Consider the following 107101-nt stretch of genomic DNA (forward strand, 5'->3'; position numbering starts at 1 on the left):
ATTTGAGATCATTTCCTACAAATTACCATTTACTACATCATAGTAATCTACAACGGAGTTCTTGGTAAGGTTTATTTTTAAAATTTATTGTGGTAATAACACTTATAGGGTTCTCTCCTATTCTTCTGTGTTCTGACCAAAAATCACAGCATGGCTTAATCATTAAACCAGGTTTTTCCCAGTAGCCTTGAGCCCAAGCCAGGCCCTTGAGCATTCCTAGGTACTGATAAAAAGATGGTTAGGTTGTTGCCCAAAACTGAAGGAAACTGGCCCTGGCCCTGAGTCAAGATTCCTTAAATATGGGATGGACTCTGTCCCCTGGCCTCCCTTGCTGCAAACACACCCCTTCCTTGCCTCTCTCGAAAGGATTACCTGCAGCACTCTTAAATTTCCTTAATACTTTGGACTGCTCACCCTGGCATTTAGCACTACTTTCTTTGGAGTCTGAACTGGCCTCATCTCAGTATGATTTTGGGCATTCCCTTGTGGGAACCCCCTTGCAGGTGTTAGGGCAATTCCAGCTATGTTGGTGGGAAGAAACACTTGAGATTTATGAACTTAAAATTTTAATGTATACATTATTGTTGACTGCAAGTACAATGTTGGATAGAACTTATCTCACTTGACTGCAACTTCATGGTCACTGATTAGTGACTCCTCTTTTCCCCTTTGCTCCGGGTAGCCACCATTCCACTCCTGGATTCAATGCATCTTTCTATTTTTAGATGCCTCATATAAGTGAAATCATGTAGCATTTGTCTTTCTGTGACTAACTTCTTTCACTTAGTATCGGATCTTCAAGGTTAATTCATGTTATAGTATATAGAGAAATTTCCTTTTTTAAAAGACTAGTATTCTATTGTATTATCACTTTTTTTTTTGTTCATCAGTCAATGGACATTTAGGTTGTTTCTATATCTTGATTATTGCAATAAACGGGTGCTAATGTCTTTAACATCTGGATTGCAGTTCTTTTGCATATGTGCACAGAAGTGGGAATGTTGAATCATAGCAATTCTGTGTGGGTTTTGAGGATGCTTCATACTGATATTCCATGGCTGCTGTACCATTTTGCATTCTCAACAACAGTGTACAAGGATTCCAATTTCTTCATTACTTCACCAACACTGTTTCATTGATATAGCCATCCTGACAGGTGTGAAATGACACCTTGATGTGGTTTTGATTTGTTTTTTCAAACATTTTTTCATAGACCTGCTAACCATTATATGTCTTTGGAGAAATGTCTATTCTAGTCCTTAGCCTGTTTTTAAGTTGGGTTCCTGGGTTTTTGCTATTGAGTTTTAGGAGTTCGTTGTATGTTTTGGAGATTTATCAGACATAGGTTTACAAATATTTTCTTCCATTCTTCAGGTTGTCTTTTCACCTTGCCGATTGTTTCCTTTGCTCTGCAGAAGTTTTGATGTTTGTAATCTCACTTATTTGTGTTTGTTGTCTGTGCTTTTGGTGACCTATGCATGATATCATTGCCAAAATTGATGCCATGAAGATTTCCCCTTTTGTTTTCTTCCACATTACTATTTTGGATCTTATATTTAAGCCTTTAATCCATTTTGAGTTGATTTTTGTATGTGGTATAAGCATCCAGTTTCATCCACTTGCATATGAATATCCAGTTTTGTAGACTCATTTGTTGAAAAGACTATCTTTTCTCACTTTTTTTTGGCATGGATTTATTTCTGAGTAATATGATCTTTTAGATGATGCGTAGAACCAATCATTCTGGGGTTGAGAGACTATGCTTACCAGTTGGTGAAAGACAGAGTAGGAGAGATGGAAAAAATGGATGGAAGAATGTTTTCCAAACCTCTGTGTTATGTATCACAAAGCAAAGGAAGAGTTTATAGATTCTTGGGCTCCATCTTTGGAATCTGGTTTGAGAGTAGAAATTGGAAGCATCTGATATGCTCTTCATTCTGGAAGTCACTAGAAAAATTAGATGAGGTAGAAGGTACACTTCCTTCAAATAAGTAAACAGTAATTGTAGTCAGAGAAGTTTTTAAGAGAAGTGAGTTTGGAGTATACTGTCTTTCTCCTGGTGTTGAAGGAGATGAAGGAGGCTGGGTGGAGCAAAATGGAGTTGCTCCTCAGCTAACCCTCTGCTTCTAAATGACTTTGTTGCTAGAGTTGGCAGAAATTATCTTGTCTTTTAAAAGTGGGAACTTTTTGAGATCGTGAGTTCCACACCTTGATGGGATCAAAAGCCACATTTTATTACGAGACCATGATACTGTTTGTGAGGACTTTTGACCATGGCATTTAGTTGAGGAAAACCCCTTTGTATTTTGGTTTGATGGACTGAGGGAAATCAGGGTAAGTTCCAGCAAGGCTGTAGTGTTTGGGTTGTTTACAAAGTGAGAAGGCTGCCTTCGCAAACATGCCTCTGGTGGATATGGGTAGTGCTGTTGACCTGGTCGTGTAGTATTCTCTCAAGAAGTGTGCCCCAGCTGGGGATGTAGCTCAGTGAATAGAGTGCTTGCCTAGCATGTGTGAGGCCCTGGGTTCAATCTCCATTTCAGAGAGGGGGTGATGGGGAGTGCTCCTTACCAGCTCATCTGGAGTCTTTAGGGCATATGCAGGTAAGGATAATAATTGTTTCATCATTAGGTTTGTGCAGTTTTGTTTGGCATACTCTACATTTAGGGAGGATATTTATCTATTGGAGGACAGTATAGTGACTTGAATCCAGCCTTCCTATCACCACCCTTAAATCAGTATGGTTTGCTTTATATTTTTAATTTTTAGAGGTAGTGGGGATCAACCCCAGGGCCTTGGGCATGCTAGACAGGTGCTCACCACTGGATCATACCTCTGGCCCCCAGATTTGGCTTTATTTTAGGAATTGAATCTACAACTTGAGTTGGGGCAGAGTGGAGATGTATATGGCTTTTGAAGGAAGTGCACGGAGCCATAGTCCAAAGCTAATCACTGGAGAAGTCCCATTTTATTTTAAAAATGCACACTTATATAGGGCCGGGAAGAGGCTGATTGGTTGGGGCATTAAACGGGGTGAGAGTTGATTGGGAGAGCCTTGTTGCTGGGGGGCGGGGCGATGGTTGATTGGTGAGCCTTGTTGCTAGGGGTCTGGGCAGGGTGTCAAGCACCAATTGGGTGCGAGTTTGTGCCGGAGGGAAGAAGTTATGAGAAGTAAAATCAGGAAGAGAAGCTCGGCCAGTGCCATGTTGACACTTAAGGGGGAGGGGTGACCTTATATTCCTCCCTTTCTTGTTTTATATTGGAAGAGGCATCGTTCAGTCCGGCTACTTCCTGCTGAATGGGGGCGGAGTCAGGGACGGGACAGGGTGGGGGAATCAGGAGGAACATGGTCAAGAAGCCCATAACAAGGCCAAAAAAGGGAAGGTTTCTTGGGGGGTGAGGTTGGTGAATGTCCCTTGTAGCGGCCTCGGGTGGAATGAGCCAGGCATCCTGATGGAGGGCCGCTAGGAAGGAGGTCCATAGGTTGGTTACAGTTCCCTCAACAGGTAGTGAGGTGTTTCTGAGAGGAGGCGCTGGGCTCATCTTTTGCCAGTAGCTGATAATTCCTGAGTAGAAGCTGGTTAAAAGCCTGGTTAGAGATTTTAACCACTTGGTTCTGAAGGAACTTAATGATACAGGGTAGAGACAGATGAGAAAAACGATGGATAATGGTCCTAGAACGGGCCATAACCCGTGTTAGAAGGGGAGACTGGAACCACAAGAATGGGGAATGGGGGCGGGGGGAGGATCTTTGTAGGTTGTTGCCAAATTATGTAATTTGACGATATTTTGTCCCACTAGGCTGGATTCATTAATATAATAGCAACATTCTTCTTGAAAGGAATACACAGGTTCCCCCTTTTTTGGCCATAAGGAGGTCCAGAGCCCAGTGATTCTGGACAGTCACCTGGGCCAGGGAGGTTACCTGCTTTTGCAGAGAGGTGAGGGAGGAGGCAGTAGAGGAGAGAGCGCTCTCCAGCCAGGTGTTAATATCCTCAATAGCCCATAAGGAATGGGCAAGGGCACCTCCTGATAGACCCTTCCCAGCAAGGGAAGTGGTCAGTGGAACTTTCCATCCACCTTGCTGCGAACTTTCTGGTCACCTTTTGGTGGGTTGGTCTTTGTTCCAGCTGCTCAGCTGTGCCCCCTACAGTTGCCTAATTTCCAACCTAACATCCCAGCCTTTTTGGTGATATAGGGTGCCGGAGTCTGTCTGGCTTATTTTGGAGCCATTCTAACATGTAGCCAATAAGCAGAGCCTTATTTCAGATAAGGCAGGGCTTTTCACAAAACACAGATTTTGAAGATTAAGCAGAGAACTCTGTTCTCTGATGGAAATGCAGTTCTAAAGAGTTACATCAGCAATCTTTATATATATCTTATTATCAGGTTAAAGAGTATGTAAGCATTATTCTTTGTTTTCAGGAAAGTTACACAGACTAGGACATCTACCTAACTTTTCACAGCTGCAAAGTGCAATGTTAGCAGCTCTGTGTAGCTCTCAAGAAAGTCCACTGTCCAAAGTTACTGTAAGGCAGGCAGGAACCAGAGAAGGGAACTGAGGAAACACGAGTTATCTGGCAAAGGAATTCCTTCCTGCCTGAGATCAATGTCAGAGCTGATAGGATTCTTGCACAGAGCCTCCCCAGCTAGGGTACTGCCACAGCAGCCAGGCATCTTGTGCCCCTGCACAGGAACATTCCTAGGTACTAAGCCACAGCCTGTCTCACGTACATATAACCAACTTAGTTATATGCAAACTTGTTGAAATTTACCCTTTACTTACACAGACTTTCTTAGCACTTACTTTTACCCTCATATATTCCATCACACAAGAATTTTCTTACTTAGAAACATTCTTCTACTTTCTACTGAATACATTCCCATACTTAGAACATTTTTTCTTTCCTATCTGTTGAGAACTTTGTGGTGAAAAATTCACACTCCTTCCATGTAGCTCAATGTGAGTGAGCAATCAGGAAGGCATATTTGGAATCTGTATGGATGTTGACCTGTTTACCTTTGGATAAAATTAGACCCCTGATCAGAGCAAAGAGTTCAGCCTTTTAGGAAATGGTCCCTTCTGGAAGGCAGTTGGCTTCCAGAACCGAGGCAGTGGTGACAACTGCATAGGCAGCTTTACAGCGTCCGTTGGGACCCAGCACAGAACTGCCATCTACAAAATGATTAGGTGAGATCCAAGATGGCAGACTAGAGGGTGACTGCATCTCCTGTTGCTCCAGAACCAAGGATTCAAGAAGGGGGAGGTATTGAGAGACTCGGACCAACATAGAGCCGCGGGGTGAGTGTCTCCCACCAGGTGAAGCTCGGCCAGGGCAGCAGGCCCAGTCAGGGGCAGCTTCTCAGAGCAGGGCAGGGCAGCCAGAGACTCTCCCAAGCAGCTCTGCTCCCTCCGGCGGCAGGCTTGACCCACAGCCAGCTACTTGGAGCAGGCCACCCAGTGAGAGCTTTTCCGCACAGAGCCAACCCCAAGGCCCGGACCCAGCAGCAGGCCCCGGCCCGCAGGTGGCTTCTGGGACCAGGGCAGGACAGCCAGAGACTTGCCCAAGCAGCCCTGCTGCCTCCAGTGGCAGGCGGGGGCCACAGCCGGCTTCTTGGAGCAGGCCACCCAGTGAGAGTTTTTCCACACAGAGCCAACCCCAAGCCCTGAACCCGTGGTGGGCCCTGGCTGGCAGGCAGCTTCTGGGACCAAAGCAGGACAGGGAGAGGCTTTTCCCTAGCAGCCTGGCTCCCCCAGGCCAGGGCAGGCCCTGTCTATAGCCATCTTCTAGGAGCAGGACTGCCCAGTGAGAGGATTTCCACGCAGAACCAGCCCCCAGCCCTGGATCCAGTAGCAGACTAGGGGCACCTTTCTTCAGAAGCACTGCATTATCAAGTTCCTCCAAGACTTCAGGCTACTGAAGGCCTAGAGTGATACACTGGAAATCTATAGGGACACTATAAGCCAAAGAGGAAATCTGCAATATCTCAGAGTCCCACTGATATCTGACCAATATGAGAAAACAAGGAAAGAAAATGTCCCAAACAAATCTAGATACTATATCAATAAAACCCAATGACAGCACAGCAGAAGAAATGTCAGAAAGGGAGTTCAGAATGTACATAATTAAAACAATCAGGGAAGCAAATGAGGGGATGAAAGAGCAAATGCAGGCATTGAAGGAAGAGATGAAAGAGCAAATGCAGGCATTAAATGATTGCACCAATCAACAGTTAAAAGAGCAAATACGGGAAGCAAGAGATCATTTCAATAGAGATACTGAAAAAAACAAACAAACAGAAATCCTTGAAATGAAGGAAACAGTAAACCAAGTTTAAAAATCCATAGAAAGCATAACCAATAGGATAGAACACCTGGAAGACAGAACCTCAGACATTGAAGAAAAAATATTTAATATTGAAAACAAAGTTGACCAAACAGAGAAGATGGTAAGAAATCATGAACAGAATCTACAAGAATTATAGGATATCATGAAAAGGTCAAATTTAAGAATTATCGGGATTGAGGAAGGCTTAGAGAAACAAACCAAAGGAATGAACAATCTATTCAATGAAATAATATCAGAAAATTTCCCAAATCTGAAGAATGAAATGGAAAACCAGGTACAAGAGGCTTATACGACTCCAAATATACAAAATTACAACAGACCCACACCAAGGCACATTATTATGAAAATGCCTAACATACAAAATAAAGACAGAATTTTAAAGGCTACGAGAGAAAAGAATCAAATTATATTCAGGGGAAACCAATAAGAATATCAGCAGATTTTTCAATCCAGACCCTAAAAACTAGAAGGGCGTGGAACAACATTTACCAAGCCCTGAAAGAAAACGGATGCCAACCAAGAATCTTATACCCAACAAAACTTACTTTCAGATTTGACGATGAAATAAAATTCTTCCATGATAAACAAAAGTTAAAAGAATTTACAAAAAGAAAGCCGGCATTAAAGAACATTCTCAGCAAAATATTCCATGAGGAAGAGATGAAAAACAATGATGCAAATCAGCAATGGGAGGAACTAGCCTAAAGGAATAGCCAAATAAAGGAGAAACCAAATCATGTCAAAAAAGAAAAATGAGTCAAATAACTGGGAATACAAATCATATCACAATAATAACCCTGAATGTTAATGGCCTGAACTCATCAATCAAAAGACATAGACTGGCAGATTGGATTAAAAAGAAAAATCCAACAATATGCTGCCTGCAAGAGACTCATCTCATAGAAAGAGATACCCATACACTAAAGGTGAAAGGATGGGAAAAAACATACCATGCACATGGACACAGCAAAAAAGCTGGAGTATCCATCCTCATTTCAGATAGTGTGGACTTCAAGCCAAAACTAGTCAGAAGGGATAAAGAAGGACATGACATACTGCTTAAGGGAAGTATAAATCAGCAAGACATAACAATCATAAATATCTATGCCCTGAACATTGGCTCATCCATTTACATCAAACAAATCCTTCTCAATTCCAGAAATCAAATACACCAGAACACAATAATACTAGGCGATTTTAACACACCTCTCTCACCACTGGATAGATCTTCCAAACAAAATTGAATAAAGAAACCATAGATCTCAATAACACAATCAACAATTTAGACTTAACCAACATATATAGAATATACCATCCAACAAAGAACGAATACACTTTCTTCTCAGCAGCACATGGATTCATCTCTAAAATAGACCATATTTTATGCCACAAAGCTACTGTTAGCAAATACAAGAAGATAGAGACACTACCTTGTATTCTATCAGATCATAATGGATTGAAATTAGAAATAAATGACAGAATAAAAAACAGAAACTTCTCCAATACCTGGAGATTAAATAATACGCTATTAGATGATGAATGGATAACAGAAGACATCAGGAGGGAAATAAAGAAATTCTTAGAAGTAAACGAGAACAAAGACACATATATCAAAATCTCTGGGACACTATGAAAGCAGTACTTAGAGGAAGATTTATTTCATGGGGCGCATTCAACAAAAGAAGTAAAAACCAACAAATAAGCGACCTAACACTATAGCTCAAAGCCCTAGAAAAAGAAGAGCAGACCAACACCAAAAGTAGTAGAAGACAGGAAATAGTTAAAATCAGAGCCAAAATGAACAAAATTGAAACAAAAGAAACAATCAAAAAAATTAACAAAATAAATGGTTGGTTCTTGAAAAAATAAACAAAATTGATAAACCCTTAGCCACACTAACAAAGAGAAAGAGGGAGAAAACTCAAATTACTAAAATCCGGAATGAGCAAGGAAATATCACAACAGACATGGGTAAAATACAAAACATAATTAGAAGCTATTTTGAAAATCTATATTCCAACAAAACAGAAAACCTCAAAGACATCAACAAATTTCTAGAGACATATGAATTACCTAAACTGAAGGAGGAGGATATACACAACTTAAATAAATCAATTTCAAGCAATGAAATAGAAGAGGTCATCAAAAGCCTACCAACAAAGAAAAGTCTGGGAACAGATGGGTTCTCAGCCGAGTTGTACAAAACCTTTAAAGAAGAGCTCATTCCAATACTCCTCAAAGTATTCCATGAAATAGAAGAGGAGGGAATCCTCCCAAACTCATTCTATGAAGCCAATATCACCCTGATACCTAAACCTGACAGAGACACATCAAGGAAAGAAAATTTCAGACCAATATCCTTAATGAACATTGATGCAAAAATTTTAGCAAATTGCATACAAAAATATATTAAAAAGATAGTGCACCATGATCAAGTGGGTTTTATCCCAGGGATGCAAGGTTGGTTCAACATCCGGAAATCAATAAAAGTCATTCACCATATCAACAGACCTAAAGTTAAGAATCACATGATTATTTCAATAGATGCAGAAAAAGCATTCGATAAAATACAGCATCCCTTCATGCTTAAAACACTAGAAAAAATAGGGATAGTGGAAACATTCCTTAACATTGTAAAGGCTATCTACGCTAAGCCCATGGCCAATATCATTCTAACAGGTGGAAAACGGAAAGCATTCCCCCTAAAAACTGGAACAAGGCAGGGATACCCTCTTTCACCACTTCTATTCAACATCGTCCTTGAAACTCTAGCCAGAGCAATTAGACAAACCAAAGAAATTAAAGGGATACGAATAGGAAAAGAAGAACTCAAACTATCCCTATTCGCCGATGACATGATTATATATTTAGAGGAACCTGGAAATTCCACCAGAAAACTTTTAGAACTCATAAGTGAATTCAGTAAAGTAGCAGGTTACAAGATCAATGCTCATAAATCCAATGCATTTTTTTACATAAGTGATGAATCTTCAGAAAGAGAAGTTAGGAAAACTACCCCATTCACAATAGCCTTGAAAAAAATAAAATACCTGGGAATCAATCTCACAAAAGAGGTGAAAGACCTCTACAATGAGAACTACAGAACACTAAAGAAAGAAATTAAAGAAAAATCTTAGAAGATGGAAAGATCTCCCATGTTCTTGAATAGGAAGAATTAATATTGTGAAAATGGCCATACTACCTAAAGTGCTATACAGATTCACTACAATTCCAATTAAAATCCCAATGATGTACCTTGCAGAAATAGAGCAAGCAATTATGAAATTCATCTGGAAGAATAAGAAACCCAGAATAGCTAAAGCAATCCTTAGCAGAAAGAGCGAAGCAGTGGGTATCGCAATACCAGATCTTCAACTCTATTACAAAGCAATAGTAACAAAAACGGCATGGTATTGGTACCAAAATAAGACAGGTAGATCAATGGTACAGAATAGAGGACATGGACACAAACCCAAATAAATACAATTTTCTCATATTAGACAAAGGGTCCAAAAATACGCAATGGAGAAAAGATAGCCTCTTCATCAAATGGTGCTGGGAAAACTGGAAATCCATTGCAGCAGAATGAAACTAAACCCATATCTCTCATCCTGCATAAAAATCAACTCAAAATGGATCAAGGACCTCGGAATCAGACCAGAGACCCTGCATCTTATAGAAGAAAAAGTAGGTCCAAATCTGTCCAACATGTCGGCTTAGGATCAGACTTCCTTATCAGGACTCCCATAGCACAAGAAATAAAAGCAAGAATCAACAACTGGGATAGATTCAAACTAAAAAGCTTTCTCTCAGCAAAGGAAACTATCACTAATGTGAAGAGAGAGCCTATAGAGTGGGAGAAAATCTTTGCCACTCATACTTCAGATAGAGTGTTAATTTCTAGAATATATAAAGAACTGAAAAAACTCTACACCAAGAATACAAATAATCCAATCAACAAATGGGCTATGGAAATGAACAGACACTTCACAGAAGAAGATGTACAAGCGATCAACAGATATATGAAAAAATGTTCAACATCTCTAGTAAAAAGAGAAATGCAAATCAAAACGACCCTAAGATTCCATCTCACCTCAATTAGAATGGCGATTATCAAGAACACAAGCAACGATAGGTGTTGGCGAGGATGCGGGGAAAAAAGTACACTCATACATTGCTGGTGGGGTTGCAAAGTAGTGCAGCCTCTCTGGAAAGCAGTATGGAGATTCCTCAGAAAGCTTGGAATAGAACCACCATTTGACCCAGCTATCCCACTCCTTGGCCTATACCCAAAGGACTTAAAATCAGCATACTACAGAGATACAGCCACATCAATGTTCATAGCTGCTCAATTCACAATAGCCAGATTGTGGAACCAACCTAAATGTTCTTCAATTGATGAATGGATAAAGAAACTGTGGCATATATATATACAATGGAATACTGCTCAGCCATAAAAAATGATAAAATTATGGCATTTGCAGGCAAATGGATGAAATTGGAGAATATCATGCTAAGTGAAATAAGCCAATCTCAAAAAACCAAAGGACGAATGATCTCGCTGATAAACGGATGATGACACATAATGGGGGGTGGGAGGGGCTAGTGTTAGGGTTAGGGTTAGGTTTAGGGTGAGGGTTAGGGAGGGTGGCAAGAATGGAAGAAGGAAGGACTGTATAGAGGGAAAAGAGGGGTGTGGGATGGGGGGAAGGGAAAAAATAACAGAATGAATCAAACAACATTACCCTATGTAAATTTATGATTACACAAATGGTATGCCTTGACTCCATGTACAAACAGAGAAACAACATGTATACCATTTGTTTACAATAAAAAAAATGATTATGTTAAGTAAGGGGAGTGGGTAATTGAAGCGGTCTTAACGAGGTGAACCTAGCATCTTTACACCTGTGGGAGCGGAAGGGATTTATGGTTTAAGAGGTCCTGCAGTTGATGGGTGGAAACCACAGTCACTGGTTGAAGTAGGGTGAGTTTTAGAGCTTCCTTAGTTAATTCAGCTGCTGTCGTTAGTGCTTGGAGACATGGTAGCCACCGATGAACCGTGGAATCAAGCTGTTTGGAGAGATGCTACCAGTCTGTAAGAAGGTCCAGTTGGGTGCATGAGGACGCCAGTGGTCAACACCCTGTTTTTTTATCCATGAAGAGGTGAAAGGATGGTTAGGGTGGGGAGAGAGAGCAGGGGAGGACGTGAGAGCATCCTTGAACTTGTAAAAAGAGTTAGCTATCATCTCAGGGGAGGTAAGGGGCTCATGTGGAATCTCCTTTGCTGCCTGATATAGGAGTTTGGCAAGGAGTGCAAAATTAGGGACCCAGTGTCTGAAAAAACAAAAACAAAAACAAAAAACAGTTAAACCCAGGAAGGAGAGAATGTAATCTGCCGTTTCTGGCGGCTATAAGTCATGCAGGACTTGGATTCTGTCTGTTGTGAGACTCAGAGGTAGGAGTGAGGAATATGCCCAAATATGTGACTGAAGAAGTGGTGAGCTGGTTTTGGCTGGAGAGACTCAATAGCCTCGAGACCCTAGGAAGTTAAGGAGCTGGGCAGTGTGAGTCTGGGAGGCCTTGAGGGACGGGCTGCATAGGAGGAGGTCATCCACGTATTGTAGGAGTGTGCTACTTTTCAAGTCACAAGTAGCCAAATCCTGAGCTAAGGTAAGGACTGTCCCAGAAGCCTTGGGGTAAAACTGTCCATGTCAGCTGTTGAGACCTAAAGGATGAAGGATCCTTCCATGTGAAGGCGAAGAGGTAATAAGAGTCAGGGTGAACGGGAACTGTAAAGAACGTGTCTTTGAGATCCAGGATTGTGAAGTGGGTGGTGGAAGGGGGAATGTGGGAAAGAAGGGTGTAAGGGTTAGGAACCACTGGGTGGATGGGAATAACTGCCTCATTAATTAGATGGAGATCCTAGACCAAGCAATAGGTTCCTGAGGCTTTATGTACTGGCAGTATGGGGGTGTTACAAGGAGAGTTAGTAGGGATAAGGAGTCCCTGAGTAAGAAACCGGTCTATAATGGGTTTAAGTCCTTCCCTGTGAGTATGGGAAATTGGAAACTGGGGACATGAAGGAAACTTAGCTTGAGGTCTTAGTTGGATAAGGACTGGCTTGTGGTGGGAGGCTATGACTGGCTTGGAAGTGTCCCAGACTTGGGGGTCGACCAGGTCTGGGGCAATGGTAGGGTAGGTGGTGTGGGCGCACTAGAAAATGCATGAAACAGAGGTAGAAGAAGGTGAGCACTAGCAGTGTGCCTGGGAAGAAGCTGTAGGGTGGATCCTAGGAGTTGGAGAACATCTCTTCCTAAGAGGGGGACTAGACAGGAGGGAATAACTAGGAATGAGTGTGTAAAAGGGTATTCCTCCAGGCACAGGCTAATCTAGGTGTTCTGCTTGGAAAGGAGGGTTATCTATCAATTCCCATAACTGAAACCTGGGAAGGAAATAAAGGTTTAGAGTGGGCAGGCAAGACAGAATAGGTGGTCCCCCATGTCCACAAGGAAAATTATAGACTTACCCATTACCTGGAGTTTTAACCCTGGGCCTGGCTAGCGTTATAAGGGTCCTCGAGTCCGGGCTCCTTCAGTCTTCTGCGAATCCCAAAAGCTCATGGGAAGGGATTGCTTGGCTGGCCACACCTCTGCGTAGAGAGGCTGGGGAGGGACCCACCATAGGGCAGTCACTCTTCCAGTGTCCTGCTTGTTTGCAGGTGGGACACGGCTTGGTGGGGGGCCATGGGTTTGGACATTGAGCCCAGTGACCTTTGCGTTTGCACTTGAAGCAGGCCCCTGGAGGAGAGGATTGCTGGTTCCCCTTTGAAGCTCTCATTGGAGCCACAGGCCACAGGGCAGTTACCAAAGCTTGGGATTGGAGTGTCACCTTTTTCTGTAAATAAGCTTGCCTGGCCAATTTGGCTGATTTTTTGGGGGACATTACAGACTTTAAAGGCCATTTTTTTTACCAGATCTCGGATAGGGGTTTGAGGGCCCTCCTCAGTTTGTTTGAGCTTTTTTCTTATATCAGGGGCTGATTGAAAAATGAAGTAGGTTGCTAGCACTTGTAGCCCCAAGGGGAGATTTAGGGTCCAGTTTAGTATATCTAGTAAGGGCCTCTGTAAGGCGGTTAAGAAACAGAACTGAATTCTCATCTGGATTCTGGGTAATTTCCCTCAGTTTATCAAAGTTTACCACCTTATTGGAGCCTGCTTGCATGCCTGCTAGGAGGTATTGGACCATGTGAGCACAGCAACGGTGGCCTTGCTGGCCTTTCTGATAGTTCCAGCTTGGTTCGGTTATTGGAACCTGCCCCTGTGGGTGAAGTTATGTCCATTAAATGGGCTTGGTTGGCGTGGTCCTGTGCTGCCTGTTGGATACTGGGAGTGTAAGAAAGGATATTAAGACTATAAGTTTGGGAAAGATACTTAAATTCCTTAATATAAGTAGAGGAATCAGCAGAGATAGACCCTAAATGAGAATGGAACTAAGATTTGCATAACCCCTTTGCACTAGCTACCTCCCGAAGAGGATAAAGAAGCTCTGGGTTAGGCAGTGGGAGAGTCTGATAAAGTTGCGTGTTAGTGCTGACAGGGGAGGAGGGAACAGGCTGGGCAGAGAGGTTCTGAAGGAGGAGGTGGGAAGGGAAGTGGGAGGGCTCCGAGAAGGAAGTGGGGGGAATTGCATCCACGGGAGGAGGGGGCAGGTTTTCAACATAGGGGATCTCCTACCACCTTTTCAAGTGCTGGCAGTAATTGAAAAGATCCCAGAGAATTTGGGGGTCAAGGGAGCCTTTGGGAGGCCACCGACTAAGATTGTCTAACAGGTATGAAGGCCAATCTTGGGTGCAGAATTTAATGAGGGTTTTAGGTTTAATATCTGGAGTGAGTGAGAGACGAGCCAAGTTGGAGAGTAGGCACTTTAAGGGGGAGTCGTTTGGGAGGGAAGAAGAGGCCCCCATTGTTTACAGCAGAAAGGAAGTGAGGGAGATGAGAGACAGAGGAGGGGAGGGAGAGGGAGAGAGATCTCCAGACCGGGGGAAGTGAATCGGTGACTCATTCAGGTGTCCCCAATGAGCGAAACCATTCACGGGACTCCATAGAGTTGATGGCAAGGGAAAAGTCAGGTCGTCACCCGAGATTTTCCCTGCTGGGGCGAAATGCTGGAGGTCACGGAGTACCTAGCACTAGGCTTTTGCCAGTTGGCATGGAAGAGGAGAGGAGAGAGGAGAGAAAGATCGAGAGAAGAGAGAAGAGGAAGGGGTCTATTGTTCCCTCCCTCCCGACTGAGGGAGGAAAGAGGAGCCTAGGAGTCCACCATGGTCGTGAAGGCCGAGGTGGGGTGCAGTCTCCTCCCTATAACCAGACATCAGGGGCTGCTGGACGATCACGGCCAGACACCCTGCAATAGTCAAGGGCGGCTGCCTCCCGCGGGGTGACTCACCTAGAAATTGGCCGGTGGTTGTTGCAGGGTAGCCAGCACTCAAGAAGGAGGATGAAGGCGAGAAGCTTTGACCATGCAGGGAGAGGGGGTCCTCAGTAGAGGTTTTCCCCCTCCCAGGTTTCAGCACCAATGAAAGAAGTGCACAGAGCCACAGTCCCAAAGCTAATCACCGGAGAAGTCCTGTTTTATTTTAAAAATGCACACACTTATATAGGGCCGGGAAGAGGCTGATTGGTTGGGGCATGAAATGGGATGAGAGTTGATTGGGAGAGCCTTGTTGCTGGGGGGCGGGGCGATGGTTGATTGGGAGAGACTTGTTGCTGGGGGGCGGGGCGATGGTTGATTGGGAGAGCCTTGTTGCTGGGGGGCGGGGCGATGGTTGACTGGTAAACCTTGTTGCTAGAGGTCTGGGTGGGGTGTCGAGCGCTGATTGGGTGCGAGTTCGCACGCCGTTGGGAAGAAGTTATGAGGAATAAAATCAGGAAGAGAAGCTCGGCCAGCGCCATGTTGACACCTAAGGGAGGGGGGTGACCTTATGCTTTTAGTCCCAGCTACTCAGGAAGCTGAGTCAGGAGGATCACTTGAACCTCAGAGTTCAAGCAATATAATGAGATCCCATCTCAAAAACAAAACAACAAACAAGAAAAGAATGAATTGGTAACCTGCTGGTATAACTAAAAGAATTTAGTTCCACTGGTATTCAGTAAATCCCAAAGAAAGTATAAGAAAACATATTTAGAACTAGGAAAGGAACTTAGAGGTCATTGACTTGTCTCCCTCTTGTTTTCTCATCTTACAGATTTAGAGATAAAACCAAAGACCAACAAACCATGTCCACAGAAATTAAATGAGTACCTGAAATTCCTGCAGTTATAGTGGCAGAGTTGAGGCCACAAATCCCTGAAAGGCATAGGTGTGAACATGAGGAGATACAGAAAGGAGAAAAGTCGCTGGACGTGTGGCACATGCCTGTAGTCCCTCCCAGTGACTAAGTAGGCTGAGGCAGGAGGATCACAAGTTCAGGCAACTTAGCAAGACCCTGTCTCAAAAAAAGGGGGGCGGGGCTGGGATATAACTGACTTGTAGAGTGACCCTGGATTCACCTAATGGATCCTGAGAAACCAGCATCTTCCCCTCATGACTTCTCAGTAGTATAAAGATGCACCATAAAGTACCTCAGTTTTTAAAAAGCAAGTTGTATTTTAGTCAGATCCTACTATTCCACAGAAAATGATGGGATTCTCTGGTTGGACCCATAAGTGCTTCTCAAGGACATAGCTTAACATTGCAGTCATTGTCTAAGTCTCTGGGAGTAGATGAGAATTTAGGAGTTGCATGAAATCTTTTTATCTTCTAGAGTATTTGGTATAGCAGCAGTAGTAAATTAAATAGTAAGGATGTTTGAGGACTTTCAAAATGCCTGATTTCCTACCAGGGCAAATCTTAATCATATTGTGATTTTGACTGATTATAAAACAGACCCTTCTGTTGCTTACAATTCTAAATTAAAAATAGGCCAGTCATCAACTGGCTAAAATCCCATCTGCCTTCAGCTAATACATAAGTATGCCAGAAGCTTCACAATGTACTCATTCTTCCCCAGGGCTTCCTATTCAGCCAGCACTAACTTGATCATTTCTTAAGTTGGACTCAGATGTGCTGCTTTGAATCAAAATTGCACATTACAATTATTATCACTTGGCTGTTGCCTTCTCTGTTTATGTATCAAGAGATTTAAAATAAAATATGAAATTTCAAATCATTGCCCTGCAGAAATTTAGTTGATGATTATCTATTTCCTATTGAGTGAATAAACCAAGGGGTTATGAGTGAATAAAGGGGTTTAGGGGAGCCCACCTGTAATTCCAGTTTAAAAAAAAAAGCGGGGGTGGGGGATAAGTTAAGAAAAAGTCCATCTTTTCAGGATTTTTTGTTTGTTTTTGTGATAACTGGGGATAGAACCCAGGGGTCCTTTACCACTGAGCAACATCTGTGGTTCCTTTTTTGTTTTATTGAGACAGCATCTTGCTACGTTGCTGAGGCTAGCCTTGAATTTGGTATCTTCCAGCAGGGATTACAGGTGTGTGTACCATTGCACCTGGCTAATTTTTCAATTAGTAAATTTGGACTATTTTACAATTTATAGTTTTTTAACTCTACATTTTGGTGTTACTTTATGAAATTGTGTTTGTGAAGACAAAAAATTTCACTGAATAACATAAAAATTGTATTTTACAATATAATATTGGCTATATTAATGTCTTATGCCTAATTGAAGGTGCTAAGGCCATATAGGTCTTGGCAACAACCTCTATTAAAACATCCCTTTTGAGCCAGGCGTTGTGGCACATGCCTGTAGTCCTAGTACTCAGCAGGCTGAGGTGGGAGGATTGCCTGAGTCCAGGGGTTTGAGGCCAACTTGGGTAACATAGCAAGAGCCCACCTCAAACAAACAACCAAAAAAAAACCATCTTTGCTAGGCAGAGTGGCACATACCTGTAATCCCAGTGGCTCTGGAGGCTGAGGCAGGAGGATTGTAAGTTTGAGATCAAACTCAACAAGACCCTGTTTCAAAATAAAAAAAGGACTGGGATGTTGCTCAATGGTTAAGATTTTCCATTAGGGTTGTGTTTATGTATAGTTATTTTGAGCATCTGAACATAGTTAAATGTGTTATACAACAGAATTTAAAATACCTTGCAATGGTTTGGGGGAATTAGGAGAGTTTGTCTAGCTTTGCTTGGGACAAGGGAAATGTAACACAGTGCATGGCAAAATAAGCTTGTTTTGGTACGGTATGGGAATTTGGGGCAGAATGAATGGGCTTGCCATTTCTGAATAAGATGTTAACTTTTAGGGAAAGGGTGGATACCTAGTCCTAATTATTTTAATTATGTACCAGTTCCCAAATATAACCACTGAGGGAAAAACCCAGCAGTCCAAAGGAAAGTTCAGATTTAGCAAGGTAACACCAAATAGAATGTGACGATATTGATTGGATCACCTTTCTAAGGTGTTTAGAAAGGCCACAGTCTGTGAAGTAGGGTGCTAAGTGTCAGAAGGAGGGACCTTCCTGGCTGTCGAGATCTCCAAATCCAAGGTCTCATCTCCTCTGTCAATCTTCAGACTCCACTGATTTGCAAGTAAAGATTCAAGGGCCCCAAAGTACACTAGTACTCATTTCCTAAGGGCTGCTTTGTGGCATAACATATGGTCTATTTTCGAGAAGGTTCCATGTGCTGCTGAGAAGAAAGTGTATTCGCTTGTTGAATATGTCTATTAAGTCTAGGTTATTGATTGTGTTATTGAGTTCTATGTTTTCTTTGTTTAGTTTTTCTTTGGAAGATCTATCCAGTGGTGACAGCAGTGTGTTAAAATCACCCAGAATTATTGTGTTGTGGTCTATTTGAGTCCTGGAATTGAGAAGGATTTGTTTGATGTACATGGATGCACCATTGTTTGGGGCATAAATATTTAAAATTGTTATGTCTTCCTGATTTATGGTTTCCTTAAACAGTATGAAATATCCTTCTTTATCCCTTCTGACTAACTTTGGCTTAAAGTCCACTTTATCTGAAATAAGGATGGAAACCCCTGCTTTTTTACTGAGTCCGTGTGCGTGGTAGGTTTTTTCCCATCCTTTCACCTTTAGTCTGTGGAGTCTTTTTCTATGAGATGAGTCTCTTGCAGGCAGCGTATTGTTGGGTCTTTCTTTTTAATACATTCTGCCAATCTATGTCTTTTGACTGATGAATTTAGGCCATTAACATTTAGCATTATTATTGAGATATGATTTGTGTTCCCAGTCATTTTGGCTTATTTTAAGTTTTTAACTTGGCTTGGTTTCTCCTTTGAATGGATTTTTTTTTTTTTTTTTTGTGGTGCTGGGGATTGAACCCAGGGCCTTGTGCTTGTGAGGCAAGCACTCTACCAACTGAGCTATATCCTCAGCCCTTGAATGGATTTTTCTTTAGGGTAGTTCCTCCCTTTGCTGACCTACATTGTTGTTTTTCATTTCCTCCTCATGGAATATTTTGTTGAGAACATTCTATAGTGCAGGCTTTCTATTTGTAAATTCTTTTAACTTTTGTTTATCATGGAAGGATTTTATTTCCTCTTCGAATTTGAAGGTTAGTTTTGCTGGGTATAAGATTCTTGGTTGGCAACCATGTTCTTTCAGAGCTTGAAATATTTTGTTCCAAGCCCTTCTTGCTTTTAGAGTCTGGGCTGAGAAATCTGCTGATATCTGTATTGGTCTCCCCCATATGTAATCTGATGATTTTCTCTCAGGGCCTTCAAAATCCTATCTTTATTTTGCATGTTAGGCATTTTCATTATAATGTGCTTTGGTGTGGATCTGTTGTGATTTTGTGCATTTGGTGTTCTGTAAGTCTCTTGTATTTGATTTTCCATTCATTCTTCAGGTTTGGGAAAATTTCTTATATTATTTCATTGAATAGGTTGTTCATTCCTTTGGTTTGTATCTCTGTGCCTTCCTCAATCCTGATAATTCTTGAATTTGATCTTTTCATGATGTCCCATAGTTCTTGGAGGTTCTGTTAGGTATAAAGCCACCTTTCTCTCCCGTTACAGGAACCCAGCCTTCCAACCCACCTGTCAATCTGCCGTTACGCCCGCCTCTCCCGTTACAGGAATTTCCGGCTTATGTTGCCGTAACCTTCCTGCCTCCCACATTACGTTCTAATATGTCATTGGTCCATCAGTCAGTCTGTAATAATTCTCCTCCGTGATTGGTTCCTCCCAGCCCGCGAAATTCCAATATCTGACAAGAAACCCTGCGCCATCTTCTTCTTTCCCTTTTCCCCTTTTCCCCCCGAGCGGGCACGATTCCCCCGATAAAATAAAAAGTTCCTCGTGTGGGACCTGTATCTGCGGAACGTTTTTCTGGGAATTATCGACGAACCAAAACTGCCCCTACCATCTGGCTGAACATCTCCCTAACAGGTTCTGCTTATGATTTCTTACCATCTTCTCTGTTTGGGCAATTTTATTTTCAAGATTAAATATTTTGTCTTCATTGTCTGAGGTTCTGTCTTCCAAATGGCCTAGTCTTTTGGTGATGCTTTCCATTGAGTTTTTTATTTGGTTTATTGTTTCTTTCATTTCAAGGATTTCCATTTGGTTTCTTTTGAGAATCTCTATCTCTTTGTTGAAATGATCTTTTGCTTCCTGCAGTTGCTCTTTCAGCTTATTGGTATTATCATTCATTGCCGGCATGAACTCTCTTAACTCATCCTTTGCTTCACGAATCATCTTAATCATGTATAATCTGAAGTCCTTTTCTGACATGTCTTCTACCATGCTGTCACTAGTTTCTATTAATATAGAATCTAGGTTTGTTTGGATCATTTTCTTCCCTTGTTTTTTCATGTTGTTCATGTATCTTCCCCTCTAGCAGTGGGGACCTGGAGTATTGCAGTTTCCCCCCTATAGGCTTATAGTTATCCTATAGGTTTCCAAAACCTCTTCTTTAAGGGGGAGATCAATATTAGCAGTGCCCAGTTCAGACAGTATGCAACCCTAGACCAAATAGCCCCTATGAGGACATTAACAATATTGTCAAAATAAACAGAATGGGTTCAATTATTATCTTCAGTATAACAAATAGATTTGCAATAAGGTCTGCAGTTTCTAATGGAGGACAAAGAGGTTGGGGAGGGGGTAAGATGTTAATGGGATAAGAAAAGAATATATAGAAGTTCTGGATAATAGAAAGTGAGAGTGTAATCAAAAGAAGTTGGTTGTTAGCATGCGAAAAGGGAGAAAGAGACTCTGAGGGAACAGGTAAACAAAAGGAAAAGAGAGTGAGAAAAGTTAAGAAATAAGAACTTAAAAATTTTCAGCAAGGAGAAAAAAGAAAATCTACATTATGACAGTCATATAGTATTCAAACCTCTTAGTCTTCAGTAGCCTGATGTATGAGAGGTACCTGACAATGAGCTTCCAATCTCCAGCAGGTGTCTCAGGATGGGATTTGCCCCACCTAAAGATGGTACATACTGCTTCCAGGGTTATTCAAGATGGCCACTGTGGCTTCCAAATGTGTTGGCAAATGGGGAGCTGCAGCTCAGGGTGTGGGCATGGTCAGCTGGAGGTCCTGGAGGTGGAGTGTGGTTGGTCTGGTTGTGGGATCCTGGAGGTGGGGTGCAATCAGTCCGTCTGGGAGTCCTGGTGGTGGGGAGCAGTCAGTCAATGTGAAGGCCCTGGAGGCAGGAAGTGATTGGTCAGGCTGAGGGATCCTGGAGACCGGGCTCAGTCAGTCTGGCCAGGGGTCCTAGGGGGCCTGGCTCTTGTCTCAAAATGGCGGCAGCCACGTGTAATCGAACCTGCAGGTACTGTAACAGTGAACTTCCAGGCACAGCAGGGAGCTGGCACTCCACTGGCGGTCTGTGGTCAGTTTGCTCACCGCTGTCGGATGATCGGGAGGTGAACCTCGGGTGGTAGGTGATGGGTAGGTGAAAGGCAGGCGATGGACAGGCAAGAGGCAGGCAAATGGCAGATGATAGGCACCTGACAGTGAGCAATCTGCACTCAAAAAGTGTTGATATGCTGGCAGACTGCAGGTGATTGCAGTAGACAAATGGAGTAAATAGCAGGGGATCGATAAGTAGCAAAAACTGCCTCACCAAGGAACAGATATCCCTCTACTTGAAACCGGAGTTATGGAGCAACAAGGAATGCAGCCTCCCTGTAGTCTGCCATCTTGGATCCCCCTTCACTAGTGCTCATTATAACTCAGAAATGAGAAGCATTGCTCAGGTAGAATTAGAATGGAGCATGAAAAAGGACCAAGATGTAGTGGTGAAGGTTGAAGGGGGTCAAATGGGGAGCAGCCAGCAGCACAGATTTCTCTTGAAGCAAATGTCCTTTCTGCCTACAGGGGAAGAACTCATCCTTGTGAGTTTCCTATCACCTGCTCTCTTCCCATGCCTATGACCCCTGTATCTGCTGACAAGGAGCCTTCTGCACGATCTGAGATCCTCTGCCCTGAACGTCCCAACTCGTGAAATGAGATAATTTAAAGGACTTCGTAGGTACAAGATTTTCCCCCACAAATATGTACATATGTAGCCTGTTTCACATTAAATATTATTTATTTAAAAGACACAAATAGGGCTGGGCACAGTGGCACACACCTACAATCCCAGCAACTCAGAAGGCTGAGGCAGGAGGATTACAAGTTTGCAACCAGCCTGGGCAATTTAGGAAGATCCTGTCTCAAAGTAAAAAACAAAAACACACAAAGAGAAACAGATTTTGATAATTGAGTTTTAAGAATTAAACCCAGGCGGAATACTATGGCACACACCTATAATCCCAGAGACTCAGGAGGCAGAGGCAGGAGGATTTGAGGTCAGCCTTAGCAACTTAGAGAGGTCTTGTTGCAAAATAAAAAAATAAAAACGGACTGGGGATGTGGCTCAGTGGTAAAGCATCTCTGGGGTTGATCCCCAGTACCAAAATATATAAAATTTTAAAAAGAATGGAACTCAGTTTATAATTGGTTATGGTTTTTCATCTATCATTGCATATTCTTGGAATTCCTTTGAATTGAGAAAAGCTAATCTATAAATTGTTTTCAAAATTAATGGCACTCTAATGAATATGACAAGAAATGTCAGTATATGTCATGCTTTAAAGTCTATAATTAAAATGTTCATTTTTTTGGTGTTCATATTTTAGAGGAAATGTATATATTTTTCATGTCTCAAACTATTTTTGGTGTCCCTGAAAAGTTCACAGGTCCTCATGTTCAAAATTATCTGCTTATAATTTTATAATACAATCAAGACTCAGAAAACAATACCCCTAAGTATGGGCCTTGGCATGCAGAGTACCTTGAACAGAAGCAGATTGGGAGGGCCTCAAAGGCAAGGTCTCTCTGACTTGCTCTCCTTTGTCCCTCTCCCCTGATGTGTCAGAGAAACCAGAATTCCTCTCCCAACAAAACCTAAGAGGTCACTTGACCTACCTCCCTGAAAGTAGATCACAGGACCTTCATTCCAGGGGAGTCCCACAAGTGGGAGGAAGGAGTGCTATACAGAGAGGCCAAGAAGAAAGAAGAAACTAACAGGTCTTGCTAAAGCCTTACCAGTAGAGCGTGCCCTTTTTGTCCAATGATGTTGCTCCATAATTATTATGTTTTTTTCATCAGATTGAGCATAAATATCCAGTTTTCTCTGTGTCTTCATTTCTGGAAGCTTTGCATCGCTGTGACCAAAAGACCTGACAAGAGCATCTTAGCAATGGAAGAGTTTATTTGGAGCTCATGGTTTCAGAGATCTCAGTCCATAGAGACTGAGCATGGGGCTCAGTCTCCACTCAGTCTTCCATTGCTCTGGGATGGAGGTGAGACAGTACATCTTGGGGGAAGGGCCCAACTGGGAGAAACTGCAAAGGTGGGTTTAGGAAGAAGAGAGGGCTCCAGGGAGAAATTATAAACCCCAGAGGCATGGACCCACTGATTTACTTCTCCTGGCCACACCCTGCCTGCCTGTAATTACCACCCAGTTAATCCCATATTCATTTACCAATAAGGTCACAGCTCTCATAACCTAATCATTTGCATCTGAGCATACTTGCATTGTCTCACAAATGAGCCTCTGGGGGACACCTCATATCCAAACCATAACAGCTCCTGTGTCACATAAACCTTTGTTAAATACATTTATGAGGCTTACCCACACACACTCTTCTTTTTTTTTTTTTTTTTTTTTTGGTTCCAAGGATTGAACCCAGGGACACTTAACCACTTAGCCACATCCCCAGCCCTTTTTTATTTTTTAATTTTGAGACAGAGTCTCACTAAGTTGCTGAGACTGGCTTTGACCTTGTGATCTGCCTGCATTATTCTCCTGAGTCACATTTTGTTTTATTCTCAAAAAATTACTTTTGTTACCATTCCCACTTTATATATGAGTAAATTGAGCTCCAAAGTAGCTGTGCATCATCCACAGGAACACAGCAGGCTGGAACAGGAATTCAGGGTTCCCAATTCTGCCACCCTACCCCGCATATTCCTGAGCACAGCAGCTAGCTACCTGTTGTGGAAAGCCCCTTTCTCTTTCTGAGGGACTGTTAGGTAGCATGTGTTGGAATGGAGAGACTTCACCAAATCAGGTTATGCTTTTTTACCTAACAAGATGCCCAGGGCTTTGCCTTTCTGGGCTCAGAGGCCTCTGGACACCTCTATAAGAAATACAGACACACCTCAGGATACACTGGAGGTCAATATGGCCCTGACAAAGTCAGGGTTTTTAACGGTTTTGATTTTGAGTTCCCTTGTTCTTGCCTCAGTCTCTCATACCCAGCGCCCATTGGTTTATTATTCTTTGAATAACCCTCAGCAAACCTTTTTGAGTATCTTAAAGCCTTTATCACGAGGTGGTTGGGGTGGTTGTGACCTAGTTTAGGTGATAAGGTAGTCCCCAACACTTTTTATATACTTTATTTTGAGATAGCAGCTCTCTAAGTTGCTGAGGCTGACCTTGAACTTGCAATCCTCCCATCTCAGCCTCCAAGCTCTGGGATTCCAGGTGTGTGTGACTGTGTCTGGCTTCTACTTGCTGCTTTTAAGTGTTTAATTCATTGTTGTCAATCATAGTTTTCCTATTGTACTATAGAACATTAGAAGTTATTTTTCCTCCTGTCCAATTGCACTCCTGTTCCCATTAACCATCCAATCTCCATCCCAACCTCCCACACCCTTCCCAGGCTCTGGATGTAGAACATTTCCATCATGCCAGAAAGGGTTTCTTTTAGTCAACCAATTCCCCCAGCCCACCCCAGCAGACAGCTAGTCTTCTGACTTTCATCACTATAGATTTACCTTTTCAGATTCGTACATGCATAAGTCTCTTAACCAAATGTGGGGAGTTTTTAGCCATTAGTTCTTTGAGTGCTTTTTCAGTCCCATCCTCTTTTTCTAAGCCTTCCACAAGAACTCTATGACACAGATTTTTTTATTATTTAAAATATTATTTTTTGTCTATATTCTCTCTGTTGTTCAGATTGGATAATTTCTATTGTTCGGTCTTACAGTTCATAGATTTCTTTCATTCTCTCCATTCTGTTGTCGGACCCACCCAGTAACTTTTATTTTGGTTTTTATATTTTTCATTTCTAAAGCTCCCATTTGGTTCTTCTTTATATCTTCTCTTTCTTCTATTTTTTTTTTCATTTGTTTCATGATGACTTGTTGAAATGGGTGCTTTAAAATAAATCTTTTGAAGATGATTCTACCATCTGTCATTTCAGTGTTGATGTCTCTTTGTTTTCCCTTGGTTTGGCATCTTCTGGGATGACGAGTCATTTACTGTAGAAAGCTGGGCATTTTCACATGGCGAGACTTTGGATCTTACTTATGCCTCTATTTGGTTGACTTTTTCAAGACACCACTCTAGCAGGAGAATGGGGTGAGGCCTAGATACTGCGATGGAGGTGGAAGATCAGGTTCCCACTCAACCTCTGTTCAGCAGAACAAACCACCAAAGAGGGGTTTCTTGCTCCTGCTGGGAGTGCCAGTTTGACATGGGTCTCCACTGACACCTCAGTGGGAGTGGCACTGAAGTGAAAGTCCTGACTTCACCGAGCCTCCTCTGCCATCACCTCAGTGGGAAGAGGTGTTACCTCATTACTGCCCAGAGGGGTGGAAGTCCAAGTGCCATACATGATCTCTACTAACACTGTTTTGGGAGACTTGTTATTGGCCAGTAGGGACGAAAGTCCCAGCTTCCAGGACTCACCCATCTTGGACCATAGCTGGGGTATTGAGGCCCCTTGTTAGGGCCTCGTGGGGGTGGAAATCTGGTCTCCACACTTGGCCTCTCTGGCACAGGGTGAGGACACAGATTTTTCTGTAGCGTTGGGCTGGAATCGAGCTTTTATTGTCTAAATATTTGCCATCTTACTTGTTAGGGCTTTTTTTTGACCACAATATTGGCCTTTCCAGGTTATTGGCTTCTTCAGCTCCAAGTCTGAGATATGAGCAAAAGTAAAACCAAGGATCTTTTTTTTTTTGCAGTACTGGGGATCGAACTCAGGGCCTTGTGTTTATGTGGTAAGCACGCTACCAACTGAGCTATCGCCCCAGCCCAAAACCAAGGATCTTTCTGGTCTTCAGTTTGTTTGTTATTTCTAGATATACATGGCAGTAGAGTGTATTTTGACATATACATATATGGAATAAATATAACTTTTTCCAGTTAGGATCCCATTATTATGGTTACATTTGATGTGGAGTTACATTGGTTGGGTATTTATATATAAGGATAAAAAATATATGTCTGATTCATTCTATTCTTTTCTATTCCCATCCCCCCTCCCTTTCCTTCATTCCCCTTTGTCTAGTCCAATGAACTTCTAATTTTCCCCCTCCCTTGTTGTGGATTAGCATTCATGTATTGGAGAGAACATTCAGCCTTTGGATTTTTTGGGATTAGCTTATTTCACTTAGCATGATATTTTCCAGTTCCATCCATTTACCAGAAAATGCCATAATTTCATTCTTTATGGCTGAGTAGTATTACACTGTGTATATATACCACATTTTCTTTATCCATTCACCTGCTGTAGGGCACCTAGGTTGGTTCCACAGCTTTGCTATTGTGAATGGAGCTGCTATAAACATTGATGTAGCTGCATCCCTATAGTGTGCTGATTTTAAGTCTTTGGGGTATATACCAAGGAGTGGGATAGCTGGGTCAAATGGTGGTTCCATTTCAAGTTTTCTGAGGAATCTCCATACTGCTTTCCAGAGTGGTTGCATTAATTTGCAGCAGTCCCACCAGCGATGTATAAGTGAACCTCTTTCCCACATCCTCACCAGCATTTATTGTTGCTTGTGTTCTTGATACTACCCTTGATCTTAGCCAAAAGGCCAAGAAGCAGTAGCTTATATTCTCGATAACTGCCATTCTGACTGGGGTGAGATAGAATCTCAGTGTAGTTTTGATTTGCATTTCTCTAATTGGTAGAGATGTTGAACATATTTTAATATAGTTTTTTTTTAGGTGTTGCTGAGGATTTTATTAGATAATATTTACATAATAAATTTGTAAATTATTTACGTGATGAATTTAAATAATTTTATTTAAAATATATAAACATGGCTTCCTCTTTTGCATTCATCCCAGTGATCTCCTTTTGCCTCATAGAGATTTAGGATTATTATAAAAGGAAGCCAAAGAAGTGGGAGGTTATATATGGTTTTTAAATAAGATTTTGGGACGTTGTTTCAGAGGATAAGGGCCTTCAAATTAAACTTTGTTAAGGAAAAACATTCAGAATTCATGAACACCTATTAAGAGCAAACCTCAACTGATAGAAGCAAAGGGTTGACTTCATACAGAAGAGAGGACACGCGTTCCACCATTATGGCTGAGCTGCGAAGTTTAGAACCTGTGGGAGGAAAGAGAATAGAGCATAGAGGAACTTCATACAGGACAAGAAAATGAAGCAGAAAGTTTGCCCTTCATTCTGATGGAGTGACAAAGACATTATAAACAGGGAGGGCAGATGGAGACATCAAGAACCCAAGATGTTGCCTCAGTTTGGTCAGTGCTTTCAAGGCATTGTTTGTAGGACAGAGCCATTCCACAGAAATTGAATGTGAACTTTACATGTGATTCTGAATTTTCTAGTAGTTACATTTTTTTTAATTTTATTTTTTTTATTATTGTATACAAATGGAATACATGTTGTTTCTCTATTTGTACATGGAGTCAAGGCATACCATTTGTGTAATCAAAAATTTACATAGGGTAATGTTGTTTGATTCATTCTGTTATTTTTTTCCCTTCCCCCCCACCCCTCCCACCCCTCCCACCCCTCCCACCCCTCTTTTCCCTCTGTACAGTCCTTCCTGCCTCCATTCTTACCACCCTCCTTATCCCTAACCCTAACGCTAACCCCTCCCATCCCCCATTATATGTCCTCATCCACTTATCAGCGAGATCATTTGTCCTTTAGTTTTTTGAGATTGGCTTATCTCACTTAGCATGATATTCTCCAATTTCATCCATTTGCCTGCAAATGCCATAATTTTATCATTCTTCATTGCGGAGTAATATTCCATTGTATATATATGCCATAGTTTCTTTATCCATTCATCAACTGAAGGGCATCTAGGTTGGTTCCACAATCTGGCTATGGTGAATTGAGCAGCAATGAACATTGATGTGGCTGTATCTCTGTAGTATGCTGATTTTAAGTCCTTTGGGTATAGGCCAAGGAGTGGGATAGCTGAGTCAAATGGTGTTTCCATTCCAAGCTTTCTGAGGAATCTCCACACTGCTTTCCAGAGTGGCTGCACTAATTTGCAACCCCACCAGCAATGTATGAGTGTTCCTTTTTCCCCACATCCTCGCCAACACTTATTGTTGCTTGTGTTCTTGATAAATCGCCATTCTAATTGGGGTGAGATGAAATCTTAGGGTAGTTTTTTTTTTTTTTGCGGTGCTGGGGATTGAACCCAGGGCCTTGTGCTTGCGAGGTGAGCACTCTACTTCCCTGTATCTTTCACTGAGGAAATAGTAGTGGCGTTGATCAAGCTGCTCCTCAGTTCAATGGTGATACCCCATGGATGAGGTGATAAATGTTGCCCATGAAGGATAGATGACAAGATGACATTCCATCCAAATGAGATAGAACTACCAAGTAACTATTGAAAACTAAGACGAAAGTACCATCCATACCCTGCCAAGGAGAATGGCAAAACTTCACACTCTCATCTTTGATCTTAGTACGTTTTCATCATATTTTATAAATTTTAAACATTAACTGTAAGGGCTCAGGGTTAGCTCAGTGGTCGAGTGCTTGCCTAACATGCTTGAGGCCCTGGTGGTTGAATATACAACTAGCAGATATGATGAGTCTCATTTAACTCTTTGGAGTCCAAGTTTTGTTGCTATTCTTTTTCTTTTTTATAGTGGACTCAGCTATGTACATATGTAAGCTACTTACATATTTAAAATGTTCCAGAATCACTTGGTCACTGTTGGCTACCATACAAATTTATTACATGGAACTGGAGTAAATATTTACAGAATTAGGATTTGTGTGTGTTGTGTGTGTGTTTGTGTGGGGCAGGGTACTAGGGATTGAAATCAGGGTTCTCTACAACTGAGCCAAGCCCCAGTCCTGTATTTACTTATTTATTTTTGCAGTGCAGGGGATTGAACTCAGGGCCTTGTGGCTAAGAGGCAAGCACTCTACCAATTGAGCTACATCCCTAGTCCTTTTCTTTCTTTCTTTCTTTCTTTCTTTTTTTTTTTTTTTTAAGATAAGTTCTCTCTAGGTTGCCTAGCCCGGCATTGAACTTGGGTTCCTTCTGTTTCAGCCTCCAAATAGCTTGGATTACAGGTGTGTGCCATGGTGCTTGGCATGAAATAAATACTGAGGCTAGGACAGATGACTGCCAAGTTTATTCTAATAAAAAGTTGTTAGTTTAATTGTTAGTTTGTTTTTTAATTGTTTTTTCATTTTTAAACAGTCAGGGTCTTCTTACGTTGCCCAGGCTGGCTTCAAACTCCTGGGCTCAAGCAATCCTGCCTCAGCCTCCCAAGTAGTTGGGACTATGGGTATATGCCACTCTGCCCATTTTTAAGTATATATTTTTTAAAATAGGAAGAACTAACCCCTAGATTAAAAGCAAAATGTAAAAAGAAAGCATGCTGAGTGAGAGTCCTCAAATTTTACACAAAATTTAAAATGAAAAATAATTGACATATTCCTGCATTTTCCCTTGTTAAACATAAATTTCTATCTCTGTTCTTGATACTTCACATCCCCTATATGTAGAATGACAAAGGAGCCTCCACCTCTTGTGGACCTTGGTATTGGGAAACCTGTCTGATTTTTCTCAGTACATTCCTGTGCTTTGTAGCTTAATAGCATTTTGTGGACTCATGATGTAGTGATTATTTCTATCAAAAATCACCAACTCTTGATATAGAACTCGGGTTCATCTGAAAATCAAGACGAAGCATTTCCGCAAATGCTGTTGGTAGCTATTTTCACAGAATAAGACTGAGTAGACTGTTCTTAAGTCCCTTTCTACTTGTATAAGCAGTGTTTCTACATGATAGCCAAAAAATCTTTCCTGTTAATCTTTCCAAAAATTCATGGAGATGGGTTTACTTTAGTTGCACTACATATTTGATAATATATAATACATATTGGTCATATATATAAAACATATGGTATGAGTATGCAATGAAATGATAGCCCAGGAACAAATGACATTTTATTATTCCAATGATCTTACAATGTCAACATCAGTGCTAATAAAAATATATAATGGGCTGAATTCATCAATGGTAAGGTCAGTTGTAATTCACTTGAAGGTCCTCACCTTTTAAACTATTGAAACATAAATGAAAATCCTCTATTTTGCAGAATATTATTCGTCACCTGTTAAAGACTGGGGCAAGGCAAAGACACCCCTATCAGCAGCAGTAAAAAAGCAGATATGGGCAGGTCGTCATATACACCACAGGTGCCACGAGCACCTCTCCACTCCTACAGGACCGAAAATTCAGAGTTTCAGTGTTCTTCAGGATTTAGCAAATCAAAATAAAAGCATAATTCAAATCTAGACAGATGTAAAAGACTTAAATTTCATATTTTGTTCTTTTCATGGTGTTTGCAATTAAAAGAAAGAAAATTAAATATATCTGTCTACTGAGGTTTTTACATGTTGGGATTACGGGTTTCTTTTAGTATTGAATTTTTTTGCCTTTTTTTGTTTTTGTTGTTTTTTTGTACCAGGGATTGAACCCAGGGGCGCTTAACCACTAAGCCACATCTCCAGCCCTTTTTATTTTTTGAGACAGGGTCTTGTTAAGTTGCTTAGTGCCTCACTAAATTGCTGAGGCTGGCCTTGAACTTGTGATCCTCCTACTTCAGCCTCCCAAGATGCTGGGATTACAGGTTTGCACCACAGTGCCTGGCTTTTGTATTGAATTTTAAAAGATGTTGCTTTGCTATATTTCTAAGCTATTAGGAGCAACAAAGTTTTTCAATGAATCAACCCAGGGCTGGTAACTGGTGACCTTCTAAAAGCAAAGACACAGAAAGAATGTATGTTTTTCAAAGAATATTTTAACAAGTAGAGGCTTGCTTTGTATGTACATGCCATAGTCAAAGAGAAAATTTGGATTAATTGTTATATTTAGGAAATAGGTATTCATTTTCACCAATTAGCCATGCATTTGTGTACTGTGCATGTGCTGGTGTGTATGTAAGAAAGAGATTATTTTTCAGTTTAAATAAGCCTCTGTAACTTCTTGAGAATCCTCTAATTAAGTAAAATACTGATTGGGATATTCGGTCTTCTGAACAGGAATGGTAAGCAAAGTATATTTTGTGCATTCATGAGAAACTGAAGTAATTATTGCTTAATAACCTAATGGGACATCTATTTAGACAGATGTTTTTGTTGAGTAAACATGATTCTAAATTTACAACTATGTTGGTTATTCTTCCTTGTCTAGGAGATTGAGCCAAAGTTTACACAGATGAGAGGAAAGGTTGAGTCTAAAAAATTCAAGGATAGCACATAAATGCAGGTAAAGTAATATGATAGAGTCAGTTGGCAAATATTTTAATAACTATTTACAGGCCTTCTGTTGCTTCACCTGGAGGCTCACATGCAAGTGACCTGAGTCACTCCGTCTTCCTGGTCAAACTGTCCGTCGTCTAGTTCCCGGAGGACACTGTCGCTGCCGCTGAACCCGGCGAAGCCGCCGCACTGCGCTGGCCGCGCCTCCTGCGTCCGACACTCCCCCGAAGGCGAGAGGCGGCCCTCCTCGGGCGGAACCCTGCCCTCCGGAGGCTGCGGCCCGCCCGCTTCTAATCCGGCGCTCCTGCTGCGGACTTTGTTTCTGTCGTCGCCTTTCATAAAACGGCTAGCTTTCCTCTGAAACAAGAGATGGGCAACCAGGAGTTAAAAGGCGCAGGCGCTTCCTGTGCCTCTGCTCTGGCCCAGGCTGCTGCTTGGCCCGAAAGGTCCCTTCCCTGCTTGTCTTCAAAAGCCTGCCCATTACAAGGCTGGGGCGCAGCGCGGTGGTGGCACCTGCTTAGCACGCAGGAGACGCAGGGCTCGAGGCCCTGGTTCCATCCCCAGCACCCGCGGAGACAACAAGGAATGCCCGTTCACCCCCAGAACTGCTCGGGGCCGCCCTCCTCCCCACCTCCCCACCCCACGGTGCTGCTCTTTGAATGTTCCTGGTCCATCCTCTCACTGGCCAGTGGGTTGTGCACACCTCTTTGAGGAGAGAAATGTGTTCCAATCATGTTTGGGGAACAAAGCAAGGTAGAAATCGGAGTTGGTTGGGATCTGAACAGCAGGAACTGCGCACCAGTGGCCGCCTTAACCCCGCTTCACAGAGGCCTAGGCTGCATTTTGAACAAGTGCCTGGATGGTCTTCGGGGCCAAGCGGACCCATTTCCTGGTCTTGCTACATCTCCTTATACCTGACGAGTATTACATGCCCAGTAATTTGATCCACTGCATTCGTCAGACTGTGATAAGCTGTGGATGTTTAGCTAAAAAATATTTACTGAGGACCGACAATGTCCTTGGTACAGTTCAAAATAAAGAGGACATGGCCTCTGCCAAGGAAACTTAAGTCAAAATAAGATTATCTAAGTCAGAAAAGGAGCCCAAGGAGAATCAGGAGCTCAACGTGGATATTCAGACTCCTGATAAGATCTCCTTACAAGGGCTTCTTTGACACTGAGAAGGACATACTGGAATGTGATCATAATCCTAGGCACATAAAACTCAACAAAGATTTAAAAATAAATTTTAAAAGCACAGTAGTTTCCCTATTTATAAAGAGTTTATTTACCAAAGATTAATTTATATGTTAGTTGGGAACTAAGATTATATTTTCCTAAATGTAAGAACTGAAATTATGAAACTCTCTGAAAAAACTTAGAAGTCAGACACCCATGCTGGTCTTCCAAAAGTGTGTTAATCCATAGGTCTGTTGAACTGTAGGGTATAGAAATATTTTCTACTGGTTTTCATGGCATATATAGAAAACAAATAACTTTATTAAATTGGAATTTGTGGACTATGGTGGAATGAAACACCATGGAGACATTGAGGAGGAGACGCAGCCCCGGAGTACTGCTTACAAAGGAGGATGTTGGCAGCTCCCAGGCAGCTCATTTTTTCATGGCCAACTTACTGGAGAATGTGGGCAAGTTTAAGGGGAAAAGTCTACCTGGGTCCTTCCTCAGCAAAGGCCGGCCCTCACGGGCCCAAGTCAGATGTAATTCTGTGGTGCTCACGTTTTCCATTGGCACTCCCGCATTCACCAAATGCAAATACCAGCTCATTAATCCTTTTCCTTTTGTTCCCACCCACTGTATTTATTGAATCCAACACAAGCAGTGAAACCTGACATTTACTTTCAGATGGGGTACTGGACTTGAGAATGGCACTGGTACGCGTGGTCAGCAAGGATATAATCTTTTGGCTTCAGGCTGAGCTGACAAGCTCTGCCAGACGGAGCTCCTTTCTCAAGCCTGGTTGGGGGTGCCTTTCCCACAGGCATAAAGAACACATTCACTCTCAAGAAAGATGCTCTCGGTGCTCTCAACGTTCACTGAATCAGAATGGGAAGGCGGGGGTGCCCCGGCCCTTGGCTGCTTGGATCTTTCCTTCCTCACCAGCAACAGGGCCAAAGGTGAATTTTGCAATAAAATCCTTATTGAATACAAGCTAACAGAGGCTAGCTCTCACATATTCAATAAGGACTTGCTTAATAAAAATTGGATATTACTCAGAACAAGATATTCCTATCTCTCCACTTGTAGATGATCATTAGTAAATTTCACTTTAGATGAAATTACTTTAGATGAAAATACTTAACACTGTACCTCTAAAAGATTTCAGAAAAAGCACATTTTTATTTTTCTAACACATATAACTGTTAAATTTAATAGATTTTTAGCAATGATATTGCCTCTCCAACCCCACCCTCATTCCACATGAAATAATAGCTTTTTCAACAAACCGATTTGTGGTGTTCTTTTAACTCAGATTGTAGGAGTCAGAAGCCCAAGCAGTCTTTTGAGACCATCTCTTTAAATCCCCTTATTTTTTCGGAGGTAGACTCCAGGTCCAAAAATAAGATGGGGTTTGGCTAACGTCATGGGGCAGCAGGTCCCAAACTGGAGCCTGAGTCTCTACCTTCTTCTCTTTAAAATGAATTAGTCCCTTTTATAGAAATATATTTGTGGCAAATGGGTTTGTGTTTCTTAAATAAATTTTTCTTTCAATTACAACAATAAAAATGCTCAATGTAGATAACCTTGCAACAAAACAACCAAAAAAGTAACTCATCTATAATCCTATCCCAGAAATAATACTGTTAAAATTTTGTCATATATCCCTGTTTTCTTCTTTAAATATATATATGCTTTGCATGCATGTATACAACATATGGAAATACTATGCAAAATGTTTTACATCTCACTTTTCCACTTAGTTTTATATTATAATTATCTATGTCTATAAAGTGAGATTTTCCACGCTATATGATAAGGTTTACTCATATACCTTACCACGTTCTTCTGATATTTTCACTATAAAATGGGAGAAATTATATCAAGGTTTGGATGCAAATTTCATGTCTCCCTTGATTAAACCTATTAACTTTCAAGAGTCATTCCCATTTGCAAAAGAAAGGGGAGTGACCCACTAAAAATACACTAGCCTCAGGGATGAGTTGGTTGATTTTAGGATGCCCTACCAGTCTACTTTTATTTTTTCACTGTCAGTGTCTTAAAAACAAAATTAAAAAGAATTGTTAGAATTATTCCAGCAACCCTAGGACATTATGTTGGGTGAGTAGAAGAGTTACCTACTCATAATGGACAGAACAGGAGAGTGATCAAGAGATGCAGTTTATAAAGTGATAGCAACGTAGAGTGGATGGTAGGATTTCTTTCCCGTGGATCAGGAAGCCACTTCAAGCCCAAGTACAGCCCTTGGTCTACTTAGAAGAGTTGGAGGTTTTGAAACAATGCAGAGGCACCACCCCTGCCTTCTCACAGATCATCCCAGCTTGGGGCTGGCAAAATCATTCAAGCCTAGGAGGAGAAAGGCTGGAGTGGATTCCCTGTCTCTCCAGCCAGCTTTCCTATCCACCTCCTCTGCTGCAGTGTGGGCTGGCGACCCCAGCAGATCCAGAGTTGTTCCCTGGGCTGCTAAACTGACTCTGGGATAAAGAAGTACTTTCTTTCTTTTCTTCCCTTTCTTTCTTTCTTTCTTTCTTTCTTTCTTTCTTTCTTTCTTCTCTTTCTTTCTTTCTTCTTTTTTTGAATGGGGGGCACATCCTATAGAATGTGAGAAGCTATTTTTAAACTACACATCTGACAAGGAGTTAATATCCAGAATATGTAAGGAACTCCAAAAACTCAATAGTAAAATGACCCCACTCAATTTAAAACATGAACAATAGACTTAAATAGACATTTCTAAAAAAAAAAAAGACATATGATGACCAATATCTATATTTAAAAATGTCAACACCACTAATCAACAGGGAAATGCAAATCAAAACCATGACCAGATATCACCTTGCCCCAGTGAGAATGACTACTATCAAAAAGATTAATAATATTGGCCAGGATGTGGAGAAAAGGGAACCCTTACATTCTGTTAGTGAGAATGTAAATTAGTGCAGTCATTACAGAGAAGAGCATGGAGGTTTCTCAAAAAATTATAAATGAAGCTATGATAGGAAACAATTCTGTTCCTGGGTATGCCTATCCAAAGGAAATGAAATCAGTGTGTCAGGGAGACATCTGCACTCCCATGATTATTATAGTTTTATTCACAAGCAATTATGAAATTGAAACAAACTAAATGTTCATCAACTGATAAATGGATAAAGAAAATGTGGTCCATTTTGGAATGCACATACATATACAATGGAATGCTATTCCACCATATAACAGAATAGAATTCTGTCATGTATGAAACTGGAGATCATTATGTTAAATGAAATAAGCAAGGCACAGAAAGACAAATACCACATTCTTACTCATATGTGAACTATCAAAAAGCTCATCTCACAGAAGTACAGAATAGAATGGTCATTAGCAGAGGCTAGGGAGAGTTGGGGGAGGTAGGAAGGGAAAGGTTGATCAATGTGTACTGAGTTACAATTAGGAGTAAGAAGTATAGAAAGCAGATAGAACCATATATCTCAAAAAACAAGAAGAAAGGATTTTGAAAGTTTTCATCATAAAAAATGGTAGATGTTTGAAAAGATACATATGTTTAACCTGAATTAAACATTAATGCAACATCTCAGTACTCCATTAATATGTACAATTTTTATGTCTTTATGTATCAGTTAAAAAATAAATTTGATTTACATTTAAAAAATTGAACTCCTATTTCCAAGGGTCCATCCTTTCCATCTTTCTTTTAGTAACAGAATTTCTCCCCTCCAACATCCCTCACTTTTGAGTTGGGCGTATAGTAGTATCACACTGTGGTACTAGCACATGGCTGCTCAGATTACTCTTCCTTGCCTCCCTTGAAGACGTATGTGGAGACGTAAATAAGTTCTGGTCAAAGGGAAGTGAAAACAAATGATGCTTATGGTTTGAAAATCAGTGTCTTAGAAGCATGTTTGGAATTCCTTTTTCCTGTTTCTCATGGTTGAACATGGTTACAATTGCTAAAGTAGCCCTGGGTGCAGAGGCAAGAGCCAGATGTTGAGGTGGCAAGGCTGACTGGTCAAGAGGCAGAGCCGCTGCCGCCTGCTGGAGTGCTCGCCCATCGTTACACTATTACAAGAGAGAAAGTCCCTTCTACTGCATCAAGCCATTCTTTTCTGTGTCTTCCTTGTTGGGGTAGCTTAGTCACTAATGAACAACCAACATGGAAATTTTTCCAACATTGCTGGAAAAATGCTTTTTAACTTGAGATAATTTCCCTCAACTTTGAAGGAAGAGTACAGTATGCATCCATGTACCCATAACCTAATTCAACATTTGTTAATATTTTGTTATGTATGCATGTATATATATGTTCAGGAATGTCAAGAATCATTAATAAACTACATATCTATATAATAGTTGAAGGTAAATTTTAGTTGGAGAAAATAGAAGCTCATTCAGTTTCTTAATTTTTCTTCAGCTTCTCCATACAGTTAGTAGTGTTTAATGATCTGGTATTGAAAGAAAAACATTCTTATAAAAACAGTAGCAACCTCTCATCCTGCCAGGCACCATGCCAAACACAGCTACATGTGTTTTCAGATTCAATCCTCCTAAGAGCCCTGTGGTACGTACTAATATTAACTGTATTTTATAGACTGGGAAATGGAAGCTTGGAGAGTGCAGCAGACACTGTGTGTCTGTCTCTCCCTTACCCCATACCCTTGGAATCCCTTCATGGTTTTTGTATACTCCCGAGGCCACCATTAGATGGGAACTCTGAGTTAGCAGAAACCAAATATTTTAAGTGACCTTTCGTTTCCTTTAAATGATTATCAAGGGGAAAGCCAGGTGAGGTGGCGAAGGCCTAAACCCAGTGACTCAAGAGGTTGAGGCAGGAGGTTTGCAAGTTCAAAGCCAACTTCAGCAACATAGCAAGACCCTGTCTCCAAAATAGACAGACAGATAGATAGATAGATAGATAGGTAGGTAGATAGATAGATAAAATAAAAAGGGTTGGGGACATGGTTCACTGACTAAATATACCTGAGTTAAATCCCCATTATCCCCAATAAATAAATAAATAAATAAATATTTTTTAAAAGATTATCAAAAGGAAATATGGGCTGAGCTTTATTTGACTCTTCAAAAGAAACAAAAAATTAAGAAAGGAGATCTTGGAAAAAAATTTAAGAGAACATTTAACTGCATGAAGGTAAAATCCTGAACAGAATTTCTTACCCTTCCCAGCATAGCTATCATTTCCTTGAATCCACTTAGAGGCCTCTCCCCATAATAAAGTAAAGTAAAAACAGATAAGAGGAACAGAAAAAAGAAGAGGACTTCTTCTTTTGGTTAAGAACTTCATTATGCTTAATAAGAATTACATTACCCAACAACAGCCTTTATTGATGAACAAGACATAAAAAATGTAGTCTACGTAATTTACAAAGCAGGTGATCTTTTGAAATTTTATTCATTTTTTAATTTTAATTTTAATTTTTTTCCCAGTGTCCCTGAGTTTAATCCCTGGTACACATGCGCACCAAAAACAAAACAAAACAAAACAAAAAACAATAAAAGAAATTTCTGCAGTTGGAGTTGGAAATGGGCTGAGGGTCTGGTGACCAGATGATCAAAATAGTGTTGCTGTTCACCTTCCACCACTATGTAAATACCTCATGGCAGTAGTTTATAATTAAAGAATCTCAGGGGGTAGATTTGGCTCAAGGGTGCAATGTTTTTCCTCTCCAGAAAGGTCTAAACATCCACCTGTCCACACAGAGGGCAGAGGAGATAGTGTCCACCTTTCATGCATTAGTGTCATTCCTTAGCACAATGTTGGGACTGCTCTAAGCATTTGCTGAAAAAGGAATGAGTGAATGAATGAATGTCAGCACAAGACTGCCTCTGCAAACTTCAATTCTACAGAGTACTTCTTTGTGAATGTCAAAGTTACTGAAGGGCTAGGCCCCTAGGGAAAAGATAACTCTACACAAAACAGACTCATGGGCTTCCCTGATGACAGCTGCATCTCCACTTCAGATTAGGTCTCAGCACACTGCTGAGATGAACGAACAATGAAAGGAATAAGTGTATGTGAAGAGGTTAAAGAGGAGGTGAGGGGACAAGGGGTAAGGATGACTTCAGAAATTGAATGGTCCTGACTTGGTTAACTTGGATTACCCTGGAAGAGTAAGAGTTCATTCCGTACCAGGGACAGAGGACTCCGGGACCCTCAAATGAGAAAGGATATGAAGGCAAAGCCAAGGAACCAAACTATACTCAAAATTATGTTAACTACATGGCTATTGGCTTTGATGTTTGAAAATCATCTATAGATTACTAAGCTACAAAGCAATTATCACTAGCACCCATTTTTAGATAAAGAATCCAAGAACTATTCTAAAATTGGTAGCTGGTGTCATGGTCCAAGCCCAATCTGAAAGAAGTGGTTCTTCATCCAATCGAGGACAGATCCCACCAGATCTCACCCTTCACACTGGCTTTTGTGCTTAGGATGTTTCAGTAAGAAAAGTGACAAGATCTGGTTTGCTTTAGTATATTGGACATCTTTCTAATATAAACTATGAGAAAGCAATTCCAACTTAATGGAAGACATGCCAAGAGATTCAAGATTAATGTTATCCACTATTAGCATGTAAAACTGAGGGAAAAATCAGTGAATTGTGCTCATAGAATTCTGCCCCCATGGGAGATGTAAGGGTCAATCCAAAGCCACTGATGGAAAGATGAAGAAAGATGGACCCTCAGAGCATGAGTTTCTGGCTAGAATTTGTTCCTTGCCCACTATGTCAATTTTTTCTCCCAGCCCCCTCAGGCTGATTGTCTAAGTTAACGTGGGGATCATGTTTGCTGTAGTAGAGAAAGGAAGTGATGGGCTGAACCCAGTGGCAGTGTTGAAAAGCTTCCTGAATCACACTTGGCCCAGGCTTCTCCAGGGAAGATGGACAGAGGGAAAGGAGATGCTGGCACCAAAGGAGGGCTTAGCATAGGACTCTGGAAAGTTCAGAGTAGTTGGAGGCCCAGGTGGCGGGACACACCTGGATAGCAAAGAACTCCTATGACTATGAAAGTCTACAGTGCCCATGCAAGGGACAGCAGTCCAAACCCCATCATGCATAAGCAGATGGAGCCTTACGGGGAATGACAAAGGGACTTGCCTTAATCTGTCTCTCATATGGGATTGACCCAGCTCCATTAAGCCCATGGTGGGCAGCCTGGGAGAGTGGTGGTCAGGGTAGACCAGTGTTGGACAGGACGCCATGGCAGACAGACCCCATCTGGTTTCTGAGGTGAGCTGGTATCGCCATTCCTCAAAGCCTTTGGACATACACAGAGTTGAAGGAGGTCTTGTTGGCTGAGAACTTTGGAAAGCTCCCTCTACTGAGACTGCACAGGGGTGGCAGGGTGGGGACTGCCTTGAGAAAGCAGCTGAGGAATGGATGGATTGGGATTTCCAGAGACTTCAGAGACGATGCCTGGTTTGATAGGAACCATGATTCAATGTTCTGACTTGGGGCTAATTTGCCGAATGAGGTAGTTCCATCCTGACCTCTCTAGGCAGGGTTGGTCTGGGAAGACAGAAAACAGGCCTTCCCAAGACTCATGGGTATTTTTATTTTTTTGAGATGGGGTGTTCCTATACTGCCCAGGCTGGCCTTGAAACTTGTGCTCACATGTTCTTCCGGTCAGTTCCTGAATAGCTGGGGCTACAGGTATGTGCCATTGTGCCCAGCTTGAAATTTTATTTTTTAAATGATCATACGGTAAAGGTGACTTTTGGTGTACAGTTCTGTGGATTTTAACACATTTGTAGATCTGTGCAGTCACAATCAGTACACAGAGAAGTTCTATCAACCCCAAACTCCATTTACCCCTCTATGGTGCTGTTACTCCTCCCCAATCCCTGACAACCACTGATGTGTTCTCTACACTATCGTTTTGTTTTGTTGATGTTAGGTTGAAGGAATAATACAGTCTAACGGTCTGAGACTGGCTTCTTGTACCCAGCAGAATCTCTTGGAGATCTGTCCAAGTTATTATTTGTATCACGAGTTTATTTCTGAGTAGTATTTAATTGCATGGATGTACCACAATTGTTTATCCATTTACCTGTTGGAGACATTCGGGTTGTTCCCGGTTTTCAGCAGTTATGACTAGAACTGCTATAAATATTTGTGTATAGGTTTTGATGTGAACGTAAGTTTGTATTTCTAGAACTAGGATAAACACCTGAGAGGAGAACTGCTGAGTCATATGGTAAATGTATGTTTAGCTTCATAAGAAACTGTCAAACTACCATTTTGCATTTCACCAGCAATGACCGGAGAGTTCTGTTTGCTCCTTATCCTCACCAGTTCTTTCTTTTTTTTAGTTATTCTAATAGGTGTAGTATGGGGCTATCTCATCAGGGTTTTCATTTGTACTTCCCTAAGGGCTAGTGACTTAAGCATCTTTTCATGTATCTTTTTCTCATCTACATGTCCTGGTGAGGTATTCAAGTCTCTTAACTATTTTTTAAAAACATTTTTTAGTTGTCAATGGATTTTTATTTTAATTATTTATTCATTTATATGTGGTGCTGAGAATCAAACCCAGTTTCTCACACATGCGAGGCAAGCGCTCTACCATTGAGCTACAACCCCAGTCCTTAACTGTTTCTTAAATTGCATTTTTTTCTTACTGTTGAATTTTGAGAGTTCTTGATACATTTTGGATACAAGTCCTTTGTTATGTATGTAACTTGTGAGTTTTTTGTTTCTCTCAATCTATGGTTTGTCATTTCATTCTTTAATAGTGTCATTCAGAGAACAAAGGTTTTAAATTTTGGTGAAATCTAATTTAAAAAATTTTCAGTGGTTTATGCTTTTCCTATTATGTCTAAGAATTCTTTGCTTAACCCCTCTTTATGAACATCTTATCCTAATGTTTTTCTGTAAAAGTGTTCTAGTTTTACTAACAGACCATCTTTTAATAGCTTGAAGAAAACCAAGGCCTGGAACAGTGGTGTAGGCACAGGATTGTAAGATTAAGGCCAGCCTCAGGAACTTAGCAAGAACTGTGTCAAAATAAAAAATAGGAAGAGGTGGGGATGTGGCTTAGTGATAAAGCACCCCAGGATTCAATCTCTAGTACCAAAGAAAGAGGGAGAGAAAACTGAAGCAGTAGTAAATGGAAGTATGTTTTGAATTGATATTTTTCATATTAAAACTTTTAAAGTTACCTAGAATATTGAATAAAATACATCTGTGGAACATAGAACAAATTCCAAAAGCGAAGTCTCTATAACTGCAGAGAAAAATTTCCAATGGTAGACTTCCTTCATTATATAATTCTGTTTCCCCCGACCACAGGGCCATGAAATGGATTTAACATATAAGTACTGTTCTATGCTGAGTGCAATTGGATAGGGAAAGTCTTACATATTTTGACAGTAGTCTTACTGGAAGAATGGGAGAAAATTTTGTTTCCTAGGGTCAGATTCTAGGTCAATATTTAACATCCCATGAAATTAATCAGTTTAATAAAAACTCATTGACAATCCTAGGGTAACACTTATAATATCTCAAATTTCCACTAACTGTTTTTAGAACTAAATATCTTTGATAAAATTCTTTGAAAAACCTATAAAGACAGAAATCTCCCAAACAACAACTGATTACAAAGTACAAAGAACAGTGCCATTACAGACCTATGATTAATTTTTTTCAAGGTATATTATAAATCTAACTTTCATAAAATATATATGGATAACTAAGTTGACTCTGGTAATATTAATAGTTTTCTGTACACTTTAGAGAAAACAAAAAGAATTTACAAGATGATTTGCTGTTAAAGGTGTTAGATACTCCAGACTGCTTTACCTACATGTTCTGCCTGAAATAATCTCAACATTCTGAGATTTCTTGCTAGAAAAATTAAACATTTGTCAAATTAAGAAAGTAAATCCATTTAGAAGCAGAATTATAATTTATAAAATATATTATTCTTAGGTTTGTCATTGGTACAGACCAATTCTCTCTCTCTCTCTCTCTCTTTACTTTCTTCTCATTACACAAATTAACTAGTAATTTTATATTACAATGGATGTAAGTTTAAAGACAACCCACATAAAAGTTACCACTAGTTAGTGTTTAAAATTAAACAAAAAGGTCCTAAATATTTTAATGAAATCAGAAAACTTATATTTAATTATCTAAGTAAGAAAGATCGTGAAGTAGCTGACTTGGGATCATATATCTTTATAAACACAATTATATGAACCTCAGTTAATCAAAAATCCCATGAGGCTATGCATTATGATGAGCTTTCCTAGAAAAAAAAAAATTGGTGGTTTCCTAGAAAAAAAAACATTTGTGGAATGTTAAAATAAGAAAAGGCCAAGACATTGTGATAAGTTTGCGCTGGGGAAGAAGAAAAAACAATGAAAATGTTTTCTGGACATTATTTATAAACCCCAAAGAGGTGGTTTGGTAAGAAGACTTGGGTGCTTATATGCTATTTTAACAAAGGGTGATAAACTGTGACAAGTGATTACACAAAGGAAAAGGAATATGAGCCTCTGGGGAAATAAATTATGGAAAGGTAAATATATGGTGGAAACTAATGGAAGATCAGGGTTATTTTATTAAGATTTGTTTTTGCAGGTTCAAGTCATTGTGGGTCACTTCCAAAGATTTAGCTCTTTTCGTTAGAGCAGAAAGAAACACCTTTCCAAATGGAAACTTATGTTACCTTAATGATGAAAAAAAATTTTTTTTAATGGTACTGGGAATTAAACTCAGGGCTTTTTGTGCATGCTAGGCACTGAGCTACATCTGCAACCCTTTTTTTAAAAAAATATTTTTAGTTGTAAATGAACACCATACCTTTATTTTATTTATTGATTTTTTTTATTGATCAAACCCAGTACCTCACATGTGCTAGGCAAGCACTCCACCACTGAGCTCCAGCTCCAGCCCCTAAAACCCTTTTTATTTTAGTTTTATTTTGGTACTAGTTCTCAAAGTTTCCCAGTCTGTTATTGAATTTATAATCTTCCTGCCTCAGCTTCCCTAGTTGCTCTGAATTATAGCTGCGTACTACCACACCTGGTTTTTGATGTGAAATTTATGCCCTGTTTTTCTGGAGAAAAAGGAGGGCAGAAAGTTCCTCCTGTACCTGCTGTTTCTTAATTCCCTTCAACTCACAATAATCCTTATGCAAAGTGGCATATTTGGAATGGCATAATTCAGTCCCTTCTTACAGAAGGGAAAATTCAGAATGTTTCTATATCAAGTCTCCACTTCATCATCTGTACTCACCATTTGGAATTACAATGAGAATTTAAGGATTAAATGCTCTAATATAATATCCAATTCATAAAGCATCAATGCTACTCACTTCTGGGGTCTGTGCAGCTGAATTCCACATAACTGGCCTCTGAAGAAATACCACCTGCTTTGTAGCCAGATTCCCCTCACTGTAAAAAACAAACAATAGCAAGAGTATTTGTGAATCGGTACTTCTCTATATTTCACAATTGACTAGAATGATCCAAACATATCCTTTGTAAAATAATCTTCTGATCCTAAGATAATTATAAAATATGATTCTATATAATCTAGAGCTGGGAAAACAAGAAGAAAAAACACCTCTAAAAACAAAATATGATCAATTATAAAAGAAATTTATGTGTTTAAAGACTCTTATAATCTCACCATACTAACATAACTGTTTTCATCTGTTTCCTCTCCTAGTCTCTAGCAATATATGCAGCAATATATGTAGTTTTTTTGTATGTCTGTAACCACCACATATTTACATTTTTGTTTCTATGCCTTTCACCAAACATCCTTTTCTTTGTTAGTATGATATGATCATATTCAAATCATTCAAATACCAAAAAGTACTAAGCTTTTTCTTTATTTCTGGAAAATTAGCTTGTTTCTAGTTTCCTTATAGTTATAAATCATGCTGTTATAAAAATATACATGGTCTTCGTCTTATGAATTATTTCCTTAAGATAAATTCTCAGGAGTGGGATTACTAGGTCAAAAAAGTATGATTTAAGCTTCTTGGTATGCATTGTCAAGTTTGCCTTGTCAAAAGAGAGACCAATTTGGGCTTGCTCCACATGTGAGAAATTTTATATACATTTCAGCTGACAGACTTCAGCCTCAGCCAGTTTTATTTTCAAGATGCTTCTTTGTAGTCAGCCACTCAGTATTCTCCTTATTTAACTATCATCATGGCAAATTACCCCTTGCCAAAGACTACTTGGGGCTTGTATTCCTCTGAAATGCTTTCCAGTCTCCATGGATTTATGGGGAGGAGTGTCTGCTGCTAATGTTGCTCAGTTACGACTTTTATTATGCAAAAAACCCCAACAAAACCTTACTATTAGCTGCATTTTATGCTGAGTTCTTTTTCTGGAAAATGAATGCAATGCTGAGACTCTGGCCCTAGTATATGTCAAGTGCACATCATTTGAAAATCTCAAACACACTGATGCTAGTGAATTTTGTGAAACATCAAATTGTCCCTCAAAGTGGTGATGGGAAATTGCTTCTTTTTTATTTCTATCTGCTTCTAGTGTAGTCTCATTTTAGTTGGACCTTATCTTCTATTAGAACAAAATACTTGGTATGAAGTATAACGTGACTTTTGGGAACAACTTAAATCATTATGAGATACCAGTTAGTAGGGAGAAGGTATTAGCATGCCTACGGAACAGGCTGGGTATGCATTTGGGAGGCTCGAAAAGCATGAGCTTTGGAACCAGACAGTTCCTGGTTTCAAATCCAAACTCTGTCTTAGTACCTAAAGTGGATGACTTTAGTCCAAGTCTTCACATTCTCTAAGTTTCCTATCAGGAACCTTGTGAAGAACAGATAAGTCAATGTGCATGAAGAGCTTCACTGTGCCTGCTACCGGTAGGAGCACAACAAATAAGATTTCCTCCTACTTTCTCCATTCCTTCAGTGAAGAGTGGGGTGGAGGTAAGGGGAGGGGAAGTAGCTCAGAATCAATAATATCTCTTAAAGAGCAAGTTCAGGGGAAAGGGTACATGAGAAGAGAAAAGAGATTTCTGAGTCAGGTTCAAGATGTGTGATCCAGGTAGAGAATGACATGAAAGAACCAGGCCTAGAACTATACAAAGATGAGGAGGAGGGATCAGAGTAGAATTATTCTTTAATAGAAAGCAGGAGATATCAGGGTAGGGTAGGTCCTGCTATTTTCAGAACACCAGTGAGACCATATGGTCCTCCTTTTGGTTTGGAAATTCTAATCAGGGCAGAGTTAAGCTAAAGAGGTCAGAAGCTTTGCAGAGAGATGCCTATTTGGTAAAGAAAGTGAGTCCCTCATGCTACTCGTAACTCCTGGATAAAGATCTAGGATAAAGTATTTTCCCCATAGTGCAGACTGAAGAAGTCATCATGGGACCTGAGAATGTGCTTCAAATGCCCTGGATGTTCTCAGAGAGGACAGGGCCCACATCTATTTCCATTAAAGCAGTGCTGTTAATTAGCTGAGTAACGTAAGTCCCTATCATGCCTTCCCCAGAGGAACTTAAGAAACTTCAAATTCCTTTTTAGATTATTAATGTAGTCTAAAGACTATTACATGCTTGGATGTAATAGAAAACAATGTAGCTTTTGGAAAAAATGATTGATTTACACAAAATAATTTATACAGTTCTGATACAACCTACATTGGTGAAGTTTATAGGCAGTCGAAAGTAAGTTATGAAAACCTCTACTAGTCCCTTCAGGTCTGAGGTCAGAGATAGTCCTCAGTGCTGTCGTCAGCCCCAGGGCTCAGGCTGCGCAAGGGCAGGTCTGTTGGGCAGCCCTGGAGGGGCAGGGTTCCTTTTCAGCAGAGATGGGCCGACACTGTGGATGAGACAGTGAATGTTATGCTCCTGGATGCTGGAGATAGACCGTGGAACACAGTGGTGCTCAGAAAACATTTCTTCTCTCCTCCCACCTTCTAGGTACTTTATAAGAAAAAAAAAAAAAAAAGGAAAATTCCATTTGAGTGTCATTTTAAAGAGAGAAATTTGCTATGGCAACAACAGGACTATCAAGAAAAAGGCCAGGGTTTCCCAAGAGCAGAAGCTTCTATGGGTTAAATTAATAGAAATAACTTTGATCTGTGCAGTGCTTTCAGTGTGATAAGTATTTATCATGTATGTTAGTGCACCTGTTTTTCATGTTAATCCTTCAGGGTAGACAGAATGGATATGATTTTCCCTGTTTTATGGGTAAGGAAATGGGACCCAGAGCTTTGAGGTCTTTGTCTGGGGTCACTTCTAGACCCCACTCTTTCCACAACATCATACTACCTTCACAAGCAAGGGTAGCATGAACTCAGTGAAGCCCTGGTCACAGAAGGGAATGGCTTAGTTTAATTCCATTTTCACCAAAAGACTTTATAATTAGTGGATAAGTGTAGATTATTTTGCACAAGTTCAGATTTTTACTTATCATCTCCTGAATTAAGCATTTCATTTTATAATGTTCAGAGATTGTACTGAAAAATAATGAAGAAAATTTAAAAAAGTATTCATTTATCCTGGGTCAAGTAGACTATTACTGACCACACAGGTCAGTCCTCAGGTTAGAATGTCAAAAGGAAAAAGAGACAGGAGCAAGTTCATGCCTATGGAATGTAAGTACTACATAGAGATGAATCACTGAAAGCTTTGCCTTAAAATTCCCCCCACAATTCAGTTTTGAACAAGAGTGGATAGCTATTTATAAAAACAAAGGACAAAAACAAAACTAAAAAGCAGTTCTTTTCGTATAGTTTGATAGTATCCTTAGTGAAATCTAAAATTTTAAATTATTAAAAAAAATTTTTTTAGTTGTAGACAGACACAATACCTTTATTTTATTTATTTATTTTTATGTGTTGCTGAGTATTGAACTCAGTGCCTCACATGTGCCAGGCAAGCACTCTACTACTGAGCCACAATCCCAGTCCAATTTTTAAATTATTTTTGTAGGAGGTTATAAGAACAACTTGAATTTTGGCATGGTCCAATATGTGCTTATAATTTCAAGCACCTTAGAAACTAAGGTGAAGTAATTATAACTAATGAATAGATAGAAGAGTCTTACTACATCTTAGATCATGTTCTATTGTCCCACAATTAACTCTAACTGCTGGGACTTCCTCCTAGCTCGAATGCCCACACTGTCACCTTTGGCTATTCTCATCCTTCCCATCTGTTGAGATTAGCTTTAAGTGTGACCTCTTTCATAAAGCTTTCACAAATTCTCCAACTGACCTTTTTTCAGGGTTCCTGTGAATCCTTCCTGTGGGGTTTACCTACTTTCCCTGGCAATATAGTTGTTGACCAGAAGTAAACTCCTCGAGGAGTTTTGTCTTCTCATCTCTCCATCTTCCACATTACTTAGCAGGAAGCCTCTTTTTAAGTGAAGCTCAATAAATATTTGAAGAATAAAAGAAGTTATGAACAAATGGTAATTTGGTTTCTGTGCAAACATATTAATGTCACAGAACATGCTTTAAAAAAAAATCATAACAAGTCCAGCGTGGTGGCGAAGTCCTGGAATCCCAGCAACTCCAGGGGCTGAGGCAGGAGGATTGAAAGTTCAAAACCAACCTCAGCAATTTAGCAAGGCCCTAAGGACTTAGCAAGACCTTGTCTCAAAATATAACATAAAAAAGAGCTGGGGATATTGCTCAATGGTTAGGCAATCCTGGATTCAATCCCAAACAAACACCTCTGGCACCCCCAAAATTATAACAAGTTAGCAAAGGCTTGCAGCAATAAACTTCTTTTTATACCCGAGAAGTTCATTGATATTTAATATGATCTTAACTATTCCTTTTCATCCTCACACAACCTATTCTTTAGGCTCACAACTCTATGATAAATGTAGCTTACAGAATTTTATACTAATTTAAAATATTAAAGTGCCTCAAATTATAAAAGAATTCCCTTTTTCCATCTCTGGCTTACCTCAGTTAAGGGTAAATTTTCTTTCTTTTTTTGGTACTGGGGGTTAAATTGAGGGGCACTTTCACGATTAAGCTACATCCCCAATCCTTTTTATTTTTTTATTTTGAGACAGGTCTCACTAAGTTATCCAGGCTAGCCTTGAATTTGTTTATCTCTGTGCCTCAGCCTCCTGAATCTCTGGGATCAAAGGTGTGTGCCACCACACATAGTGAAGGGAGAAATTTCTCAAATAATACACAAAAGGCTAAAGATAGATACATTTGCCTGTTTAAAATTAAACCTTTTGTTCATCAAAAGACATCTCAGGGCTGGAGGTGTCACTGAGTGGTATAAAACACTTACTTGCCTGGCATGCAAGAGGCTCCGGGTTCCATCCTCAGCACCACAAGAAAGAATCAAAAGAGTAAGAAGACAAGGCACAGAACCAGTGCAAATAACTGCAACACACACGACTAATAAAAGACATGACCATTGTATTTAAATAACTCTTATAAATACAATTTTAAATGTGGGATAAAGACTTAAACAGGTACTTTATCAAAGAAAAATCCATGTGGCCAACAGTCATGAAAATGTGCTCAATCTCAGTAGTAATCAGGTTAATACAAGAAAATCACACTGAGATCTATATACTTATACAACTATCTATACACTTATCAGAATGGCAAAATTTAAGGTATGACAATATTTTGTGTTGGAGCAAAGGGGAGCTCTCACCCTTTGATAGTGGAAGTGTAAACTGAAACAATTTGGTAAGAGTTTGGCATTTATCTAAAAAAAAACTAAAGAAATGCTTTTTGACCCATCAGTTCATTTTTTTAGGCTCTCGCACATGTTTGCTATGATCCCTGCCAAACTCAGAAGGGGTTGCTTGTCATAGCCAACAACCGAAGACAACGAAGATGTCTGCAGCAGAATGGATAAACGCGTGGTACAACGGGTGAATAAGCTGCTATATACATGATAAAACAATAATAATGACTTGAAAGCAGCTCATGTAAAAGAATATAATAATATAATTCCATTTCTATAAAGTTAAGACGGGCAAAGCTGAACTGTACTGTTTAGGGATGTGGTTATTGTGAAAGCCAGACCTCTGGGTGAGGGCGCTGGGTGTGACTGGGAAACACAGGGTGCTGCTAGGGTGTCAGCAATATCCTGTTTTGTGGTTGGTGGTGATTACACAGGTGTTTATAATTATTTCCCTTTGTGTTTTACACACCTTTTGTTACAATTTGTGTTTTATGTTATAATTGTCTTATTTTTAATAGTTTTATTGGTTCATTATAGATATACATAATATTGGGTTTCATTTTGACATAATCATACAAGCATGGAATGTAACTCACTTCCATTCAGTCCCCGGTACTTCCCCACAAAAATTATTTTAAGAGAGCATATTTAATGGTGATATGTGAAGGTTGTAGATTTATACCTAATAGAAAACCTCCCTCTCTTCATATTTATTCTTTTGTAAAAATCAGTCTTTAATTTTATGGACTTTAAATTAGGAGAGGGCTTTAGGAAGTCATTCACTTGTTCTTACTCTTTGAATACACCCTGCACTTTCCTGACTGCTCAGACTTAAGGTCGCCACAGAGAGCAAATAATCTGAGGTATTCGGACTTCATCTCCTGCCTGCCCTGCACACAACAGTGAAGAAGTTAAAGTGGTACCATCTCAAAATGTGCGGAACTGGCTTCCTGATTATTTCAAGCTGGAATCACTTGAGGAACTATAACTACAGAAAGAGCCATTTGTTCTGACTTTCCCCTACATGTAACAAGCTATAAAGATGTTTTTGGGAAGGATGCCCTTCACATACCAAGGCTGAAAAACAAAACAAAACAAACAAAACAGGCTTGATCACCAGACCCTGCAAACTAGGCCGCAGTGAACTGAATAAACAAATTCTTTGCAGTAACCCTTGTCTTTCACCAGCTTCTACCCTGTCCCCATGTATCTCTGAACTCCTCCAGAAGTACTCTCCTAGTCCATATGTCTATTTGTCCTGTCATTCCTTCATGAGGCTATTGTTCTTTGTCTAAAAAGTGTAAAATCATTAAGCTTTAGTCATTTCTTTAGATTCACTCTCTTGTGGAGATTCCCATGCATTTATGAAATTAACAAAACCTTTATTTTTTCCTCTTATTAAATAGCTCTTGTATTAATTGTGTTCCTTGATCCAGTCAAAGAGTCTACAGTAACAACTATCCCTAATGCAGACATTACTACCTAAACACCACTTTTTTTTTTTTTTTTTTTTGCAGGGGTGGGGAGATACTGAGGATTTACCCAGGGGTGCTTTACCACTGAGCTAAGTCACTAGCCCTTTTTCTTCTTTTGAGACAGGGTCTCACTAAGTTGCTTAGGGCCTCAACGAGTTGCCAATGCTGGTCTTGAATTTACAATCCTCCTGCCTCAGCCTCCTGAGTTGCTGGAATTACAGGCATATGCCACTGTGTCCAGTTTTTGTTTTGTTTTTGAGATTGAGGCTTGCTAAGTGACCCAGACTGGTCTCGAACTCCTGGACTCAAGTGATCTTCCCGCCTTAGTCTCTCATGTAGCTCGGGCTACAGGTGTGTGCCACCAAGCTTGGCTACCACATTGTTTTTTGCTGAGCTGGTCTAGACTCAGAATCCATTTCTCGGTGTTCCAGGCAGCCACTATCAACAAAGCAGGGCTGACTTGTAAGATGAAATGCATTTACTATTCCTGGTCAGTCCCATCTGCCACCAAGGATCTTCTCAACAGCTGCTTTTGGAAGCTCTGTTCTTTCTTAGCAGCTCTCCTCTGACATCACAGCCTTCACTGCTCTGCTTTCCTTCACTGAGGTCCTCCACCACATTCACCGGCCGTATACTTATTTTTTATTGATTCCCTGAGGAGCCTTTTTAGATATTTCCCCCCTGCTCCCCTATCAAATTTTAATGCCAAAGATATGCTATATATCTGTATGTTTAGAGGGCCACAAACCATTGTAACATCTAAGTTTTTTTTTTTTTTTTTTTCTGCTACCCACCAAAAACCAATTATTACCTTCTCAGGGGCAATAGTGCAGCCCCCTTGAGAAGATATGCTCTAGTCCTCCATTGCAGGATTTGTCATCATCTGGTCTGCATTAATTATCTGTGACTATATTTTCTCTCCAAATGGATTATGGGTTCCTGGAAGCCAGAGTTGGTCCCTATTGGGTAAAATATTACCTTGTACATAGTAGGCACTCAAAAAATACAGGTTTTTAGGACTGGGGATATAGCTCAGTTGGTAGAATGCTGGCCTTGCATGCACAAGGCCCTGGGTTCAGTTCCAAGCACCACACACACACACAAACACAAAAATTAATAAATAAATAAATAAAGCATGTTTTTGAGTTAAACTGAAAGAATATTCTGGTTAAAGTAAAAGATACAAACTTGAATTATTTTGAATACAACTAAGCAGGTTTCCAAAGAGTAGGCTTATCTACAAGTGCTTAGTCACTTGTGAAATAAAACCACTCTTATAAAAAGCTTTCATTTATGGTTCATTAAACTAGAGGAAATAGTAAGCTAAATAGTAAACCTAAATAACATACATTTTCTGATTACTTTTGCTTCATTGAATCCATTAATGAATTGCCATGGTTCAGCATTTGCAACTCGAAAGTGAGTGAATTCTCAGCTTTTAAAAAGCAAAATTATAACATTACATTTTAGTTTGTAACTTTATAGCTTTGTTGTTTAGTCACAAATTCCTTTGTCTTATGACCCTGATTTGTTTCTCAGGTATGTGTGCGTCAAAAAGAAAAAAAAAAAAAAAAGAAAGTGCACAATTTAGTGCCTCTATTCCAACTCACAAAATGTTAAAAATGTAAGTTCACATGAGCAAGAGTGATGATAATGAGAACAGTTCATATAATGACAAACTGGCGATGGAAAAATGTGCCCTTTTTCAAAATGCTCCTCACAGCAAAATTACCATGAGTTTAACTCTCTGTGGGATTATATGATACTGTTACCACAGAATTTAAATTAGAAAGGAAGAGAACTGCATTGAAATGGATCAAACCCTAGCTTCTCCCCAGAATGAATATAAATATGCAAGTCCGGCTCTGACTGCCACAGAGGATTTAGAGAACACATAAGTGACTCCGCAGACTGTAGTGCTTCTGAGCTTCGCTGCCCACAAGGCTGTTGAGCCTCTCTTGAAGGGGCCAGAGAAAGGAAGAGCAGGCTCCAGACACCACAGGGAGAAGACAGTTCTTTTTTTATTATTCACATCTTGTCTTTAGAGACCTCACTTAAAAAAATTCTCAGTAGAGTGTAACCTTATGCAAGTTTACCCAAAAGCCTCTGCCTTCATAATCTATTTTCTGAGATATAAATGAGGGGGTATCCTTTGACACTTCCTTGCATATTATTCCTGTGATTTTCTTTCTTTTTTCTTTTTTGGACTGGGGATTGAACCCAGGGGTGCCCTACCCCTGAGCTAAATCTCCAGTTCTTTTTATTTTGACACAGGTTCTTGTTAAGTTGCTGAGGCTGGCCTTAAACTTATGATCCTCCTGCCTCAGTTTCCCTAGTTACTGGAACTTCAGGTGTGCACTACCACACCCAGCTATTCCTGTGATTTTTAAAAAGTCAATGTCATGAGCTACTAGCCTAGCTAATTTGATCCTCCACTAAATTTGCTCCAAAGAGTTTAATGTCAATCTTCAACTTGATTTCTTAAAGAGAAAAAGGATTGGCCCACTGGTATAAGTGAAACAGTAATAATGGTTTAAAAGAGATTTGGCACATTTTCAGGACTGACAACAATGATCCTGGATAATGCAGGGATATCAGATTACATCATCATGATGTTCCCAGGTAATGCAGATTTAAACCTTGGTGGTGTGATATTGCTTAAGAAAATGAAGCAGCAATCTTAACCTAGAGACACTGGGAAATATTTTTATGTAATATGATAATAGGATATGTTTTAGTAATGAGGGAAATTAGGGGAAATGCCATTCAAGTATGGTTTAGGTGATGAGAAGAGTAGGAGAAAATCGAAATGTTGAAAATACTATTGCTACACACAGGACAAACACGTTTAAGGAATAAAGGTTTCACCAGCAGTGGTTCTGAGCTGTATTTTCAGACATGTGGGTCTTAAAAGGAAGATTATGACATTTGTTTTTCTGGGTGTAAGTTTACATCTTCATGATGTAATTATTTCTGTTGCTTTTATTGACTTATAACCTTCAATGCTGATTTTGTATATGGCAAACTAGTATTTTCATTTTCTGAAATGTCCTTGTTTAAGACAGGTCAAGCTCTCATGCTTGAACAGTTGGTTTCAACTTATTAGGGATTTTGGTTCTGCTAAAGGTGTAGGCACCAAAATAACCGCTCTAATTTATTAACCTAATATGCTCAGGCTCTGTGTAGGTACTCTGCATATATTATCTTCCTTAATCAAATGACAATTCACTAGAGACAACATTATTATGCCGTTTTCAATAAGGAAACTAACACTTAAAGAGGTTAGGCACCAAATGGATGGAACTGGAGACTATTGTGCTATGTAAAATAAGCCAATTCCCCTAAAACCAAAGGTCGAATGTTCTCTCTGATATGCGGATACTAACACACAATAAGGGGGGTGGTTGGTAGGGAAGAATAGAAGTACTTGGATTAGACCAAGGGGGAATGAAGGGAAGGGAGGAAGTTTGGAATAGGAAAGACAGTAGAATGAATCGAACATTACTTTCCTATGTTCATATATGAATACATGACCAGTATAACTCCATATCATGTACAGCCACAAGAATGGAAAGTTATACTCCATGTATGTATGATATGTCAAAATTCATTCTATTGTCATGTATAGCTAAAAAGAACACATAAAAAATTAAAAATAAAAAAGAGGTTAGGTACCTTGCTCAATGTCATACAATTAAACAAGATTTATTTAGCTTCAAAGTCTGGGCTCTTAACCATTCTAATCTCAGAGCCAAAAAACTTCAGGCTCCATCTTGATCAAGATCAACTATGTAATTTCTCTTTATATTTGAAGATGATAGGACTGTCAGTAATTACTTTCTTTCTGTGTACTGAGGGAACTAAGACCAGCATTTGACTGTTACAGGGACAGCATGTTTTAACAAGAATAAAAAGGCAGAGGATAAGCAGTTTTTACCAACAATCCTCATTATCAGATAACCACAATGAACCTTAACTTTCATCTTCTGTTGTCTTTGTTGAAGTCATGTGGAAAGCCCCAAGTCACAAAATATAAAGGAAGAAGATAAACATGAATATTGCACAATGTTCTCTGGCATACAAAGGAAGAGTAGACTCTGAGTGTTGTGCTGTGCCTTCTGACACAAGGGCAATTGCTGCTCAAGTACTTTTCTGCTTCCCTCTCTCCAGTATCATAGCAGATTCCTAAGCAAGAATTTGCTAAATGGTGATGCTGCCCTGAATCCCCTTAGTGTTTGAAGATCCTGTTTCATTTTGACAGCCCATACTCTCTTCATTTAAATATTCCTGTAGAAAACTTATAGACTGGGCTGGGGATATTGCTCAGTTGGTAGAGTGCTTGCCTCACAAGCACAAGGCCTTGGGTTCTAAGCCCCAGCACTGCAAAACAAAACAAACAAACAAACAAACAAAAGCCTTATAGACCAAAGTACCTCATCTAGCCCTTGATTTGTTACTGGATTATATTATATGGTATGTAAGTTTGACCTTCTCCATCCAGAAGAAGCAAGCTCCTGGTTATATCCTGTACTAAATGTAAACTTAACCTTCTCACAAGCACCTTCATGGCCAGACACCATGTACAGCTTCCACATCTTGTGGTTGGTTGATTGACTTCTTGCTTTCTAAATATGATTTTTAAAATGTATTTTTATTACAAAAACAAAATAATAAAAAAGTTTAAAGACAAAGCAGTCCTTATTCCCTTTCCTGACAGCTAATCATTCACTAGAATTTGCTATATAGCCTTTCAAAATTTTGCTAGATATATTGAAAATGTATAAACTGTAAAAATTGAGACTGTGTTCTAATATTATCCTAAAACTTGCCCTTAAAAAAAAACCAAAAAAATTCTGAGAATTGTCACTGAGAAAAAAAAATTCTATGACAATATAAATATATGGATCTATTCATTATTTTTTCTCAGTTTCATACTCTTCTATTGTATAGGTGGTCCATAACTTCTTTACCCAGTTTCAAATTGATAGACTTAATGAACAACTAGCCTCTTTGCCATTCTAATTATGCAGAAGAGAAACCTTCATAGGAAAGGCACAGAAGATCCACTTCTGTGCTCCATAATGGCTTGGGGGATCTGGGGTGTAGGAGAAACTTGAATGGTGGTGAGGTCCTGGGGCCCCCCTCTCTTCCTCTGACCTAGAAACAATATACTGCCACTCTCATTGCAGGTGGGTCTCTCAAGAACTGGGTGCAGGTTTTGACCTTAAACATTCTGGCACAAAGTGTTCAAGTCAAGTGCAGCTCCATGCTTCCCAGGGGAGCTTACCTACTGAGTTACATCCCCAGCATTTTTTAAAAATTATTTTACAATTTTGAGACAGTGTCTTGCTAAAGAGCTTAGGCTGGCCTCACACTTGCAATCCTCCTAACTCAGTCGTTTGGGATTGCTGGGATTACAGGCATGTACTGAAGACCAAATCTTGAGAATTACTATTGTATTATGATTTGATAGGTATGTCACAGATAGAAAAAGTTGGGAAATAATGCTTCAGGGAGTTGTCACTCAATTTGAGAATAGTTACTATAGATAGCTGAGGAGAAAAACTGATTAATCCCTCTACTGCTCTTTGTTCCTTTTTTATTTTGTTCTTTAAGCTTGAATATCTTCACTTTATATCCTTCTTAAACCTTCTCCCCACCTAACCTCTCTTCCTCCTGAAGAAGTGGAGTTTTAAAATAAAGACATATCAATAAAATGCTTTTATAGTTTGAGAGAATACTAGATAATGGCAGGGCCGAGTTGCTACACTGGGAAGGCCAGAGGGTAAGATACAGAATGAAGAGGAGCTGCCTCCCTTAGTCACACTTGACAATCACTCAGAATGTGTGGAACCACACCTGACTCTGCAAATGGGGAAGTCCCCTTTGGTAAGTGGTACTATGTTGTCTTGTGCAAGTAGTCACCAGCCCAGGCAGAGCAGTGTTGGAAGTCAGTCATTTCTTCATGCCAAAGAGGGCAGAGGGAACATTTTTGGGTCAAAGGGAGAGCAATGCATTTTACACAGATTTAACTGGTGTCTCTCAAAAACAAATTAAAAGATAAAAGTTCAGTGATTCAATTTTTCTTTCCCAGGAAAATTAGTTAAAGTAGAAAAGAAAAATAAAAGTACTGTGAAGATTTGACATTTTGGTTCTAATGTAGGTATTTAGTGGAAACAACAAGTAAGTCCATGCTTCAGGGGAAAACTAACCAACTACAGTGGGGAGGAGGATGGAGACAGAAGTACCACCCTTGCCTGCTCTAGGCCCTACTGCAGCCCTAAACCTGGCTATGAGCTGGGGGTTGGCGTCGTTTTGCACATGTAGTACTGAAACCTTACAATCTGTACATCTGTAACACCAGGGGATTAAATGTTAATCTCCAAGGTCCTAATATCATAGTAGCAATTTGCTGCAAAGATTGTTCTCAGTTTTAAGTAGGCATTTGTTAAACAAATTATAAACATATTTTAGAATTAAATGAGAGCAGAAAAGAATACTTTTGCATTACCTGTCATGTCTCAATATGGGTGTAGGCAAAACACTTGTCAGAAGCCATCCAAATTCAGCCAAAGTGTGTAGCAGAGGACCATAATCTGTCTTGATTTCACAGCCCTGCATGAATAAGCATAAACGTTCACAGTCTAATGGCAAAGGCAGCCAGCTACAGAAGTAAATCTGACAAGGGGTGATGGGTATTATGGTAAGGGGAGTTCATTCTCTATTAAGCAAAATTTCATGGGGCTGCCATATTCCTGGGTTCATTTTCTGTGACTGCTGTCTTTAAACTATTGAACCAAGTTAAAAACACTGGGAGTGGAGAGTGGGAATTTGGATCTTCTTTTGGTCTTCATAGGTCAGGGTTCTCAAATTTTAATGTATGGGGACTGGGAATCTGCATTTTTAAAAAGTTTTCTAGGGAATTTGGATGTGAGCACTTTATGGAGCACATTTAGGGATTGGGGAATGAGGATGAGAGTTGGGAGTGAGGGCTGAGTAGTGAGGGAGGGAGGAACTTGGCTGTATGGGGCAGTCTTTTCGGTACTTTTTATTCATTTGGAATTTGTTTTTACTTAGAACTTCACTTCTTTCCCTCAAACCTCCCCCCTCCCAATGGGATTTCTAGTTATTTTGAAAATGGGCTCTGCTTCTCTAAGCTCTGTCAGGCTAGGAAGGCACAAATGTCCCTGCAAGAGCCCTTCAGTGAGGGCCTCATACACACGACAGAGTATACCTGAATTCAGTCTGTCCACCTCAAGGGCAGTCCACTCGGTGACATCTGAATTCAGAGGCACAACATCAGCAGCAATGTCATCTCTGATTATGAAGGACAATGCTGTGTGTACATATTTGGCCTGGTAAGAAAGAGAACACCTTTCGGATATTTTTGCTTTCAAAAGTCAATTCATAAAGTTAAGAAAGTCAGTCACTTTACTTGGAGAGAAAATGCTTAGTTGAGTGACTGAATTTTTTTTGCTTTCAACCAGTTATCATGGCATTGTATAAAGAGAATCTCAGTGCCAGGGGATTTTGTTTAGGGTTAGAATTCCAAGTTTTTGGAGCCTCCTGCTATTTATGTACAGATAATTTTGTTTTGCTTTCTTACAAAAAATAAACATTAGGGAAAGCGCACTACTTTCAACAAAGGGTAAAGAGTATGAAAGAAGGAACTCGGGATCTGACAAGATGGCCGGGCTGCCCTGCAGGATCATCAAGGAAACCCAGCATTTGCTGGCAGAACCAATTCCTGGCATTAAAGCAGAACCAGATGAGAGCAACGCCCGTTATTTTCATGTGGGCATTGCTGGCCCCCAGGATTCCCCCTTTGAGGGAGGGACTTTTAAACGAACTACTCCTTCCAGAAGAATACCCAATGGCAGCACCTAAAGTACGTTTCATGACCAAAATTTATCATCCTAATGTAGACAAGTTGGGAAGAATATGTCTAGATATATTGAAAGATAAGTGGTCCCCAGCACTGCAGATCCGCACAGTTCTTCTATCGATCCAGGCTTTGGTAAGTGCTCCTAATCCAGATGATCCATTAGTAAATGATGCAGCGGAGCAGTGGAAGACCAACAAAGCCCAAGCCATAGAAACAACTAGAGCATGGACTAGGCTATATGCCATGAAAAATATTTAAATCGATCCGATCATCAAGTGTGCATCACTTCTCCTGTTCTGCCAAGACTTCTTCCTTTTTTGTTTGCATTTAATGGACACAGTCTTAATAGAAACATTACAGAATAAAAGCCCAGACATCTTCAGTCCTTTGGTGATTAAATGCACATTAGCAAATCTATGTCTTGTCCTGATTTACTGTTGTTAAGCATGAGCTGAGGCTAGAAGTATCATCTGGATTGTTGCGGAACGTTTAAAAGCAGTGGCTCTCTGCTTTTATTCATTTCCCCCATCAAGGTTTAAGTATAAAGCATTGTGAATGAAGGTTGTTGTCAGGGTTAGCTGCCAGGGGTATGGGTGTTTTTATTTTGTGGGTTTTTTTTTTTTTGTTTTTGATTTTTTTTTTTGAGGGGAAAGGTAGTTTTATCTTAATTTTATGGGCTCCTTTCTCCCCCCTTTATGGTCATCTAATTGCATTGGTTAAAAGCTGCTAACCAGTTCTTCAGAATATGCTCTCTAGCCATGTCTAACTTTATTTAGACTCTGTAGATGGACAAGCTTGATTGTTTGAATCAAAATGGGAACATTAAACAAACATCACAACATCACATCCCTTACTAACAACATTGTGACTTTGCTGTCAGGTGTAGATTCCCCCTTTCAAAAAAAAAAATAAAAAAGAAAGAAAGAAAGAAAAAACTTGTGACCATTTTGTATGGCTTGTCTGGAAACTTCTGTAAATCTTATGTTTTAGTAAAATATTTTTTGTTATTCTACTTTGCCTTTGTACAGTTTATTTTACTGTGTTTATTTCATTTTCCCAATGTGACAATCATATTTAAAAATTAAAACTGATGAAACATTAAAAAAAGAAAAGAGTATGAAAGAAGTTTTTTTATGCATTTGTGATGAAATCGCAAACTATGGTCACATCTGTGTTTAAGGAATCTTCATGTTTCAGCAATGAAGGTATTCAACATGTGAAAATAAAGACAAAGGTAAGGGTAAAGCGTCAGAAGCTGCAGCTCACCTCAATGATAGTCCATTGTTCTACTACAATGGCATCATTTCCTTTCCTGTTAGAACCTGGAACTCCAGAGCCTTCTTCTTCATAGATAAAAAATCCTTCCAAAGATTTAGGCCAATGATCCCCTGTGAGGAAAAGCATACAATTAAGAAGAGTTGTAAATATTACAAGTTTCTAAAGATTGTCTAAGTCCTTAAACAATACTTACAGGAAGCTGAAAGAAAAACATTTGAGTTAAAAATATATAAATTAAAACATATTTTGACTGAATTAAATATTCTCCTTTTTGAAGGTTTCCTTCCTTTTCCCCCTAAAGGCAGACAGTTTTGTACTTCACTGGATTAAAATCAAACTATCCACATGAAAACTATGGTATCAGAAATAGGATTAAATAATGTAATACAATGAGAAGCGAGTGGAAAATCAACCTGAAAAGCATCTGTAAATGATCTTTAACTTGAAATCAAACTTTGATTTCTGATTCATATGTTATGTTATACCAATAAGACAAACAATATAAACATGCTAATTCTTGAAATTAGAGGTATGATATTAAAATCAGTGCAAGGTAAATTCTTTAAAAAGTATAAACACAGAACAATTCTTTACCTCAGTGATACATTAAAAAAAGAACACCCCAAAGCCCCTAAAATAAACAGTGACAGGAAGACCCTAAACAGAAGTCATTGTCAAAAGAATTCCTGCTGGGAAGGAAGTTTTAGGGGAGGGCCTCTTTGACTTTTTCTTGAATAGTTGACAATAACCAGCTGGCCTAAACTAAACTGACTTTGTGGACGTTCTTTTGTCTCTTGTTTTGCAATAGAAGACATTTTTCCCATGGTCATTTGTGGGTTAAACATTTGGTTTTTATGCAGCACAATGTCACATCAAAGTTTCCCTGGTTGACAGTTCTCTAAATAATAAAGTCTTTCAATATTTTCAAATGATTTTAAGCTTAAAGATAATAAAGGCAAAAGTTATTTCAATGTAATTTTCAGTACTAATTTTCATTAACAGGTTATTGAACTTTTAGATAAGTAAGTCATTTTTTTTTTTAACATCATTCATGTTTAGAGCAGAATGTCACAAAGAATTTACATTTTTGAGAGTTGTTCCGGAACAAAGTAACAGTTAATTTACTATTTGGAATTGGTTCTTTCCTTACAGTATATGTTCCACCTCCTTTAAATTTACTTATCTACCATTACACCAAAGTAACCAGTGAAATCAAATTTAGACCATCTTTAAAATGTTATATGCCCTAAGTCCTTTTTTGGAATGTGAGTATGGGTTTTAAAAATAATTTTTACTGCAATAATTAATAGTTAATTACAATCTTCCTTTTATTTCCTTTGGGATTATATAATGTGAAAAACCACAGGTGGTGTGACTGTTTTGTGGCTCTCAATATTGTGATACATAGTATTTCTGTACTTTTTTGGTTTTAAAGAAAGAATGAAATACAATGCAATACTACCAACACAGAAATAAAAAAAAAAAAGAGAGCAATTCAGTGTTATGCGACATTGTGGATGAATTTCAGAGATACTATGTTGAGTAAAAGAGGCCAGTTATAAAAGAATACACTCTGTAGAGAGTGCTCAACCATGTGAGGTCCAAGAACAGGCACAACTAATGATGGTGATAGAGCAAAAAGATGTGTATTTCTAAGCTGGGAGGATACTTACTGAGAAGGAAGGGTCATAGGAGGACCCTCTGGGATGCCAGCAACGTTCTATATCTTGATAATTTGTGTCCCTTCCACTATACACATAAGATCAATGCACTTTACTATGTGTATGTTGCACTTCAGTTAAAAGTAAGTCCTTCCTTCTCACTTTAAAGTGCCCCAGTGTCCATAGCTAACTCTCTTAGGATCCATACCAGGCCCCAGAACCATTGAATTCTGACACTTCCACAGGAGTGAGTTCTTAGATTTCTTGAGACATTCTCTCAGAATTGGCAGCTAGGGATGATGGCAGGGAACAACCTGTAAGGACGTGACCATTCATTGCTCAGTGTTAAATCTTCTAGATAACAGGGTGAGGTAATAATTCTGAACAATTACCTAATAACTGTCTCCTCAGTGGAATCACCTGTTAACATTACACAATCCAGAGCAAGCTTTTAACCAACGTGCCTTGGCCCACTGGCGTCTGAGACCCAAGTGACAGGTATGCCAAAATACAGGGCACCCCTTCCTGCCCAGAGTAGCTTCATCCACTCATAACCATGTGCCTTACAATAGAACCATTTTCTGTGCATGTGATATAAAAACATTACAAAGCACTGGCCTGACTCAATGTTTCTCAACAACAACAACAAAAATTTTAGCCAAATACTATCACTAGCAAAAGAAAGTGACGTTGTATCCTTGAAGGATGATCTCCAAGCACAGATTGAAATGATCCCTTTAAAGTCTAATGTTCTGTCTTAAAAGTGCACTCAGACTTTGCATTCTTGTTGGGCATAGTGGTGCACACCTGTAATCCCAGTGACTCATGAGGCTGGGGCAGGAGGATCATAAGTTTGAGGCCAGTCTGGGCAATTGAGTGAGAGATCTAGGTTCAAAAAAATAAAAAAAGAGTTCTGGGGCTGTAGCACAGTGCTAAAGCACCCCTGGGGGGTTCAATCCTCAGTACCTAAAATGAAACAAAACAAAAAAACCCAAACCAAACCAAAACATTCAAAACCAAAAAACAACACGTCACACTCTGTGTAATGTATAAAGCTTCTCCCCCGCCCTTTCCGTTGCAGCCATTTTCCCCGCCTCCCAACTACTTGTCATCTGTGAACATCCTAGCTGGCTATTGGTTCATCAGTCAGCTTGCAAGTATCCTTCTCCGATATTGGTCCCCTGTTAGCCCTGTGGAATTCAATAGCTTTACTGTAGCTACCCTGTCATTTTTCCTCATCTTTCTCTCTTTCCTACTCACTCTATCCTCCTGGCTTTCACACTTTCTTGTGCACGCCCTTTCTCGTTCCCTTTTCCTCTCATTTTCTCTCTTACCCTGCAGGGAGACACTCTGTTTGCTTAATAAACTCCCTTATGTGATTTCCCACGTCCGGCGTGGTTTCCGTAGGATCCCTTACACTCTGCTCAAATATATTCATCTTATCTAAAAAAGAAATATTTTCTTTCATTTCATCCCCATCTTAAAGTAATATTGATACTCTACAAAGAGATTTATCCTGCAAATTTGTGCATGTGTATACTCCCTGGCATAAGGGCACATACCCTGGTTAGAAATACCCTGGTTACCAAAATTCAAGCTTGGAGGAGGGAATGGTTTGTCAGACATGTGATATTATATACTCATTTTAGCTAGATATGACATTGACATTCCTTTAAATGTAAGAAAAGGTAACATTTCCTTTAGTGTTTTTGGTTCACATGTCATTTGTGTTATTAGACTGCCCAGGGGGTGGGCCCAGGACCACCTTTGAAGTAGAGGGCAGGCCTGTATAGTAACTGTCATTCTGCATTTCTAGTATGTCCATTTTGTCTCCAAAATGAGTCGGGGCTTATCTACTTCTCTCCATCTCCACCATCATCTCTCTAGGGATTTGCAATAGTCTCTAAACAACCTTCCCACTTCCATTCTTGCTCTTGGTGATTCATTCCTGAAATGAGACTAAAGAAGTGTTTTTAAAAATGCAAATCAGATCATGACTCCCTCTTCAAATCTTCAACAAATGAATGGAACTAAATATCCTGGCATGATATTAAGAGCCCACACTCCACCTATGTGGCCCCACCACTTTCTAGTTGTGCAAAAGTGGGCTCATTATTTAATACTTGTGTGCCTCAGTATCCTCACATGTAAAAGGGGAATAATCATACCTACCTCACAGGGTTGCTGTGGGGTTACTTGAGTTAGTCAATGTACAGTACTTAGAATACTGCAGGCATATACTAAGTACATCACACACATTAGCTCTTGTCACTGATTTTCTAACAGTATATGACTGCATGAACTTGCGTCTCCTACTTTATCTAGGGTCATTTTCTCTCTTATGTATCCTGCTCCAGCAACACAGACCTTCCCCCAATTCCTCTTTCCTGCCTTAGGGTTTTGTGCATTTGGAGGTGTTTCTGCTGCCTACAATACTCCCCTCCTGGTTCTCACAGGTCTGCTCCTTTCCAGTGCCCTAGTCTCAGGGTAACTGCTACCTTCTTGGACAGAACCTCCCCTTCAAGGAGGTTCTTGTCTGGTACTCCTTTTTTTTTTTCTTTCTTTTTTTTTCGGGGGGTGCTGGGGATCGAACCCAGGGCCTTGTGCTTACAAGGCAAGCACCCTACCAACTGAGCTATCTCCCCAGTCTTGTCTGGTACTCCTGCCACAGTCCTGTTTCTCAATTTTTAAATTAGATAAATATATTTTGATGCCTTCATTACCTGATGTCTGTGCTACTCTCATGCTAGTTCCTGAGAGTAACACCGACATCCGTTTTACTCATTATTGTAAACACAGTGCCTAGCACTGGGTCTGTCATAAACATTCATGTGAAATAAAGAAATACACGTTTCAATGTTATTACTCCATCTCGCTCCTCAGTGATACTTTGAAATGAATATCAAGTGAAGTCTGAAAGGAACTCATAAAAAAATAAAAATGTAGCCTTAAGAGGTGGCATACTAAGGTGGAGAAAGACTATTCTCTGAAATGAAGGGGGCATTTGGTATGCTAGTGAAGAATAGGAACCTCAGGTGTGTGTGTGTGTGTGTGTGTGTGTGTGTGTGTGTGTGTGTGTGTGTATTTCTGTCTGTGTCCCAGGGGGCTTTTCAAAACAGAAAACACTGTTGAGAGTAAGTATAAAAGGACATCGCACAGGAGTTTCACAGATCTTACAGCTTTTACACCATAATTCTGCTAAAGTAGAAAACTTTTTTCTCTCTTTCTGTATCTATGGAAAGGTATTTTAATCAGTGTGATTTATGAGGTAATATTTTAAATTTCTGAGCAATGTCGGTTTTGTACTTCCATTTCTCATGGTGAGCTGATTTCTGACAGTATTTGGGAAGAGGACAGAAATAAGACAGAACAAAATAACATTGTCTCCCTATGTGCTTTAGATGTCAGGCATCAAACACCCCAGAACAAAGCAACCAATTCAGCCCTGCTTCCTCTGTCTTGCTTCTCACAGTGACACAGACATTGGTCACAATTTCCCCTCTGCAGCTTCCCTGCATACTCCCAGGGAAGTCCTGAATGACACACCCAGTGGCCAGACCCCACAGACTGAGGTGGCTTGGTAGGGGCTTGGCATAGTGTACAATGTAAAATGTCTAATGAGACATTCCAGAGCTGCTGAGAAGGGGAGAGTCTCCCCGGGGCTTTCTAAATAGTTTTGAGGCTTTAAGAACAAAAGCCCCACAGAGTCTCTGGTTGGCAACTGCTGTGGCTAATTTTATTTTCATCAGGCAAGGCCCAAGGCAGGGGTGCCTGAGGGGGACTGTGAAAAGAGTATTTTCGTTTTTCCTTAGGCAGTTAGTCACAAACGAAAATTTGAAATGCTTCTAACTTAGACTCTTTGTGGTGGCTATGGGAGAGACAGATAGATATAGATATTATGAAGCATAAAATTAACTTCCACAAAGATGATCTCTACTACCAGAATTAAACCATACATAATAAGTGGCAGGAAAGGAAACTAACATCAGAAAATGAACTCTCCTGCAGTCTAGGTACTATCGGAGTCACTTTATCTACACTGTATCTTATTAAAGTTTATAACAATAGAATATTATTATATAAGACTATTATTATATAATATAATAGAATGTAGAATATAATAGAATATTATAGAATATAATAGAATATTATTATATAAGAATATTATTATACTCCTTTTAGGAAACTGAGGCTGTGAGCTCAACCGGCTTCCCACATAGCTAATAAATAGAAGACAGAATTTAAATCCTGGTCTGTCTGATTTTAAAGTCTATTTTCTTCCCATTAAAACTTGCTCTTTCTAGCTGAGTGTGTGCGTGGCACACACCTGTAATACCAGGGGCTCAGGAGGCTGAGGCAGGAGGATTACAAGTTCAAAGCCAGCCTCAGCAACTGTGAGATGCTAAGCAATTCAGTGAGACCCTGTCTCTAAATAAAATACAAAATAGTGTTGGGGATGCAACTCAGGGGTCAAGTGCCCCTGAGTTCAATCCCCCCCCAACAAAAAAACTTGCTATTTCCATGTAAGACCAAGTGGAAGAACTAACAGATAACCAAAAAATACTAAAATCTTTTTTGAGCACTTGCTATGTGCTAAGCACTATGCCAGAAGTGGCAATTCTAGGTGCTTCAATGGGTTTCATCCTTAATCTCAGTGCTAGTTCAAAAGACCTACTGGAATGTGACTCCTGATAATGTTTAGTATTCATCCAAAGTCTTCAGCTGCATTTTGTTGAGTTATTACTGGGCTGGTTAAACAATACTAAGGTGTATTGATACCTCATTTATCAATACACTTTTTCACTCTTTCCTCCAATGTCATTCATTGAGTCAGGGTCCTAAGTCATTCTGCCTTTCCTAATCTCCAATATTCCTTATGCAAATATTTTCTCAGTCTCCTTATTATCATTTTTTCTCTTTAAACACTAATTTCTCTCTCTCTCTCTCTCTCTCTCTCTCTCTCTCTCTTTTACAGTTTCATAGAAAATCATTGTTGGGAAGTTTTTGTTGTTTGTTTTTGTGATAGACATGAATAATTTATGTACTCCTTTATAACCGAGAAAGGTTAAAGAAAGACAAAAGAAAAAGAGAAAGAGAAATAAGAACAGTCACTTTCTGAACCAAAGATTACTTTTGTACACAAATTATAGAGTCAGGTATACACTGACTATATATGGTAGTAGTATCCAAAATTGGGATAATGTAATAAATGTGACTACTAGCAGTTTAATGCCATCATAAACCTTATGACTAGGCTATCACACCACATTGTGCTTGGAAAATTCCACTGGTCAATCCCACAGTGGTTTGTCTATTCCTGACAGTTGCAACCCAATGGCAAAGATTACATTACAATTCTCCCACACACACTGGGTGGCAATTTGTTCTTAAGGATGGCTAAGCTTTTAAATTAAAACCTCACAGCTGTGTAATGAGTGGAATCTACTTCCTTAGGAATAAAATCTGTACTGTAAGCCATAGAACTTTTTTTTTTTTTTTTTTTTTTTGAGACAGGGTCTCATTAAGATGCTTAGGGCCTTGCTAAATTGCTGAGGCTGGCTTCGAACTTGTGATCCTCCTCCCTCAGGCTCCCTAGTCGCTGGGATTAGAGGTGCACACCAGTGCTCCCAGCAAGCCACAGAATTTGAGAGGCAAAAATATTTTCACCAACTTTGACAAAAGTTCGGATTATTTAGATATATTAAGTATCATTAATATAAAACTTACCTTTAGGTGTTTCCCAGCATACAAAAGAATCCATTAAAGACAAGCCTTGCTTATAATAAAATGTAGTTAACTGTAGCCAATCAGCATCAAGTGTACTAATGACAGATCCTTTTCTTGTTACTTTCATTGACAGGACTCCTTCCTGATAGGTCCAGCAGGGTGAATCATCATCAAAAACATTGAAGACTGTGTACAATTTGTTATCTGGGGATAGACATTCAGAAGGATGCAAAGGTAAAAGTTAAAATTTTATTGATCAAAGAGTCTTAAATCTTTTTTTTATTAACGAGATAGTTCCAGCTTACAAACAAGTACAGAGAATAGTAAAGAACCCCACTACTCAGTTTAATCAAATGTTAACATTATGCCATATTAGCTTCAGAATCTTTTTTCACAGAATGACAAATGGATACAATTGAGGCTACTATGTAGTATTTCCTAATTCCATTCTCCTGGAATAATTACTATAATGAATTTTGTGTTTATCATTCTTATGAAAGCTTTTATTCTTTTAATATACACATATATTCATATGATAATGTTTGGCAGTGTAACATTTTTTATTTAAATAATACCATACTGTTATATATCAATCTACAAACTGATTTGTGTGTGTGTGGTGCTGGTTCAATCCTCAGGGCCTTGTGCATACTATGTAAGTGCTCTACTACTGAGCTATACTCCTAGCACTATAAATTGATTTTTTTGTTTCAATATTATGCCTTTGAAATGTAAACAGTTATAATGATGAATTTATTTATTTTAACTAATATATGGTATTCCAGTTAATAGTTAACTTTTTTTTTTTTTTTGGTACTGGAGATTAAACCCAGAAGTGCTTTACCATGCAGTTACATCCCTAGTCCTTTTAATTTTTTTTTTCTTTTATTTTGTGACAGGGTTTTGCTAAGTTTCTTAGAGCCTTGTTAAGTTGCTGAGGCTGGCCTCAAACTTATGATCCTTCTGCCTTAGTCTCTGAAGTCTCTAGGATTACAAGTCTGTGACTATTCTCCTTTTGACAGACATTATTTCCAGTATTTTGTTTTAACAAACATTTTTAATATCTCCTTGGACCATGTGAGAGAGGGGCTAGAATACATACTTAGACATAGAAATGCTGGGTCATATCTTCTACTTTACTAGAAATTGGCAAATTCTTAATTTGGGGCTACGGACCCACACCTATGGCTATGTTTTAGAAGGTTTAACCTAACTTGTATTATAACAAAAGTATTTGGATTCCATGGATCTCACCAGATACTCCAAGAGGTCTGTAATGTATTCCCTAGATCCCCTACCTTCTCTCAATTAAGAGCTACTGCCATACAAAGTTATTAAATACAGAATTTTAAAATATTTAGAGGGCTGGGAAGATAGATCAGTCTGTAGAGTGCTTGCCTTGCAAGCACAAGGCCTTGGGTTCGATCCCCAGCACCAAAAAATAAAAAAATAAAAATAAATAAAATATTTAGAAAGCAGACTGTAAAGATTGATAACTAAGTTAAGTAGTATATTGGACTCAGGATTTAAAGGACTAGAAACAGACATCTGATCTGATGAAACAGGGTGGGAACCAACATGGAATTTAAAGGTAGCAGTGAGTAGAAGACTGAGAATAGCTTTCTGATCATACCTCCAACAACTCTTGTTCCCTCTTAACATTCAATTTATTTTCACATTGCAGGAAAAAAAGTGTGGTTGTTAGTTAGGAAAGTGTGAATAAAAAGGGCAGGATTCTGGAGGGTGAATGAGGTGATGAGTTGGGAAACGTTGCCCCTTCTTAGTCACATCTGAGACTGTGCTCAGATGATCTAGTTGATCTTTGTCACGCACAGGATGTTGAGGGCATCTCATCATAACCCAGAAAGGCCATGGCAGAAGATTGGATGAGAGCAGTTAGTTTATCAGAGTTTATTCTGGACTCCACACTGGGTTAAGCACTTTGTAGACAGCTCTTGTTTACTTCTTAAAACAATCTAATGAGGGAGATCCTACAATTGTCTCTTTTTTCATAAAGAAATTGAGGCATCTGACTCCAGGACCCATGCTATTAACTCAAAGTTCTACAAAGTCTTTGATTTTCTTTGATAGTGCTTTTAGAAAAGCATGCTGGAAAAGGCATCTGAAAACTTTAAAAAGTCCAAAATAAATGAATAAAATATTCTCAGTTTCTTGGGAAAACTTGCTATTTGGCAAAGAAGAATAAAACTGTTGTTCGAAGTTATTTTTGGCTGTGGGCACTATTGTTATAATAATTGTTTCATCATGATGTGCCATTTTCATATTCTAGATGCTGATCAAAGAAAGTCAATTAATTTCAAAGATGAAAATCATCCATGAAATGGGAAAGGCTCAAACTAAAATTCTCACACATTGTTCATGAGGACAATTGTAAATACAGCTTTCTTATAGACTCATTTCTCTTTTAAAAAATATTTTTAGTTGTCAATGGACGTAATACCTTTATTTATTTGTTTTTTATGTGGTGCCGAGGCTTGAACCCAGTACCTCACATATTTGAGGAAAGTGCTCCACCACTGAGCTATAACCCTAGCCCCATAGACTCACTTCTTCAGGTACACATACAACCTTCCATTTTACAAGGGCATTTTGGATGAAAACCAACACAATTTTATTATATGGATGGCACTATATCATCTGCTAGGAAGAACTGCAGTCTGAAAGCTTATTTCTGGCTGTAACAATTTTTTAAAATCATGACAAAATTATATTAGTTCATTTAGTCTTTATACTCTTTAGAAATTTACTTTGACTTGTATTTCTTTTTAATAAAACCTCAAATATGAATTTTTCTAAATTTTAAACTAGGAACATGTTCTCTTTCTACTCATGGATTACCTTCTCCCTTTCTCAGATTAGAGGAGCTGGGGCTGTCATTTTGTTCCATTTGATACTGTCCACTTTCATGATGAAGTTCTTCCTCAATTCCACTTTCAGATGATTGCCCACTTAATGTTCCTTCATTCCAACTTTTACAGTTCTCATCTGAACTGTGTCTCACATGCAGCATTGATTCTATATCTCCATCATGGTCAGTTCCATTACAGTATTTAGTTGGTGGATAATGCTGTGATATGAATCCAACAAATTTCATTCCTTTTTTAGCAGCGACATTAATCTGAGGTTTGAAAAGAGAAGGCAGAACAAGATGTAAACTCCATTTGCATTGATTATCAATTAACCTTTAGCTTTATGAAGGAAATTCATTAGAAGTGGAGTAAATTGACCATTAACTAAAGACCTATTCATAAACTAATTAATAATCCTTAAAATAGCACTTCTAAGATTAGAGCACACTATCATCATGAATTCTTCAAACATAACTAATGTACTTTAGACATTATGAAAGCAGGAGCTATGTTTTCTCTGAAAGCCCACAATTGTGAAGAACTTGTAATTTTTATAGCATGATCTTTAGAGACCATGTAACAAAGATCTTTGCAACTGAAGCAAAATTATTTGCGCACTATTCTAGCGGCCGGGGTTGTGACTCAGTGGTAGAGCGCTTACCTAACACGTGTGAGGCACTGGGTTCGACCTTCAGCATCACATAAAAACAAATAAATAAAATAAAGGTATTGTGTCCATCTATAATTTAAAAAATATTCTAGAAATCTCCACAAAATAACATTACCAAATACATCTTCATTATGTGGAACATTAATTTAAAAGCAAAACTCACATAGTACTCTGTGTGGTAAAGACAAGTGTACTTGCTCAATGTTAATAAAGAAAAACATAATATGACTAATGGTTGATAAATGTGTCCATAGAGAGCATAAAAACAATTCATAGCACAGTTCGTCTGAAGCTTTCTGACTTCAAAGGCATTTGCTTGTATACTTACTTCATAAGTATCTGCTAACACTGTATCTTGGTATTGTTGTCTCCTATCTGAGCCAAATACTAGTGATTAGATCAAATCCTATCAATTAAAGAATAGGATTCTGAAATAGATGACATGACAGGGAAATAATTTTAGAACTTAAGAGTGGTTATTTTCATGCTCTGTACTTTTCCCATTGAAATACTTATAAGATTGAGCTTCATTTAAATGCATACTGCCAGAAACCTAAGGCATTTTCTTCCCTGCTTTTCCTTCATTTCTTTAGTCTGTTTGTGTATATGCCTTTTTTCCTTTATTCAACTGGCAATTCTTCTGAGGGCAGAGGTTGTGTCTTATTCATCTTTGTTTGCAGTGTTTTGTAGTAATAGGTGCTCCATAAGTACTTGTTAAATAAGTTAAAATGACGATAAGGAATGTCTATTATGTGATTACATTTATATGATTAAATGTCTTCAACATTTGTATGTTTTAAATGTTACCTGGGAAGGTGAGAAAGAGTTATGATGGAGATTTCAAATGGAAATGTCTATAGTTAGAAAGAATTGGAATGAAAAAGGTCAGGAAGAACTGGGACAAAATCAAGATTCTATCAAAGAAGGAAATTTAACTTAGCTTCAGCTGAAGAGGCAGGAAAATTCTAAGGAGGGAGAGTCTGTGAGGGTGTGCAGTCAGACAAAGGACTATGGCTGGCACAAAATAATTTACTCCTATAAATTCACATATTAAAATTATAACAATGAGCCAGGCGCAGTGGCAACTTGGGAGGCTGAGGCAGGAGGATTGCAAGTTCAAAGCCAGCCTCAGCAGAAGTGAGGCACTAAGCAACTCAGTGAGACCCTGTCTCTAAATAAAATACAAAATAGGACTGGGGATGTGACTCACTGGTTGGTTGAGTGCCCCTGGGTTCAAATCCCAGTCCCTCCTCCCCCACCAAAAAAAAAAAAAAATAACAATGCATGAAACATTAAAAAAATAACCACAGATTTTCCTTTTTATCAGGTGTCCTGGGAGAGAACACCAGGGAGGGTTGGATAAGGAGGCAATGCATTTTGCAGGTGGAAATGGGTGAATTTATTATCTGCATTTTCTTCAGGTCTTATTAGTTGATTCGAGTTAGAAATGTTTTTCTACTAGTAGAAAATTTTATTTGGAAAGGTCTGGTAACAAATATAGTATTAATGTCTTTTCCATTTTTAAAGTTGGATGATTGATATTTTTAAAATGCCATTTTAATTTTAAAATCCTGAGGCAGGGGTGGGGAGGAAGAACACTTGGAAACCTAATTTTAAAAACAGAGTGAACACTGGTATAATGTTTAAACTTGACATGAAAGCTAGCTGTTCAACTATCAACTGTACATAAAGCAGCCATTCAAAAATAATATTTGGCACTCACTTATTGCTGTTACTCATACTCAGGGCAATGTTCAAATATTTCATGTGCTATGTTTCCTGAAGCTTTTCTATTCATGAAATAACCCCATTACTCTAATTGCTGAAATAACAGTACTTTCCTGTTTAAGTAGATCTTTGACTGTGTCCAGGAAGTCAAATACAAAACAAGGGTTCTGATGGTGATCTGTTAAGTCTAAATTAGTAGCTACATTTTTGTTTTCAAAAGAAGTTTTCTGGAGTGGATTTATTCCATGAAAAAGAAATAAATTTCCCAGAATAGTAGTCGTAAACAGTATGTGTACTTTGTTTATAAAAATCTAGTCTCAAAGACCATTCCTAAAAATCCTCACTGAATGATTACTTTATACCTAAATTGGAAATATTAGCTGCTATAACTGGCTATACACAAACTACAGGTAAGCTTACACACATGGTTATTTAAAGTGTGGAAGCAATAACAAAAACAAGTTTCACAGTTTCTTACCTGAAAGGAAATGCCTTAGTTTTTTGGCTATATGCATTTAAACAAAGCTAAAACCTTATAAGTAGGTCGATGCAGCTGAAAAAACAAAATACCCATAAAATCTCACCAAATCTAGAACATTTAGGAATATATACCTTTTCTTGGTTTTAATCAACATATAGTGTTCAACTTTTCATTTGTTTCAACTAACTTACATTGTAAGACTTTTCATTCTTCACAATTAGTTATTGTGTTAATGCCCATTAAATATTTGATTGTATTGATATACCATTGTTTCCTTGGGAAATTTCTCAGTTTTTGGAAATGTGGTTCATTATTCACTGTTGATTAAATATCTCTGTACAGAAATGACTTTTTCTCCTTTCAAGCATTTTCTTGGAATAGCCTCCAAAAGAGGTTACAAAATAAAATAGAACTTATGATTCTTATTACTAAGTTGATATTCAGGAACACTACCAATTTATTATAATGGCAGTTGCAAAATGAGTGCTAGTTTTTCTTAAGGTTTTGCCAATACTTCATTTAATAATTTTATTTTCCTAGGTTAATGCTGGTGATGTGTTAATTCTTGGTTTTTATTTACATTAAAAACTATTAGTTAGGTTGAACCTTTTGCTAGCTTTCTGTTATTTGTTTCATAACAAATATGCTGCCCATAGATCTGTCTGTTCATTTAAGACTGGACATTACTTTTGTGTATTTATATTCATTTCCTGTATATTGTGAATGAAACTTCCATAGGGTCTATTTGTTGCAGATTTCCCCCTGATTAATTTTTTTTAAATTCATTTTTATTGTAAGCAAATGGGATGCATCTTGTTTCTCTGTTTGTACATGAAGTAGAGGCATACTGTTTTTGTAATCATACCTTTACCTAGGGTAATAGTTTTTGATTCATTCTGTTATTTTTTCCCCTTCCCTCCCAATTAATTTTTAAAAGTTAATTTTTCTGGGCATAATTAGTTTATATACTTAAACTCCTCAACCTATTTATAATTGAATATGTTTGCTCTTCCATTTTTGGTCAGTTTTTTATACTTAAAAAAATTTCCTCCTTGGGCTGGGGCTGTAGCTCAGTGGTATAGTGCTTGCCTCATGTGTGAGGCACTGGTTAGAGCCTCAGCACCACATAAAAATAAATAAATAAATAAAGATATTGTGTTCTTCTACAACTAAAAAAATATTTTAAAAAATTACCTCCTTATCTCAACTGAAATGTGTAGAATCTATTTTCTATAGAATGACTGCCCACTTTCCCGGTAGAATCTATTAAATAATGGTGATTCTTCCATTTTTTTCTTATGGAGGGATTGTCATTAAATTTTCTCTATGTGATTAAATTTGCTTCTGGTACCTTCTGTTTCACTGGTCAGTATTTCTGTTTTTAACACTGTACAATTTAGTACAAGTTCTTCAGTATGTTTTAAATTCTGGTAGAGTGAGTCATCTATTATTTCTCTATTCTTTTTAAAGTAAAAAAGGAAATTGATAAAAGAAGAAATACCAAACTTTTTCAATATCACAAGAAAAATGTATATATTTAGTACCTTTTCTATCAGTTCTTTTGCTACGTCATTTGTTTGTGTCTCATAAGTTAGAGGACATTCCTCAATCACAAGTCTTGGGCGTCTCTGTCCCCTGGGTGCTGCCGAATGCTTTGAGCTGTAACAGAGAGAATATGTTCGTGGTTGGAGGCCAACTGCTGCTTTTCAGCTAATGAGTTCATGTGAAAATGAGTGAGAACTCACAAATAAGGTCCAAGGCAATCTTTTTGTTGTTTATTCAAGTCTGATGACTATCTTCTCACATAAAAAAACTAGAAACACATAGTAACATCTATTAAGTTAAAGTTCCTTAATGTAAACTTCTAGCTAATTTCTAATTTGAAATTAAAGAAAAGCTTCATGTCTTTTGTTTTAATTAAAGTTATGAGGAGTGATTTAAGATCATTGTTATATTTCATTATTATACAGAAGCATAAATACGAATCATATTTAAACTCAGATAAATATTGCCCTTTCTCTTTTTCTTATTTTCTGAACTTGTTTCCTTGCTTATTTTTAACTTTGTTAGGGCACTCTAAATCTATTTGAATAGTGCTACAAACAGAATAATTATTTATACACAGTGATGAGATTTGTAATTAGGACATAAGCATTGCTAATGTATGAAAACGTCATGTTTATTAAGTAACGTTGAACTAATAAATACCTGATGGGACTGTCTCTTAGCGAAAACCGAAACCTACACACCCTCTGCTAGACTTGTATAAGGAGACAATACTCAGTAGCAGATAGGGCCCTTAAACACCCAGGATTTTTTAAGGCCTCTGTTTTTCATTTTAATCTTTCTGTTTTCTCACTCTTTTCCTCTTATTTCATTTTTTCTTAGCCCTTTCATAGTTAAAGCAATTTTATTGATCCATCGCTATAAAAAGCAAGCAGTTTTTATTCTGGTTTTAGAGATGGTTTTTAAGAGTTGTATAAAAAATTTACTGTGTTGCTGGTAAGGCGACACATGCATGTAATCCCAGCGACTTGGAAGTCTTAGTCACAAGTCTCAAGGATCGAAAGTAGGCAACTTAGTAAAACCCTATCTCAAAAAAAAAAAAAAAAAAAAAAAATGTATTAATTTAAGACATTGTTCTGGCTATTCCCATTCTTCAGTATCATTCAACAGTATTTTTACCATTAAAAAATCTGCTGAATTTGAAATCTAGATAGGCAAAAATTGTTGCAGCATTAGTTGGAAAAGTAGCCAGTAATATTTTTGAAAAAATAAAATAAAATGAATGACTTTAAAATCTTATTTTTCATGTGCAGGGCCTGGGTTCTATCCTCAGTGCAAACAAACAAACAAAAACTTGGTGAAAAATAGTTGACAATCAGTTTGTCAAATTTGTGAGAACTTGACATAATAGATTTTTCTGTGGTAAAGTTTTAGAATGAGGAGATAGTTTTTGTTGCTACTATTAATGAAACAACATATGGCAATTCAAAGAGCTCAGTGAAAGTGGACTTCACAGGTCTGGTCAGCATGATTAGCCCAGTGATAGTGCTTATAGCTAACAACTATTCCTTTATCTGCTGTCCTTGCTACAGGAGCTTCCAGGTGCCTTGAGTATATTTTGCTTTCCTTTTGTCTACTACCATCCTCCTCTGGGACCTGTTTGCCTGCAAGGAGTTAAGGTCAGTCAGGAGTTTTAAGGAGGAGGTATGAATTTCCTTGCTTCAATCCAGTTTCAACTGAAAAATCTGTCTTAAACCGAAATCTCTAGTTACTCTTTATTTTCCATCACTTTTTCAAAATTATTTTCTTTTAGGCAAAGAAAACTCATTTTTAGCTGCATTGTAGCATGACTGTTTCCTTGGGAACCATGATTACCTTAATTTCAAACGCAGTAGCACCACCCTATATAGGTAACTTGCTGGTAGGTGTTTTCGCTGCCCCACAGATTGTATAGCAGGATGAATGGCCCCAACGATATAGCCTTTAAGATAATAGTCTTCCACTTTTGTTACTATATCCAGAACTGAGTTTATTTTGATGACTTCTGGATTTGGTGAAGCTGAAATATCAAAAGCAAAGAGAAATTTTCACATTCATAGGATTTAATTATACATTATTTCTATTTATGTATGATAATACTAATGAGTAGGCGAAATATCCATATGACTTAAACTTAGATAAATTGCACTATTTTTTATTATATATTTTCTAAACGTATTTCAGAAGAAAGCAAAAGTGATCTTATGAACTGATATGTAATATTAGCAATATGTCTTAAAGCAGACATACAATGCCTTGTATGTTGAATTAAGGCAGCTTTACTTTTTTTAAAAAAATTTAGTTGTAGATGAGTACAATACCTTTATCTTTTTTATTTATTTATTTATTTTATGTGGTGCTGAGGATCAAACCCAGTTCCTCCCACATGCTAGGCAAGTGCTCTACCACTGAGCTATCGCCACAGGTCCAAGGCAGCTTTATATTTTAGGATTTCATTTAAGAGACTATATTTCCATTAGTAGATATGGAACACATATATAAAATACATAATAATTTGAAGAGCCAATTGTTTTTATGATGTTGAACATGATGAGATGCATAATTTCTTAAAAATGAACAAACGTCATACAAGTCTTTTTATTTATTTATTTATTTTGGTACTGGGGATTGAACCTAGGTGCTTAACCACTGAGTTACGTCCCCAGTCCCTTTTACTTTTTATTTTGAGACAAAGTCTTGCTAAGGTGCTTAGGGCATCACTAAGTTGCTGAGGCTGTTGTCAAACTTGTGATCCTTCTGCCTCAGCCTTCTGAGTTGTTGGGATTATAGACATGAGCCATTGTGCCTGCTACAAATCTAAAACTAAAAATGGAGAAATGGCATTTGATAAATAGGAATCATCAAGAGCTTTATAATTTTCAATTAGTCTTCAAAAGTACCATGTTTTCTCTGAAAAGTTAAAAATATGATTTCTTATGGCACTTACATAAATGCTTAAGTAAATGAATTGAAATATAAAGTTACCCACAAGTTCTTTGTAACAAGTAAAGATTCTATATGTAGATGAAATCTAAATGTAAAATTAAGCCATCACTTAATGGAGAGAGAAATCTGTTGGAACTATAGAGTAGCACTATTTGTATAGACTAGAATATAAAAGGAAAAAAAAGGGCATTATTTGGGAAAATATTCTTAATATTCTAGCAATTTTAATTTATATCATTAGTTTATTTTCTCTGTGTTTGTTATTTAATGGAAAACAACCAAGAATTATTATCTAGAAATAAGCCTGCACTTTGATCATCTCTTCAGTCACAATACATATAAAATTAATTTCAGGTATGAGTTAAGTTGGTTCCTGGCCTTCTGTTAGTGTGGTCAGTGAAATCCAGCAAAGAACTTTTGCTGACTGCCTGAACACAGGAAGGAGGTTATGAAGCAGACAAGGAAGAAGGGTCAGAGGAAATCCCCTCCTCCCCTTACATTAACATCCACGTGATGGAAAAGAAATTCACCCTCAGTGGGTATTTTTGCCAACTTCTCAAACTAAAATAAAACACTCAACAGAATAGCTATACACGCCAGGATGAATTCATTTCCTCCAATTTTCATCCTCTTTTGGATTTAAACTAATATTCTACTTTTAATACATTTTCTTCATTATTATGAATAGAAATGAAAACAAAGAGAATGATCCTGGACTTTGAAGAAACAGCTGGGCTCCCATGTAAACATCCCAGCCCTGGCTGGTTGTGTGGCAATTATTCCATGATTCATTTGGTTCTCTCTTTTAATTTTGAATTACCAAAATTAATTTCTAAACAAAGGAACTGAAAAACTATGAAATAAAATGAAACAAACTCTTAAGACTAAGAAATGAAATACAACTTAAACTTATTTTATTTATTTATATATATAAATCCTACAAATTTTTAAAGAAAAATTATGGTCTTTTAATGAATCACACTGCAAACTGCAGAAAGTAGAAATGCTTTGCTGAGCATGATACAAAGAATCTTCACAGTCTGGACTCTGCCTGTGGATTCATATTTCACTCTATCATGCTATCTTTTGTGTAGCTTGCTTTGGCATGTCAGAACTACTCTTAAGTTTCTGACCCTGCCACTCTGTGTCATGCCACTAGGTCTTCATTTCCTTCCCTGTTTTCCCCATCCCAGTAAATCATTCCTTGCTCTGTGCTATGCCTACCTCCACCAGAGACCTTGTCAGACTATGTTATAGTTATTTTTTTATATGTCTGTCTTGATTGTTAGACTGAGAATTCCTTAAGGGCAAAAAAACCCCATAAAACCTTCTTTATGTCTTTCTATGCCTTGCATGTATTGGCATCAGATCTGCCATTTTGCTGCTCGAGTATTCTGCACCCCCCTCAACATTTTACAACCCAGATCTCAGCCTGCGAACATCCTAGCCAGCCATTGGTCCGCTCGTCAGCCTGTGAACATTCTTGTCAGTCATTGGTCCATTGTTATTAGCCTGCAAAATTCCACTACTTAAGAATAGCTCCACCATCATTCTTTCTTTCTCCCTCAATCGCTCTTGGGTGTGTTTTCTCTCTCTCTCTCTCTTTCCTCTTCACTCTCACTAGCTCTCTCTCCTCCTCATTCTCTCCCTCTCTCATTTTTTTCTCTCTCTCTCACCCTGCAGACAGACACTTTATCTGCTTAATAAGACTCTTGCGTGAGGTCTGCCCCCCTACCGCAGAGGGACACTGCACCTGCTCCTGTGCTGACTCAGCGCACCCTCACTGGGGCTCCCCACCTTCTTTGGAGGCTGGTGCAGGCATTTTGAATTATTCCTGAGGGCGTGGTCATCATCATTGGAAGGGCAGCTCCCTTCCTGAGACACCTACATGAGACAGAGGCCCTTTGACAGGTATCTCTATTTACCCACTTACATTCTACACCTTTCCCCATCCTCTTGTTCACAACTAGAAACACTGTAAATAATAACTGAACTCATCCTGTTCATTATAATAATGTTAAAGTCTTTATAGGGGCTATCTGGTTCAGGGCTGCATTTTCTGTGTATTAGGTGCTACCAATACTGATCTCCCCTTCAAAGGAGAGGTACTAGAAAATTGCAGGGTCATAATAAGCCTGCAGTGGGGAAACTTCAGTACCTCTGATCTTTACTGCTAGAGGGGAATACAGAAACAATATGAAAAACCAGGGGAAGAAAGTGTCCCTAACAAACCAAGATGCTATTGTGATAGAATCCAATGACAGCACGGCAGTAGAAATGACAGAAAAAGAGTTTAGAATCTGCATAATTAAAATGATCCATGAAGCAAAAGACGAGATAAGAGAGTAAATGCAAGCAATGCATGATCATTCCAGTAAACAGTTAAAAGAGCAAATGCAGGAAGCAAAAGAACACTTTAATAAAGAGATAGAGATTCTGAAAGAAAAAACAAACAGAAATACTTGAAATGAAAGAAACAATAAACCAAATTAAAAACTCAATAGAAAGCATCACCAACAGAATAGATCTCGTGGAAGACAGAATCTCAGACAATGAAGACAAAATATTTAATCTTGAAAATAAAGTTGAACAAACAGAGAAGATGTTTTGAAGTCATGAATGGAACCTCCAAGAATTTTGGGATATCATGAAAAGACCAAATTTAGGAATTATTGGGATTAAGGAAGGCACAGAAATACAAACCAAAGGAATGAAAAACATGTTCAATGAAATAATATCAGAAAATTCCTCAAACCTGAAAAATGAAATGGAAAATCAAATACAAGAGCCTTACAGAATACCAGGTGCACAAAATTACAACAGATCCACACCAAGGCACATTATAATGAAAATACCTCACATCCAAGATAAAGATAGGATTTTAAAGTCTGAGAGAGAAAAGTATCAGATTACATATAAGGGGAAACCAATATGGATATCAGCAGATTTCTCAACCCAGACTCTAAAAGTAAGAAGGGCCTGGAACAATATATTTCAAGTTCTGAAAGAACACGAATGCCAACCAAGAATCCTATACCCAGCAAAACTAACCTTCAGATTTGACAATGAAATAAAATCTTTCCATGATAAACAAAAGTTAGAAGACTTTACAAATAGAAAGCCTGCACTATAGAACATTCTCAGCAAAATATGTGAAAAACAACAAATCAGCAAAGGGAGGAACTACTCTAAAGAAAAGCCAATCAAAGGAGAAACCAAGTCAAGTTAAAAACCAAAAATAAGTCAAAATGACCAGGAATACAAATTATATCACAATAATAACCCTGAATGTCAATGACCTAAATTCAATAATCAAAAGACACAGACTGGCAGATTGAATTAAAAAGAAAGACCCAACAATATACTGCCTTCAAGAGACTCATCTCATAGAAAAAGACATCCACAGACTAAAGGTGAAAGGATGGGGAAAAACATACCACGCACATGAACCCAGTAAAAAAGCAGGGGTCTCCACCCTCATATCAGATAAAGTGGACTTCAAACCTAAATTAGTCAGAAGGGATAAAGAAGGACATTTCATACTGTGTAAGGAAGCATAAAACAGCAAAACATAACAATTTTAAATATTTATGCCCCAAACAATGGAGCATCTATGTACATCAAACAAACCCTTCTCAATTTTAAGAATCGAATTGACCAAAACACAATAACAGTAGGGGACTTTAACACACCACTCTCACTACTGGATAGAGCCTCTAAAGAAAAACTGAACAAAGAAATTATAAAACTAAATAATGCAATCAATGATATAGACTTAATGGACATTTACATAGTATTTCATCCATCATCGAGTGAATATACTTTCTTCTCAGCAGCTCATGGATCCTTGTCCAAAATAGACCATATGCTATGCCACAAAGAAGCCATTAGTAAATACAAAAAAATAGAGATACTACCCTGTATCCTATCAGACCATAATGGAATGCAATTAGAAATGAACAATAAAATAATAAACAAAACTACTCAATGACCTGGAGACTAAATAATATGTTATTGAATGATGCAATGATAACAGAAGACATCAGAGAAGAAATAAAAAAATTCTTAGAGGTAAATGAGAACAATGACACAACATATCAAAATATCTGGGACACTCTGAAAGCTGTACTAAGAGTAAAGTTCATTGCATTGAACTCATACATTAAAAAAATAAAAAGTCAACAACTAAATGATCTAACATTACATCTCAAAATCCTAGAAAAAGAAAAGATCAATACCAAAAATAGAAGAAGATAGGAAATAATTAAAATCAGAGCTGAAATCAATGAAATTGAAACAATTAAAAAAATTGACAAAATGAAAAGTTGGTTCTTTGAAAAAGTAAACAAAATTGATAAACCCCTAGCCACACTAATGAAGAAAAGGAGAGAGGAAACTCAAATAACTAAATTCGTGATGAAAAAGGAAAGATCACGACAGACACCATTGAAATACATAACATAATTAGAAGCTACTTTGAAAATCTATACTCCAACAAAATTAAAAAATATCAAAGACATTGACAAATTTTTAGAGACATATAATCCTCCCAAACTGAATCAGGAAGATGTACACAATCTAAATAGATCAATTTCAAGCACTGAAATAGAAGTCATCAAAAACCTATCAATCAAGAAAAGCCCAGGACCAGATGGATTCTCAGCTGAATTCTAAGACCTTTAAAGAAGAACTAATACCAATACTCCTCAAAGTATTCCAGGAAATAGAAAAGGAGGGAACGCTTCCAAATTCATTCTATGAGGCTAGTATCACTCTGATACCAAAACCAGTCAAAGACTCATCAAGGAAACAAAACTTTAGACTAATATCCCTGATGAACATAGATGCAAAAATCCTTAACAAAATACTGGCAAATCACATACAAAAACATATTAAAAAGATAGTGTACCATGATCAAGTGGGGTTTATCCCAGGAATGCAAGGTTGGTTCAACATCTGGAAATCAATAAATGTAATTCATCACATCAATAGACTTAAAGTTAAGAATCACATGATTATTTCAATAGATGCTGAGAAAGCGTTTGATAAAATACAGCACCCCTTCATGCTCAAAACACTAGAAAAAATAGGAATAGTAGGAACATACCTCAACATTGTAAAGGCTATCTATGCTAAGCCCACGGCCAACATCATTCTTTTTTTTTTTGGGGGTGCTGGGGATCGAACCCAGGGCCTTGTGCTTACAAGGCAAGCACTCTACCGACTGAGCTATCTCCCCAGCCCCCCAACATCATTCTTAATGGAGAAAAACTGAAAGCATTCCCTTAAAAAACTGGAACAAGACAGGGATGCCCTCTTTCACCACTTCTATTAAACATCGTCCTTGAAACACTTGCCAGAACAATTAGACAGACCTAAGAAATTAAAGGGATACAAATAGGAAAAGAAGAACTTAAGCCATCACTATTTGCTGATGACATGATCCTATATTTAAAGATCCAAAAAACTCCACTAGAAAACTTCTAGAACTAATAAATGAATTCAACAAAGATGCAGGATATAAATCTAATGCATTTCAATTCATAAGTGATGAATCCTCTGAAAGAGAAATTAGGAAAACCACTCCATTCATAATAGCCTCAAAAAAAAAAAAAAAAAACTTGGGAATCAATCTCACAAAAGAGGTGAAAGACCTCTACAATGAAAACTACAGAACACTAAAGAAAGAAATTGAAGAAAACCTTTGAAGATGGAAAGATCTCCCTGTTCTTGGGTAGGCAAAATTAACGTTGTCAAAATGGCCATTCTACCAAAGGCACTATATAGATTCAATGCAATTCCAATTAAAATCCCAAAGACATTCCTCAGAGAAATAGAGAAAGCAATCATGAACTTCATCTGGAAGAACAAGAGACCTCGAATAGCCAAAACAATCCTGAATAGAAAAAGTGAAACAGGAGGTATCACAATACCAGCCATTAAACTATATTACAGAGCAATAGTAACAAAAACAGTATGGTATTGGCACCAAAATAGACAGGCAGACAAATGGTAGAGAATAGAAGACACAGAGACAAAACCACATAAATACAGTCACCTCACACTAGACAAAGGAGCCAAAAACATACAATGGAGAAAAGATAGCCTGTTCAACAAATGGTGCTGGCAAAACTGGAAATCCATATGCAGTAAAATGAAATTAAACCTCTATCTCTCACCTGCACAAAACTCAACTCAAAATGGATCAATGACATAGGAATTAGAGAAGAGACCCTGCACCTAATAGAAGAAAAAATAGGCCCAAATCTTCATCATGTTGGCTTAGGATCAGACTTCCTCAACAAGACTCCCAAAGCACAAGAAATCAAAGCGTGGATCAATAAATGGGATGGACTCAAAACTAAAAAGCTTTTTCTCAGCAAAGGATACAATCAAGAATGTGAAGAGAGCCTACAGAGTGGGAGAAAATCTTTTCCACACACACTTCAGATAGAGCACTTATCTCCAAAATTTATAAAGAACTTAAAAAACTTTACACCCAAAATACAAGGAACCCAATCAATAAATGGGCCAAGGAACTGGACAGACACTTTACAGAAGAAGACATACAGGTGATTAATAAATATATGAAAAAGTGTTCAACATCTCTAGTAATTAGAGAAATGCAAATTAAAACAACTCTAAGATTTCATCTTACTCAAATTAGTTGGCTATTATCAAGAACACAAACAATAATAGATGTTGGCATGGATGTCGGGGAAAAGGTACACTTTTACATTGCTGGTGGGGTTACAAATTGGTGCAGCCACTCTGGAAAGCAGTGTGGAGAATCCTCAGAGAGCTTGGAATGGACCCACCTTTTGATCCAGTTTATACCCAAAGGACTTAAAACCAGCATACTACAATAACACAACCACATCAATGTTTATAGCAGCTCAGTTCACAATAGCCAGATTGTGGAACCAACCTAGATGCCTTTCAACAGATGAATAGATAAAGAAACTGTGGTATACATACACAATGGAATATTATTCAGTCATAAAGAAGAATAATATTATGACATTTGCAAATAAATGCGTGGAATTGGAGAATATCCTGCTAAGTGAAATAAGCCAAGCCCAAAAAAACCAAAGGCCAAACGTTTTCCCTGATAAGTGGAGAATGATATATAAGGGGGGTTGGGGGGATGGGGAGTGAGAGAAGAATGGAAGAACTTTAGATTATGTAGAAGGAGATAAGAGGGAGGGGGTATGAAAAATGGAATGAGATTTACATCATTACCCTATGTACATGTATGATTACATGAATAGTATGAATCTACGTCATGTACAACCATAGAAATGAAATGATGTACCCCATTTGTGTATAATGAATCAAAATGCAGTCTGTAAAAAATAAAAAAATAATAATTAAAAACAAAACAAAACAAAACAAAAAACTCCTGCATCTGGCATGGTTTATGGGTGCTTTCAGCATGTTCCTTAGGTCACTATGTTAAATTGGAAATGACGTTTGTTAGGGCAATTTGGAGGCAAAATTATTGCATGAAACTGGGAAAGAAATCACTGTTAACTAGTGGAAATGAAAAACATTAGGTTAGTAAATTAAGGAACAATTCAGGTTATCCAGACCTCATAGGAGAAAGACAAAATGGAAAAACATAGCTGTGCTGTGGAATCATTTTTCATTCTTTTGATCATGGAAGTGAGGGTGGTCAAAAACATGGTGGGAATCCAGAGTTGAAAGTCGTGTTCATGTCAGAAGACTCTAGCATGAGGCTCGACTTTAAGTTCCTTATGTTAATGATATTACAATGAGAAAAAACCATATTGCTAATGAAGTAAAAATTAATGAGAAGTGAAGCTGCATGGGATTTAATTGGTTCTATGTTGGAATGAAATACAGAGAGACATTTGGGACAGGATTGTGCCACAGACAAAGAATGATTTAATGAAGAAGAACAGAGTGGCTTTTATTCAAAAGGGTTCATTTGAGCTTGTGGGCCTGGGAAATTTCTGGGTACTGCTGGCCTTGCTTCTCTGGCTGACTTGGTGGCAGTCACTGTTAGGTCACATGTTGCCTCACCTAGTTGAGTTTGGCATCACTGTTTGGGAGGAAAACCCAGATTAACAAGAACTCAGAGCTGGGAAGAGTCCATTCTCCCGGAGTTGCAGGTTAGAGTTCAGAGCAATTTAGGCAACTTGGTGCTCTGTGTGTTCTCTGTCATCTTGCCATCATCCCAGCGAGTGGAGCAGTGTGGGAGCCAGCAGAAAAAAGTTAGTTATTGGGCTCACAGAGGCACTTATGTTGTTCCCACACAAAGAATATTTGGAAATGTTTCAGTTATTTTGTATTTTCACCACATGCTCGGCAGTTAGTTAATTTTACTATTTTAGTTTTATAGTTCTACATAAAAGATTATATGTCATCTGGAGATGAATGGCGGTGGTTGTACAACAGGTGGATGTATTTAATATCACCAAACTGTAAACATAAAAGTGGTTAAGATGGTATATTTTATGTCATGTATATTTTACCATTGTAAAAAAGATCACACGTCAAAGATTTTGATTTTATGTACGTTTAATAAATAACATTTATATATATGTATATGTGTACTTATACACTATGTGTGTGTGAATATATATATGTATATATATATATTATCATTATTTTTTGTACTGGGGATTGAACCCAAGGGCTCTCAACCACTGAGCCACATCCCCAGTCTTTTTTTTTTTTTTTTTTTGTGGTGCTGGGGATTGAACCCAGGGCCTTGTGCTTGCAAGGCATCCCCAGCCTTTTTAAAAATTTTATTTACAGACAGTATCTCGCTGAATTACTTGGTGCCTCACTAAATTGCTGAGGCTGGCTTTGAAGTCACAATCGTCCTGCCTCAGTCTCTCGAGTCAAGGGGATTACAGGCGTGTGCCACTGTGCCCAGCTACATATATTTATATACTTACTATATATATGTATATATATGCATATGTATAATTTACCATCCTAATCATTTTTTAATGCACACTTCAAGTGTGCTAAGTTTATGTAAATTATTGTGAAACGAATCTCTAAAACTATTTCAGCTTGAAAACTAAAAATCTATACCTACTGAACAACTTCTTATTTCTCTCTCCCCCCAGTTTCTGGTAATCACCATTCTACTTTCTGTTTCTATGAATTTGACTACTTGAGATACCTCATATAAGTGAAATCATACAGTAGTTTTCTTTTTATGACTGGCTTATTTCACTAAGTATAATGTCTTCAAGGTTCACCCATGATGTAACGTGTAACAAGAGTTCCTTTCTTTTTAAGACTGAATAATATTCCATTTTATGTATGTACTACATTTTGGTTTTTCATTCATCCATCGACAGACATTTGGATTGCTTCCACCTCTTGACTACTGTAAATAATGCAGCTGTGAACATGGGTGTGCAAATACCTCTTTGAGATACTGCTTTGGATTCTTTTAGATAAGTGCCAAGAACTGGCTCATATGGAAACTATTTTTAGTTCTTTAAGGAGTTTTCATTCTGTTTTGTATAGCTGCTGCCCCATTTTACATTCTCACCAACAGAGCACAAGTGTTCCAGTTTGTTCACATCTTTCCTAACACTAATTTTTTTTGGGGTGGGGGGTTAGTTAGCTATTCTAAGGGGCATGAGGTGATAAGTCATTGTGGTTCTGATTTGTGGTTCCCCCATGATTAGTGATATTGAGCATTTTTTTATATACTTATTGTTTAATAATTTTGGAGAAATGTCTATTCAAGCAATTAGCCAATTTTTAAAATCAGGTTGTTTATCTGTTGTTGAATTGTAGGAATTCTTTATATATTTTGGATATTAGTCCTTTTTTAGGACTACAATTTATAATTGTTTTTCTACTATTCCATAGGTTGACCTTTCAGTCTGTTGTGTCCTTTGATACATAGAATTTTAAGATTGATTTAGTCCTATTTATCTGTTTTTGCTTTTGTTGCCTATGCCTTTAGTCTCCTATTCAAAAAATATTTATCAACTCTAAATCATGAAGTTTTTCTTTATGTTTACTCTAGAAGTTTCTCTGTTTTATTCTAGGAATTTCATAGTTTTAGGTCTTACTTTTAGGTCAAAGATTTTTTTAACTTTTGGTTTTCAACTTGGGGAAGGCCAATTTGTAGCTTTCTCTAGTCATCCCAAATCCAGTTCATCTAAACCCAGTTACTTCCTCCATGCCACCCAAGTTTGACCCCAACAAAATCAAACCATATTCTTGAGGTGCACCCACAGCAAAGTCGGTAGCATGTTTATCCTGTTTTCCACAATTGGTCCCTATGTCTGCCTCTAAAAAAAGTTCGTGACATTGCCAAGCAGTAGTGACTAGAAGGGTCTGATGATTACAGCAAAACTGACTACTGAACAGAGAGGTGGCACTTTTTGCCTCTGTCTTGATCATCAGAACTCTCCAGGAGGGCTGGGGATATAGCTCAGTTAGAGTGCTTGCTTCACATGCATAAAGCCCTGGGTTCAATCCCCGGCACCACAAACAAAACAAAACAAAAAACGCTCTCCAGGAATGTCCAAAAGACAAAAAGAAAGATAAAACATTAAACATAACAAACATATCACTTTTGGTGAGATTATCAATATTGTAACAATCGTTAGTCAGAGAACTCTCTGGAACCATTAAACCCGCTTTGTTCCACTTAACTGGAAAGCGGACTATCGGCAACCTAAATAATCTAGCACTCATAATAACCACTCAACTGACAAAAAAGGAGTTCTCAAAAAGCCAACCCACTTTTCCCATAAGAAAGACATGGAGCCACCTCCCCAGCATCCCTCTCAACAGAGCATGTGTTGAACTGGGTGGTGTTTTCCAAACTTTAGTCCCTGAAGTACACTCTCACGATTTTGACCATATTTGAATACCACCTGCATTCCATATCCTTAACTTTCCCTTTCAATTTTCATTTTAAGCAAAATAAAGTTATTTTGAAAAGAATTTACGTCACTCCTATAACCATAGACCAGAGTTATAAGTAGCATGTTGTCTTACAAATAAATACAATGAAAAGAAAACTTATTAAATTCTGTTTGGATGTTGTTATCTGTGACACACTCTCTGTTGAAATGGAAAATAAGTAATCAGAGAGGTGTTAAAGATTTATCAACTCCAAACTGACTGGAAGAATTAAAAGAAATTAAAAAGGGCGCACCTATGATCCACTATTATTTAATTTTGTTTCTGAGGATGTGATCTAAGACCATCTCACGTCCAATACAAAGTTATTTGGTGGAGCCTTTGCGACTCACTGGATTAGAAATAGCAAGGACACAATGCTAACAGCAAAATGAACAGATGACACCAGAAGGAATAAAATGAATTACAAAACTAGATAAGGAAACTATAAAAACATTTAAATCAGGTGCTACCTAAAGAGCTTTACACTTATCATTAGCCCAAATTAATAATAACAATGAACCTCACCTCCATTTAAGAACTATTTTCAGAGGCCAAGTTATATAACATGTTAAAAATTATCACTAGGGCTGGGGCTGTGGCTCAGTGGTAGAACACTTTCCTCGCACATGCAAGGCACTGGATTCGATCCTTAGCACCACATAAAAATAAATAAATAAAGATATTGCGACTATCTGCAACTAAAAAAAATATCACTATGAAGGTAACTGTAATAGAGTAAAATTGGTGCTTAAAGAGGTTCCTGTTCCTGTAAAGAATATACTTTTGAGGAGTGTTTCATTTCTGGGAATGTCAGTTAAATGCTGTGTCAAAGGAATAAATCCAGCATTTCTGGTCTAATTAATCTCTATCTTCTTGTACTCTCCATAAAGTAAGGGTATTATCTTGAGTTTCAATATAAAGGAAATGTTAACACAGGAAATATACAAACTCATACACATGGGAGTTGTTTCAAGAGGAATTACACACTGAGAAATCCAAAAAAGCTATAAAAGGAGAAAAAATTATATATCAATACTAATAAACATTTTAACATAATCTAATGTAAAGATCATATTCCCTTTGGGTCCACTGCTTTTCATTAATTATTCAATGATTTCAAGTGTATGAATTCTCCTAGCTGGAGATCTGGGTCTTTTGATAAATCTTTAACATGCAGTATAAAGATGACAATGGTTATGGTAAATACTTGAAAAATACTTAAGAGATCAATTAAATGAGAAATTGGATGTAATATTAATTACATCAATTAATTCAGAGGTCCAATTAACAGGTCCAGAGTTCTCATGGAGCAGTGGTGTGGGGTACAGATTCCAAGACAAGACTGTCTGGAGTCATACCGTAACTCTGCCTGATAACTATTTCATTCCTGTGTACCTCTGTTTCTTTGACTGCAAAATGAGAATAAAAAAAAAATCTATCTTATATGCTTATTAGGATGATTAAAAAATACTAATATTTGTTCCTAGAAAGTGTCTGGCATGTAGTAAGTGCTGTAGGTTGCTTTGCTAAATAAGGGTCCTCCTTATTTAGTAAAGCAGCACATTATTCTTTTTTAGAGTATTAGGTTCTGGAAGCAAATTACCTGGATTTGAGTTCTGATTATGTCGTTTACTAGGTATGTGATTTAAGACACATTACTGTATTTCTCTGAAACTGCTGTAAATAATTGAATTGATTTTATAGAGTTGCTGTGATAGTAATTATAAAACAGGAGCCCAGGGCCTGGCACAAAGCAAACGTTAGTGATATCCTCATCTTTTGATCCAGCTCTGATACTTCCAAATAAATTCCTTAGAAATAAGTTATTGGTGATTTAAAACAAATATCCAGGAAAAAGATGATTGTAGGGATTTGGACTTTTGTTGTTGCTGTTATTCTTTTAGATAAACATGACAGTGGAGTGTATTTTAACACATTATACATTCATGAAGAATAACTTCCCATTCTTGTGTTTGTACATGATGTGGAGTTGGAGTTACACTGGCTGTAACATTCTACTGTCTTTCTTATTCCCATGTCCCTTCTCTTCTCTAGGGATTTGGACTTATTCCAAAAACCTGGCCTGTCTTCCAGCCTGCAGAACTTTATATGGAGGTCCCTCCCTAACTCACACTCTAGGTCAGAGGTCCCTTACACACGTTCTAGATCTCAGGTTCCTAACTCACACTCTAAATTAGGGGTCTCTAACTCACAGTGATCTACTAGTTGAATCTTGGACTCCAATGCCCAAGGATACCAGGATGAAAAAGGAGGCAGTTATGCTGACGGAGTTGTGTGGAACACTCAAAGCCTCTTCCAAAGAATGCAGCAGCCTCAGCCCAGTGCTACAATCAGTGGTGCTGAATTCTTAAAAAACTCCTCAGATTTAGATTCTTATGTATTGTCTCCCAATTTTTTAAAGTGACAAATCATTCAAATAATTGAACACTGTCTACTTTGAGACCTCTCTGATGTCTGAATACAGCCATGTCTTGTTGGTTTGTGAGTTCTGCTGAGTCACCCCAGGGATTCTCCATATCAGAGCCTGCCCAGGTCCAGGTCACTCTCCTAAACCATATTTGACAGTGGTTATCCTCCTAGCACTCCAGAAACAGTGATCCGATTCTTCCTCATTAGCAGGGGTAGGAGGATGACAGAGTTTGAGGTTCATGCGGTTAACAAGCTGTCTTCCTTATAGGGACGTTGCTGTAAACAAAAGACATTGGGGACTAGCTATAAAAAATTCATCAACATTCCGGAAAGGTAAACCCAGGAGCAACAACAAACCAGAGGAATAACAAATGTGAGAATTTTGTTGAAAACTTTCTTTCATGTAATCCTCCAGAGTGTTAATGCTGAAATGAGACTGCAAGGCTGTTAGGAACTTCTTAGGGATTTGTTCACACCTGATTCATCCTGGAACTGTGAGGAAGGGGAGAGTTGCATACAGAGTGAACAATTTTCATCAGTGCTCATTAGAATGAGTAATTATGTATCCATGATAGGCTCAGTGTTTGAGGCTAGTTTTTGATTTGATGTCCTGATACTGGGGCAGTGATGTCAGCAGGGTCTATTACTTTCTAAACACAGGAAATTAAGGGGGTGGTGGTGGCTGTTTTGGCTAGCATTTGAATGGTACAGGCAGTTTGCAGCAGCTGCAAGCCTTCTTGCTCTTCTTAGATCCCCACACCAGCAGTTCTTTCTTGATATCTTTGGGAGCAGGAACAAATGGTGCTGTTTATAGCTTTAATGGGTGTGGCTGGGTACTGTTAAATTAGTGCTATGTAATTTGTAAAATTTTATTATATCTTATAGGGCTATTTTAATTACTGCTACAGGTTACTTTGCAATTGCTTTGAAAACTGTACAAAGGCAAAGTGGATTTTAATTTAAAAATGTAATATGTTGAAGGTTAGACAACATACTTTCTAAAATAAAATATTCATAGATTCTTTATGCTCCTTTGCTTAAAAGCTTCATAGATAAATATCAAAATTTAAAAATAGAAACATATTTCGTTATAAAGCTAAGAACTTGTTCAATGCTGTTTTGCTCTGATAATGTAATTCTATGAAAATAGTCCAAGACATACATATTGATTTTCATCAGTTCACCTCTTAAGATTGGTATGTTTTTGAAATATTTATGAAATATCGTTTCTTTAAATAAATTGTACAAATACTAACCAGCAATTTTACCACTTCTAAAAAACAGGAATAGACTTTGAATCTCCATGTTATATCTAGCAACTGTAGTAAAAAGGAAAGTCAACAAAAGGGAGATAAGGTAACTTGCCCAAATTTCTAGTAAGTGTGAGGCTGCAATTGAACCCAGACAGAACAACTTGAGAGCCAGTGCAGTACCTACAGGAAAAGTAAAACTTCATTGATTTGATTATTTCAGAAATAATCAAATTTCTGAAAATTCAGACATAAACTGGGCAGAAGCTATCTGTACTATCATAAAATTTTAAGCCATTTAATGTATGGTTATTAAAAAAGTATCTGATTTATTATATTTGTCAAATGTTTTAAATAATCTGGAAATATAAACTACTATATAAGCATCTCAATTGTGTTTTCTTTCGTTTACAGTGAAAGCTGCCATCTTTGTATTCATTCATTAATATATATATAGATGCTTTAAAAAAAATTTTTTTTTCAGTACTGGGGACTGAACCCAGGGGAGCTCTACCACTGAGCTCTATCGTCAATCCTTAATTTTAAGACAGGGTCTCTAAATTGCTTAGACTGGTCTCTAACTTGCAATTCTCCTGCCTCAGCCTCCCAAATTGTTGGAATTGTAAGTGTGTACCACCATTTTCTGCCAATGTATTTAACTGAAGTAATATAACTGCAGTTTTAAAATTTGGCAAAACTCCATTGAACTTATAGTTCATTACTACGTCAACTCAGGACTGTCTTGAACTCCCGCAGCCTCATGTCTCACTGCTTTCTCCTTCAGATGCTACACTCCTCCCATTCTGTTTTAGGTGCAGTTTCCAGAGACCATAGGATTTCCTCTTACTTCTGGGTCTTTGCACATCTTTTCTTTCAGCCTTGTCACTTTTTCTTTTTAACCTCTCTTGAAGGGGAGATGCGGGGGATAAAAATTTAACATATAAAAGGAAAATAATCATGACACATACTTAACCTACCAACACTTGGGTAATCATCACCCGTTAGAATGTGGCCTGCACACCGTAAGCCTCCCATTTCACCCTTTCAATCACAATCCCCCTTTCCTTTGCATTACCTTGACTTTCAGTGGGAATCACTTCCTTGTTCTTCTTCTTAGTTTACTACTCAAGAACGCATCCCTAAACACTGTAGTTCAGTTTGCTGATTTTGCACTTCTAGGGATCAATGCCTTTTTTTTTTTTTTTTTTTTTTTGTGGTGCTGGGGATTTGAACCCAGGGCCTTAATGCTTGGCGAGGCAAGCACTCTACCAACTGAGCTATATCCCCAGCCCACTTCTAGGGATCAAAACAGGGCCTTGTGCATACTAGGCAAGCACTCTACCACTGAAAAACTGGGGTTTTGAGCTTCATATGAGAGGGGTCATACTGCGTGCACTCTTGTGTCTTCTTCACCCGACACCATGCTGTGAGCTTCACCTTGTGGAGTTTGTGTAGCTCTAGTTCCTCCATTTTCACTGCAGCATCGTTGGGGTCAGCAAACTCTGACCTGCAGCTTGTCTGGTTGTGTCGTCTATGGCTGCTGTATCATGATAGCAGCATTGTTCAGTACTTGTGAGTGAGACCATGTGGCTCACAGAGCCTAAAATCTTTTAACATCCAGCCCTTTGCGGAACACTTTGCTGGCTTCTGCAGTACAGTGTTTCTCCTTGTGTGAGTATACCACAATTTATTTTTCTATTCTCTTGTTCTTGTTATTCTGAGAACTTTTGAACACTTTCAGATTATTATAAACAATAATTCTGTGGCCATCCTTGTACGCGAGTGATGCTGTACATGTGCACACATTTCTTCTGGGTATATCTTCAGCTAAGTAGATGAGGCCAAATGATAAGTTTTTCAAAACAGTTATAACGATTTACTAACACTTGGCACTGGCAGTCTTTTTAAATTTTAGCCATTCTGGATGATTCATAGTGGTATCTCACTGTGGCTTTAACATGCATTTTCATGATTGCTAATGAGGTCAGAGTTTCAAATGCCTATTGCCCATTTGGATTTTCTATTTTGTTGTCCAAGTTCCTTATTCATTTTTCTGTTGGGTTGTCTTTTACTTATTGACTTAATTATATTTTTTATACTCTGGATACAAGCCTTTGTCTGAGTCCCACTCATTCTTTACCTCCCAGATGAGGTGCTTTTCTTTGGCTTCTGTAATCCTCATACTACCCAGCCTGTATCCCAGGTCATCTTGTGCACACTGACTCTGCACATGCACGGAGCAGTGCCCTCACTAGGATGCTCCTAGGATGTAGCTTCCTAAGGGCAGGGACTAGGCTTTATTATCTTGTATCCTAGATTTTAGCAAAGGATTTTGTTTATTTATTCAAAAAAGAATATATGAGAAACATAGGAAAAAAAAAAACTCCCATGTACTGTAGACAGCTGATGTAAATGTAAATGTATTGTTTTCCAGTACCATTTTTTAATAACTGTATGCTGTTATTACAGGTTCCTTCCTCTCTCAGTGCAGAATGGAATCTTTGTTTCCCACAGTAGTCTGGATTTGTGAGTTTTGTTATTTTTCTCAGCCAAAAAAATCTTACCATTTCACACATAATGGAACTTCTTATATAGTTTTTTTCACCTGGAAGAAAGGTGACTAGGCACCATAACAGGGATTATGTTGACATGTTAGTTGATTCAGTCATTTTTATTATTAATTTCTTCTTATGTAGCACTTTAGTTTTAAAAATTCTTTGACTGTTTGAGGAAATGCCCAAGAACTTATTAGAGATAGATATTTCTTTTTCTTTTTAACTTCATTTCTGACCCTTTATTAATTCCTTGTTGATTTTTTTAATGCATTCTCTGCAATTTTTTCTTCATCCTTCTTGAAAGTTCTCTAACATTTAAAATTATCAACTATTTGCATTATAAAACCCTCCCCCTTCCTTATGTTCTCCGGTACAGCACAGTCCTGCTTGTTTTCACTCTGTCATGTTTACTGAGTTGTTCTTTTTATGGCTATGTCCAAACTGCCCCGGACAATTGTGTTCTGCCCACATTCCCTCTCTTGAAGACTTGATTTCAATTTCTCCTTGAAATGGTCACCTCTACCAGGATGTTCCACTGCTCCCTCTGATGTGACATGCCTGCAATGGAACTATGCTTTGATTACATGCTGACTCCCTTTGGGATCTCCCTCCCGCTAAAAGAGACATCAGTATTTCCATATTTACTAGGCTCAGAACCAGGAAGTTATCCTGGGTTCCTCATTCTTTCTGGCCCTTCATATTTAGCCAGTCACAAGCTAAGTTCCTCTTTCATAATGTATGCTGTATATACTCCTTGCATCACACCCTTATTACTGCCCCTCACCTGTGGGTCCTTTTCATCATTAGTGTTGGCCACAACAAGCAGTCTTTTAACTTTTCTCCTTGTCTCCATGGCTCTCTACACTCCAATTCAACACTGGAATTTAAACATCTCTGCACCATTGACTACTCATTCAAAAAGGCTTTGTGGTTATTATTCATGTAATTGAATTTTAACCAAGGTAAAACCCCTTCCAAACTCCATTTATGTCCAGTTTTAGTTTTTGCTTCTTCCCTACAAAACCTTCTTTAGGTCACTGCTCTGTTTGCAAGTCCTTGACCATACATCGACCTCTTAATTTTTTCCTGCTTATCTAAGCTTTACTTTTTCTTAAAGGTTCAGTAATGTCCTAACTCAAGTTCCAACTGGTCCTATTCAAAATTGATTCCTCTTTTAAAAGATACTTCTTATACCATATCTTTTTCTCTAATGTATACTTTATAATTAATCATTCATTCATTCATTCATTCATTCATTCATTCATTTAATTTAACAACCATAGCCATGTGCCAAACACTGTACTAGACACAGAGAATATAGAGATGGGCAAGACATGTTCCTGCCCTTGAGGAGTTCATGATCTTACTTGATTTGACCAAATATAATAGAAAATATTTGAGAGAAGAAACCGTCTTATTCCTTTTTGTCTCTTCTACAGTATATATACATACTATATACTTATTGCTATTAATAATGACGATGAAAAACAGGTTCTTCTAACAGTAATGCAGCAAGTTAGCAAATTTACTTTATATATTTCTACTAAATTCAAATAAGTAAGCTGCCACCTGTCCTGCTGGATTTTAGTATTATAGAAACTCTACTCATAAAGCTATAAATGGTCTTAAAAATCCTTCAGGTTATTATTATTCACATTGTTTTCCTGGATTGTACATGGAGGTAAACTAAACCTTCTGGATCATTTGCAAATTTAATTTTTCATTGAGAAATTCTAACTAACACACATCTATAGATATACTGTAAGAAATCTTTAGATAACTTCAAATTTTCACTGATAAGCAGGAGTCAAAATCTGTTAATTAACTGTTACCTTATCATAATGTAACAAACTTGCTTCAATTAGTAAAAGAGCCCAGATTCAGGAGTCAAGGAACTTACTACTTCAGAGCCTTGTATGCCTACTGATTATGTTAATGTTTCTCTTGTGGAGAGGTAAATAATTGTTGGAAGACCAAAAAAACCAAGAAAATGAAAAGAACAAAGAAAGCAGAGACAATGAAGGAGAGAGAGAGGAAGAGAGAACTCAAAAGAACAAGAGGGAGCAATAGTGAAGAAACTGAGAGGTAAGTTGTTTTGTGGGTGAAGCTAGGAAGGTGGGGGTAGAGGGTGGACAGTGACAGTGAATTCATTGGTAATAAAGGGGATAACTTTGAAATATTCTGTATTATGGTGAAAATAATATTTAAAGTTCATATTCCACCATGGAATCTTCAGGTAATATATTTTGAAATGTACTTGTAAAGTTGTGGCTGGGGAGGGAGGAGAAAATGGAAAATAAGTTGTTCAAGTTAATGACAGCTACCACAATACAAAACAGGGTACTAGAAAAGCCCCATGGGCTTTTTATTTTTACTTATTTATTTTTGTGTGTGGTACTGGGTATTAAACCCAGGGGTACTTTACCACTGAACCACACCCCTAGTCTTTTTTATTTTTTATTGTGAGACAGAGTCTTGCTAAGTTTCCAAGGCTAGCCTTCAACTTGTTGGTCCTTCTGCCTCAGCCTCCTGAGTAGCTGGGTAGGCTTGTTCCATCATGCCTGGTCCCATCGGCATTTTATTCTCTGTCCCATGGCCTCTGTTTGGAAAAGTCTGCGGAAAATCATGTAAGAGACAGGCTCATTGTGAGCACACACAGCTGTTGCCAGGCCATTTTGTTTCCTCAAAGGTTGCTCATTGCATGGTGGCCTCGGACAGGCAGGAGGTGCCACTCTTTAGTACCACTTCCAGCAATCTTGGGACAGAATTGCCAGGGCCAAACAGAAGGCTGGCTTATTTTAATTCATTCTGACTCACTCCTGTATACACTGGAGTGGCAGGTAGCAGTCTGAGAGAAGTAGGGAAACTATGATCTGGGCTGGTGCTGGGGTACTGGCTTCTGAAGCAAAAGCAAAGGCAAAGACCAAAACAAATAAACAAACAAGTCCAAACAAAAACATATGGAAGAACTGTAGAGAAATGGGGTACCAGGAGAGTAGGCGCCTGTACCAAATAGGAACCAGATGCAACTTTAAAATATGTGCCTGCTGTATGTGTTAACATTTGCCCGCTATGTCTGTACCTACGCTTTACAACAGAATACTCTATTACCTTCTCTAAACACCCACCATGGAAGGTTGAAATCATATTCCTTTCACGAATTAAAGGGCTTCTGATAGAACAAAACCAAAATGATTTTTGAATGAAACTATAGATCTTCTTGATTCAAGGATGACTGCATTTATATAAATTTGTTTGCGATGTTAACATTGTTAGAAAGAAATGAATCAGAAAAACTTCAAGCTATGTAAAGCCTTATGATCCTGGTATGGATTGTGCAGTGAATCTTAAAGTGCAGATCAAAATGACTAGCCTAAATTTTATGAATAGATAGGGATTCAAGGTCAAGGAGAGTATGTGTTTGTGCCCTATGACTGACAAGGAAAAGGAATGGAATAAATAGCACCATAATGCAAATATTTTCTCAAATTATGATATTTTAAGAAGTACAGAAAAACATATAACTGATTACTTCTCTGATTATGAACATTACCTTAATCAATTTTAAACTTTTTAATTAAAAAGAAAATTAAGAATACTAACTTTTTTCTTTTGATAGCCTTAGCCTTAAATAAAAATAGGCATGTGAACATGCACAGATTTTGGATGTTGTGTATGTCCCTGGAAGGGAGTTTGTTTGCTGGCCAGCTCAATATTTGACAAAGAAAAATGGGCTGTTCTTGCTTCTTGCACAAAGATGCACTGTTTTCAGAGCAAACCAAAAAAAAAAAAAAAAAAAAAAAAAAAAAACAAGATTTGCATAAGTTGAAAAAATTTTAAAATAAAATCCAACACAATAATTTAGTTACTATAAACTTTCTATGAGTTGATAAAATTTATGATTTCTGAGAATTAAAATTATAACCTTATAATAAGAACTTAAAATACCAGTATCTGGAAATCTTAACAGCAAACAAGTTACTCTAAATCTCATTCCTAGCACCCCAGAACTGTAATTAAAGATACAGTTCTTTTTAAAAGCTGTTTTGTCCTTGCCGTTGTACAGTACTCAAAGTTTCCAAAAGAAATGAGGCAAAGTATTTGTGAGGTCGAGCTGCCTCAGTCCCTTCCACAGAGCTGCCATCTGGGCTTGTTTATTTGTGTTTCCAACTTTCTGGAACAGAGAGTTTCTCTGTTAGCAACAGAGCAGTGAGCAAAGGATGTGTCTTATAGAAGACTCTCCTTTTTTCCTCTTTTTTACTATAGTTTCAAACTTTAGTTTGGTCAAAAATATCAAATGAGTAGAGTAATCACAAAATTCAACACAGTTGGCAAACTCGGAATTGTCTCAGCTGCAAATCATCTTCCACAGTTTGATACAAGCAATATTGCCTACATGCCACTGTCTTGTGCCTTTCAAACCTTTTTCAAAACACAAGCTGTCATTAAGGATATATAGCTACTTGGCCTGGAAACCCAATGCTGTTCATGAATCTGTCCACAAATAAGTATTTGATTTAAAAATGAAAGAAGCATTTCCAAGCAGTTTTCCTAATTTTGTAAAGTACATGTGAGCCATGTTACAAAAACAAACAAAACAAAAATCTTTCCAAACAAAATTTAAAAACAAAGCATTATTGTTAGGTCTGGTTAGGAAGAAAAGTTTAAGAGTTTACAAGTCACATTTCAAAAAATTAGTAGTCTCTTAATTTTGAAACATTTAACAAATTAAATAGAATCAAAAGTACCTTGTAAAGTAAAATCCAGCAATACATATTCGTAAGCAAATTCCGTCTTTGTTTCCACTTGAGGTCTCTTCAGGGTAGAAAATATTTTTCCAGGGCTGCTATCATCAGGGTCTTCTAGCTTTCTAAGTCCGCACCCCATGGCAAAGTCTGTAAGGAATTAAATTGCAGGAAAGGGGAGGGAGAACAGCAAATTCTGTTGTTCAAGCTGCAAAAAGAAAGTTACAGACTTAACTGCTTTGATTTGATTTTCAGCAAGACCATAGACACCAGAAAAGAAAAGGTTGGGATTCAAAGAAAGAAACTGATGACTTTTTCTATCCATTTTTCTGTAAAGTCACTGAGCCCATGATTAAGCTACAGCTCCGGGAGGCTGGGCTTGATGTTAGTGAAACATGCAAGCTGCTACAACTTAGTAGAGAATTTCCATGCCACGTCAATTTACAGCCAGCCAGCCCCCTACCAGAGTTCTGTCGCTCAGGGCACCAACAGTGCTTTGTCTATCCCAGTTGGCTGGATGATAAAAGAGGTGTCCCAAAACGGAAATAAAAAGGCAAAAGCCCAACTCAGATGTAATTATCTACAAGTTAAAGACATAATCAGACACAGTGACATCCAATTCTTTTTGTTTTCTCTCTTCCCTCTGTCTTGTGCCCACCCTCCTTCCTCCCTGCTAGTACCAAGAAAGCAAAAGGGGAGAGAGACAGAGAGAGAGAGAGAGAGAGAGAGAGAGAGAGAGAGAGAGAGAGAGAGAGAGAGAGAGAGAGAAAGGGGGGGGAATGGAAAAAAAAAAAAAAAGGATTCTCAACATGGTTGGAAACAAAAATCATTTCCAGAAAGGAAGTCAGCTTTATGAGAAAACCGTTTCTGAAGTCCAAAAGAAGAAAAAAAAAAAAAAGTGGGGCGGGGGGAGAGGGGAAGTACTTTAGTTTTTAGGCAGCACTTTTAAAGATTTCTTTCTACATGCAGTTTTTTTTTGCTTGAAAAATCATATGCTGATTAAACTCCAAGTATAAAAAATTTACATTAAAATGTTCTCAGAAAAAAGTCTTATTTGCTAAGGGGAGACAGATATATGGATAATGAGTTTTCCCAACATCTTTAAATAGTGTAAAATACTCTGCTATTAGAGTACTTAAGATAGTAACTAATATAACACTTCTACAGGTTTCAAAGTATTCTTAAAAAAAAAAAAAAAAACAAAAAAACTCTGAAACTCTGTCAACCTGATTCCTTCAGTTTTATAAACCTGAGGTCAAGAACAACTTATAATGGACTATTTGTGATGCCGTGTTTGTTTATTGCATTTAACTATGTGCAGATCTATTAGTATGGTACAATCATCAAAACTATGAGCCCTGGAATGGAGTTAATTATAGTACTTATTTCAGGCTGAGTGAGATAATCTTATCTGCTATCTTAACACTAGTCCTGGCAAACAGCACAAAATACATTTATCAATGTGTGTACATTATAAAATGGAACTGGGAGTAGTAATAGGAAGGAAGTGATTCTGCCACTTCTCACATTATTTACAAAACAAGCCCTGATCATAAGTGAGATTCTGGAGAATATCAGTTTGAAAAGATTTTTCAGTTGCACTCAAATGTGCCTATGGAAACTCTCCAAAGTGGGGCAGGCTCTTTAGTTTATAGATCACCATCACCTTTTGCCCCTTCTTTTGGCCTACTTGTCTTTAAATGTTTTACTCCTCAATAGTGTTTTTAACAGAGGAAAATTCCATACTTTTTTCATGTTTACAGATGAGCATGGTTGGTGGTAAGTAAATTCTGGGTAACTGTGACTAAAAAGTTAGTGGACTCTGATCCAGGGTGACTCTTTTGACTATGGTGCTTTCGTGCCTGTTTTTTTCATGATCTCTCTTGTAGAATGGGCTGTGTATACTCCTGTATGGCAGAAATGGAATCTTTGAAGGTCACTAGGACCTACTGCAGTACATAGAAGATTATTATTATTTTGAATATAAGTAATTTTTAAATTTCTTATTTTAGAGACAGTAAAGAAACCCAATAATTTGCCATAATATTATACTATCTTAGGATAAATAATTTATTCATACAATATTTTTGTATGTTATATAATATAAACTTTAACAAGAATTTGTACTGGGAAGTAAATAAAAAATTGTTTAGTATCCATTATATTCATTAGGTGTCACTTTCCAAATACTTAATCAACTAGATGCTGGGTACACAAGATGACTAAATGTGGCCCTCTACCTTAAAGAAACTTTGTATATGGGGAAGACAGGATTAGAAATAGAGAATTTAAATGTAATTTGGAAGCTGCTGAGATAGAAGTATGCATAGATTGCCTATAAGCCCAAGAAGGGGTCTCTCACTCAGCCTGGAGGATGCTGTCTGAGCTGTCTTCACGGATGAATATGATAAGATAGCTAAGAAAGGTAGGGAGCATGTGTCCCAAGGAGGGAAAAGCATAAGCAAAGTCAGATAATCATGAAAACAGTATGGCATGTATAAGGAACATGAAGCAGTTCAGAAGTACTAGAATGTAAAATGTGAAAACAGACCAATCTGTAAAGGAGAAAAGGGCTAAGTTGTAATGGGGGTTTTCATGCCATACATAGGGAATTTGGACTTTAACAGATAACAAAAGGGAGTAAAATTATTAAATGGAACAAGCAAATGAGTTTGAAGTAGGCATATAATATCAGTTTACATGATTGGGACAGCTTTGAGGAAGATACTCTCAATTCTAGCAAGAATGAGGGAGGTGAGTCAGGATGGTAATGCAGTATCCAGTTAAGAGCCAATGACCAAATGAAAGAACAAATGTGTTACATCATTAGGTCCTTAAAGAATGTCTTTCATCTTTAGTAAAAGGAACTACAGTTTCTTAAGTTCACAATTGAACACTTAAATTTTCTCTCTAAAATTCCAGAAAAATAAATATTTGTATTTGGACCTTAATAACATTTTAAAAACAAGTTTTTGCTTATCAACACAGCATACATATCTGCTATTTCAGCAATTATAGCCATGTTTAGTCATTTTGTGTACCCAGACTAGTTGAGTGCCTGGAAAGTGGTACTTAATAAACATAATGGGTACTTAATAAATAATTTTTTATTTATTTCCTAGTACAAATTTTTGTTAAAGTTCATAATACATAACATACAAAAACATTGCATATACAAATCATTTACCCTAAAATTGTATAATATTATGGCGAATTATTCGATTTCTTTACTGTCTCCAAAACAACAAATTTAAAAATTATTTATATTCAAAAATAATAATAATCTTCTAGGTACTGCAATAGGTATTAGTGAGCTTCAAGGATTCCATTTCTGCCATACAAGAGTACACAGCCCGTACTACAAGCGGTTCTACATCTGTGAATTCAACCAACTTTGGATTGAAAACATTTAAAAAATTGCATCCATACTAAATACGTGCAGATTTTTCCCTGTCATTATTCCTTGAATAATAAAGTATAACAACTGTTTACATAGTATTTACATATAATCCCTTAAACACTATGTATTATAAGTAATCTAGAGATGATTAAAAGTCTGTGGGAGAATGTACGTAAGTTATATGCACGTACTATGCCATTTTGTATAAGGGACCTGAGCATTCTTGGATTTTGGTATTTGTAGAGGGTCCTGAAACCAATCCCCTGTGGATACCAAGAGATGACTCTATATGGCATTTTATTGCATTAATACAATACTTTGCAAGTAACAGTTTGGTTATTTTCAAGTTTTTATTGCAAAGATTTTTGTAAAGATTATGGTTTCTCTCACTTGAATTATTTTCTAAATCTTCAGATTCTCCTTTGTAAATGGTCAGCTGTTTTACATACAAGGAAATCAGATGGAAAGTAATAAGCAGAGAAAGTGCATACTAATGACTAAATAATTCATTTATATTATGTATGTGAATGTGATTGCTTATAAAACTATTCAAAGTATTAACATATTTAAAGCTTTTTTGGTTATCATATATCTTGCCCCATAGTTCTTTAATGCCTATATATTTTTATAAAAATATTTTCATTCAAAGATCTTTCTCCATTTCATCATTAAGGATAATTTATAACTCTTTAATACTATCTCTCTCCTTTTGGAGCAAATAGTCTGTTTTCTGGATTATTTATTTATTTACATTTTACTAAAAGAAGGGCTCTTGCTATGTTACTCAGGCTGGCCTCAAACTCCTGAGCTCAAGCAATTCTCCTGCCTCAGCCTCCTGAGTAGCCAGGTTTTGTTTCCGAGTAGTGACTGACTTTGTTTTCTGTCTTTCCTTTAACTTTTTTTCTAAAAAAATTTAATTTAATTTAATTTTTTTATTAAAATCTTTTTTATTTTTACAGACTGCATTTTGATTCATTGTACACAAATGGGGTACAACTTTTCATTTCTGTGATTAACATTTCAAAATCTCTGGGACACTATGAAAGCAGTAGTAGTAAGAGGAAAATTCATTGCATGGAGTGCATTCAAGAAAAGAATAAAAAGTTAGCAACTAAATGACCTTTAATTTTTAAAAAATAAATAAATTTTAAAAATTACTAATCTTTATTTTTTTCAGTAAAGTTTCATGTTTGTTACGCCACCTGCAATTCCCCTCAGTGCTTGACAAGGATTCCGCTGAGTAATAAAGGTGTTTGCAAAGTCTCATCGTGTTGGGAATTCAGTTGCAGACTTTCGTTCCTTGCTTGCTTAATATGTGTAGGTTTACTATTAATATTTTATGTGTTTTCCCTGAAAACAGGGGTCTTAACAGAACCAGGGTTAAAACATAAAAACCAGACTTCTAATGGAACAGTGATTTAGATTTAATCATTTTTAATGAAACTTTGAGTAACCAAGAATGTTATGAGAAAATACAAAAATAGATTCTAGCTGCTGATCCCCTGTTGACTACTCTCAGATGACCTGAAGTATGTAGGCGAATAATTCCAACCCCATCAGGAGTGATTAACAGGAACAGAAGAAATAAAGAAAATAGAGTTCCTACAGTTAAAACACCTTATGACAATGCTTATTTAATTAATGGAAAGCCAGACATCCTTACAGAAGGATGCCTCTTAAGTCCCTGGATTTAGACCCTCCTTTATCTCCCACGGGATATTTAGATGTAAAATCAGAACATGTTATTATCTGGTTTGAAAGTATACATACAAGAGTACAAGATATTCCATTTCTTAAAGATTAGGATTTACTAACTGCTGTAAATATTATTGGCCACCATCCCAGGAGAAAAGTTTCCTCAATGTTAAGTTCACACAGTAGAAGATGATATCATATTATTGTTAGCTTAAACTGTCTAGCACTTATTAACCACAGCAGTAGCCACAGAACTGACATTTACTCAACCCTGCTGAAATTGCTTTAACCTTTATGATTAGTTAAGCAATATTAATATGTCTTATTGTTTAGTTATAGGTTATCACGAGTAAGCAATTACTAAAAATAATTAGAATACTTCATTGCCTGGTCTAGTAATGATAATACAAGATATTTTTGTTATTTTTCCTTGTGATCTTTTTCTGTTCTGGAAAAACATGTGTAACTGTCAACCTTTTAATGTATAAAAAGCTGACTGGGAAAAATAAAATTTAGAACTTAGCATCCATTCCTTGAGTTTGTGTTGCTTTGTTCTCCACATGGCCGATGCCTACTCCTTCACCTGTGACCACTGTGACCCCTGCTAGGGCTGGACCCTGGCACATGTTTACAGCAGGAAATTCCTATGTAGCCCATTTCCACACATGTGCAGCCGCTCTCGTTATCAACCTCCTCTACCACTGGGTGGTGTGGTGCATGTGTTGCAATCGATTAACCTATACTGACACATCAATGTCATCTAAAGTCTACAGTTAATATTAGGGTTCACTGTATGGGTCTTGACACATTTTTAAAAATAAGTTTTTAGTTGTAGATGGACAACTAAATCATTATCTTTATTTTATTTATTTATTTTATGGGTGCTGAGGATTGAAACCAGTGCCTCACACATGCTAGGCAAGTTCTCTACCACTGAGCCACAACCCCAGCATCCCAAGTCCTGTTTTGACACATTTTGATACATGTATAATAACACGTGTTCACAATTATAGCATCCTGCACAAATTTCACTGCCCTAAAAATCTGGTGATCTGCTTGTTTATCCTACTCTTCTTGTTTAATTCTGACCTATCTGGCAATTGTAATAGAAAGGGTAAAAATGAATCAGTCAGTGGTCTGCCACTCTGATAGCCGACTGTCACAACAATTGTCTCCATAGAAAATCTTTTACCAATGATGTTTCACCAGACTTAAAATTAGGATAAATTTTTGAAATAAATGTCTTCCAACATTGGTCACTTTTTATGTATTGAATTGTATTTGCTGACAACAGTGAATTTCAGGGACAACTTTCAGTTTTGTGTCACGAATGGAATTTCCCAGGTGCAAGCTAGGTATGATGATAATCAATTCTTATCTATGTGGCTAGAAACAATTAAGGTATATTATTGGTTCTTATTCAAGTCCTATTGGACCCTTAGTCCTTCAATTAATGAATGATTCTTAGGAAATGAAGCACCATATGAAGATAGTTAGGAGGCAAGTCTGGACCACATGAATTCACCCAAGTCTTAAAGCTCTAAGAGATAATTATGTATCATCTAACCCATTTTCTACAGAAAGAAACTTTGGCAAAATAGTATTTTTAAAATCCAACCTATTTTATGTGTTCTTGCTCAAAAGAAGTAGATTCAGCAAAAATCTGAATATTTTTGGAGCACTTACTATATAAGAAAGAACTGTGAGGACATAAAGATGAAAAGTCACATTTTATACTCTCCAGAATTCATAAGCTAGCAAACACTGAGTTTTAGCTGTTTTTGATGTACTGTTAGTTTCACATTTCCAAAGATGTTAATTACTTATTGAAAGCATTACTTATTGATTCTCTAATAATTAAAAAAGCTACTTTCATCATCTACTTAATAGTTGTATAGGCTAATACTCGTATTATGACTTATTATTTTGTTCTATAGTCTGGCTTCTCAGTCTCACACACCAAAAGTTTTTTATGCCTTTGTAATTTTTAATGTCCAGCTGTTACTAAACTTTCCTATTTGGTGCTAGGCCTCAGCTTGAACCCAAGGCTTCACACATGCTAAGCACATCCTCTGTCACTGAGTTACATCCTTGGCCAATAGTCTTTTCTTAAAAAAATTAACTATTTTTAACTGCTTATTCTTCTAGACTGTAGTTTCAAAGTGCTTATGGCAGAGCCTTCTATTCTGAAGAAATGAAAAGAGGGACCTTTGAGCAGGCAGGGTTCCTGTTCTCCTCTCATTATCCAAACACAGCAACTTAGCTTTTATCAATGTCATACATTAGTAATAATTTTTAAAAACATGATTTTCAGAAAATGACACCATTTGCATTATAAATAAACTATTTGTTTTCTAGGAATAAATCTACTGAATTATTAAGCCAGGCTAGTATTCTGAAAATTACAAAACTTTACTGAACAGAACTAAAGGATAGTTCTTAATTTTAATATAGTTAAAAAGGACATTTGTGGTCATTATTTTTTAGCACTTAATGTTATAAATATGTCAGTCTTCCCCAGACCTTAACACCTGTCATTGAGCTATACATTTAATACAATGATTACCTAAACCTCAACAAGTCTTTTGTGTGG

General features: G+C 38.1%; 1 protein-coding gene and 1 pseudogene across 2 annotated transcripts; one reads left to right on the plus strand and one right to left on the minus strand.

The window, feature by feature from the left end:
• Window positions 1-30664: 30664 nt before the first annotated feature.
• Window positions 30665-100049, minus strand: Rftn2 (raftlin family member 2). Of its 2 annotated transcripts, none has more exons than XM_047547122.1 (10): window positions 99877-100049; window positions 99417-99563; window positions 76410-76593; window positions 74573-74687; window positions 70139-70418; window positions 67280-67483; window positions 59880-60001; window positions 57240-57343; window positions 43910-43988; window positions 30665-31733 (listed from the first exon to the last, which is right to left on the minus strand). In XM_047547122.1, the coding sequence occupies exons 2-10, from the start codon at window positions 99553-99555 to the stop codon at window positions 31461-31463; spliced, it is 1500 nt and encodes a 499-aa protein (XP_047403078.1). In that variant the 5' UTR covers window positions 99556-99563; window positions 99877-100049; the 3' UTR covers window positions 30665-31460. The 2 variants fall into 2 exon arrangements, with proteins under 2 accessions (XP_047403078.1, XP_047403077.1); XM_047547121.1 differs by having other exon boundaries at window positions 99417-99621.
• LOC124980986 (ubiquitin-conjugating enzyme E2 N-like) lies at window positions 58415-59030 on the plus strand (annotated as a pseudogene).
• Window positions 100050-107101: the final 7052 nt, after the last annotated feature.

The sequence above is a fragment of the Sciurus carolinensis genome, chromosome 3, assembly GCF_902686445.1.
Source record: "Sciurus carolinensis chromosome 3, mSciCar1.2, whole genome shotgun sequence".
Classification (NCBI taxonomy): Eukaryota; Metazoa; Chordata; class Mammalia; order Rodentia; family Sciuridae; genus Sciurus; species Sciurus carolinensis.

What these genes read in the sequence shown, in the direction of transcription:
- Rftn2 (XM_047547122.1), bottom strand. Translation starts at nt 99,555, where the DNA reads ATGGGGTGCGGACTTAGAAAGCTAGAAGACCCTGATGATAGCAGCCCT. An exon ending in TAATCTGAGAAAGGGAGAAG is followed by an intron (nt 67,484 to 70,138) that starts GTAATCCATGAG and finishes GTCTATCCCCAG; the next exon opens with ATAACAAATTGTACACAGTC. An exon ending in CAGCTGCACAGACCCCAGAA is followed by an intron (nt 31,734 to 43,909) that starts GTGAGTAGCATT and finishes CTCTTGTTTCAG; the next exon opens with AGGAAAGCTAGCCGTTTTAT.